The sequence below is a fragment of the Melanerpes formicivorus genome, unplaced genomic scaffold (genome assembly GCF_026170545.1).
Source record: "Melanerpes formicivorus ecotype bairdi unplaced genomic scaffold, bMelFor1.0.p_v2 SCAF_16, whole genome shotgun sequence".
NCBI lineage: Eukaryota > Metazoa > Chordata > Aves > Piciformes > Picidae > Melanerpes > Melanerpes formicivorus.
In genome coordinates, this window is record NW_027142368.1 from 4,282,635 (window position 1) to 4,426,813 (window position 144,179).

The 144,179-nt window shown below is 40.6% G+C and overlaps 2 protein-coding genes across 3 annotated transcripts; one reads left to right on the plus strand and one right to left on the minus strand.

Moving 5' to 3' along the window:
* Positions 1-2,383: 2,383 nt before the first annotated feature.
* Positions 2,384-31,876, minus strand: KIF18A (kinesin family member 18A). Of its 2 annotated transcripts, XM_068147836.1 has the most exons (17): positions 31,733-31,876; positions 30,560-30,954; positions 29,727-29,884; positions 28,591-28,695; positions 27,436-27,546; positions 24,629-24,826; positions 22,589-22,765; positions 21,760-21,834; positions 21,414-21,520; positions 19,829-19,991; positions 17,451-17,615; positions 15,783-15,904; positions 14,420-14,658; positions 7,136-7,619; positions 6,578-6,679; positions 4,256-4,365; positions 2,384-3,261 (listed from the first exon to the last, which is right to left on the minus strand). In XM_068147836.1, the coding sequence occupies exons 2-17, from the start codon at positions 30,885-30,887 to the stop codon at positions 3,113-3,115; spliced, it is 2,793 nt and encodes a 930-aa protein (XP_068003937.1). In that variant the 5' UTR covers positions 30,888-30,954; positions 31,733-31,876; the 3' UTR covers positions 2,384-3,112. The 2 variants fall into 2 exon arrangements, with proteins under 2 accessions (XP_068003937.1, XP_068003938.1); XM_068147837.1 differs by lacking the exon at positions 28,591-28,695.
* Positions 31,699-110,521, plus strand: METTL15 (methyltransferase 15, mitochondrial 12S rRNA N4-cytidine). Its single transcript, XM_068148546.1, has 7 exons — positions 31,699-31,972; positions 32,375-32,612; positions 33,687-33,966; positions 73,967-74,103; positions 101,398-101,589; positions 103,623-103,801; positions 109,128-110,521. The coding sequence occupies exons 1-7, from the start codon at positions 31,699-31,701 to the stop codon at positions 109,571-109,573; spliced, it is 1,746 nt and encodes a 581-aa protein (XP_068004647.1). The 3' UTR covers positions 109,574-110,521.
* The last annotated feature ends 33,658 nt before the right edge of the window (positions 110,522-144,179 follow it).

The following is a 144,179-nucleotide window of genomic DNA, read 5'->3' on the forward strand; positions in this document are numbered from 1 at the left end:
CATCCCATCTGTCATGATTTAACACTGCATGGTACAGCAGAGCGAAATCAATGAAGTGTATACCCCAGATAAATGCTATTGCTGCAATTAGTGAAGGCAAACCAACAAGTAACAGGCAACATAGATTGGTGAGCAAATTAAGTGAGTTAAATGGTACCTCCTCTGCTTTCAAAAAAAACCTCATTGACTTCTACAGAAGAAACTGGCGATCTGACCAAAAACTTATCAGGTGCTGAAAAGTCCTGTGGCAGCACTTTATGTGCCATGTGCTCTGAAACACCTTCTGCAATGTAGATATGTTTATAGTATGTAACAAATTAAATGCACAAATAAGAGCAGAAGATTAATCAGTAGCAATCAGAAATATTAAAAACTTGCTTCAGTCTGGAAGCATTTAATTTATGCTGCCTACAAATGGTAAATACATACCCAGCTAACAAAGCTGTAATCAACATCTGGTTAGCAGATAGGGACAGGAGTCACTCCTCATCCCACTGTGCTAATTTTCTCAACACACTTTTTCAGCCTCTGGAAGTGTTGCAATTTGATTGAATCAGTTCCACTCAGGGGTATGGAAAACACATTAAGAAAAGATGAGATCTCATCAGTTCCGTGTTTTGACTGAGTATCACAACGTTGCATGCACAAGCTCATCTAGAAACCTTTCAGAATTGCTAGGATCACTTATGTAGAAGTCTTACATGCCACAAGAGCAATGCAGATTATAGCTATATTTATAAGCCAAGCCCAACATTCTTCTTGCAGATGTGAAGCAGTAGGAACAAAAGAAGCTCCCTGGGCACATTTTATATTAAACACTGAGGGTCTGAAAAAACCCTCATAAATAAAGATTGCATGGTGTCTACAGTTTCAGCTGCACCAGGTGCCAAAATCACAAGTTGTTAACATGAATCCCCAAAACCTTGCTTTTCTGATGCTTGGAACTTTGTTCATAAAAACCTTTTCCACAGGCAATGTTTTCCGTCCTCATTGTGCCATCAGCATGACCCCATGGTCACAATTTGATCACCTACATTCCCTTTAGAAAGCAGGTAGAGAATGTACTTTTACTCATCTTATTGTTATCTAGCTATACCTATTTCTTAAGGAATCATTCCTGCCTCTTTTAACTTCCCTGATGAAGTCAGTCTCTGGTGTGCTGTCCACTGCTCCCACAAGTGGTCCTGCAAGCTCACACAAGCAGCTAACATTCCCTCCTTCACAAGCCTTCTGAAAAACACCTTCCAATGTGTCAATGAACATCTCCCCAAGCTATTAAGTGTTGATACAAGTGGGAAGCTTTCAATTAGATTGTCTATGAAAACCTTGAGGAAAAAAATGTATAGAACTACAAACATTTGGAATACTGCAACAAGTTTAGGAGCAAATTTGATAAAAGCTTTCAGATCCTGGAGCCCAGCTCCCTGCTATCACAGGAAAGCTTGTAACAGAATTACAACCACCTGTGAAAAAGCTCTTTTGAGCCCATTACTATGGATGAAAGCTACAAGATTCCTCTGCAGCATACTTCATGTTGCTCAGCTTAATGGGTTGCAATCTCCTTGCTTCAGGCAGTTGTTTGACAGCACTGGAATGAGTTATTAGATGACTTCTAGTTCTTAGTTTGGGGAAATTTTTACACACTTACATTTGCACATTCCAAACACACCAGAAAAATGTTCCCAAGGGCGGGTAGGCTGTGAAGGCTACAATGCTACTAAGTATAACCACTTTGCCTCTGACTACTGCTCATTTATAAGCTACAGTATGGACTACATATACATATAACTATACTTACCAAACTTGATTCAGATGGGGTTTTCTTGCAACAGAAAAGTTTAAGCTGACTGAGCCTACTAGGAGGGATGAGGCAACCCTCTGCAGTGGCTCAGAGCAAGGTGGATCGTATATTCTACACCGTGCTGATGACATGCTCATTGTATGACAAGAAAAGGGTTGGCCAGGGTTTACGGGACTTGTGATGTGTTCTATAGTCTGTGAAGTTTTCTGTTCTGGGTTTTTTGTACCTCTTCCCCAGCTTTGGGCTGGGGTTTGTCCCTTCGTTCTGGTTGGGCTGGCACGTGGTGGCAGTGGTTGCTGCTGCTTCCTCTGCTGTGCACTCTGGTACCTTTTCCCCTTACTTTTTAAAGTTTTCCCTTTGTGTTATCTGATATCCCTGCAACAGAGCAGCAACTTGTTCTTATCTCAACTGACATTTCAACTTTCCGGGATCCTTTCCTCCTTGCCCACCCAGAGTAGGTAAATGCCTCTGTTGTAACTGGACTGCCAGGTTTCAGTTGCCAGCTGAGTTAAAACCAGGATGAAAATGCATAAAAACGAAGTTATTTTTCTGGAAGGTCAATTCATATTACATTGCTCTCATTAAAACAATTTATTGGAAGTGGTTAAGGTTACTATGCTACATACAACTGAGACACAAACCAGGAACACTTACAACCAAGTGACAGACCAAGAACAGAAAAGCCAAAAAATTAGGTAAGACACTTCATTAAAAACATTTATGTAACTATTTTCCTGTCTCCTGGTACTTACATTAGTATTACCTATCCATGACATATCTTAGAACAAACTGGCATACTAATGCTAAGCATGAAGCATTGTATTAACACCTGTTTGACTTGATTCCAAAAACAGTTTTAACATTGGGAAGTTTCAGTGAAAATAAACAATTTCCCCCAATGTTTGTATCATAAAATTAAGACAGACTCCAGTATGCACCTAAAAATTACAGCACCACTGGTCCCCTTAAAAAAAACTTGCATTATCTAAAATATTAATCTGCCAGTCACAGTCACAAGGAAATGCTCACCAAGATTAAGGCAGAAGCTACGCTCTGCACTGCTCCAGTCCAGAGTCCAAATGACATTTGTATATCAGCAAATGAATAAAGACATTCAAAAGCTTCAGCAAGAGACTAAAAAGAGCTCAGTTTATTTCACAAAATTCTTGTACTTCCAAAAAGTGGTTCTTCCTGAATTAGTGCATTACTGAGATACCTTGGACACAAAACAATCCACAAGAGGAAAATGGAAGCCTCCCTGTTCTCATTTGTTTTCCATCAATCTTGCTTGAAATATAGATGAACTCAGAACTAAATTCTGCTTTTCTTCTTAAAGACAGGAAGCAAAAGTTTTTTTGATGCTCTTGGTTTAACACTCAATGCTATGTTTCCCTCAGAAAGACTTTTAACTAGGTTTCCTGGCATATCCTGTTCTTGCTTCCAGCTCCTTGCTTTATTTCCTAGTGAAGAAAGAAACATGATTACAAATGGGATACACTCATTCAATAAGCAAACAGAACTGGTTTAACTAGATTTCCTTTCAGAGCATGTCTAAGAATTTTTACACACATTTCTTGTCTCTATTGAAAGCCTAACTTCAATATGCAAAAAATGTAATCGCTCTCAGCTTAGTAATTGAGTGTGCTAATTGCCTAGGAAGTCCAATGCTTGGACCCTCAATTGGCAGAGACTACAAAAATGTAGAAATGTGAAGACTTATTACAGAACAGTATTGAAAAAGCGAGCATTGTTGTTAGAACAAGTTCTTCACCATGGGAGTGGTAAAACAGCTTGCCCAGGGAGGTAGTTGAGGTCCCATTCTTGGAGATATTCAAGGTCAGGCTCAAAAAAGTTCTAAGCAACCTGATCTAGTGGGGGATGTTCCTGCTCACTGCAGGGGGTTGGAGAGGGCAACCTTTGGAGGTCCCTTCTAACCCAAAACATTCTATGATGGTATTAGAGAAAGTTTTGTCTATTTTATCCAAAAGCATCTCTTCCTCTGAGGTTTGGTCATATTTCATTCTCCTACAATGTATTTTATATTCAAAAGTATACAACTTACATTCAGTTAAGCTGACGAGAGGATTTTATTTCTTGATAAGCCACATTTCACAAAGAAATTTGATAATAAAAAACCTCAAGTTTCTCAACAAGAACACAAACAAGGAAGATTTTAAGGGAAATTCTTAACTCCTGGGAAAATGTTTGCCCAGCAAGCTTGTAGTTACATTGAGTTTTGTTTAGATACCCTCTAGATGACTACTTAAATGTTCAGATATAGTTTTCTTTAGAGAATGAATAATTATATATACTATTCAAATGGATGGCTTGGTGTACTGACCACAGCAACACATGCTGTTAACTTGACAAAATTCCGAGAACCAGCCTGAATATTGGATCTCCTGTACAAACAGTTGCCAATACAGTGTCATACACTCAAATTGAGATGCTTACCTTCAACTTTGGGTACTCGCAAAGCTCTGTGGCTTAAGGAGAGCTCTTGTCGACCGCGTTTGGCAGGAATAACTTCTTGTGGGTTGCCTAAGCCACTGCTTGATGTAGAACTGGAAAAACAGCCAGAAAAGAGAGTTTGCTTTCAGAAAAGTTATTATGCTATATTACAGTACTTTAGGCCTTGCAATGTAGAAATACACACAATTGGATTATCCAGGATTGGTAGTGCATAACTGAATGCACAGAATAAACTGATTTATTTATTTATGATGCATACATATGGAGATTATTTTCCTGTTAAAAAATTCACTAGAATGTTTCAATGTGAAAGTGAAAACTAATGTTGCCACTTATGTTAAAAGGCAGGCCAATATGCCAGAGTTTTTTTGGAAACCACAGAAGGCAGCTGGATGGCCATTGCACACATAACACTAAGAAATGATCTTAACATGTCCAAAATCCTTGAAATGACCAAGCTATGTTCACAGAATAAATTACTTTTTTTTTGTTGGTATAGTAATCTTTCTACAGCCTCCACCATGGTTAGAGCAGGATGGTTTCACAGCAGACAATACCTTTTAGTTAAGCTGTAAGCAAGCTATTAGAGCCTCAAATTCACTAAGACAAACCCCTGTATTTTAAATCCTTTTACGTGACTGACTTAAAATACACAGTGAAAATTATGAACTTATCTCACCCTTTCACGCTTCCCGTGCCAACCTCCCCACTTCCACTCTAAGGCAGTCACATAAAAAAGCTAACTCTATTTATGTCTTAAGTTTCTCCAGTTTTCCCATTCCTGTAATGACACTGTTTTACTCCCACTTTATAGTCCCTTAACTTCCACTAGTTTTCTTAATGATTGTCTGCCTAAAGGAAAATAAATAGCAAGCAGTAAAGACTAAGACCTGCCTTGTGGCAGCCCTCAGATCTATTCACATACGCGTCTTGGAAGAGAGCTTAGGCAAATAAGAATGTATTGCTATCTAGTAAAAGCAACCTCTGCATTACAATTGACCTGTTTCTTATCCCTTGTCTTAGCAATGAGACTGTTTCAATTTACATTTCCAATGCAGAGAACACATGTAAGATCTGTATCTTCATTCCGCTGTTCGTAGAAGATGAATGACTGGAGTGAACTTCTTCAAAGCAGAGAAAGCATGGAAAAAGGGAGAAAAGAGATAGGAAAGGAGGTGCTATCTGAAAAGCAAGAGCACATTCCTTTCCTCCTTCACAAATAAGCTTTCATTGCTCTCTTCACCACCAAGTGCTAGACAGAGCTGTAAAGAATTTTGGTTTACAGATAGTCTGTAAGGCTGAAAAACATAGTGCCCCTGAAAAGGAGTAAAATTGTGTTTCCTCTATTGTGTTGCTCTAACTTGGAAAGTGGGAAATGAACACTTGAGAGACAGAATGAACAAGGTAAAAGACAAAAAAGGTAGGTAGTCTTTTGAGAAGAGCTAAACATACTTAAGTTTAGAAATCATTACAGAGCAATTACATAAAAGGTACTCCTAAAGTCTGCCTTATTTACCTCAAGATAAGATAAATCAGGCTCTGAAAGTTCCCATAACTCCCTAAAGAGAATCTAGAAAACTAGGTCAGTTTGAGAGAGCAGGTGATTTATTTTTCTAAACTCATAATCTACTCTTTGAAAAATTGAAAGTGTGGGATGTCTCTTCTCACCCTGGAGTAATTCTACCAAAACAATAATTAATCACAGGAGCATGAAATTGGATGTCTGTGGTCTTCTAGGAAGGTTTTCTATTTCAAAGATGCTAATAAACAAAAACAGTGCTTAAGTTTCTTCTGTGTCCTGTGATCTAGCTTTTGGAACTTGTTCCAGCAGACTTTATGAAACAGCAGTAACCAAATGGAAGCTCTTCTCAGAGCAGACCACAAGAATGAAGTCATAATAACTAAGACTGGAAATGAATTATCAGAGAAACAAAGGCACTGGTCACATAAATATTGTTAAGCACTTTCTCCACTTTCTATTTTGGTAGTTTCTAATGTGTTCCAGCAAAGGCATAGCGTTTTCAAACAAATTAGATTTTTAATTCATGATGGAATTTCTGTGTTCAGACTTGTGTGTCATCTTTCTATTTCAAGTGGATGGCAGATATGGAAGACTCGATATTAGTTTGCCCTCAACTTGCCAAGGAAGAAGAGGAAAAAGGTTTGTCAAAGACATTTGAGTCAGACCACGTCATAGGTGGGTTTAGATGACTTAAGAGATTTGAAATATAATCCTGAAACTGAAGTGAAAATGTAAGAAGTTAATACAAACTCATCTATATAGAAGAGGTAGTTCAACCTTACCTTGGAATCTTTCTTTTCCTCTCAGCAGCAGAAGTCATTGCCATATACGAAGGCTTCTCAAGTACTGAGGTAAGATTTTTGTTTAACGTAGAGAGACCAAGTCTGAAAACAGAGAATTATATCTTTGTCAAATCTGTTCTGGGTATAAATCAAGTGAAATTCTTTTAACTGTAAATAAACATATCTCAAGCTCAAAACAATATCAGAAATATTTCAGCAATATTACTTCAAGCAGCTGTGCCAGACTCCCTGCATACATGGCAGCTTTAGTAACGGCATCTCTCTTAGTGGCATTTTACAGCCAGGAGAAATAAGGCTTAGAGATAGTAACTTGCCTACAGCATCACAAACATTTCAAAAGTGCTGTGATAAGCTTTCAGCTTGATCTGTTGTCATTAACACACTACCAATTTCAAATCACAGCTGAATTGAATGCCAGGTAAAATTGAGGGTTTGAGCCTCAAAAAGTTGGGTTTGCAAATAAGATGGACATCAAAACTATAAACATGACTGAATTGTTAGGGTAATATTCCTTGTCTATATATAAATGGAAAATACCTCTGCAGAATGGTATTATTGGATGGCTGTGACTCCTTCAGAGATGAATCAGTAGATGTTCCAGCTGTTTCATCTGTCAGTTCATAGAGAATTACTGTCGAGTTCATGTCAGCTTCGTCATACTCTGAGCTTGTGTCACATGCAGGGTCTGTAATACTTGGCTTTTTCACTGGCCTATCCATATTCTGTGCTTCAACTTCCTGGAGGCCTGCAAGGTGTAAAGCCTTCTTCACCACAGTCTGTGTGCAGTAGCTTTGTTGCGGCTTTTTGCCCAAGTCTGGTGTGTAGACAATAGGGCGGACCTCCTTGGTAAGGGAATCCTCCAGATGGCGAAGGCTGGACAGCTTGGACGCAGCAGGACTCGGAGCTGTGACTGGAGAGTCCATTAGCTTCCGTCTAGTTCTTTTCTGTTGTGGTACCACACATTCTACTATTTGTTGTGTATTTTTATTTGTTTCTTGTGATGGTGTACCAGAAGTTGTATCTGTGCAGCACAGGAAGCAATGGTTAGCACATTTAGCATATAAGCCTCCTTCAATGAAGACATTTCTCTGATGGTAGAAGTAAGAAGCTTATTTATGAACCATATTCAATAAGTACTTCAGTAAGTACAACACCATGCTTCATTCATGTGCCTGCTCTCTAATCTTGGTTTCATGAGTACAACATCATTCTTCCACTTAAAAAGACCAATATTCCCTTCCCCAAAAATATTTTTCTAGTCCTCATAACCAAAAATTGAGGCCAAAACTTCCTCCAGAAGTTCCTTTAATATCTTATTTTCTTAAATATACAAGTAAAACATTATCCAAGGACTCAAATCTGGTGTTGGAAATAACTATCCATTAAACATCTCAGGACACATTTTAAAATATTAATTTATTAGGTTTTCCTCATGCCTCTATGCATCTGAAAGTGTGTGTTTCGGGAACATAATGGTTAGAAGTCTATTTGTCTGTTGCATTAGGACAGGGAGGTTCCAGTTTCAGAAAGTTTGCTTACTGTAAGACACTGAGGTTTTGCTAATGTCCTAAAGTTACTAGGAAGGAAGTCTGATGAAGAAGCATTTCAGTGAGTGCCAAGTTTTAGAAGCTTCTCCAGGCCTAAATACTGGAAGCATTTTCAAATGAACTGTAAATGTGGGCATTTAAACCATGAACTAAATAGGTAAAGAACATGAAAGTCTTGCCAACATCAATAATTTGTTGAATTGCACCATAATGAACAAGATTTCATACTGCAATACATTAATAAAGAGACAGTGGTAGCAAGTCTAAAGAGAACAAATAAGGTGTTATTAAACACACAGATCTATTTTTAAAATCTACTTGATTCTGGAATTAAACTCCTCATAAGCCAAAGTTAAAAACAAAACTAGCCTTTCTTGGCAGTTCAGCACTGGAAAGCATATAAAACATTCAAGTGGTGCCCCTTCTCGTAGCTTTTTGTGAAAGTATTAAATTGCTTCTAACACAGTAAACAAGAAAAGTAAACAAACACATTGCCAGCAACACCATATTTATCTGGGTTTCACTAAATAAACAACATGTGACAAAACCCCCAACCAACACTCCAATGCCAGGCTAGCTTGTCATTATGCACTACACACACTATATATATATATATCTCTATCTCCAAACAGTTATGATTTAATGCAAACAAGCACAGCAAGAAAAAAAACATTTAAACCCACAAAATCTCAAGATCTTTTCCAACCTGGTTAATTCTGCTCTAATAAAGGAATGTCAGTGTGTTTACTTCCATCTCAATAAGAAACCAAAACACTCCAGCTGGTTACTAATTTGTGCAGGTGATTTTAATAGCTTCTGTTAAACAAAATGGGCTCAGATAACAGCAGTTGCCCCCGAACCACTATGCCTATAGATTTCAGGTGAGTTGAAACAGTCATGCTATCAAAAGGGCTTCTCCTTAAAAAAACCCACTTTTTCCCCAGGAAGCTATTTTCAGTTACTCCCAAGGTTACTCAATATTATTAAACACATTGATATTTTGAGGCATACTTTGAATTGGGTTAGTTCTAATTGTTGTTTGGGACAAAATAATGGCCAAGACTTCTCCTGTTCTGGAATTAATGTTAATATATATACATAAGGGGATTATTTCTGGAAACTGTGCTAAATTAAGTCTACCAGGTTCTTCTGCTAAAGTGAAATCAAATATTAATGTATGCATTTCAATAAACATTTCTGGGCTACCAATGATTGATCCAATTCCAATACTAATTGTACATTTTCATTCTTTTAACAACTGACTCATGGAATTCCAAATTACAAATGAGGCTTAGGGAATGTGTTTCACTTATTCAATATTCATGTGACCCAATGGCATCACTGTGATAGTCAGTTTCACAAACAGCTGTGAACTGAAAAAGGCAAGAATCCAGACCATTCTTTCGAGTCCAGTGGCCAGATGTACTACTTAACACACTATGAGGGAACAATAAGACCTTAAGGCATCAAGGGCAGATTTATTTACTTTCATGGCAGTGAAAACAAAATGCTCATTAAGAGAAATCTTTCCTATGTACAAGACATGATTTTCCTGATTTAAATGACTCCTTCACTGTTTACACAACTCCTCCTCACTTTTTCCTGCCATGCAGAACAAGAAGTTGACTTTCAGACATTTGTGACAAGGAATAATGGATGCATTTTCTTTTTTTTTTGTTTGGTTCCTGTAAATCAATTCCATTCTCTCAATGGTAATGTACAGTAAGGCTTCTGGAAATGGGATGCCTGAAACCATGCCAGGAACTTTCCCATTCACAGAAATACTTGCAAATACCAGTCAGAGCTCTCCACCCGTCAGTCCTTACTCTGAATACTGTGTGACTCCACATTAAACACACACTTGAGAACAGGGGGCTGAACACCTTTTTAAATGAACTTACATTGTTTTCATAGCTTGTGCTTCAGCTGATACAAAGTGTTGAGTTGTTCATGAGTTTGCACAAGCATAATGTAATGTATTTGCTTACAAAAGCTAGTGGAAAATCAGCATTTCCTCTACAAAACAACAGCTCTTAAGTTAAAATTAAGGTCAGAATAAATATTAGGGGTGGACATTTAAAGAGAAAAGTGTATCTTGAGGAAACTATTGTTTTAAAAAATATCTTCCTTATTAACATACAGTAGAAATTATGGTTAAGACATGTCAGGTAAATCCCCTCTTAAGCCTTCATAATGAAGAAGAGCAGAAATTCTGAAAAATGTGTTTTGGATCATATTTTAAGTAACAGGAATCAAACTATCAAGGAAAAAGCAGTATTGTAAGAAGTGTAATGTGAGGTCCCTCAGTGGGATAAAATACTGTTATGTATGTATTTCAAAGATATTTTCCCTTGAAAAAATTGAAATACAAAGATAATTCAAGTATTTCATTGCAGATGAACAGAGTAGAATTAACCAGGTTGGAAAAGACCTTTGAGATCATCAAGTCCAACCTATCATCCAACACTGTCTAACCAACTAAACCATAGCACCAAGCACCCCAACCAGTCTCATTCTTCAACACCTCCAATGATGGCAACTCCACCACCTCCCTGGGCAGCCCATTCCAATGGCCAATCACTCTTTCTATGAAGAACTTCTTCCTAACATCCAGCTTAAACCTCCCCTGGCACAGCTTGAGACTGTGTTCTCTTGTTCTGTTGGTGGTTGCCTGGGAGAAGAGACCAACTCCTACCTGGTTACAACCTCCCCTCAAGTAGTTGTAGAGAGCAATAAGGTCTCCCCTGAACCTCCTCTTCTCCAGGTTAAACAACCCCAGCTCCCTCAGCCTCTCCTCATAGGGCTTGTGCTCCAAACCCCTCCCCAGCTTTGTTGCCCTTCTCTGGACATGTTCCAGCAACTCAATATCTTCCCTGAACTGAGGGGCCCAGAACTGGACAGAGGACTAAAATACCTTCCAATTGAATTTTAAAAATGCTGAAGTGGTGGAGGAAGGGAAACCTTATCCATCAACTGCAACCAGAAATTCAAGATGCTCTGCTCATTACTAAACACTCATGGAATCACTGGATGCAGCATGGTATGCATGCACTGCCAAACTACTCCTAGATAAGCTACTCGTCATGAATAGCTGTGTTAATAAGGTGCTGTCTAAACAACCCAGGAGAGTTTTCCCTAATCTGGAAAAAAAAAATGATTGAACTGCTTCAGCCTTCTGGGGACAGTGCTTAAGAGTCATTCATGTGACTTATGACTTAAGGAATTTTAGTGTTTGCAGATGGATTTTCTCAAAAAAAAGTGGCCTTCCAGTCTCTGAAGGGGGCCTACAAGAAGGCTGGGGAGAGACTTCTCAGGATATCAGGGAGTGATAGGATTAGGGGGAATGGGATGAAGCTGGAGGTGGGGAGATTCAGACTGGATGTGAGGAGGAGGTTCTTCACCATGAAAGTGGTGAAACCCTGGAATGGGTTGTCCAGGGAGGTGGTTGGGCCACTGTCCCTGGAGATGTTTAAGACCAAGCTGGATGAGGCTCTGGCCAGCCTGATCTAGTGTGAGGTGTCCCTGCCCGTGGCAGGGGAGTTGGAACTGGATGATCCTTGTGGTCCCTTCCAACCCTGACTGATACTATGACACTATGTGTTAACAGAGGTTCAAAAGCAATGCATCACATTTGTTACCAGCAGACCTAGTATGCACTTCCTGTATGAAGGCTTACATTTCACGAAAGAAACATTACACTGCCAACAGTTCATCTACACTCTTCCCCACATTATTTAGGAATGGAATCTGAGACAGTAACACAAGGTGACATGTTTATATTAAATGGGAGATTACAAAAAAACCCACATTACTGCTCCCAACTTATAGCATGAAAACTAAGAATCAAATCACAAGGCATGAAGCACACTGCTCCTTCCTGCTGCCACGCTGGAGTTGTGCAATTAAACTGCATGTAAACCAAATGTGGGTGGGGATTTTTATATAAGGAATAATGATCACTGTGTAGCACGTGGCTAGTGTTTTGGTTTTCTTTTTGTTTTGGCCCAAAACATTACTTCTTTCCCAACATCTGGAACAAATTATAAATAATAAAGCATCCATGTGGCAAAGGTGTGAGGGGATCTGCATAAACCTTCCTTTGCATTTGTTCCCAAAGTTCTTAGGTCAGCTCTTGCTAACGTTTGCAAGCATACTTCTATTGAGATGACTTTATGGAGAAGGAATTGGATTCTTGAATAATTTATTTCATCTTTAAAGGAAAAAAAATAATTACTACATCCTTCCTATTTCTGATAAGGATGTTGCCCTTCATTTTCCCATGCTAATGTATTTTTCCTGAGTTATAGTTGTTTAGGGTTTTTTTAATAGTTTACTACATGTTTTGCACAAGAGAGATGGATCTCCATAACAGTATCAGCTAAGATTCAATGTATTTTAAGTGTGAGTTCAACCCAATAACACAAGAGCTACCTCACAGCACTTCTTGTGTGCTCCACAGAAAAATAAATGAAGCACTGGTAAGCAGATAACTTTTGTCCTCCCTTCCTCCCAAGATCTATGGAGATGACACTGTCAGTACCAGTAGTAATTCAAGTCCAGTGGTTTAATTTCACTTTTTCTGAACAGAACTGCTACTGTCCAATTTTAATTATAAAACTTTTAAGATATCAGTAAATAACTTAACACCTAATTAATAATTTTTAGAACTGTATCAGGGTAGAGCCTAGAAGAGTCTGAGGGGACCTTGGAGCTGCCTTTTGATACTTGAAGAGATCCTATAGGAAGGCTGGAGAGGGACTTATAAAATGATCTCAAGCAACAGGGGAAGGGTAAAAGGTTTGAAGCTGAGTAGGTTAGTACTGAAGAACATCTTTCTAAAATCCAGTCTAAGAGTGGTGAGACTCTGGGTACATTGTGGATGCCTCCTCTATGGGGCTGTTCAAGGCCATGTTAGATGAGGCTTTAAGCAGCTGAATCTAGTTGAGAGGTGTCCCTGACCATGGTGGAAAAGTCCGAGTTGATGATCTCTAAGGTCCTTTCCAACCTAAGCCATTCTATGATTTGAACTTTTTCCTGTATTTAAAGACATCTCCTAATTCAATTCCAACTCAGTTTGAAATTCAATTGTCTAATATCAAGATCTCAGTACTTCAGTGCCTAGCAGCAATATGTTTTATTCTTTACTATTATCGATGTTTAGAATTTTTTGTATAGCAATAGCTACCTACAGAACATTAAGTCTTACACTAATCAGCTGCTTTTTTCCTCCATACTGCTTAAGAAAGCTTACTCTATGTTAGCTTAAGAACTTAAGCTGATAATGAGAGAAGATTCTTTGTGAATATTAAAATCTTCAGCAATTTATAAAAGCAATTTGGTAATAAAAATTGTCAACATATTTATACAACTGAAAAAAAACACAAGTGGAAAGGCCACACAAGATGAAGAGCATAAAAACCTGAGAAGTGTCTCATTAGAAACCATAACCTTTAGAGGAAAGGTGACAGAATTTGGAGAAATGTGGTTCCCACTGTATTTTGTCCTGCATCTAATAAGAAGGGGGGAAACAGTGAAAGTAACAGCTCTTATTTCCTTTCACAAAGAAGAGCAAGCAAACAACTAAAAATGTCACAAAACCTGAAGCATGGCTTCATTGTTGTCTTGCATGTACACTTAGGAGGAAAGCTGAGAGACCTGGGGCTTTTTGGTCTAGAGTGGAGAGGATCTAATAAATGTCAATAAGCATGAGGACTGGGTATCAGGACAGCCCTTCACTTGCACCTTGTGATAGGACAAGGGGCAATGGATGCAAGCTACAGCACAGGAAGTTCCACCTCAACAGGAGGAAGAGGTACTTTACTGTAAGGGTCTCAGCACTGGAACAGGCTGCCCAGAGAGATTGTGGATTCTCTTTCTCTGGAGACTTTCAAGACCTGTCTGGATGCATTCCTGTGCTACCTAAGCCAGATTATATGGTCCTGTTCTGACAGGGGGTTGGACTCCAAGATCTCCAGAGGTCCCTTCCAACCCCTAATATCCTGTAATCCTGTACACAATACCACTCCAGGTGAAAGATTCATTGCACATGTATCTTGAATTCTTACATCACCAGTGACTTGGCAATTGATGAAGCAAGGTTATTTCCTATATCCAGTTGAGAATGGTATATAACCTATACGAAGTAGGTCTAAGGCTCAGTTTTACATTTGCCATCAGTGTTTACAGAAGTGTGCATCCACTACACTCACAGGTGGCATACAACTTTTGCTGGAGAGAATTAAAAGCATTTCCAACAGTGAACAAATATACTCACAGCAGGGGGTGCTTTGTCTGATCACAAGTTGTGGGAATGCAAACATAGCTGACAATTTTAGGTCACCATTCTGATTTTGTTCCTGTTCTTCAGTCTGGTCAGCCCAAACTACTGATTTTGGTCTTTGAATCAGCTGCTCAACCTCCCTATATTCAGTCTCAGTTACATCATTTGTCAGCCCAGCTTCTTTCAAAGTCAGGTACTGCTTGCGAAGAACTGGAAGCAGAGTATTTAGTACCCTGTAAAAGAAGAAGCAAGACAAACATGACTAAATAACTGATCTGATCTTCACTGTCACTATTAGCCCTTCTTTACTCCTCCCTCTAGCCCTGATGAGAAATTTACTTAATCTGCAGAGAAGATCATGACACTGAGAGGAAATAGTCAGGACTGTCCCTGCTCAGGGCAGGGAAATCAAAACCAGATGATCTTTAAGGTCCCAACCGAACCCATTGTATGATTCTTCTCTTTTGCAAAAACCTTGTCTTATACTCTAATCAAGTATAGTTCTTCCATCAGGGTCTAAGTTCTTCACTCATTCAAAAGCCACAGAAATACAGTCAGTGTATTTTTATTAAATTCTGACTTTATGAAATTAAGTGTCAGATAAATTAAGAAGACTATAAAGCAAGTCATGCGGTTTAAACTAAGCATATCTTAATTGACTATGTATAGAACCTTACTAGAAACCTAGTCCATACAAATTTACACTCTAGGATCTTCAAATAAAGAATTGACTACATCAAGACTTACCTATAGCTGCAAACCAAAGTAACAAGTTTTGAAATTCTACCCAAACACAGGAATTCATTACCTTGGGAGTCAGTTGCAAGACTGAGCAGATTCCCAATTACTTACCACTCCTTATGTCACACTCTAAAAGTTAGTCTCCAACATTTTCTGGAGACTGATAACAGAAAGAGAACTGAGGCTTACCTGACAATTCACCTTTTTTTTTCCCCCCTCCAGTCCGACTAGCTACATGAGAGCTTAACAGCAACAATTTTTGATATGGATAAATGAGTGTCTACAGTGCAAGAAACTGACAGAACACAAACGGATACAAAGTCAATACTGCTGTTAAAGACACAAGACACCATGACCTACTGAACAATTTGTAAGTAGTATGAAAAGAAGCTAATGAGATAGAAATAAGAAGTATTAGCAGTTTCTGCTAAAGTGGATAAAGAACAACATTTATGAAGTGATTATTACTTTATGCAAGAAAACACATTCTAACCTTGACAACATTTGGGAAAAAATCTTGCTTCTGTTTCAACTAAAGCTAAATGTTTTACATGTGTCCTATGGAATTACCAGTGTCAGAAGAGATGCTTTATGCTTGCTGTGAAACCATACTTACTTTTCAGTCTGCTTATAATGTTGGTCTTGAAGGGACGCCAGAGAGAAAGTGTGCTCCAACTGGGCTTTCAGATCCTTAACTTCTAGGTTTAAATGGCAACACTGCAGATCTTTAGAGAGTTCCTGGGGAAATTAGAAAGAAAAAAGCAAACAAAATTAGGCAAACTATAATAAGAAACTAAAATTTAAAGTAAAATTCCTCCAATAATGAAATGTAAAGATGGAGTGGATATATATTACTGTAAGGAAGTAGAATTGTTTGATTTTCAATTGCATACATAAATACTGCTTTCTAGAATCCTTTGACTAGTAGTGGGTGTGCTGCAACTAGCATTAAGAATTCAAAAGGCACATATGTATACTTATCTATGCATGCCTATAAATATTTGCCTATTTTACTACGCACTTGCTCCCTATCTGAGTTTCAGTGACATTATCTGGGACAAGTCTTTGTCATATTAAATCGTCCCCCTGAGACGCCACTGTCCTGTTTGACACGTCTTAAAGCTGATGTAAAGAGTCAGCACATTTTAGTCACCCCAATAAACACACAGGTATTGAACTTTGTGACTTGCATTATGGAAAATATCACTCATGACACTTAATCTAGAGGCTGAGGGAGCTGGGGTTGCTTAGCCTGGAGAAGAGGAGGCTCAGAAGAGATCTTCTTGCTGTCTACAACTACCCGAAGGGAGGCTGTAGCCAGGTGAGGGTTGGTCTCTTCTCCTAGGCAACCAGCAACAGAACAAGAGGACACAGTCTCAAGCTGTGTCAGGGGAAGTTTAGTATGGATTTTAGGAGTAAGTTCTCCATAGAAAGAGAGACTAACCATTGGAATGGGCTACCCAGGGAGGTGGTGGAGTCACCAGCACTGGAGATGTTTAAGAATAGACTGGATGAGGCACTTGGTGCCATGGTTTAGTTGATTAGATGGTGTTGGGTGATAGGTTGGACTCAATCTCAAAGGTCTTTTCCAACCTGGTTAATTCTATTCTAATTGGTGTCTGAAACTAAAAGACAGGGAGGAACAAACCCTCAACTTTCTCCTCCTTGTTCCTGCCTAGACCTTCATCCCTTCCCTTCTGCCAGCTCTGGTGCTTCTGAAGCTGCTGACTGACTACTTGCTAAAACATGCAGACAATTTAACACAAATTTCCATTACTTTGCCCCTTCCCACTCCTCCTCTATCATCCTCCAAAGAAAGAGATGGGTATTTTGCCAGGCTAAGTATTAGGTTGTCACACAGTTCAATGAGCATTAGGAGCAAAGGCAAGACTAGAAGTACATGGCTGGGAACAACATCAATACCAGCAGCCATCCGAACTGCTCAGCCGTAGTATAGAATAGAATTAACCAGGTTGGAAGACACCTTTGATATCAGAGTCCAAACTATCATATTTGCTTCCCATCTAGCACATGTGGTTGCATGTGATAACACATTTTCATTGTTTATGCAATGAAGTGCTTATAGGACAGAGGAAGTGAATATGGCTAACACTAGAACTTGAAACCAGAAAGCCTAGCAGAAGTCATGAGTAGAATCAAAATGATGGGTAGGGAGGAAGAGAAAAACCCCAACAAAACTAACATACACAAATCAAATTTCAACTGCAGTCAGATGTTTCCTACAGTGCACAGAATTCACCTTTGAAGTAAAAAGGCATTTTACCTTTGGAATACTCCCATCTTGACTCAGAAGGCGCATTTCATTTTCAACACGATGCAGCCAGTTGGTATTTTCCTCAAAGTGTTGGACATGCTCTTCTTTCTTCTTCTGCATGTGTATGTGGTGGGTTCTAAGCATGGCAAGTCTTTGATCCCGCTTGCAAGTGGCCTAAAAAAGGGACCACGTAAGGGGTAAACTTTCAGATTAGATTCACAAACATCTATCTATAAAAAAATATAAGTAGTACTCTTCCATACTTTTATATTCAGCTGGCCATAAGTTGCAAACATGCTGTATTTTTCATTGGTTTAATGAAAGTGAAGTAGCACATTCTCCTTTTTAGGCATTACAGAACTGTATCTACACAGCTTCAATTATTTGTTTTTTTCCTTACTGGAAGCCCTTACAACAGAGCCTATAGTCATCTGACTGCTCCTTTAAAGAGCAATACACTGGAGTTGATCAGTTTTTGCTCTAGGCTATAGTTGGACGTGGCACTTGAAGCCAGGGTTTAGTAGTCATGTGGTCTTGGATGACAGGTTGAACTTGATGATCTTTGAGGTCTTTTCCAACCTTATTGATTCTATGATTATCTTAAGTTGGAGAGATTGGAAAAACTACATGTGTACATACAAACACAGCCTAAGAGTTTCTAGTAATTCAAATGTGAGCAGTCACTTTGGTAATCAAATGATTGGGTCATTGTGCCCCTGTACACAGCACTGATTAGGCCACAGCTTAAGTACTGGGCTCCTCAATTTAAGAAGGGTATTGAGACTCTTGAACATGTCCAGAGAAGGACAACAAGGCTGGGGAGAGGCCTCGAGTACAAGCCCTACAAGGTGAGGCTGAAGAAGCTGGGATTGTTTAGCCTGGAGAAGAGAAGGCTCAGGGGAGACCTTCTTGCTCCCTACAACTACCTGAAGGGAGGTTGTAGCCATGTGGGGGTTGGTCTCTTCTCCCAGGCAACCAGCACCAGAACAAGAGGACAACCTCAAGCTGCACCAGGGGAGGTTTAAGCTGGATGTTAGGAAGAAGTTCTTCACAGAAAGAGAGATTGGCCATTGGAATGTGCTGCCCAGGGAGGTGGTGGAGTCACCATCATTGGAGGTGTCCAAGAGGGGATTGGACGTGGCACTTGGTGCCACGGTCTAGCAGTCATGAGGTCTTGGGTGACAGGTTGGACTTTGATCTTTGAGGTCATTACCAACCTTGTTGATTCTATGATTCCTAATTTAAACCCTATTTGTTTCAAATTAGTTGAAAAGGACATATAGGCACTTACAGGATAGTGACTCTGGATCCTTAATAAATCATATCTGTAAGTTAAGTATGGGCAAACCCAACCTTCAAGTGCAGCACTGCTAATACTCAAAATAAGTTAAAAATCAGCTCAAACTTTTGCAAGGTGTATATGAATGTGTAACTCCTCACTATGAGTACAGATGCAGCTATGCTCCATTGTAAGCAGCACTTAAAAATATGGCAGAGACAGAAATATTACTGTGGAGTTTCTATGGCATACAAGAGAATTCTAGAACACATTAGTCACTTGAAATATCTTCATTAATGACAAGCAAAAACAAGTGATATTTTCACTGACATTTATCTAAGGACCGAATTTCATGTGAATCACTGGGGAAAAAAAAATAGTCATATGGTGAACTCATTTCCAGCCAAGTACAGTTACTGTGACTAAGCAAAATCAGCCTCACCCTCAACTTCACACACAAAACATATATTCCTTTAAGATTACTTCTATCAGAAAAATTAAGATAATATATAACCATGCTTACTTATTAGTACTTGGATTCTTCTAGAAAGACACAAGCATTTAATACTGTACAACAATTGTTCATGCTTGGCCCCTAAATTAAATTGCCTTGAATTTTGAGAGAAGAATATAACTATTTCAGGTCATATGACTCTGGTCCTTAGGCAGCCATTGTCCTGATGACAACTGAAAACACTAATGATAAGAATCTGTCTTGTTCAGCACATGGTTCAAGCTTTTCCTCATGAAAAGAGGGATTAATCAGCTTGATAACAGCTCCAATGGTTGTACCATACAGATGTCAACATGCGTTGGACTGAGACAAGAGCACCATGAATCTAAATCTAGTTAGGTCTTCATTATGACAGTCAAGTCCACACAAGCACAAGTTGAAATGTTTTCAGAATTCAGCATCACTAAGCACATCAATTTTATGTGCAATGGGGAAAAAACCAGCATGCCTGGCATTACTACTCCATTTTCTCTATTAGTAACAGTAAAGGTTATTTCAGGGATAATCAGCATGTCCCATTTTAATCAAACATTTCAGCAGAATTCATACCAAAGCAAAGAGGTCATACTTTGCATCACATCACAGAAAACCCACCTTTTCTACTCTCTCTTCAGAGCATAACAGCTGAACTTGCTCGTGACACTGTTTCTGGTAATGTGTCTTCAGTTTGTTTTCTTTCAGTTTCATTTCTAACCTGAGGTATTCTTTCCTAAGTTCCTCACGGTTTGCAAACACATTTTTAAGGATTTCTTTGTATCTGTTAGAACCAAAATGTAAGAAGAAACAATTGATTACTGACTGAAGAATTTATGGCCATCTGCTTCACAAAAACTACTTTGGATTCCAAGTTAAATATATAAATAACTACCTTAAAAAAATATAAAGAAAGCAAAGTCTGTAACAGATGAGCACTAAGCAAAGGGTCAGAACATAAAAGTAAAGACTTCATATACTCAGGCTGAAAATGAGAAGTGACATTTTGAAGGGATCCTACAAGAAGGCTAGAGAGGGACTGTTTCCAAAGGCCTACAGTTAGATAGGATGAAGGGCAATGGCTTGAATTTACAGGAGAGGCAATTTAGATTGGATGTTAGGAACAAATCCTTTAGCATGAGAGTAGTAGAACACTGCATCAGGCTGCCCAGGGAGGTTGAGGCCCCATCCCTGGAGATATTCAAGGTGAGGCTCCACAGGACTCTGGGCAGCCTGCTCGAGCGGAGGATGTCTCTGCTCACCCCGGAGGAACTACACTTGATGACCTTTGGAGGTCCCTTCCAACCCAAGCCATTCTATCATGCCATGATTCTATGAAAAGGTCTTCTGAAATTCAGTGTCATCTGGAACTCCTTTGCACAAGTCTTACTTCTACCTCCAAAAGACACTACTATGTGTGTTCTCTTACTTATACCAACTTAAATAGCTCAGATGACTGTTGCCATATACACAAGGTCTCCTTCAAAAAACTGAATAAAACCAGCATGAAACATCCACTTTATTTCTGAGATCCAGAGGGAATAGGTCAGGCTTGCATGTGTCTATAGATAATCCAGAACATTAATATCCAAACATTCTGACCAATGAATCTTGGCAAACTTGTTCAGCATTTTGAGAACACATTTTGAAGACCTTGCCCATGACCAATTCTTGACACACATAGAATGAAATAAAGTGCAGGCCACAGGAAACTAAATGAAAGCCAGAGTGCAAGAATATGCAGGAAAGCTGTTGGAAATATGAACATGGCTCAAGAAACCTACACTTCATTTGAAAATTGTCTTTTAATAACCTGAATGAGAAGTTAATTGATGTTCTTGGAATATGAGTAAAACCCTCCAATGAAGACTGTTCTGTAGATAGTTCTGATTGCTATTGTAAGGCAACTTTTTCCCCTTTAAGTGTATTACATTTCTTCATTACATAATACTCAAATATATTTAACACTACATTTTGTTACATTTGTAGCCTTATTTCAAGTACACAGCATTTGTTTTGCTTCAAATCCACCACCACCAAGCTGTCCTGAACAGAACTGGTAAATTCCACAAAGACACATTAGTCAAGTAAAGCAACATTAGAAATGAGGAACCCAATATTGAGAAGAGGAAGTTTCTTCCAAAAACCATTTCTACAGGTTAGGCAAACTGGAGTTTTGAAGTAAGAGGGTAATAAGATTATTTACCTGTCTATTTCCACTTGCTTGTTTGAAAGTGCTGCAGCATTACAACTTTCAGGAAGGCTTGCTTGCTTTTCTTCATATTGTCTCAGTTTCTCTTTCAACATTAGGATCTAAAACAAAACAAGACACCTTCTGGTTGGAATATGGACCTATAATTGTGTTTATGTCTTGAAAAGCTTTACAAATAGCAGGTGGTGACATTCTTCTTACAAGACAAAACATTTTTCTTATCTCAGAAAGACTATGGGAGAATTAAAACAATATTGCCTTAAAGGTTCAAGTCCATGAACTTTTTTTTGCATGTTCAAGCTTTCAAACTTTTTAACAAAAGGTTTGTTTTTTTACATACCTCTTTCTTTTGTTCATTGCAAATTTTGGCATAAGCCACAATATGACTGTCCAAACTAACAACATTGCTCTTCAGCTGTTAAAGAAAAGAAACAAGTTGAAAATCCTGACATGCACAGCAAAACACAACTCTCAGCATCTGCAGTCATCTGTCATGTACCCAAAGCTATTTCATTTTCCTCAACAGAGCAATACAAATAATCACATCAGCACATGCAAGCACATTTTGCATTTATTCAGGCTAATTTTACTATTTAATGTGTCTTGTGCATTTTTTCTTATAGCAAGTATTTTTAAGTATGCAACAAATTAGAACTGCAGTCACCCCATATTACACTGAAGAAATCAAGAGCCACAATCCAGAGGATTATGAAAACCCCAGAGTAACAGCAAACAGAAGACAACACACCACAAAAGCTTTTTCATTTGTCAGTATAATCTCAATGATCATCTTGGCTCTAGCTGAATTATACCTGTTACAAACCTGGACTGACTTTGAAAGACTGCTCAGCCATTTCTTTACTATGCTTTACAGTTCTGAGAAAGTAATAGCAAGATACTGAAACTGTCTATGACTTTCTTAACTTGATGGTCCCAAAACAAACTCTTTCAAGCTGGCAGCATGAGCCCATTAATGAAGCTATGTTGCTTTTAGGCTAGAACTAGTATCTGCTACATCTATCACTCAGATGAAGAGATAAGCATAAGAAAGGAGTAATTTTGAGACTAAAGCGAAGAAAATTATAATCCTCTAAAGAAGCAAGACTCCTTCTTTTAAATGCTACATTATTACACTTGGACAAAACAGCAATAAACACCAGCATACTCACAGAAGACTTAATGTCCTTTGCTCGATTTGCATACTTCAGGGTATTGTAGGTGTCATCGTAGAACATGGAAGATGGACTAACAGCAGCTATCATTATTGTCCGGCAGTTCCCTCCCAGAGAGTCTTTCAACAATCGAGTGAGTTTGCTGTTTCGATACGGAATGTGCTGCTGCTTGCTCTAGAAACAGCATTTTAATGGATGAGTCAACTGCACTTAAAATATTTACCTATCTGAAAGCCTGCTTAGATAGTAGGCTGAACATGAGCCAGCAGTGTGCTCAGGTGGCCAAGAAGGCCAATGACATCTTGGCCTGTATCAGGAACAGTGTGGCCAGCTGGAGCAGGGAAGTCATTGTGCCCCTGTACTCAGCACTGGTGAGGCCACACCTTGAGACCTGTGTCCAGTTCTGGACCATTCAGTTTAGGAAAGATGTTGAGCTGCTGGAATGTGTCCAGAGAAAGGCAACATAGCTGGGGAGGGGTTTGGAGCACAAGCCCTGTGAGAAGAGGCTAGCTGAGGGAGCTATGGTTGCTTAGCCTGGAAAAGAGGAGGTTCAGAGGAGACCTTATTGCTGTCTACAACTACCTGAAGGGAGGTTGTAGCCAGGTGGGGATTGGCCTCTTCTCCCAGGCACCCAGCACCAGAACAAGAGGACAAGTCTCAAGCTGTGCCAGGGGAGGTTTAGGCTAGATGTTAGGAAGAAGTTCTTCATAGAAAGAGTAATTGGCCATTGGAATGTGCTGCCCAGGGAGGTGGTGGAGTCGCCATCACTGGAGGTGTTTAGGAGGTGCAGTGCTTGGTACCATGGTTTAGTTGATTAGATGGTGTTGGGCGACAGGGTGGACCGAAGGATCTCAAAGGTCTCTTCCAACCTGGTTAATTCTATTCTCTTCTATTCAACAATGTTACAAACCAAGAAACCGCTCTGGAACTTTTCCTTGACATCAGTGTGCAGATTTTCAAGTGGTTTTAGTTCCAATTGATTTAAACCTCATAATGAACGTATCAGCCAGGTTATTTACTGACACCTAAATATGTAACATGTGGACAGCTAAGGGAAAAGCTGGACGGCTTTTTCAGTTCACAGAATAATCAAGGCTGCGAAGGACCTCTCAAGATACAGCTAGTCCAATCCCTCTGCTCAAAGCATGGTCAGAGTAAGCTGCCAAGGACTAAACCCATCTGGGTTTTCAGCATCTCCAAGGATGGAGATTCCACTACCTTTCCAAGCAACCCAAAGCCTAATTTTTTTTTTTTTCAATTGCATCTATGGAATCTTCATGTTAATGCTACAGTTAGGTCACCCAGAATCCAAATCCCACACCAAATCAGTCATTGTAAAGAATCTTACTCATTCATGGCACAAATTCTGCCTCCCACTTCAACATAATGGTAAGAATGTGAGGCATCAGGAAGATAAATGAAAGCCTTGCTCATTTTCCCCAGGAAAAATGGCTAGCTGACCAGAAGGACAAAAAGGGTATAATTGCAGGCAATGGACTTACTTTGATAAAGCCTTATGAACTTCTGTAATCCTCCCACACAACTGTTACCAATCCTTCCCTTTGAGCTGGTGAGCCAGATCAGGAGATATGTGAGCATGGGGTGAGGGTGTGGTGGGAGGCGTGTGTGTATAATGAAGAGCACAAAGCCCCAAATTCAGATAGATGTTTCTTCTTATAAAAGCTGCCTCTTCCTCTAACATTGAAAGACAAACCTCTGGAAAAATGTTTTTCCTTATAAGGCTATATGCAGGCTTCTTCACATATACTTGATTTTGAAGAAGGTGGCTAATAAAAAGCAGGTGCATTCGTTTTTTACACTATCCTTTGGTAGCCACACGTTATTTTTGAGCACTTTTTTTCCATTGGGACTGTCCTTCAGCTATCAGAGAGAGGATGGTGGAGACATAAGTAAACTTAAAAGGAAGATGATGTGAGAAGCATCAGAGTAATTGCCATTTCTCAGTGAGAGCTGACCATTTAAAGCAAGTTTTCAGAGCGCTAGAAGGTGAAGCCCGCACGGAGAAGCGGCACGTACCTTTGGATTTGCCAAAGCATTAATGACATTTCCGAGAGCTAGGAGGGAGCGGTTGATGTTTGTTCCTTCCCTAAAACGAGCCCCCTTGGCATTTGTTGCACTGGCACGTTCAGATCCTGCCAGGTCAATGAGAGACATCTTGGCGATGCGAACATTCTGAGTAATGCTAGCTGTTTTATCTTGCTGCCTCAGATAAATCTACAACAACAAAAAATAGAAGAGAACAATTAAAGTAATCACTAACCAGTCTGTTGTTGCTCTAGCCTCAATTTCACAGTATAACTACTTTTAGGAATTCTTATTGGGATCCTTCTGAGAATCCCAGTTAAATCTCTGTCTATACCTAACACTCAACAGGTAGTTTGGCCGAATGGAAAAGAACAAATCCATTTGTGACACCTCAAACTCACCTGTTCCAGGTGTTAGTAGAGAAAAAGCAGAAGAGTGATTGCACTAGTTTTGGCTGTTGTGGAGACAATTTTCTGCACAGCAGCCCACATGGTGCTTTCAGATTTGAGAGTGCCAATAAACCAGTTTAGCTTTTGCTGAACAGCTGTTGTGCAGTGTCCAGGTAGTGAGTAAGAGTTTGCAAGGGGACAGCTGGGACATCTGACCACAGGTGACTAAGTCTGTCCCAAGCAGCCATTACTTGAGGATTGGTCAGGCATCAGACTGCTGGTAGCAAGTGATTGCTTGCTCTGCAGTCCCTTAGGTGAGCCACAACATATTTCTCACTTTTGCCCTTTTGTTTCCCTCCTTCACCCTGCTGCAGAGGGCTGAGCAAGCAACTAGGCAAACTTAGCAACTTTGCCTCACAACAGTGGCAAAGACTGGTGAGCTTCAAATGAATTTCATAGCTAAAGTATCTCTTAATTCTTCTGCACTCAAGATGTGTACCATGCCATTGCATTTCAAACTGAAAAATGGAGCCTTTACAGAGGAGTACCTTTGCCAGTGGCCATAAAGGGGTAAATCTTGAAAAAGGCTAAACTTTCAGTAATTTAGGCTTCACTGGCATCAATAAGGGAAACCAATATTCATTTTCTGCTGTGAAAGCAAGCTACTCCACAGCCTTTTGGAAAGCTGAGACACCTGCAACCACTTGTTCACCTTCATCCCTTTTTTCCTGAAAATTTCCCAATATAGGGGACATAAGGAACCACATACTTTTGTTTGTGAAGGTATTTCCTCAGGCTTATAAGAAAGCAGGCAGAGCATGTTTCAAATAGAATTCTGGTTATCCTTTAACAGCTTTTACTTCCTATAAGCTTTTCCCCTTTTGTGCCAAGGGTCCTGGCCATATGCAGGGCTAAGGGTTATTGGTGTTTTCATGAAGGCACTTTCAGACACTCAACTGGGAAAGCCTTGCCATGCATGTAGGGTGATTGACTGATGAATGTCACCAGCTCTGTAGCTTTAAGCATGAGAAATGAAGCCTTCATAGTAATTTGTAAAAGAAAAGTTCAAATATTGGGAGCAAATAAAATTCTTATGATTTGCCACAAAAGGTGTCTATACCAAGCAGATGTATTTCTGTGTCAAACAATGCACGGTAAATTCTGCTGCACTACTTCAAGTACATTAATCAAAAGAGTCACTTACCTTGGTAAAATGAGGCTGGTAGTGGTCTAAGAACCCAGTAACAATCATTAGTGAAGGAGAGAAAGGTGGAGGGACAGCCAATGCACATTGCATGACTCAAGCTTTTATAAAAATTCAAAAGACACAGGAAATGCCCCAAAGCAGAACCTTTTTTATTTTTTGTCTGTCAGCAGAACACTTTCAATAGAAGTGTGTGGCAATTGGGATTTTACTTTCAGATGCGGTAATTGCCTGACCTAGATAGAGATTTCAAACCTAAGACAGATGGTACAGTAAGGCAAAGCTTTCATTTTGAAAATCAGCTCACAAGAACCTGGGCCAAGACTTTCACTACTTTGAGTAACTTCCAGAAGACATCTTGCTCCAAACTTAACAAGAACCAAAGCCAGCATGAAAGATAACAGATCTCTATAAACAAGAGCAATTCTTTAGCAGGAAACTTAAAAATGAAGAGGAAACCAAGAGAGCAAGAGGGATTTTTCCACCATGTGCATCTGTAGAACCAAAGAAGTAACAAAGAAAAAGCAGGTGAGAGTCAGAATAGCTTGGGCTGGAAGGGACCCCCAAAGGTCATCTAGCCCAACCCCCTGCAGTCAGCAGGGACATCCTCCACTAGATCAGGCTGCTCAGAGCCTTGCCAAGCCTGACCATGAATATCTCCAGGGACAGGGTCTCAACTACCTCCTTGGGCAACCTGTTCCAGTGTTCCAACGGTATCATGGTAAAGAACTTGTTCCTAACATCCAATCTAAATCTCCTCTTCAATTTCAAACCATTGCTGCTTATTCTATCACTGGAGGTCTTTGGAAACAGTTCCTCTGCAGTCTTCTTGGAGGCTCCCTTCAGGTAACTGGAAGGCCACTCCTAGGTCTCCCTGAAGCCTTCTCTTCTCCAGGCTGAACAATATCATAGCATCTAAGGATCCACTCCAAAAAAACCAAAAAAGGATGGTTGCAAATTTGCTTAGCTTCAATCAATACACTAACTAAAAGCTGTTTAAACTTCCAGCTGCTTTCATTGGACCAACCTGGTTAGCAACACAGGTATTCTGTTAAAGCACTACATGCTGATGCAGCATTTCTATTAATCATTTATTCACTCACTTCTTTCTAATTAAATGATGTACCTCTTTCCTTTTCTTAAGCATAAAGTCACTTCTGCAAAACAGCAAGCTTAAACCCCATTGACTTTCAAATGCATCTTACCTGAAAGATGGCATGGGACCGGGAAGAGGAAGCATTTACATCTGTGGGATGCTGGGTTCTATTTTTATTCCCATAATCCAACATTTGAAGGATTTCCTCTGCTGATTTAGGCTTTAAGAGTAGAGCACAGGATAAATGAATGTTTCATTGGGGTTTTTAAATTTTTCAGTTATAGGAGATTCTACAATGACTCTAAAATACATTAACATTCATCCTTATTGAAAAAAGCAACCAAAAAAACCAAACCAACAACAAGGAATGTAACATTTCAGTTCCCTAGAAATAAGAGAATTTCCTGGTTTGGAATTGAGGCACTTGAAACAAACCTTCTCAGTTAAAGCACTATGATACAAAATGCAAGCCCTTAAGAACTGCAGGAGTTTAAAATCAGAATTGTTCTTTTTAGTAAAGAATTTTAGCTAGTCTGCAAAGGCTCTCCATAGCTAGAAGCCACTTAAAATTGACTGACTGTTTCTTGCACTAATGCATGAAACAGCAATATACTTTCTTTTTACCCACAAGACCCAAGCGTTGGGAAGGGTGGTATTCCAAGAGGGAGCCAAACTAGTAACAGTATTTCCTAATGAATCATTACTCCCTGTACCTGAAAGCTGGAAACTACACAGAATGAAAGGTATAGTAAAAAGCTGCAAGAAAATAGATCCACAGGAGCTGATTTTCAGATTGGAAGACTAAGTTCTGTCATGGAGTCTGCCAAATACTTGCTATACTGTTGTGGAAAAGTAATTTAGCATCAACCTTTTCAAACATAGTTATTTAAAACCAACCCTGAGACACTGAAGTCTCCACAACAGTACTGAAAGAAGTCAGATGCTTTAATAAATGCTGAAATGTCTTAGGCAAAACCCCAGACCTTCCAAAACCTGAAGGTGAGCATCAAACCAATGGTGCCCTTTACAACAGTAAGAAATCAATGCTTTTATCCATTTGTATTCAAGAACATCAGCATCCTTTTCCACAACATGCTTCTGAATAAATTATTAGGTTTGCAAGTTCAAGTGCTTGTGACTGTGGTCAGGAAAAAAAAGCCTACTAGAAAGTTAAGTCACATACAACTTCCTACAGTTGAATGGGAACTTCACTACTTTCCTGAACATTAGGATACTTCCTGAATTCCAGTATTTCTTTACATACCTGATGTAATGTTAGCCCCTGAACTACCACCCCTTTTTGGTCATCTTCACGAACAGCCAGAGGTCCTGAGTTTACCAACAGATCACGGATCAGTTCATTGTAGACCTTTAAAAAGCAACTTAAAATCATGTAATAAAACTATCCTACCATACCTGACAAGATTAAACTTAACTAGACAGAAATCAGTATTTTCTAATATTTCTTTAAGACAAAGTAACAACTTCATTCTGTGGAATTTTTGACACCTGTCCTATACTGAGCTTGAAACATTCGGTTAATACAATTTGAGTTATGAGCCACTGAAGTGGGAGTTACTCCTTCCTAGAAGATAACCTTTATTAAAACACAACATTTGTTTTACCACAATACTTCTGCAGCAGCCACAGATTTGTTTACTGTTTATTGCACTTCATAAACAAGTGAGAATTCCTAATCCTGATCTTAAATCTCTTACTTGTCTATGAATGCACTTGATGTGACACATGGTAAAGCCAACTTTTGCTTCTTTCCTTCCTTCCTCCCTCCCCTCCCTCAAAGGCCAACTTCTCTTCCATTAAGACTTCAAGGGAGCTAGAAGTAAGAATTTTACCACTACTGCCAAAAGAGCTACTTATAAAACCAGAACTGCAATGCAAGAAAGTTGAAGCAGGGAGAGAAAAGGGAGAAAACCCAACAGAAATACTTGTAAAGAGCTAACCAATGGCATAGTGATTCTAATTCAAGTAGCCATACCGTAGCTCAGATATGCAAAATAACCTGAATATTAAAACAACATCATTGAAAAGGGATTAGATATCATTTTGCTGTGCAGTTTCACAGTGCTTGTAGGATTTTATTGCAAGGTCCTTTAAATATAGCTCTTAAAAGATATTTTGTGGTGCACATCTACACACGTTCAGTGGGATGTAACTGATCAGCAAGACAGAAATCATTAGGATTCCTTACGAATATACTAGAAGAAATTGTCCTTTTGGGGCAGCTTTCTGTAAAACTGCAGCAGGTGCCTTTAAGTAACACCCAATGGGTTGAGTACAGTTCAGTTCCATTTCTATTAGGGACACAGTTTGTGAAGTCCCAGGAGAAGACAAAGTCAGCTTGTCTTTATTAAAAGCCACATAGCAGCTGCAGAAACTCACCTCTAAATAAGAGACGGCAATATTGCATATTTTATCTTCTTTTATCTGCTCTATGCAATTATAAAGTGCCATCATGGTTAAATACATCACTCCAGGATCTTCAGGAGAACCTAACATTGTATGAGTCTTTCCAGCTCCCGTTGCACCATAAGCAAGCACTGAGTTTTCAGGAAAAACAAACAAAACAACAACAAGGCGTACCTCATATCAGTAAGTTAATCAGAAACACAAAAGTCAAATGCTCATTCACACATTCCTGTCATTCTGCACAGTTGTTTTCATAAACAGATCAAGTTTCTTTCTTAGGCTTTACTTACAGTTATAATCAAATGCTAGTTAAAGGGGGAAAAAAAAAAAGTTACATTTATTTTCAAGTTTCCAGTTCAAGATTCATTCACTAGCAATTTACATGAAAGTATTGTCTGTTTACTCTCATAATTCTCAGCTATCAGCTTATTGCAGGTAGGTATTTAATTTCCTCACTGCATTCCATCTGCCAGTTAAAAAGCCAAGCTGTCTTTAAGAGAGTTCACAAGGCAGGTGTGTCACAACACAGCTGGTTCAGTAACTCTTCCCACAGGACTCCCCCCATAAACGTGTACATTCCAGATAAAACTCTGAAGTCTGCTATAGCCCTAAAGTGAACTCATTTGCAAGACAGGGTAGAGCTAACTTCCATGCACTAAGGCATCAACCTTAGTAGTTATAAAATGAAAGTGCTTCACTTACACCTCAGCCTTCAAGACCTTTGCAGCAACCAGATAGACTACAGTGGTAGAAATTTTGAGGAATTTAGTAGTTTTCTAATTGAAGAGAATAAAAAGCAAAGTTACCTGTGCAGTTATATCCATTTAAGAAGCCATCAATGACACTTTTTGTAGTATTCTCAAAAACTTCCATCTGAGATGAACTTTCATCAAAAACAGCATCAAACATAAATTTAAGATCTTTTTGTTTTCTTTTATTAATATCCCTATGAACTGATTTCTTCCTATGAAAAAAGCTAACTTCTTCCTCTTTTGGATCAAAAACCAATATATGCTGATCAACAACACGAACGACCTTGCTGAAGTTGCCATTTTTCTCCTTTTGAGACTCTGGACGAACACGGACCACCACTTTGACATGATTACATCCATCATCTTCCTTTGCAGCAGACATAACAATGTCCCTTTTGTCTCCCTTCTTCACTTCCGGAGCTCTTTCAAAGGCAGCAGATTAATCTTTTCTGCAATTGGCAAAAAGAGTCCACAGCCTTATGTTTGAAACATAACCTTTCAAATAATTCACATCTTTAAATTGGCACTAACATCTTGCACGTGCTGTGGATCTATCTATCCTTTGTCTGTTAGCCCTCTAGACTGTTAGAACAAGAGCATACCTTTAGACAGTACTATAACTGGCCTGAAAAGGCTATCTTACCCAGCACAACTTTCGGAAAATTAAATAGCATTTCGTTAGGAAAGCTTTAAGCTTATAACAAAGATTTAAGCTTCTAATTCATCAACCACTTCTTATTTCCTCCAGTAACAAACAGACTTTTTTTTTCCTTTCTCCTTTCAGTGCAAGCTGGCAGGTTTCTGCAGACCGACCAAAGTGAGTTGTTTTTCTTGTCTTCCAGTTAAAGGCAGAGTTACTGTCTATCTGCTTTCAGCTACTCGTTTAACCACGATGCCTTCTAGTTTGCAAGGCAAAGGGGGTTTGCCTCAGCATAATTTACACGAATAACAAGCACCCCTCCCACCCCCCAGAGAGGAAAACACGATTTCCTTCTAACTGGCCATCTTTAGTGATAACTGGGAGCCCCTCGATCTTAACAGCAGACAGTAACCTTCAGAGTAAACGCTCTTAGCGACACTCCTTCAGCCTCGGGGCGCGTTTATTCTCTCAGTCCTATCCCACCTCTCCAGCCGCTAGCATAACGAACGCAAGGCCGCAGCTAGGCCGTAAAACGGAAGACACACAGAGAGACATGAGCGGGAGACGAGACGGGTGTCAAGACCTACCTCAAGCTCGCCTTCACGACTCATTCCTCACTCTCACCCCACCACAGAGAATTCGTTCCTCTGTGGACCACCACCAAAGCCAAACCACAGTGAAAATCCAGCCTGGGTCACCGCTCATCCACCCGCTGCGCCGGCACAAACTGCTCCCCGCGGCCGCCGAATTCAAATACGAGCATTCCGCCCCCCGCGCTTCACCATTGGCTGTTGTCTCCTTTCGTCATCAGCGCGACGGCACCGACGGTAAGCGCGTGGGATGTAACGGTCGCGCGGGGCTTAACTGTTGCTGGGGCCTGGTGGCTTCAGCTGAGTCCTAACGCTCGGCAAGCTGCGCTCACCCCCGGGGTTCATTCCCACTTACATCCCATGGAGACTGTAGGCAGCTGGGGCTGGGGGGTGGGGGTATCTTCGGACTGGCGGCCCCGCCAGGGTGAAGCGGAAGTGGAAGGTTCCCCATAGCTGGGCGGTGCTTTCCACTTTTCTGAGCCTGTTGCGCGGGGACTGGGGGGGCCTGTGTGGAGGGCAGGTGCGGTAAGGTGCGTGTGGGGAGGACCGTGTCGAGAGTAGGAGTTGGGAGCTAGCGTCTGAGCTTGCGGTAAAGGTGCTTTTCGCCTGGGCCTGGCGGATGGCTTCAACCCCAGCAGTAACCTGTATTCTGTCGGCCTGGCCTCGGTGGGGTGCGGGGCCTTAAGCCTTTTACTCCCGCCGCACCACCTTGGGCCTGGGGGAGGGCTGCTTGCCGCTTCGTGGTTCGCTTCCGCGGAGGCGCGTTATGGAGTCGCGGTTTTGGTCTCTGCCTGTCTTTACTGCCCGCTGCAGTGCAAGTCCTCTTCTGGAGGCGGCTGCCTCTAACCGTGTCTGAATGCTACTTAAGATGTGTGCTGTAAGAAAGTACGCTCTACTAAGGAGAAAGAAAAAAAATCTCAGTGGTGTATGATGAGATTGGTTGTAAAGAAAGTGTGTTCCTGGTGTTAACGCCTCCTGGGCTCATACCAGCGCAGAGCAGTGTGAGCAGGATGGTGATGGTTGGTCTTCATCCTGTTCATGCAATATTTTCTGTGGAATTACTGTGGTTCCTTGCAAAACCTCAGGGCTTTAGTGTGTCTGTGTAAGGTTAGAGGGAAATGTACTTCTAAATTTAAGGTAAGGGGGAATACTGGCAAGCCGAAGCTTAAATTACCAGGAGAAAAACTTCCCAGAGGCGAGGAGTTCACCTGTCTTACCCATGCAGACAAAATATACGTAGCTTTTGGTTGTGTAAATCCAAGCAAAGCAGTAATAAACATCTGATGGTTAAAATAAAGTTTCCCTTCTGTAAATGACATAAATGCACAATGGAATTTTTTCGAATTATGCAACTTGCCTGCATGGAGGGAATGAGTGCAGTGCAGTATTAAACAGGGTCTTGACTCTATAAGCACAGATGTAAACCCTTATCACTTTTCCTACACTTTCATTTTGTTTTCTTTATGGAAGGCAAACGTTTGCTGAAGTCATGCAGCCTTGTACTACGAGGTTACTAACTTGTTCTTGGAGTCTTTTGGACAGAGGGAAAAAACAGTTCTCTGTGTAGAGCACTGCTGTTGAGAGCAGTTGTTTCATTATGTTTGGCAAAACAGAGGGAAGCAATTTGATAGTAAAGTTACCTTTGTGGTGGTGTTCGCATTTGGTTAATCATTTAACGTTAGCACCTCTGAGACACTAATGCTATCAGAGTTCTGGCAGTGAAAAGAAAGCATTCATTATGAGAAGGAAACTTGTTGCTTGAATATGATTGATTGTTAGATAACATTTAAATTCTGAAAGCAAAGTAAGAGATTCTCACTTTTTCCTGGTGTATCTATGAAACCCATCTTGCACTCATGCAATGCTTATGTTGTTTCTGGATTGTTTTTCTAAACAAGCCTATTGTTATAAATATTTATTTTGAAGTAATTGCCAACATCTGTTTTTATAGGTTGATCAACTCCAAAATGTTATCTCGGTGTCTGTGCCAAGTTTACAAATGTTTGTTTCTGCACAACTTAAAAGTGAAATCAGTAAACATGACTACTTTGCCCAGAAGGATCCATTCTTCAGCAGAAAAGCTTTCTGACTGTGAGGTAAAGGAACAAACTCTCCACAAATGTGAAACTGAAGATTTGCCTCAAAGGACAGAAAACAGTAATGTTGGAAGATTGCACATACCAGTGATGCTGGAGGAGGTGGTTAATTTTTTATCCCCCCAGCCAGGCCAGGTGAGTTAAATGATAGACACTTGTGATTCAGTAGCAGAAAAAAAATTGTGCAATGTAAGAATAACTTTTTTTTTTTTTTTAGAGGAATAAAGGGATGCTGTTTAAGAATCAGTTGTGCATTTTAAAGGCTCTGAATTGTTTTGCAGTTAAGGCTTTGTATTCAACATAGTAACAATCTGACAACTGTATGCCTGAATCTTTGAGCAAGGAATATTTGCTACAACTGTAGTAAGAATCTGAATAATCTTTTGCTGTTGTGCTTGTCTCTGGATTGCCTTTGTGTATTTCTAGGGTTGTGTTAAGTACTAATATTAGCAGGCAATTCTCATGTGAAATTACATCCTTAATTTGTGAAGACCTCTTCCTTTTGGAGAGGTCTTGAAGAGGTAGTAAGTATGTAGGCTTTAAATACCATCATTGTTGTGCCTTCTTCTGAGGTAGTTATTTCCATGATTTCAATTTGAGGCATTGTCTTTCCTTGGGATATGCTTATACTGTAGCTACATATATATAATGTAATACTAGAAACAGCTTAGCATCAATAATGTGGAAGTATTATAAGTGGTTTCATTTGTACGCAATACTGTGAGTAGATTTCTCTTGGTATCTGGCTTAGCCTAGATTTCTCTACACTGCAGTACTGATGTGTCTTACACTGTACTTGTATACACCATCTAAGTCTACTTTTGCACACTCCTTTAACAAAACTGATACACAGTGAAATAGTTTTCATCTGAAGGATCTTACATATGATTGTGAATCAAATGGATTTGTTACACAACTGAAGTACTTCAATGATTTTCACATTTGCGCTGCTTTCATCTGCAATTTTAGTGCTTTTGTATATTAGCTTCATAGCATCTTACTGATTTAGACTTACGAATGTGTATTTTTATTACAAAGACTGAAATGATGTGTAAAGAGGTAGAAAGTTCTAAGTGTGTGTATGTTTGTTTATTTTCACTCAAAGAGCATCCTTCAGCAGGGGCGAAGGGATATAGTGAGCTTGAGGTGGATTCAGGGCACAAAAAATTGCAGTCAAACCTTGTTTCATTGCCTTGTGACAGCTTGTATAGTTGGGAAGATAATGTATCATTTGAAGTGTTTTGAAATCCAGAGAGTCCAAATAGTGTAATTACTGTAATATACACATCACTCTTACATGTTTCCTGTTGTTGAAGATACCTGGGCCCCTCAGTTTAAGAAGGACATCGAAACACTTGAACATGTCCAGAGAAGGGCTACAAGGCTGGTGAGAGGCCTTGAACACAAGCCCTATGAGGAGAGGCTGAGGGAGCTGGGATTGTTTAGCCTGGAGAAGAGGCTCAGGGGTGACCTCATTGCCCTCTACAACTACCAGAAAGGTGGTTGTAGCCGGGAGGGGGTTGGTCTCTTCTCCCAGGCAACCAGCACCAGAACAAGAGGACACAGTCTCAAGCTGCGCCAGGGGAGGTTTAGACTTGAGGTGAGGAGAAAGTTCTTCACCGAGCGAGTCATTCGTCATTGGAATGTGCTGCCCAGGGAGGTGGTGGAGTCACCGTCCCTGGAGGGGTTCAAGAGGTGTGGCCGGTTGACGTTGCCCCCTTAAGAAAGGGAACATGGTGGACGGAAGTTGGTAAACGGAAGGAATAGTCTAAACTAATTTCATTGGACGAGTGGGAGGAAGCACCTTCTGAAGTGGGAGTGAAGTGGACATTTCCAGCACTTCTCAGTCAGTCTTGCTTCCGCCTTTCTACGGTGCGGCTGCTCTCTGTCCCTGTGCTGGGCTTTCTGCCAAGGCTCCGGCCTTGAGAAAAAAAACTGATAAGGCCTGTATTAACTCCTTTCCAATTAACATAAAACTGCTTTTAACTTCTTTCTTTCGCTCTCTCTCTCTCCTAACCTAATCTGGGGAAAGGGGGGAAAGAGGGGAAAGAGGAGGTGGGGAACCCCCCTCTCTGCCGAGAGGGGTTCACTCTCATTTCTGTGTTACTCTGTTGTATATCTTTGTATATATTGTAGATATTGTAAATTTGTAAATATCTCCCTGCAAACCCTACATCGCTTTGTAAATATAGCTCCACTGCTTTGCTAATTCAGCTTGCGAGTTTTTTTTCTTTCCCTTCAATTTTTTTTTCCCTTTTACTTTACAAGGGGGAAGGGAGGAGGCTTCTCGGCCTTACCTTCCATCCCACCACAAGAGGGAATTGAACATGGCACTTGGTGCCATGGTCTAGTCATGGGGTCTGTGTTGATAGGTTGGACTTGATGATCCTCAAGGTCCTTTCCAACCTTAGTTATACTGTGATACTGTGAAATACATAAGGAACTTCAAGGTCAGATTTCATTCAGATGTCAGAACGATGAAAGTTTCACACAGTAAGTAAACATAAATTATGATGCTGTATGCAAACTGCTTTTTCTAGTTGTGTTTCTACTGTGTTTCCTGGTGTAAAAGAATCCCCAAAGTTACTTGGCAGCAGAACCTGCAAAATAAACTCTATTTATGGTTATAAACTGTGGAGTGCAGCTATTGTTGTCCTTGAAGGCGTTTTGGTAATTTAAATATTTATGAATGTAAAATAGTTAATTATTGGGGTAGGATTTTTTTTCAGGTCTGCATATATATGGTTTTGCAGATTCCTGTGGTTGTGGTGAACCAGTAATGACAAATCTAAGCAGAGCTTGTGTTAGCCTGAACAGAAGCATTTATAATCTGGCTAACCTGTCAGGCATAACTGAAAATGAAAACAGCACTTCCTTTCTTTTTCTAAAGGCAGAGTAAATATATATTGGCAGCACTTGCTGAAGCCAAGTTTTGGAAATAAGTGGTGTGCAGAAGGCTGTAATGTGTTAAATGGGTCTTGCTAGAGTAAGTATCAGTCAAGTTTAGAATACAGATTCAGACTGTTTCTCAGTGATGTGAATGGTGGTACAGTTTGTTGACACAGATGGAGGACTGGCTCTGTCATATCAATTTATGCTTTTAAAGTTATGAGCACTTCCTTTGTGGGCAGGGAAAGCAATGTTCTGATGTGGGATTTTGTTTTTCTACTTTTTCTCCTATGGACATGATTTCCTTTAGTCAGCTGTAATGCAGTTATGGTCTTCGTTATAAAAAAGCTGATTTAGGCCTCTATTTTTTCATGTGTCCTAAGACAAGGAGTTGCTAATATAAAGAAAATCCAGTTAGAAAGACATGATTCTCCCTGTGGCTTTGGTCAGTCAGTGGGGTTTTAATTTTACTTATAGAGGTTCCTGAGAAAATAAATGTTACTTAAGAGTGAGTCACAGGCAGATAAAGATGTTAGTACCCTCCTACTGAATATTAGTCACTCCTCCTGGAGTGACTACATCACTGGACAAGGGAAAACCTATAGCTGTTATCTATCTGAAATTCTGTAAAGCCTTTTACACAGTCCCTCCCAACATCCTTCTCTCTGTAGGAGAGAGATGGATTTGATGAGTTGACTGTTCAGTGGATATAGAATTAGTTTACAGTGAGGGTGGTCAAACACTGACACAGGTTTTACCAAGAGGCGGTTGGTGCCCCGTTTGTGGAAACATTCCTGGTTAGGTTGGACCTGATCTAGTTGCAGACGTCCCAGCTCAGTGCAGGAAGTTGGACTGGATGATCTTTAAAGGTCTCTTCCCACCCAAACATTCTGTGATTGTAGTGCACTGTGTCCTTGGTGTAATTTGTTTGTCAGGGGTTTAAGCAATTAGTATTTCTACTTATCTTTGAGTCTTCTTTTTATTGCCTTAGACCTTGTTTCTGCAAAGTCCCTTTAGTAGTCTTGTCTTTGAAGCATGTTGTACAAATTAGTTTTTACTGATCTACCTCACTTCTCCTCAATGAAAAGTCTGTTGCAGTAAATCCACACACAAGTAATTTCCTCTTTAAGTTACTGTATTGACTAAACTATGTTTTAGCCTTCTGAGTCTGCTAATGTTCTTCACATATACTTTACCAAAGTTTCTGTGGTTGTCTGGGTAGCTTGAGTTTTCTGTGTTCTCATAAACTATAAAGGTAGCAAAGAACCAAGGGTATTTTCAGAATGAATAGCTTTGGACATCCAGAATACTTTTTTCCATGATTTGCCTTGACTTTTTCCTTTGCAACAGTCACTTGCCACTTAACTAGGGATGTGGATCTCTTCCACATCATATGGCTATAGAGATACGAAAAAGAACTTCATTACTGAGCTCTAGTATGAATGCCATGGGGTGAAACCTTGACATTGTAATTATTCTTACAGCTCTCTTAAAATAAAGGTTCTTACAGATTGCAGAGCTTTAGTAAACTATTTTGATAGTGCTGAGGTGCTAACAGCAGGCTTAGATAATGTTTAGACTCCACCTAGAACAAAAAGAACTGCACTCAGTTTTTATGGGGGAAGACTTTAAAGTGATGAGATCTACAGCTTTGTGTTAATTTCAGTCTGGAACAAACTAAAATGAAAATATGGTAAGCTCTAGGAATATTATTTGATTTATGATAGTTCTGGAAGTTTTTTAAAAATTAAATGCTAGATGGTCAAACTTGAGGAGGAATGAATGAGACCATTTCCTTTTCTCCAATGTTTAAATGATTCACCAGAAATGGAGTTAATATCCCATGATTTCATTAGATTAATTTGTGTCTAAAGAAAAATAAAGTGGTTAATTTTCTCCAGCCAGATTTTTTGAGTGAGCTGGCACTTCCTGCAGAGATACCCTCTGATTCTCCATAACATTATTCAGATTATTTTTGCTATCTTCATTGAAGGCAGTATCCTTTTTGTCTTAGAGATGTTGTGTGATAGCTGGCTTCTAGAATGAGACAGGTATTAAAAACGTTCCATTTTGCCACGAGCTTTTCTTTCATGTATAGAGTATATTGTTCTTGGGATAGCTACTATTTTCCTGCATCCAAGTGTTAAATGATTATTTTTCAGCTTAGAGAGAGTATGAGCCTGGCCTTCTGGAATAACAAGAGGAGGCATAAGATGTTGCTGACAGTCAAACACTGCTCTTTTGCTTGAGCTCTGCACATAGTGTGAAGACAGTAACCTTTCCCCTCCTGAAGTTCTGTTGCCACTGTTGGCTGCTGCTGATCTGGAGCATCCTTTTTTCCTTCTTTTTCTCAGAAGTAGTAGGTGAGTAATAGATGGCATTCAAAGGATGTTGAAGTAGACCACTGCTGTGCAAAAGCGGAGTCTTTTGTTCTGAAATTGTCTTAGTTTCTTTATGTCCTTGTCCATATGTCAATTCCTTTCTTTTCCTGCCTTATACTGAGTAAGCTCTTAAGGACAAAGTTAACCTTTCTCTGTACAGCCCCCTGTGGGGTGGACTTCTGTTTTGTGAGAAGGGTTTCCAAGTATCATAGTGTATAAATAGTAATGTGGCTATGCTGGTGGCCAATATATTTACTGTAGGACTTCCAAAGCCATCTATAAGTAATTTATAGCTGGAACAACACACTTACACTAAAGGCTCTCAAAGTCCAAATTTTCCTGCAGAGTGCCCAAGATAAACAGGGGTTGAAAAGGGACCTGAAAAAAATAATTGTGAGTTTCAGGTCATATGAAGTGTATTGTATACAAGATGCAACCAAAATACCAATCTTGGCACAGAATATTAATTACGTCATGAGGTAAATGCTGAAATAATTGTTTTGGGAAAAAAGCACAACACTCTATGGACATAGTAACTGTTTTTACCATTGTAACTTATTTTCTACTGGACTTGTAACATGGGAGTAGATGCCATAGAACCAGTGATTTATCTGGTGTTCTTTGTTGTAGAAACAGCTTTAGGTTTTTTCTGGTGGAAACAGGCTGAAAATTGCTTTCCATATGCAAAATGTGTGGTCAATTTTTCCATGGCAGCAGCCCAATGATTTATGTGGTGATTGATAATGACAAGGCCAGTTACAGTATCACAGTATCACTTAGGTTGGAAAGGACCTCGGGGGTCATCAAGTCCAACCTATCAACACAGACCCCATGACTAGACCATGGCACCAAGTGCCACATCCAATCTCCTCTTGAACGCCTCCAGGGTCGATGACTCCACCACCTCCCTGGGCAACCCGTTCCAATGACGAATGACTCGCTCGGTGAAGAACTTCCTCCTCACCTCGAGTCTAAACCTCCCCTAGTGCAGCTTGAGACTGTGTCCCCTTGTTCTGGTGCTGGTTGCCTGGGAGAAGAGGCCAACTCCCTCCTGGCTACAACCACCCTTCAGGTAGTTGTAGAGGGCAATGAGGTCACCCCTGAGCCTCCTCTTCTCCAGGCTAAACAATCCCAGCTCCCTCAGCCTCTCCTCACAGGGCTGTGTTCAAGGCCTCTCACCAGCCTTGTTGCCCTTCTCTGGACATGCCCAAGTGTTTTGATGTCCTTCTTAAACTGAGGGGCCCAGAACTGGACACAGTACTCAAGGTGCGGCCTAACCAAAGCAGAGTACAGGGGCACTATGATCTCCCTGCTCCTGCTGGCCACACTATTCCTAATGCAGGCCAGGATACTATTGGCCCTCCTGGCCACCTGGGCACACTGCTGGCTCATATTCAGGTGGCTGTCGATCAGCACACCCAGGTCCCTCTCTGTTTGGGAGCTCTCTTTGGGAGTTGTAAAGAAGGAAGACAGATACTGGAAGAGGCAATAAATGAACATAGAGAAATTCTGAAAATACTCTGAGAATTACACAATATGCTTTTCTGTGATGCTTCAGTATTGCTGGGGGCTATTGAGAGTTATTTCAGCATCCTTCATGGGGGAGGGAAGTTCTTCCTAATGTCTCAGTATTGGTGAGGCCACACCTTGAGTCCTGGGTTCAGTTTTGGGGCCCTCACTGCAACAAAGACATTCAGATGCTCTAGTGGGTGCAGAGGAGGGCAACAGATCCAGTGAAGGGTCTGAAGAACAGGCCTTGTGAGGAGTGCATGAGGGAACAAGGGTTGTTGACTCTGGAAAAAATGGAGGCATGCTAAGGAGAGACCACTTTCACTGAAAAGATTCTCTGAAATGGGTTTGTGGGAGGTGCACCTGTCCATGGAGGCATTGAAGGGACATGGTTGGGCACCAAGCTTGGGAGAGTTGGATGGTGGTTGGCCTCAATGATCTTTTCCAACTGAAACAATTCTCTGATTTTATGATCATGTGATTCCTGTGTACCCTTTCATTCTCCTTTGTCTTGCCTGGTTGTGTGTATTGTGAATTTATGGAAGAGACTAGCCAGGTTTCAGATCACAGCTGTGTAGGGAGATGTGTAGTAAAATGTGGGTAGAGTGCCTATGTGTGCCAAGTGTAGTCATTTTCTGCGGTGTGTAATAGGAAACTCGTTAGCTGGAATCTCCTCCGATAGAGAGCACTGTTTAACATACTTGGCTAAAATCGTACTTTAAAAGGGATTTTTAGGTGAAGTTAGTGTTTGAAGGTAGTACATGAAAATGGAAAACATTTTCTGTGTATTTAAAAAAAATATATATCTTTTTTTTAAGATATACACAAGATAGTCCCTCAAGTATCTGTTATTATTTAGACTAGTAACACTATCTCTTTTTCTGGTGCCAGTGTCTACATGGGGATTTGGAAAACCAGACCCCATTTGCTTAAGTTCCTTAATTTATCTGTGACATAAACAGCCTACATGAGAAGGTAACAATTTGGGAATGTTAGTTCATTGTGTGAGGCCAGCAAATGTCATACAAGTTGTACAGTATCTGTTTCTGGATGAGTTCGATCACAAGGTGAGAGAAGAAAGAAGGGGACAAGGAGGAAAACAAGACAGGAGATGGTGCTAATGACCAGTTTGTCAGTTAAGAGAAAGCCCAGTCATGCTCTGAAATATTTGAAGTTTCCTCCTTTGCTGTCTTCAGTGGGCCCCCCAAAAATACAGGGATCATACATGATGAGAGCTGATTTAAACCACATACGATTTATCTGAGAACACTGCATAACTGTTACCTGTTTTGAAGCTGGTATTGCTGTGTGGTACCAGGAAATGAAAATTGCTCAGGTATTGGATCTGAATGATGGCAAGATACAAATGAGACATGGGGAAGAAGTCCCTTCAGATTTTACTGTTTTATACTTCAAGGTTTTGCTTTTTAGAGAGAAAGTAACTAAAACACTTGGACCAGAGGGAAAGAATAAGTTCGTGGCTCTAGCTGCACAGGAAGGATATTTTGGTTGTGATTCTTGGACATCTGCCTGACCACCTCTTCTTCCACCTGCAGCATGGCTCTCAGGAGGCATGTCTAAATGTTACAATCAGCCACAGCAACAAGGCAGCTCTCACCAACTTCGTTCAGCGTCTTTCTCTATGGCAATAGAGGAGGGGGAAGCCTGCAGCTGCCATCCAAAGAAACCAACAAGGGAACTTGGTCTGCCTACTGAGAACAACTCGGCAGATGTGCCAGATTTCATTTTATTGTAATACTGGGTTAGCTCACTGGTATCACTCTATCGCATAACAAATGACAGTGCTTCAGGAGACTATTTAAGATGTTGTGTTATAATAAAGCAAGATTCAATGCTTTAGGGTGACTCAGCTTGTAATGACGCTGTATATGCTCTCCTTTTCTGTTGTGACAGCATTAGTCTTTGCACCTCTTGGGGAAAACTAATAAAATTCGCCAGAAAGTAATCTGAGCCCTTTAAATTTTAACTTGAGTGAGCCTGTGATCGCAGAAAGGGTGATAATTAATATATGTAGCTACTCATTTCCTCCCCATCTAGTACTGTGTGTCTTATTTAGTCAGCCTTTTGGCTAAGCTTTCTTATTAAATATTTGAATTTCAGTTTGCAAACAGGAATGCCGACTTTCTCTACCACACAAAATGTTACCAGGAAACTACAACTGAAATACGTTTTTTTTCTTACTTTCGTCTTGTTTCCCCTTCCCCCCCCCCCCCTTAATTTTTGTCTTTTGTTTGAGGTAGTCCTGTTGTGAGTAGCTTTGCACAGACTTGTTCAGCCTAGTGAGATAATTAAAAGGTTAAACTATCAGGTTTGATGTTTAAACTCAATGGGTAGTTGAAGTCTTTGAATTGTATGGTCTGATTTTTTTTTTTATTAATTCATTGCTTTAGAATATTTTTCCTTCTTCCTAGAGTTTATGAGCACATCATCTTGTATTCCACTGGTGTTTGCTAGTGCTCAGCAGCTTGGGAAGATACTTTTCTAACAGTTGTGTTTTCAACACTGAAATCAATTGATACTGTTTAAGGCTTCTTCTTTGTGAAAAGGTTTGTTGCCTGATGTCAGACTGAGATAGGCACTTGGCAGCCAAGACTTAGCAGAAACGTGTACATGGTGTTTTTGGGATGGTTAACCATAAATATTAAAGACTGGATTAGATTTTTTTTTTTCAGTTGAGACTTTGTAAAAATTTTATTACATTTTTAAATATCTCCTCACTTCTAATTGAGGAAAAGAGTTTCTTCTGCAGTAGCTGAGGAAATCGGCCCTGTCTTGCTAAGTCTAGTGATTAGCTGAAGTCATTCAGACATTGGAAGTTTAATTTCCTATGGAAATGTTAATACTGGTGTGCTTGAGTCATAATGTCATTAAATCTAATTCCAGACAACATTACTCTTAGGAGAATGAGTAAAGTAAATAATGCATACTGGAGCGAGGCCTGCTGGAGCTGTCTAAAAGCAGGTGACAGAGGCAGGTGGTGTTGGTTTTTGTTTGCTTCTCTTACCTCTGATCTGAGAGTGACGAGGGAAAAGGGCTCATCTTTGTTCTGTTGCATGGAAAAAATGTTCTCCCAGTAAGCTTTTTGGCTGTTTCAATCAGTTAGGTGATAGGCAGTGTTCGGCTGCCAGGGCTCACGCTATGCTAGAAGTGCTGCTTGGCATGGAGCAGAGGGTCTGGAACACAGCTTCCTTTGCTTCTGGAGTGGTCTACCAGTGACTGGGCTTTTGCCAGATTTCTGTGGAGGACCAACAATTGATGACTGAGAAAGCCTCCCTGTATTACAAGATAAATTGTGGATGTGGAATATTCCAGTATCTTCCATAGAATCAGGATCACAAGTTAAGGTGTGCAGTTGTGACTCTTTTGTCGCCTTTGCTGATTTTGTGCAAGAGGTAAAAACGCTCCTTAAACATTTTAATGCAAAAAATGCTCCTAAGTAAAGAAAGGAGTATCTTGCCTATAGAATTACTGCTTCATACTTAGCTGTAATTAGAAAATGGAACCCTTGTGAAGAAATTGTATTTGAAATTAATTTTGAGGCTATTGAGTGATTGATTGATGGATGCTTCAAAATATCATTCATAACAATCTTCTTTTTTTTCTTCCTCTGTGTGGAATGATGTAGAGATGGTTGATAGAGAAATGCTTGAATATGCAGACCTAGTCAGTGATCTTCCAGATATTGCAGCTGTATACTGGTTTAATTTAGTGGTATCCACTGTGGGTGTACTGATGAGGTGAATATGAAAAATGGGTAATAATGGTTGCATTATGGTTTAATTTTTGAATATACCACTGCTGGAAAATCATTTTATATTGCCCTTAATGCATTATGTGAGAAGGTTGTTTTCCTACAAAATGCCAACTATTTATTTGGGTTTCTTCTTGTAATGTAGATTGTTAGGCTTAGAGTGTAAACAACTTTTGTATAATATTATCTCAAAAGTGCTTTGGGTAATTGATGACAGTCCACCTATCAGACTGCAGCTTTTACATGTGATAACTCTTTACAGAGATGAAAAACATGGATAGAACTGACAGGACAGAATTGTTGCTTGCATTTGCTGTGTAATATATTTACTTCTTCCCTTTAGTAAAGAGCAGAAAGAATAGTTTGTATGGTGTAGTATGTTACCACTAGCAAAAACACAACTGTAAGATTATTTGTTTTCAGTTCTCTTTATTTTCTGGCAGGTGATGTTGTACAGCGTAAGACCTTCTATTCCCTTAATGTTTTAATCAACAAGTGGCACTCCTGTGTACTTGAACAAGGTTTGGATGGGAGTTGTGCCTCTCTAGATCTGTGGTTTAATCTATACAGCATAGCAGCTCATACAGTGTCACCTTTTGATAGTAGGTGCAAAGTTTTGGGAGCTTGTTTACCTTGCATATGTTTTCAACATCTGGAAGCTTACTGCAGGGAGCTTGGGATGATTGCTTTGCTCTACAGGGCAACCTCAACCACTTTTTGCCACAGATGTTTTTCTTTTCCAGAAGTTTGTATTTTTTTTTAAACTTATTTGTAATTGGTAACTAATTTTATATGATAATTCAGCAGTATTTTGTTACTGACTGAAACTGAGATGTGATTAGAACATAGTCATCTTTCATTTTTGGAGTTCCTTATGGAGTTAACAGCAAATACAGATGGCCATTTTTTTCAGAATGGGAGGTAGGAGCTGCAGAGTATCTAGATGTCTGTGTACAGTGTTTGGTTCTCTGGGTTTTTAATATTTTCCCTCCTGTAAGATAGTTTGTAAACAAAAAACAGGTGCTATCAAACCCAGATCTGTCTGATTTACCTTATGAAACTGAATGTCTGTGTAAATATTTTGAATGCTCATTAGAGGGAGGAAAGGTTATTGGTAAGCTAAAGTTCCATGTTTCTTACTAAATTACAATAGTGTGAAATTATCTTGATAAAAATGTGAAAATACTTTGGACTGTCTTCAGCCTCACATTTTCTTAGTCGTGGGATACATTGTCTCATTTGTGTGTGAATAGTAGCAAAGTGTAGGTTTTAATGTGTTTGAGGTTTGTTGTTTTCCCAGCTGTGACTCTGGGTGTACACAGTTCTTAAACTTATTTGGAGAAATATTAAAACCCTTCCAGCATTTATCTCAAAGTAGATTTCTTGACTAACAAATCTTTGTTGTGATCCCACGAGTAACCAAGTTTTATGGCGTGCCTCACCGTGCCAATGTTTTTAAACAATCCATTTTATTTAAAAGAATGTTAAAAGCCTTGCCTTTTGGCAGGCATATAAAACAAGTATGCCTTTTTAATTTGTATGTGTTTAACAGGAATCAAAGGCAAATTCTGAGGTAGTTGTGCAAATAGAAAGAGATGATAATTTCCCTGCGTGGTTGATCTCTGCATGCATTAGGTAGGATATAGTGATAGATGTGATAAACAGATTTGGGATAGATGGGGAGGATGCAGGAGCCTTACCCGTGGTAAGCTACATCTTGAGTCAACCAAACAAGCAGGCCTTAGGACTGAGAAATATAATAATTGATAGTTCTAGTTATATGCTATGGAATTATTCAGGGATAGGTAGTTAGACTTTGTGTCTCATTGTTAGGCTTGTACTCGGCACTGGTGAGGCCACAACTCTAGTATTACGTTCAGTTTGGGGCTCCTCGGTACAAGAGCGATGTGGAAGTGCTGGAGCCAGTGCAGAGGAGGCCAGTGAAGCTGGGGAAAGGCCTGGAGAATAAATCTTATGAAGAGCAGCTGAAGGATCTGGGATGGTTTAGTTTGAAAAAGGAGGCTGAGGGGAGACCTTGTCATTCTCTACAACTACCTGGAAGGATGTTGTAGAGAGGTTGGTGCTTGTCTCTTCTCACAGGTAATTAGTGATAGAACAAGATGCAATGGCCTCAAGCTGTAACAGGGTAGGTTTAGGCTGGACATTAGGAAAAAAAGAATTCAGAGAGAGTGGTCAGACCTTGGAATGTGCAGCCCAGGGAGGTGGTTGAGTCACCAACCCTGGATGTGTTCAAAGGTCATTTGGATGTGGTGCTTGGGGATATTTAGGGGTGAACTTTGTAGAGTAGGGTTATTGGCTGGATTTGATGATCCTGAGGGTCTTTTTCAGCCTGAACATTTCTGTGATTCTGTCAACTCCTTGTTAAATGGCTGTGAGAAGCTGTGCACCTTTTGGTGTATATGAGGAATATTCTTTCAGAAGATGTCACTTCTAGAAGAGCAGAAAGGAGAAAGTTTTGTGGGAACTTCTGTTTCCTCGGGGATAATTCTGTTATCTGCTAGTATTTTGGTGTCTGAATTTTTTCTGACAGGGAAAAGAAGACCTCAGATTGATAAGAGTTCTAATCCATATTTTGGCTCTAGTTAAAATAGTTGTAGATTTCTGATAGTTCTAGAAATATGATCTGATTAAACATTTTGTATGTTTGGACAGATGCCACTCTAAAACAAGCAATGCTGCTGTTGCAAAGTCTGAAGTAAGTGCACATTATATGTTTTGTTTGGGTACAAAGGGTTTATCTCTTCTTTTCACTGCAGACTTTTGTAGATGAGTATCTCTTCAGTCGGATAGAATCCAGACGTCTTTGCTGGCCTTGAATTTATAAGCAAACAATTATCCTGGGGGTCCTGGGGTGTGTTAGAAGGGGCATGGTTATTAGGTCGAGAGAGGTTCTCTTGCCCCTCTGCCCTGGTGAGGCCACGTCTGGAGTATTGGTCTCCCAGTTCTGGGCCCCTCAGTTCAAGAAGGACCTCAGGAAACTGCTTGTAAGAGTCCAGTGCAGAGCCACAAAGATCCTGAAGGGGGAGTGAAACATCTCTCTTGTGAGGAAAGGCTGAGGGAGCTGGGGCTCTGTAGCTTGGAGAAGGGGAGACTGAGGGGTGACCTCATTCATGGTTTTTAAAGATGTGAAGGTCAGTGTTGGGAGGACCCATCCAGGCTCTGCTCAGTGATGTCCAGTGACAGGATAAGGGGCAGTGGCTGAAAGCTGGAGCAGAGGAGGCTCCATGTGAACATAAGGAACGTTTTCCATGTGAGGGTGACATAGCCCTGCAACAGGCTGCCCAGAGAGATTGTGGAGTCTCCATCTCTGGAGACATTAAAAACCTGCCTGAATGCTTTCCTGCATGACATGTGATGAAATGCTGCTCTGGCAGGGGCAGTGGACTGGATGATCTTTTGAGGTCCCTTCCTACCTCTTAACATTCTGGGGTTTTGTGAACATTCTGTGATCCAGGGAAGGTATAACAAGACAAAGTGACTTCAGCAAACAGTATCCTATTGGAAATTGCTGCTTTGTGGTATATGAACTACTTATTTCTGAAGTAGTGAACTCTTGGCCCCACGTAGTGATCAGTGGTGTGGGGTTTTTCCTCAATATTATAGTACTTCTATCTTCTTTAGAGAGCTTTCTAGTGTACACATGCTTTAAAATACTAATAGGATTCCTTTGTGTTGCATAGATCAGTGTGATTCATTGTAATATTTTCAAGAGTTAATGCAATACTTGCAGACTCATCTGGATTACTTTATCATGGTGAGATGGTCAGGTTGGGTTTATTTTTTTTTTTCAATTCTCAAGTGAAGAATCTGCTTTTGAGAGAATGTATTGATTGTCCCTGCTTGAAGCAGATGGTTCACACTGCAGTGCACAGACTGAATTTCTTCAGGCTAAGCCAGGAGATGGATTCTGAGAGTGCACTTTGTGCTTTAACTGTCAATAAATATTCAGTCTGAAGAACCAAAGTGGAAATGGTCTTATGTGTGGTGACACACATGTAAGATCTCAGACAGAATGGTTGTTCCACCCTTTGAGACTCTTCTGCTGGCCTCCTGAGGTAGGTGTAGCCAGAGAGTGCTACCATATAGGACATCTGTGAAAATAAATTCTGTGTATTGAAGTTGAATGAATGAATTTGTCTATGAAGGTAACTTGTGAAGAACTGAAATGTTGTAGGGCTGTAATTCAAGGGACGAAAATCTGATTTCAAAGCAGAGTTTGAATAGTCAACAGCATGTAAGACATGGCCACGTATAAGATCAAAACATTGTGGTTCTCTGGAGGTCGCTGTATGGAGCAGGTGGGTCCTGTTACTGATTTTGCTGCCTGTAAAACTCAGGAACTCTGTTGGCTCAGCAGGTCTCAGATTGTACTGCACATCCTGCTACCTGGACATACATTCTTGCTTTCTAGCTCTCCTGACTGTGCAGTCATGCAGTGACCTCACACCAAAATTGTCAATTTACTTGCAGCTGATTTTCAGGAGAAGAAAGTGAGCTGATCCAACCCATGAAACGAGTGGATCACTATGCAGCTAGAGCTGAAGATGAGAGTGAGCACCTGAGTGTTTTGAGGAACAGTGAGATGGTTTGTACATATGTACTGTAGAGCTTCTCAGCAAGTTTGCCTGTCTTGGGTCTGCACAACTCATTCACTCTCCTCTGTGATTTCTCCCTCTGCATTGGCACTAATGGAGTGGAATCTGAGAGAGCAAGCCAGACTGCTTTTCTTTTCTAAGATCCTGGCCTCGGCACCTGAGAGAGCATAGCCTGAGCATCCACTGAGTGCAACTGGAAAAGAAGTCTTGCTTTTAAATAGAAGATGTTTCTGGACGTCCATGAGAATAGAAATGGAAGACTCTTTCACCCTGAATTATCTACTTATTACTTGTATTTCAGAACTTGACAGTGTCATTACTGCTTACTGCAATGGCAGAACCATCGTTCCTGAATAGGGAAATGACTGAGGACTTTTGGCCATTTTTTTTCCCACCCTCCTCACAAGCTGATGACCTTCTGACATAAAAAAATTCAACCTCCAATTGTTTAAAAAAAAAAGTCAGGACTCTTAGCAACAGAAAACAGGGTAGGATCTTTCAGTGGGAAGTGATAGATGTTTTATTAATAATAAATAATGCTACTCGGGCAGCTTGTAAAAAAGCAGATTTCAGATCTGCTGTTTCAGCTTCAAGCTACCCAAAGCATCACTTGCAGTCTGAATTTTTGAGATGTTTATCTGAAATGGAGTTAAAAACAATGCTCCTGAAATTCTCCTTCATGAACCCATTAGAGCAGTTGTGTCAGTACAGAGTTTTGGTCATCTAAATTTAAAACCAGACTTTTGCGAAGAAGGTCAATGAAACTACTTCCTTTTTGATCTTGCATGCTTGTGGGTGCCTGGATAGTTCTGTGAGAAAAGTTTTACTGGATGAGTCAGTGCACTGAGTCATAGGCAGCATGAAGCCTGTAGTGCTCTAGACTAATTGGTAACAGTCTCAAATTTAATTAAAGCACAGTTGTCAACTCTGTGTTACTGATTGACATCCCACTGAAGTATTTTGTTTTTAGCAACTTAACATTAATTGTTCTTTGCTGTTAGAATTTGTGCATTTTAAGATCCTGTTTCTGGCCATTGCCATTATCTTTTAGCATCCCCTTTATGATTTTAATAGTACTCCCTTTGATATTTTATCTTTTTCCCCCTGTTAGGTCACATATTTGGTAATTATGCTTTCTACAATGCCCGTGGATTTACAGATGTTTAGAGTCCTTGGAGGATTGGGTTTTTTTCCCTTTCAAGTTTCCTTCATTAGGAGCTGTCCTGTTAGCACTGTTTTTTCACCTCTCTTAAATGTCTAAGTGTAATGCAAGAATTCTTAAAAATTAAACTTTAAAAATCAATATTTTTTGTGTTGATGTGCAGGTTACATTTTTGGTGGTTTTTTTAGCTTAGATTTCTGATGTTTGTCTTGTACTGAACCCTCTTTTACAATAACAAATGGCTTTTCTTTATCCTAGTGCCTGCTCATCTTCCCCAGATGATGACAGTGGTTTCCAGTATTGATGGAGCCTTTCTCCCTCCTCTTCTTCACTTCCTTTGTGTGCTTGTTTTTTTTTCTGTGATACTTGAGAAGGCAGACAGCTATATGGAGGCCAGGAAGGAACAGGACATGTCTTGAAGCTATCTGTCTTTCATTAAGAGAAAAACAAACCTCAGGGGCTTGGGAGGAAAACAAAGTTTGATTTTAGTGGGTTTTTTTGTCATTTGCATTATTAAAAAAACCAACCCTTGCTGGCTTTGTGTGGGATCCCTCCTTGCTCCAGCTGAGAATTGAGTGAAAACTTGAATGGAGGTTGGCTCTCTTTGCAACAGAGCTGCTGAGTTTTAAAATCTAAGCTGAATACTTCTGAACTCCTGGAAATGCTTCTGTATGTGATAAATACTAAAGCTAGGATGGTGAAGAAATGTTTCTCTAGAGATTTGTGGAGATGTTGATTTGTAGAGCATGTTTTGATTATATATTCTTTTTCTCTTAAACAGTTTTTCCTCTCTCCTGAGCTCTTTAGATTAAAATATCAGACCACCATCAGTAGCAGAATACTGATTCACATCAGAAGTATACCTGACCAGGTGTCCAGTCTCTGTCAGTGCCCAACAGCAACTGTTAATGGAAGGCAAACAGAAGGGGGAAGCAGAGAATGGCTGTTTTTCTACCTTGAATTACCCTTAGTGCTCTGACAATTGTTAAAGAAGATCCTTGAGGCAGGGGATGGAAACAGGAGAGTCAATGGTTGTATTCATGTAATATTGCTGATGAAATATTTTTTCAAGTTCTCTCTCTCTAAAAATAGTGTCACTTTTTAGCCTTTCTCCCATGACATAATATCCATAGCTTCAATATTTGCATGAAAAACACTTTTAAAATTTGTTCTTAGTGCCTGATAGTATCATCAGGTTCCCTGAACTCTTGTATTTTGAGATAAGTGAATCATACCATCTGCTACAGCTGTATAAAAACACTGTTAATAGTACTCCACAGAAAATTGTTGGAGCCTTCAGATGTTGTATTGGACTAGAAAGATGCGTCCTAAGGGACTCCTTTTCCACGTTTCCTATCTTCCTGTCCTCCTCTAAGCTCAGTTTCATATAAAGTAGCAGTGATGGAAAGTGTTCTGTTCTCTCCTGAAACAATTGTTTAGCTCTGAACTTCCCTGATATTCTTGTTTCTCTGGATTTAGATTTCCTTCATAGCAACTTGCTCCTTGGAATGTAAGGTTTACTGATGCAGTTGATTTGCTGCATTCTTTCTTTCTATAGGTTTTCCTGCTGTATGCATTTTCCTTTTTTATCTAGTTCAGAGGCATCTCTGCCCTTGGCACGGAGGTTGGCTTAGATGATCCTTAAGGTTTCACAGGATACATCTGGCTGGAAGAGACCTCCAAGATCATCCAGTCCAACCTTCACCCCAGCACTGAAGGGTCAGCACTAAACCATGCCCCTGGTTTGGTGCCTCACATCAAATTCAAACACTTTGAGAGCACTAAGCTTTTGCCTAGAGAGGAATTCTAGGTCAGCAACAAACCTTTGGGGATGTCCGTCTTGCACAGATCTGTTGGACCAGAGTGGAGTCCCAATCTTCCAACCTAAGCTGTTCTATGATTCTATAATCTTTATCTTGATTATGTAACTCCTTTTCTAGCAGATCATTTTGTTTCCCCGGTTGTAGTCTCATTCTCCATCCAAGTAGCTATTAATTTGTTTTTTTTGCATAAGTGTTTTAACCCCCTGCATTTTAAAATAGCTTTTTTGCTGTCACTTTTTCATGCAGGTATTTGTTCTGTTTTACCAGATATTTTGAGTGTGGTCACCAAAATAATAAATATCTTAGAAACAAACAAACAAAATGAATTCTTTAAGAGAAAAATGCAGCGAAATTCAAAGCATGTTGTTGAGTTGGAAGGTCTAAAGAAAAGCTTCCAGTCATTCAGGAGAACAAACCTCTGCTTGGAGCTGTCCTGTTTCTAGACAGAATAAACTCAGATTAAAATCTTCCATTTCAGCTGAACTTTTCTTGCTTTATGCAGATGATTTAGGAATATATTTCTGTGCTGGAGACTTGTAGCTTGGATTTTACACTCAGCAGTTTGGGAAATGTCATATTCTGGTTTGTACAGTAAGAGCAGTAGTAGTAGTACCATCACTGGAGGTGTTTAAGAGGAGCCTGGATGAGGCGCTTGGTGCCGTGGTTTAGTTGATTACATAGTGTTGGGTGATAGGTTGGACTCCATGATCTTGAAGGTCTTTCCAACCTGGTTGAATCTATTCTATAGTGATACGACAAGAGGAAATGGGTTTAAGTTGTGCCGGGGTGGTTTAAATTGGACATTAGATAAAACTTTACTGAGAGAGTAGAGAAGCATAGTAAGAGGGAGATAAAAGTCACCATCCCTGGAGGTGTTCAAGAAGCTGTAGATGTGGCACTTCAGGGTGTGATTTAGTGGTCATGGTAGTTTGATTGTGATTGGACTTGATGATCCTCAAAGCCTTTTCCAACCTTAAGGATTCTATGATTCAGTGATAAAGGTGTTTGATTTAATTCTTTTGTGAAGTGTTAATGCCTCTTCTTTGGACAAACAGTCATACAGTCTCGATTACAGAGTTAAAAGTGGTGATAGTTTCCTATTGTTTTCTCATCCTGTTTCCCACACACCATTTGTACATAATGAAGGACATATATTTGTTTTTCAGCGCTTGAGACTTCAGTGTGTTAGGTTATTTCCGGACAGAATCATTCTGTCTGGAGTTTGGAGTACTGAAAACAAAGAAATGAGTTTTCTGGCCTGTTGATGGGATTTCTGCATGTCAGTACAGAAGTCTGGGACATCCTACCAGTAGTGGGATTTTTATTAGCTTTTAGATAGAGGCAGTATTCAGGAAGGCTTACAAACACTAATTAAGAGAGTAATTATTTTTTAATTGAGTGGGACAGTGTTTTCTTCATAGCACAAGCAAATCACTAGTGGTGATAATTTCTATTCATTTTCCTCTGTAATTTAATAAAACACTTGAGTGAATATTTAGAGGTTGTCTTCCGTGTGCATTAACCTACTGCATGTTGCAGCAGTGCTTTTGCCTTGCTGTGGTAGGTGGAGTACTTGTAAAACATTACATGAAATTTCAGTCAGATGAGTTTGTTGTTCCAGGCAGGTGAGGAAAAATAAAGTCATTAAAGAAGCATCTGAAACACCAGGTTTAGGAGCCTTTGTTAGTCTTTTGGCTGCTGGCAGGGAGAATAATTAAAGAATTAAGACGTCATTTCAGCAAATGTTATGCAAAAATTCTGTCTTGTTGACCTGACACTGAGTGGGCAAGAGTGCTCAGAACCTGATGGAGCTGGCATTTAGAAAATCAAGATGATAAATTTGAACACCTACTGAAGCATGAAACAAGATGCCAATTTTAGAATCATTTCAGAGCCCATAATAGTTAAAATAACTTGAACAGTCCAATAAACTCACTTGAAACATACTCTTGGCCTCTTAGTTTTTATGGTTTGTGACAAATTTTTCCTAAGTGCTTTAGAAATGTCTTTTTTTTCCTCAGCAAGTCAGATTGTTTGCATCAGAATGTTTTAATACACTACTCAAACTGAAATATATAAATATTAAAAGCAAAAGAGTGAATACAAGGGTCAAGTTATCAAGCTCACCCATGCAAGTATTAAAAGTTATTTTAGGAGGTAGAGCTCACAGTTGCTAGTTACCACATCAAACTGAATTGAAAGATGTTTGTATGATTAATTTTGAAACACCTTTTGAGTAGAAGGATACAAATCTAAATCATGGTGTGGCAAATGTTTTTTGATCAGCCATTCTGCGTTACTGACATTTTATGAAGCACCTGAGGCTTGAACATCAGGGATAGTCATGCCTGTCAGCAGACCCTTGTGAGAACGTGCCATCATTGAATGTGTTTGTACCTATCGTGCTTCAAAAGTGATTTCTTCTTGAGATGGTTGCATATACATTCCTATCCTGGTTAAGGAAGTTGTGGGATGAAAGATAACAGTAGTGAATAGATGATGAAACTGATCCAATCAATTTAAAATGTCAAACCAATTTTTCTCAGGAGAGTGAAAGGAAAAAATGTGATTAAACATCTGTAGATGGATACCTGTTGGTGAAACAAATCATTATAGAAAGATTAGGTTGGGAGGGACCTTAGAGATGGTTTACTCCACCCTCTCTACCATGGGCAGGAACACCTCTTATGTAGACGTGGCTGTCCAAGGCCCGATCCAACCTGCCCTTGAACATCCCTAGGGAAGAAGCATGCACAGTCTCCCTGGGCAACCTGTTCTGGAGTCCCACCACTCTCATACTGAAGAACTTCCTTTGGCCTCAGTCTGACAGCTCTGTGTCCTCCTTATGATGGGGACACCAGAACTGGACACAGTGTTCAAGGTGGGGGTCTTACAACAAACAGCAGAGTAAAGGGGCAGAGTCACCTCTCATGAGCTCCTGGCCACATTCCTCTTGATGCAGCCTAGTAGAGCATGATTTTTCTTCTGGGCTGCCTGAGTGCAGTGCTTGCTCATGGTGAGCTTCCCAAATGTAGCAAATGCTACATCCCAGCATGTGTGGAGTGTCACAGTACCAGCAAAACGAAGGTCAGCTTGGCTGCATCCAGGATGCTGCAAGCATGTGGATGCAATGGTAGGCAGTAATAAAGAATGTTTGTGTGTTCATGTCTGGGGGAGCTCAACAGTACTGACTGAGAGAGCGAGATCCAAAAAGAGTGTTTGATGGCTCTGATTCTGCTTGTGGAAGAGGGGATTCAAAATGTTACCTGCTTTTTAATTTTCTTTGGGCAACAACTTTTGGGTGGAAATAGCTGAAACTAATGTGCTCATCTGGGTGTGCACATTGTTTCTGAGGCAGCTAAGCACTCTAGGCATACTCATTAAATCCATGAATAGTCTTTTGGAGGTAACTGAAACTGTCTGAAGATAAACACGTGTTTAATTACTTTGCTCCAAGGGACATGGCTACTAATGTGTGTAATTACATGGAATTGTTACTGTTATCTGTATGCCTTTTCTAACTAGCACACTCATTTGTTTGATCTTGTCTTAATAAGTTCATTTGAAAAGAACTGTTTTGTATGTGTGTACAGTTCATAAATACAAAGGAGTTTTGCTACTGGTAATTCCTTTGGTCTCTAATAAATTATCATGGCATACAAGTATCATTGTGGCAAAGCTAAGTAAAACAAATTGTTAGCAGACAATAAATAACAGACAAAGGGAAGCAAGAAATTTTTCTGTGCTTACACTCCTCTTGTGATTAAAGCTGTTTGTTTTCCTGTGGTTTTGTAAGGGTTTATTTTTGACACAGATAGTCTGTGCATTGCTTTTGGCATGTTTTAAACTAATGCTGTTTAGGACTGGTTGATTCAGCTGCTGTGTGTATCTAGTCTGTGTAATTCAGTCAGACATAGTTGGTCTTTGCTTCTAGTTTCAGGCAGTAACAACTAAGCAAGGGGAGCCAGATGGGCTGCTCATTGTGTAACGTGCTGCCACAGGTAGTATTTACTTTGTAAACAGGGAGTGTTGTCAGAAATGGAAGAGCTTGATACGCTGCCTCTTCTCATCTTTTGGCTTGTGATAGTATCTGTGCTGTCAAGTTGAAATGCAAGCAATTAGTTTAACAACTTCAATATAAAATAGAGCTTGTTATGTTCTTAATGCACTTGTTTGTTCTTTGTGCAATTAGCAGCTGAAAGTCTTAAAAAAAAAACCCAAAACCCCACAAACTCTTGCCTCCCCCTGCCCTGATTTAAGTTAGTGCTGCTATTGTGTGATTGTCAGCATCACATGTTGTATTAAAATAGACACAGAATGGTTTGGGTTGGAAGGGACCTTAAAGATCATCTAGTTCCAACCCTCCTGCTATGGGCAGGGACATCTTCCAACCTGGCCTTGAACACCTCCAGGGAGGGGGTGTCCATGATTTCCTTGGGCAACCCTTACTGTAAAGAATTTCTTCCTAATATCTAGAGCAGGTTGGAAGCAGGGATGTGAAGGGACCTCTGAAGATCATCTAGTCCAGGCCCTCTGTTAAAGCAGGTTCACCTAGAGCAGTCTAAATCTACCCTCCTCAAGCTTAAATCCATTTCCTCTCATCCTATTGCAACAAACCCTTGTAAAAAGTCTGTTCCCAGCTTTCCTATAGGCCCCTTTCAGGTACTGGAATGCTGCTATAAGGTCTCCCAGAGCCTTTTCTCCAGGCTGAACAGCACCAGCTCTTTCAGCCTGTCCACACAGGACAGGTGCTCCAGCTCTTTGGCCATTTTTATGGCCCTCCTCTGGACCCACTCCAGCAGCTCCATGTCCCTATTATGCTGGGGGCTCCAGAACTAAACACAGTATTCTAGGTGGGGGTCTCAGAGGGGGAGAATCACCTCCCTTGTCAATTGAGAATCCTTTTTTGGTTTTCATTTCCTTCAAAAGGAAGTAAAAGGACACTTGTTGAGACTACACATTGTGGATATGTGTTCTTTTTCCAGAGACTTGTGTCAATGCTGCGGGCACTTTACACATTTTATTACTATGATTACGTGTTCCCAATTAAGACTCCTTATACTGCTATTGGACCAGCTGCAGAGTTTCCACAAGAGGTTGCAAGTTCCTGGTGTTCAGTTATATGCTCTGAAGGGCAGAGTGGATGCCTTCTGTAATCAATGAATTGTATCAAAACTGTGTAGCTTTACAAGGATTTTATGCTCATTATTTTTGCCAGTGTGAGTGACAGGGTTTTTTTTTTCTCAGGGTCCATATTATGTTTTGATTGCTGTATTAATGTAATAAAGAGTATTAAAGTAAATGATAAGTCCTGCTGCTCTCACTAGGAGTTTAAACTCATATTTGTGGTAGGAAATTAATCTGGTTTTAATTGCCCGTGAGTCTGAAGTATGCTGCTTTTTGTAAAGCTGATCTCACATAAATATAAATCAGTAACTGCCTGTTCTTTAATTATGTATTAGTGTATTGTACCTGCATACTAGATGAGACTATGAGCATCTCCAGTTACGGTGTATTGGAGGTCATTAAATCTTCTCCACTCTATGAAGTTTAGTAGCACTGCATTTCTCTAACTGGAAAATATCCTCTGTGTTTGTTGCTTGGTTTAGAGTGGCTATGTTTAGCTGCAGTAAGACAGTCACTTCATAAGTTACTCCATAGGGATTTTTGACAATGTATAAAACAATTACTGTAGAATACCATGCTTATTGTGCGTAATTGAGATATTTTAATGTGAAATGAAAATGTTGCATTGTTTGTATTTCAGAAATACATGGCTGAATCCTGCCATGATCCAAATATGTTTTATTAATTTTGTGAGATGACTAATGTAACCTCCATTCTCAGTAGCAGTGTCTCTGCTTCCCTTGCCGCTTCTCACTTGACCTTTCCCACTTCATGCAGAGATTAGTTCTGCTAAAAGTAATGTAAAATTTCTAGAACAGACACTGAGAAAATGTTGGGAGCAAGTGATTTGCAGAAAATATTTTTGTTATGTATAGTTTGTCAGTCATAAGACTTGAGTGTACCGAAGCTGGCTGCTCTTTATAACTACATTTGTGAATTGTAAGGATAAACTTTACTGGTGCTGTTGTGGACATACTGCAAATAATATTGTGCTGTGAAATAGGTGTTTGAGCCGGCACAGTTGCCTCTGTTTCAAAAAAAGCAGTGTAAACAAACCTGATGGTCTAATCCTAGGGCATGATTTGTTGTGATATTTATGCCTTTCAGTATCTGAAGGGGGCCTACAAGAATGCTGGGGAGGGACTTCTCAGGATATTAGGTAGTGATAGGACTAGGGGGAATGGAATGAAGCTGGAGGTGGGGAGATTCAGGCTGGATGTGAGGAGGAGGTTCTTCATCATGAGAGTGGTGAAGCCCTGGAATGTGTTGTCCAGGGAGGTGGTTGGGGCCCTGTCCCTGGAGGTGTTTAAGACCAGGCTGGCTGAGGCTCTGGCCAGGCTGATCTAGTGTCCATGCCCAATATTTTAATAAGTCACAATACTAGCAGACATAATTAGCATCCAGTGCAAGATACGGGACTTCAACCAACATTTGGAGATAGCAGAATTGATTTGGCTCTAAGATTCTGCTAGTCTACAGCACAGTGTTTTATTGCTACAGACTTCACCATGCATCCTTGGCACTGGTCTGTGCTATGAAGTAGAATCTCCCTTTCTATAACACTTGGTCTACCTTCTTGCAGGTTCTAAAGGTGATGTTATGAGGATATCCTTGAGGTCCTTTCCAACCTTACTAATTCTATGATGGTGTTTGACCTGACTGTGTTAGGGAAACAAATGCTGCTTGATAGGAACTGATGTGATAAGAGTATGAACCTATTGCACAGTTGCTCAAAATTTGCTTCTAATAATTTGTTCTACTCATTGACCCAACCATCTGCAAATAGAAAAGCATCTAAATTACAAGCTACCTTGGCAGCTCTGTGCACTGCATCCCATTCCAGCATTGTACTGAGCTGCTCATATCCTGAGCAGGAAGCAAATAGTCGGCAGGTGTGACCTTTTCAGTGAAGTGCTGATCCTAGAGCTGCACTAATGCAGCCTGGGTTCACTGGTATCAAAAAGAAAAGCTGACACTGTGTCGTGTTTTAATGAACATGCCCCAAGCCCACAGTTCTAAAGTGCTACTGTGTGTGAGGAAAGATAGGTAATGCAGTGGAGCTGAAGGACAACGTTATGCATTGAGCCTGTTGAGTATAAATAACCTGATTTTGCTTTGCAAACAGTTTTACTTCTATAGAAGTGAAGGAGAAATAGCTATAGGCTGTATCATAGAATTAATAATGTTGGAAGAGACCTTGAAGATCATCAAGTCCAACCTGTCATCCAAGACCTCATGACTACTAAACCATGGCACCAAGTGCCACATCCAATCCCCTCTTGAACACTTCCAGGGATGGGGACTCCACCACCTCCCTGGACAGCCCATTCCAACAGCTAACAACTCTCTCTGTGAAGAACTTTCTCCTCACCACCAGCCTAAACCTTCCCTGCTGCAGCTTGAGACTGTGTCCTCTTATTCTGGTGCTGGTTGCCTGGGAGAAGAGACCAACCCCCTCCTGGCTACAACCTCCTTTCACATAATTGTAGACAGCAATAAGGTCACTCCTGAGCCTCCTCTTCTCCAGGCTAAACAACCCCAGCTTTCTCAGCCTCTCCTTGTAGGGCTTGTGCTCAAGGCCTCTCCCCAGCCTTGTTGCCCTTCTCTGGACACATTCAAGTGTCTCAATGTCCTTCCTAAACTGAGGGGCCCAGAACTGGACACAGGACTCAAGGTGTGGCCTAACCAGTGCTGAGTGCAGGGGCACAATGACTTCCCTGCTCCTGCTGGCCAGACTGTTCTTGATGCAGGTCAGGATGCCATTGGCCTTTTTGGCCACCTGGGCACACTGCTGGCTAATGTTCCACCAGCTGTCAATCCGCACCCCCAGGCCCCTTTCTGTTTGGCTGCTCTCCAGTCCCTCTGACCCCAGCTTGTAGTACTGCATGAGGTTGTTGTGGCCAAATTGCAGCACCTGGCACTTGGAGTTGTCGCATGTCATCGTGTTGGACTCTGCCCATCTGTCCACCCAGTGAAGGTCCCTCTGGAGAGCCCTTCCACTCTCTAACTGATCAACATCTACTCCCAACTTGGTATCATCTTCAAATTTACTGATGACTGACTCAATCCCCTCATCCAGATCATCAATAAAGATATTAAACAGGATGGGGCTCAGAACTAATCCCTGGGGGACACCACAAGTGACTGGCCTGAGCCCCCTTTTCCTAAACAGAATTAATTCTGTTAGTCATACTGATTTCCTTCTGCTTAATTCCATGGAGAGAACGGTGTGTTAAAAAAGAAACCCCCCCCCCCCCCCCCCCCCCAAATTGCTTCAATTTGGTAGAATTGCAGTATATAGAAAAGAGAAATGGTAGGGCAAACATCATGGTCTTTTCTGTATGTATATTATGGCAAAGGCTTCAATGATATGGTAACATTGTTCTGAATGTTTAAACGTGCCCCATGTGTTTGCAGTTTTATCCAACACCATAGTGGTGTGGATTTGTCTGGGGAGGGAGTGTATGGAATATTAGGATTGGAAGGTTTTTGTTTGTTTCCTGAAAATTTGTGAAATGGAACTTCTGTTATGTAGTTTATAGAAAACAGTGCTTCTTGATGTTTGCTGGCTAGCCCTTCTTAAAATCACAAATGTCATGTTACTTTGGGTTTCTGCATGTATAATTAAAGCTTTTGGAGGATGAGTTTCAGAAACCTATTTTTAATATGTTCAGATATGAGTTACAGAGAATGTCATTATCGAGAAAGAAAGAAGAGAATTTGCTGAATTGGTTATTGGAAAGAATGTTAATAAGCTCATTGCATGAATAATGTTAAAAACAAATGGAAGATTATTCTCAGATCACTGCCTTTTGACTTCCCCTAGTAGAAGAATCATGTATTTGAAAAGGTATAATTAAAAAAATCCATTAGTCAGTAGGGACTATTATATGAAATAGTACATGAAATGTTACTATATGAAATGATATTATATTGAAATGCTGTAATATGGAATGTTATTATATGAAATAAAACCCTGTTTAAAGAGTTCAGGTTTTTATGATGTTGAAGGTAAGTTACTTTTCCTAACAAAACCTTTCTTTCATGATGTAGCTGAATTGGTACAATGTTTGATCTTATATTTATAATTCAGCCAAAGGTGAGCAATAAAATGGCATAAATTTTAAAGGATTGGGGTTTTTTTGCTTCTGCAGAATGCCATGTGCATTGGTTTGGTTGTTTTGTTGGGTTGGTTTTTTTTGAGTGGTTTTTATTGTGGGGTTTTAAATTGTTATGGTATGCTCAACCCCAAGTTGAACATCTATTGATATTGTTGTTTTCATATAATGGTACAATTACCTGAAAGATGATTACCAATAATTATTATTTCTAATGTTACAAAAGTTCTGTAGTCATCTAATGGGCACACTTGTGAGATTTCGACACCCTGTAGGTTTTTAAGCATGTTGGTGTGACCAGAGTTGTAAATTGAGTCCAGCCATGAACTTCAGTTGACAGGAAAAAGACTCCATATGTCTTTCAGACGAAAAGTGATCCTACTTCCATTAGTCTCTTTCAAATAGATTGTTTGTTACCATAATAAGATGTTCCAAAGTCAACACCGACATTTTGGATTGTTCTGTGTAACTGAGCTGGTGTAAGTGACTTTACCCGTGTGTGACTGGGCACTGGCACTGCAATTAATAGGTTTGGGGTTTTCTTTCGTTTGGGGTTTGTGTTAGTTTAAATTATGTTGTTAAAGAAGCCCTTTTAGTTTTGATATTGAAGCCAGTGACCTAAGGGAAATGGTTCAAAGTTCCTTTTGAATGGTATTCTTGTGTTTGCTGCACATCATAATTTGGTCACAGTTCAGTGTCAGAATAACTGGAAATGCAAAGTAATACCTGAGATACACTCTCTGCCGAGAGATTTCAAATTGTTTCCTTTTTGTCTCTGACAAAGTTAGACCTTAGTAGTGTCTTTTAAATTCTTGCAAAATTGAAGTTTCACTTCCTGGTGGTTATTATCATTTTCTGGATGTGTGTTAACAGTCTTAAATTTGTCTTTTCCATTATATTTTGTCATAAGCATGATCTGTGAAAACTACTTCAACAGATGTTGATGTGTGGATTCAAAAGTGATGAGCTGCAGAACAAAGATTTTCTCTATGTACCTCAAATAATGTCTTGTAAACTCACCTTAGAAGTTTTGCTGCACTTTGCAAAAGCCAGTCTTAATTTCTTTGAATGGAATAAAATAGAATTAACCAGGTTGGAAAAGACCTTTGAGATCGAGTCCAACCTATCATCCAAAACCATCTAATCAACTAAACCATGGCACCAAGCACCCCATCCAGTCTCTTCCTAAACACCTCCAGTGATGGTGACTCCACCACCTCCCTGAGCAGCCCATTCCAATGGCCGATCACTCTTTCTGTGAAGAACTTCTTCCTAAACCCAGCTTAAACCTCCCCTGGTGCAGCTTGAGACTGTGGGCCCAGAACTGGACACAGGACTCAAGGATGTGGCCTAACCAGTGCTGAGTACAGGGCACAATGACCTCCCTGCTCCTGCTAGCCACACTGTTTCTGATACAGACCAGGATGCCATTGGCCTTCTTGGCCACTAGAGCACACTGCTGGCTCATGTTCAGCCTACTATCAACCAGCACCCCCAGGTCCCCTTCTGCCTGGCCACTCTCCAGCCATTCTCACCCCAGCCTGTAGCACTGCACGGGGTTGTTGTGGCCAATGTGTAGGACCTGGCACTTGTTAAATCTCATGCCGTTGGACTCTGCCCCTCTGTCCAGCCTGTCAAGGTCTCTCTGCAGAGCTATCTTACCCTCTAACACATCAACACCTGCCTGTTGCTTTGTGTCATTTGCAAACTTACTGATGATGGACTCAATCCCCTTGAGAGAGGTTGCAGTCCACATGGGAAAGACGGGGACACTGTAGTTGTCTGCTTTTATATAAAATATATTTGCAAGATATATCTAGTAGATTAAAGGCTGTAAGAAGTGTCATTGTTGAACATGTGATAAGTGTTCAGGAGAAATGTGGATGTTTTCCTGTAACGTACATAAATACTGGAAAAATATGGTTGCCTTGCCATTTTGCTCTCTTTATTCAGCATTTCAAAACAAGCCTTGCAGAATTATTGTCTTCTGAGAGCTCTCTGGGATAATCTGTTCTGCCATAATTTGATTCAAAGTCAGAGGTTTGTGGAAATACTGATAACCATAGAATCTTCATAGAATGGCTTAGGCTGGAAGGGATCTTAGAGATCATCTATCTAGTCCAGCCTCCCCTTTGCCATGGGCAGGGACACCCCTCAACCTTACCCAACCTGGCCTTAAACACCCCAGGGAGGATGCATCCCTAGCCTCCCTGGGCAACCCATTCCACCCTCATCCTGAAGAAATTCTTCCTAAGATCCAGTATAAACCTGCTTTCCCTCAGCTTTAAAACCATTCTCTTTTGTCCTGTCTCTAGACACTGTTATCAAAAGTCCCTCTCCAGCATTCCTGTAGGATTTGTTCAGGTGTTGGAAGGCAGCTCTAAGGTTCCCTTGGGCAGCAGTAGGCTTGAATTGTACATGCTTAGGAGGTGACATGGAGAAAGAAGATGGAAGAAATCTGCTGTCATGTTCTTGTGTTGGTGAACAATTTCAGCAGTAAATGAGATTTGAATCAGATAGAAACCCAGGTTTTTTTTTACCCTCTTTGTTCTAACACTTGCTGCCCAGAGCAGGTTTTTCCACTCATTGAGCTTCTTAGGAACACATCTGAATTGGGGCATAATGTCAGCTCAGAATAATTATCTTTTCTGTTGATTAAAACCCACATTCTGTAACGAGTAATGTGAGAATACTTGAAATTGTGTTTTTCTCAGGAATAGCCTACCTGGTTTATGTGAAACTAACTCCTGGCCATGATGAAGCACTGGGGCAAACTGACTTTATAGAGCAGCATGGTACATAACTGATCAGCTACTGCTAGCTGAATTAATTTTCATGGTACAGCGTAGAATGCAGATCAATGTTCATGAAACAAGTGCCTTAACTTCAGTATTTGGAGGTGGTTGTGCATTTGGACCAAATGTGTTGGTATACTTTTATTGGCTTAGCTAATTTTGTCATTGCTATGTCTTCCATAAGATTACTCAATAGCATTTTTTTAACTGTTCATTAGCATGTCTGTACCAATGTGGAAGGTTATCTGTCAAGGCCCTCTGATCTTTGTATCTCCTGTAAATGAAAAAGGGTGATAGAAAAGGAAAGAATATTTTCTGTTCCTAAAATAGTCATGTAGTATATTGCTGTGTGTTGCAGCATGGGGAGTTTATTTCAATTAGGATAGGTTTGCCTTTTTTTACCCCCTATTTTTTTGTTTCTCAGTCCATTTAGACACTTAACCTAGAATTAAGGCACTTGAATTCTAGTGCCCATAAATTCATACTTTTCTGCTGTCTGCAGTGATGCCATATTGTAAAGCATTTTTGTGAGGTAAGAAAGAAGTGGAATTGAAGAAAAACCTCAACAAGCACTGATTCTTTTTAACTGTACCTCAAAGATTGTTGGAATAGTTGATGAAAAGGCCTAAATGGAATGTTTGTAACTGAATTCTGGTAGGTGTTATAGATTTCACAGAAGCAGAGCCTTTTCTTCTGCCTTCTCTCATATTGACCAAATGTATTTTGGGGTGAAAAATATTGCTTGTACACTGAAGTTGTAATTGGTCTTCTATTGAAATTCAGAAGATGAGTTAGACTAGGATAAGCCATATTTATTGGTTCTAATCAATTACTACTATTAGCTAGGAGGGAGAAGACTTCTAAAATTAATGCATTTGTTCCATTAAATGCTGTATTTATTTTTTTCTTTTTTTTTTTTTAAATGGTAGTTTTACCTGCTGTTAGCAATTGGTGTATGTATGTGTAGTTATGTGTGCACTAGCTGTATTCTCATGGACAGTCTGAGATGTTTGCACCCAGAGGTTCCCTTTCCTTTCTCTGTACATACCAATCAACATTCACTATGCTTTTGTGTAGAGAGGGTGGATATGGAGCAAGCTGTGGTTTGGGGAAGGGTGCCTTATGGAGGTGTTGACCACTGTCTCCTAAAAGAAACCCATTTGTATCCAGTTTTGAGCCCCTCAGTTCAAGAGGGACCTTAGGGAACTTGAAAAAGTCCAGTGCAGAGACACAGAAGTCATGAAGAGAGTGGAGCCTTACAAGGAAAGGCTGAGGGAGCTGGGACTCTTCAGCTCGGAGGAGTCTGAGGGATGACCTCATTCATGTTTCTAAAGATGTGAAAGGCAGTGATGGCAGGATGGAGCTAGTCTCTGCTCAGTGATGTCCAGTGACAGGATAAGGGGCAATGGCTGCAAGCTGGAGCTGAGGAGGTTCCACGTGAACATAAGGAACACTTTCCATATGAGGGTGACATAGCCCTGGAACAGGCTGCCTAGAGAGGTTGAAGAGTCTCCTTCTCTGGAGACATTAAAAACCTGCCTGGATGCTTTCCTGTGTGACTTGCTCTTGGTGATGCTGTTCTGGCAGGGGTGTTGGACTCTGTGATCTTTTGAGGTTTCCTTCAACCTCTTAACATTCTGTGATTCTGTGTGTTCTGGGATCTTGGGCATTCTCATTGCAGCCTGTTGGCTGGGAAGCAATTTGAAGTCTCTTTGGATCACCATCTTCCTCCATAGTATTTACTTTGTGTTGTGGTTTAACAGTATCTCTACTTTTAGAAGCTTGGAGGGAAATACATTGAAGTCTGGGTGTATTTTTTTCCTTCCTCAGCATCACTTTTTAGATTTGTACTTCTGATTAATTTTCTGACTCTGTTTATTGAAACTATCACTTCTGGAGGTTGGTATTAACAAAGGTCAGCACTGTGCATTAATTTTTAATTTTGAGCTGGTGGATTTTGAGCTTTGCAGAAGGGAAGGCAAAAGAGTACAGAACTGGGAGAGACTCTTGCATTTTCCCCACTGTGAACCTTAAAATATGCATACAAACAGTAATTGCTTTAAGAAGCATTTATTATAGAATCATAGAATAGCATCATAGAATCAATAAGGTTGGAAGAGACCTCAAAGATCATCAAGTCCAACCTGTCACCACAGACCTCATAACTAAACCATGGCACCAAGTGCCACGTCCAATCCCCTCTTGAACACCTCCAGGGACGGTGACTCCACCACCTCCCTGGGCAGCCCATTCCAATGGCTAACAACTCTCTCTGTGAAGAACTTTCTCCTCACCTCCAGCCTAAACTTCCCCTGGCACAGCTTGAGACTGTGTCTTCTTGTTCTGGTGCTGGTTGCCTGGGAGAAGAGCCCAACCCCCATCTGGCTACAACCTCCCTTCAGGTAGTTGTAGACAGCAAGAAGGTCTCCCCTGAGCCTCCTCTTCTTCGGGCTAAACACCCCCAGTTCCATCAGTCTCTCCTTGTAGGGCTTGTGCTTGAGGCCTCTCGCCTCAAGCATTTATTCTAGTAATTATTTTTGGAAAAGGTCTCAATTCATACCTTTGCAGTGATCAGTGGTGAAAAATGTGGCCCTGAAAGCATCCAGCAGACTGGCTATTTCTTGAAAGAAAACATCACAGCCAAGAAAAGATTCCTATAGAATTCCTTGTCTCTGCTCCCCACTTCAACTCAGTTTGTTACTCTCCTTACGTGTTTATGAAATAGTTCAGTGTATTAAAATGGTAAGCTGTGGTAAATTCAAGATGCTTGAACAAGAGGTCAGTTATATTTATACTTTAATGTGCTTAGAGCTGATAGTTGAAAAATAAAGCAGAGTGGAAAACAAGTTGTGTTGTGACAATGAACAATTTCTGTTGTGAATAACAAGGAAATTCAGACAAGTTCAGAGAACATGACTCATCACAAAAACACCAGGAGAATGAAGAAGCAAAATGCATCTTGCAATGTGTTGATTATTTTGTTTATGATATTACTTTTCTGTTCTTGGGATTTATTTATTTTACTTCTTTTTCCCCCCACATAGCAATGGAATAGATACAAATAAAATCAGAGTAAGTATTTAGGTACCTACCAGCAGAGCTTGGCAATGCAATAATAAATTATTTATTGTTAGCCTTAACAAACATCTCAATTTAAAGTCCAAGTGTACAAGAAGCTTGACCTTTGCATTTACAGAACCCACTAGCACTCATTTCAGTTATGGAAACTGTCCTGTTGTGACACATGGTGGCTTGTCATCCCACTAAGAAATACCAGGGAAACCTACCCTGAAACATTAGGGAACTCTGCCCTGGTGAGGCCCTGCCTGGAGTGTTGTGTCCAGTTCTGGGCTTCCCACTTCAAGAGTGACCAGGATCTACTTGAGAGTCCAACAGAGGGCTACAAAGATGATTAAGGGACTGGAGCACTGCCTTACGCAGAAAGGGGGAGAGCCCTGGGGCTTTTCAGTCTGGACAGGAGAAGACTGAGAGGGGATCTAATAAATGTCTATAAATATGAGGGCTGGGTGTCCAGAAGGAAGGTGCCCTGTGATACGACAAGAGGCAGTGGATGTAAACTGCAGAATAGGAAGTTCCACCTCAATATGAGGAAGAACTTTAATGTAAGGGTCACAGCACTGGAAGCGGCTACCCAGAGAGGTTGTGGAGTCTCTTTCTCTGGAGACTTTCAAGCCCCATCTGGATGTGTTCCTGTGCAACCTGTGCTAGATTGTATGGTCCTGCTCTGGCAGAGGGGTTGGACTTGATGGTCATCAGAGGTCCCTTCCAACCCCTAACATCCTGTGATCCTGCAAGACTAGTGCTGTGACCTAGTCATGATTGGCTTGGAATACACTGGTGAATGGTGGCTGTAGTAGCATAAAAATGTGCCATTACTCTCATCTCATAACTGTTTGGGAACTTCCTTTTGTTAGAATATCCAGAGGAGCAATATGTGAAACAAAATTAATTTGATATTTGTCTCAATTGCATGAAAGAGTCTTTTTCTTCAAGCAGTAGATGCCAGGCTTTTTTTCTTCTCATGAGCTGCAAAGTTAGGCAGGGTAGATTGCATGCTGGGTAGTTGTTTTTTCCCTATCTCTTTACAGAGTTTGTTTCGAATGAATCAATATTCTGGTGTGTTGGGGTTTTTTTGTTTGTTTCAAGCCTGGGACATGTACTTTCAAAACAAATACCTTATGCAAGCACTGAGAAGATACTAATTCATAGTTTCATAGTTTCATTCAGGGTTGGAAGGGACCACACAGATCATCTAGTTCCAACCCCCCTGCCATGGGCAGGGACACCCCACACTAGATCAGGCTGGCCAGAACCTCATCCAGCCTGCTCTTAAACACCTCCAGGGACGGGGCCTCGACTACCTCCCTGGACAACACATTCCAGGGTTTCACCACTCATGGTGAAGAACCTCCTCCTCACATCTAGCCTGAATCTCCCCACCTCCAGCTTCATTCCATTCCCCCTAGTCCTGTCACTACCTGAGATCCTGAGAAGTCCTTCCCCAGCCTTCCTGTAGGCCCCCTTCAGATACTGGAAGGCCACAATTAGGTCACGTCGGAGCCTTCTCTTCTGCAGACTGAACAGCCCCAACTCCTTCAGTCTGTCCTCATAGGAGAGGTGCTCCAGCCCTCTGATCATCCTTGTGGCCCTTCTCTGGACACGCTCCAGCACCTCCACATCCCTCTTGTAATAGGGGCTCCAGAACTGGACACAGTACTCCAGGTGGGGTCTCACCAGGGCTGAGTAGAGGGGGAGGATCACCTCCCTCGACCTGCTAGCCACACTTCTCCTGATGCAGCCCATTTCTCTAATTCTCTAATTCTTACTCTTTCTAACTCCTTGTTGTTCTTCTGGAAGTTGGAACATGGAGGGTGAGGGACTGGTGGGACTGGGACTGTCCCAGCTATGGCAGCAGGGATTGAGAATATATTTCCCTTCTCTACCTCTGACAAGAAAGGTTTATCACTTTTGAAGCCCAGTTTTGGGTGGAAAATCTTTCATCAAGCATGTGTCACTGTTAAACTGTTGATATATAATATTGATGTGGTACTATCAAAGTGTGTCGTTTTTCCAAGTTAATTTTTGTTCTCATATTTTAAGCTTTTCATATTGTTTTCTATTCTGAAAACAGCACTAATCTTCTCTTGGATTTTTGCATGTCAGTAAGTATGTCCTTCCTATTGGCTAAATGAGGCTTACTGTTGGCTTACTAGTGTGTAACATTTTCCTCTTAAAACTACATCTGAACCATTTTTGATGCATATATTGTTGCAAGTAAGAACTTCTTTACAGTGAGAGTGATGAAGCACTGAAACAGGCTGCCCAGAGAAGTTGTGGTTGGAGTCTCCTTCTCTGGAGATGGCAGTTGGGTTGGACTCAATGATCTTTGGGTGTCCCTTCCAACCCCTGCTATTCTGTGAAGTGACAAAGTTGAGTTACTTGTATGTTGAATAGAGGTCATGCATTGTAATATATGTACAATAGAATAGAATAGAATTAACCAGGTTGGAAAAGACCTTCGAGATCGAGTCCAACCTATCACCCAAAACCATCTAATCAACTAAACCATCGCACCCAGTGCCTCATCCAATCTCTTCTTATAGTCCTCCAGTGATGGTACTCTAACTAGTGCTCTTACTGTACAAACCAGAATATGTAGTATCAGCTTGTCTAGCCATGACTTGCCTACTATTCTGTTTGACTGACATGATGGCTCTCTTCATTACCTCCTAAGTAATTTGCTCATACAGTGTTTGATGGGTCTTATGAGCATTTAATTTGTGAGGAGGATACTTCAACAGATGTACTCTAAAGGTACTGTGAAATGTTCTGCTCAGTATGTTATCCTGCTAGACTTGAATGACTGCCACTCACAGAAAAACTTCTTTGGACAAGAAGGGAAAAATGCCAACAATATGATACAAGAGTAAAAGAGAGGACTAATTTTATGGTTGTCCCTGAAGTCTTCAGAGGAAGTGTGAAGCAGAGGGCTAGGGGAAAGAGCTGCACTTTCCCTGGAAAGTTGATTTTTGTCATTGTTTTGGTTTTTGTGTGTGTTTGTTTTTTTCCTTGTGCATTTCTGGGGGGTTTTTCTTTGGTTTTGAAGTCAGTGAACTTGGGGTCAAAACATTCGTGCGCTAACACTTGCTGGAGGCAGAGAAGATGGTCATTAGCAATATAGGATTTTTTGGGGGTTTATCCTTAGAAAAATAAGGATAAACAAGATTGGCAGTTGAAGAAAATATTTCTGCAGTGCAAGGTCATTTTCTTTGCGGGGGCGGGGGGAATGGTCTCTCTGTTTTAGAAGAACTTAATGATACCTGCTGGAAAGAGCCACAGAGGTAGTCATAGCATACTAGGTAGTCACAGCATAATAACAGTCTTTTGGCATTGTTTGAGTGTGAACAAGGCGAGATGCAGTTTGTCTAGAGTAAAAAGGTAAACAGCAGAATTCTGTCATATGGTCAGTGATGGAAAAGAGAGAGATTGCTCATGAAGTATTGACAGCCAAACAGGAGACTCCTTGGTGTAGTCCTTCGTATACTGTATTCCAACTTAGTATTACTGTCTTGGACAGTTTGCCAAATCCTCTTTGAGACTGTGTCAGGGCTGCAAGAAAAATGAAAAAATATTTTGTGAAAGAACAGCTGATCACCATGAAGTGCTGGAAGGAATGAAGGTTAGTAGAGAAAAATAAAGTTGAACATCTAAAGGATCAAGTTATATTAAGAATGCAAAGTTCTTGCCTTTAAGAAAGAAAGAGACTAGAAATTAAAAGTGAGAAAACTTAGGAATCTCATGTGTGAGTTTCATTTTTATGGAAGGTCTGTAATATTACACAGTAAATAAAAAATAATCAGAGTCAGAGTGGTTTGGGCTGGGTAAGACCTCTAAGATAGAATAGAATTAACCAGGTTGGAAAATACCTTCAGGATCATCAAGTCTAACGTGTCACCTAACACCATCTTATCAACTAAACCATGGCACTACGTGCCTCATCCAGTTTCCTCTTTAACACCTCCAGTGACTGGTGACTCCACCACCTCCCTGGGCAGAACATTGCAATGGCCAATCTCTCTTTCTATGAAGAACTTCTTCCTAACATCCAGGCTAAACCTCCCCTGGTGCAGCTTGAGACTGTCCCCACTTGTTCTGTCGGTGGTCGCCTGGGAGAAGAGACCAACCCCTGCCTGGCTACAACCTCCCTTCAGGTAGTTGTAGACAGCAATAAGGTCTCCCCTGAGCCTCCTCTTTTCCAGGCTAAGCAACCCCAGTCTCTCTCAGGATCGAGTCCCAACTGTCAGCCTAAGACTACTGTGTCCCGAAGTGCCATGTCCACATGTGTTTAACTGCTGAGCAAAATCAGCTCCCTGCCTGGCTTTAATACAATGACTGTTAGAATGGGGCCTTCACCAAAGTGCTCTGTGGCACAGATTAGTGAGGAGATGAGCACTGCTTAATTTGTGAAGCATTTGGGATGCAGGTAGTAGGTAACTGCAAAGGCTGTGGGGTATTCTGGAGTAAACTTCGTTAGATGATGGAACATGATGATAAGTAGAATTACAGGTTACTTCAGTCATAGTGAAATGAAGTGCTTGAAAGCTATTTATTAGGAGATAGCTTGTCAGTGTATACAAAAAGTCCTGTATACAAAAATGAGGAAGATGAACTCTTTGTAACTCTATAACTATTTTAGAGCCAGTTGTAAAATGAAGGCTGTAAAGTTTTTGTTTGTTGCTATCCGTATGTCATGAAAGAGCCAAATGATTTCTAAAACATACAGTCATAAACTGATTATAAAATTCCCAGGGGGAACTCTGATGGGGTATCATAACTTAACAATGGAATGGTGAGTCACTGCAAGAGGAATTCGTGTAATAATCTTTTCCGGTATTTATAGGACCAGGAGGATAAAATGTCATTTAATTTTATTTGATTAAAAACTACTAGGCAAGAGAGAAAGAGGAAGGAAAAAAAAAAACCTGAAGCATCTTTCTTTTATTTCAGGCATGAAAGATGAATGGAGTATATAAAAAACATGTTATGAAGCAGTGTAGTATAGTGATTAACTTCAAGTCAGATAAATGCTCCAAAGTGGTTGTGTTTAACTGAAGGTGTTGCTTACTTTCTTTAGGTTCTGGTTGCAAAGTATTGCTTTGGAGTGGAACAAGGCATCTGTTTGAGTTCTTGCTTGCTGGTTTAGGCATATGGATCTGTGCAGTTCAAAGGTTATCCATCCATGTAACACTTTAATATTAGTAATTTTCCTTTAAGAGAGAGAATACAGTATTTTGTAATTAGTCTGACGTCCCACTCAATAGCCAGGGCAGGATTTTTATAAGGATAGTACAAATAACAGTCAAGTGCTAAAAAGCCTCAAACTGAATGGCCCCTTTATCATAAGAGAGGTTCTCTGCTCAACAGTGAGTTTTTGATTGCAGGAATGTGAATTCTACACTTGTTTTCAGGAACTTTGAGTTCTGAGGGAATTGCTTAGGGATTTCAGTGCTCAGTTTTACCTTGGTGCTAAATCTGTATCTATGTATATTTTAGAGTGCATTCCAGGTTCCTTGAATGTGTTGTCATTTTTAGTCCAGAAGACTGGAGAGGATGCTGTGTCTGCCTGCGTTGCTAAAAATCATCCACCCAGATATGACATATATTTATGGGCAGTGAGTATTGTTTAGGAAGAGACTGGATGGGGCGTTTGGTGCCATGGTTTAGTTGATTAGATAGTGTTGGATAATAGGTTGGATTTGATCATCTCGAAGGTCTTTTCCAATGCTTTGGTTTGGTTCTGCTCCTATTCTATTTTGTTCTATTCTGAAGCAAGGAAATATTGTTTATCAAGGGTGTAGCTATATGTATAGAGTATGTCACATCAACAGTTAAAGCAGAATTGCAGTTAAGGTGGGTATTCCTTTTGCTATTCTGTGTGCTATTCTGTAATGATGGTAGAGAAGATAGGACAGGGTTGTGCTTCAGTGTCTATTTTAATAACCTAAATACATATCATTGTCCCTGCACAGTGAACCCAAAATCAATGGTACTGTGTCTTGAAAACTTCTGGTTTTGTGCTAGCTAGGTAAACCTCAGTCAGCATATATGTGCCTGTGCTGCCATCACACTTTGATCTGTGGTATAAAACTAGGAGAGTGTCATTTTTTTAATTGATAGACAATACATCAGTCTTCCTTTCAGACATGTTCTTTACCAAGCAGATGGTGCTGATTGCTTCCTCTAGTCCCACGTCTTGTATATCTTTGTATCCATGAAATTGAGCAAGTCCAAACAAAGCTGTCAAACAATTGGCTTTCCTCTAAATTCAGATTGTAAGGAAATGCCAGGAGTCCAAAGCTGCAGTTGGTTGTACCAAATGATTGTCCTTTTGTTCTGGAAGGTTTGTTGGGGAGAGGTCACAACCTCTAAATACATTACTCTGACATGATTGCAGTTCTGCACAAAACAGGAAAATGTGTCCAAAAGGACATTGTGACTATAGTCAATGCTACTTCTCCCTCCAGCATATGAGTAAGATGAGCAAAAGAAGCTTTGAATGCAGAATCTGAGGGGTGGGCATCAGGATGAAGGTGGCAGTCTCTTTTGGGTGGTGCCCAGTGATAGGACAAGGAACAAGGGGTACAAGCTAGAGCACAGGAGGTTCCACTTCAACATGAGGAGACACTTCTTTATGGTGAGCATGATGAGGCACTGGAACAGGCTGCCCAGAGAGGTTGTGGAGTCTTCTCTGGAGACTTTCAAAACATGTCTGCGTTCCTGCGCAACCTGCACTAGGTGATCCTGCTTTGGCAGGGGGATTGGACTAGATGATTTCCTGGGTCCCTTCCAACCCCTACCATTCTGTTACTCTGTGATTCTGTGGCTGTCCTAAGGTAAAGGTGTTGTCTTTTTCCCTCAACAGCGATTCCTTGATATGACGTTTGGAGCCGGAGGTCACACCACAGCTCTTCTCCAGAAGGCCAGCGCCATCACAGTTTATGCACTAGACAGGGACCCCACAGCTTATCAAATAGCTCAGCAGCTTGCAGAATCCTACCCGTAAGTTGTCTACTCCTGTCTGAAATGTGATTGAGATAAAGTTGATGCTGTGCTATTATATACACACTCTGGTATCTTTTGATAGCTTTAATATGCAGTTTTTAATGGCTTATTGGCTTTAATGGCTTATTTTAGAACAGCTTTATGTGCTGTGTATGTACCCTGTTGAATAGGAGATCAAATTCAATTTATTTCTGAAGGTTTGCATGCAAGTTCCCCTGAGGTTTTTGGACTTAAATGCATATTCTGTCCTCTGTTAATTTGGGGTATACATCAAGTAGCCAATCTTGTATTTAAATTTGTCTTTAAGGACTCACGTGCTCTACTTGCTTTGAGATGGTTCTGGTGGCAGAGTAGTACAAAAGTATACACTTTGTGGTAAATATTTCACAAAAAAAAGATAGAATAATACACCTTTAAATAAGGAGTTAATTTAAATATGGCTTATGAATAACTGTACTTAAAAATAATTGTGATTCAGTATTGGGTTTGCTAAATGTTTTGCCACTAGCTTCAGAAACTATTAAACAGTTTAGTAGTCTACTGTTTCTGTGTAAAGCTCATGCTTCAATTTTCTTTGAGCAAATTCAGCACTCAATGAACAATTGTTAAGTGCACATTTTAGAGCTTTTTTCACTTATACTAAGTTCTTATTCCTTTGTTCAAGAAATATCCCAGTCAGAGCATTGGCCTTCTGCTTTGGGGGTTGTTTTTTCAGGTCTTCTCTTTAACATTGCTGTATTAGGAGAGGTTGCTTGACTTGTTGAAGTGTTGAAGTTCATTTGGAGCAGACAAAACAAGGGGGTGAAAAAGGCTATCTTGCAACCTGGACCATTAAAATTTGATTCCCCCTACATCTGAAGCTGTGACTCCAATAGGAAATTGAATCTGAACAGGAACAAATGAATTTTCTGTTGTCATTTTGTTTCTACTTAGAATATTGTACCTGTTAATTGGGGGTGTTGTTAAATTCCAGAATGTCAACTGCATGACAAATCAGGAGTCTTGCAGTAGCATTTGCAGTAGTCCAGCCTAACCATAATAACCTCCAGTTCTAAATATTTGGTGTTAATTACCAGTGCTTATTTTGGTTAGGTAATGTTCATACTGGTAATAAAATCATATAGTTCCAACCATTACTCATTATGAGGCTTCATTTCTAAAGCATCCTGTATCTTAAGTCACTGAGTTACAAGATTATTAAACCTCAAGCTGCAGAAATATGCCCAAAGATATGGTTGGAAGAGACAAGCATGGCTAAATTAGGGGATTTTTCTATATACAGAACTAATAAATGAAGCTCCTCTTGTACTTAGCCAGAAGACAGCTGGTGTAATAAGTCACTGAATGAGAACACTGAGGAAAAATACATTTGAGGTTTGTATTTTAAATGTCTCTTTGCTGCTTGGTAGTGATTTTGTCAGAATTAAAATCCAAGGAGGCTAGAGTTCCAACTGCAATTCTTGCATTCATTTAGCCTCTGTGTTTATTATTTTTAAAATTTAAAGTATGTAGTGCTGCTTTAATAAGGAGAAAATGGGTCAGGCCCTGTTAGATATTCAGTGTGTGGGTGGGAATCCTTTGACGTGCTTTCTGGGGAAGCCTCTAACTTGGGAATTGCTGCTGAAAATCCAGGAGAACAAGATAAAATTCAATCAGTAGCAATATAACAAGTAAACCCTTTCACACCCACTGAAAGGGAGAGGTTAGAGAGGTGGCTGGAATACGGCAATCAACCAGCATCATTGCAGGCTTCTAAGCATGAGAAACCTATGCAGAAGGGCCAATATGTTCATTATCATTCTCTGAGCAGAGTAAGGAATTGTGCTCCAGAAGTTGGAATGTGCTGCCCATGGAGGTGGTGCAGTCACCATCCCTGGAGGTGTTCAAGATGGGATTGGATGTGGCACTTGGTGCCATGATTTAGTAGTCATGAGGTCTTGGGTGACAGATTGGACTTGATGATCCTTGAGGTCTCTTCCAACCTTACTGATTCTATGATTCTAAATAAGGAGGGAACTGCCAGCTGAGTGTTCTACCTTCTGGGGAATACAGGATTTATTTTGTGAGGTTCTAGGGAAAACAGAACATCTTTTTTTCTGTTCTGTTGACATTTACAGGATATTTGAAAAACAGAACTATATTAATAATCTTATCAGCCATGGAAAATAACATAGGGCACAATCCAGAGAATACCTTAGATCTATTCATTCTGTATGTCTGTTCATATGAGCAGAATGCATTCAGCCCAAACAGAGCATATTTCAGATGGGAGTAGTCATGGGTGTATGAACACCTTCTGAGCATCCTCAGCTGTAGGATGACTTAAGGTCAGGTAGGCAAAGAGTGCCTCTGTAGAAAAGGAGATGAAAGAGAAGTGATGCACAAATCCCAGTGTTTTTTAAAACAATATGTAGCTCAGTATTAGCAAGATGTTGCTAGGGGAAAGGCATGAAGGTGGTAATGTAAGAAGATGAAAAATCTGAGTATACTGATTGAAAAGCCCACCAGTCTTCAGGTGTCAGCCTGAAGCTTGAGAAGATTGCATGAGTTGGATGCAGCAGGAAGTGATTCTGCTTCTGTGACTTACTCCTGCTTCCCTTGGTTCCTTTTCATACCCTTGAGGTATTGTGAAGTCAGGACAGTTAGTATGGTTATCTACACATGAATTTGCATCATCTTAGACATCTTTAGACAATGGAATTCTAGGCCAAGCAGCTTAATTACATTCCATCCTGAGAAAATACAGCTGATAGATCACAGATAGTTATCAAGAAAGGAAGAAATATTCTGCTGAATGTCAGTTTTCTTCCATTACAGTTTTTCATCAGTGTTTCTAGGAATACTATAAAATCCTAACTGTTCTTCCAGAGGGAAGAGGGAGGGACCTTCTGTCTTTTCTAAACCAAAGAATTCTCCATGGTTAAGGACATGGAGCTGAATGTAGGTGATTTGAATATCTTTTCAGTACGACTGACCAGACTGTCAGTTTATTTTTAAGGACATTGCCTGTGCATCCTAGCTCCACTTCATGAGGAATGCAATGCCAAGTGTTGCTTTAACCAGCAGTCATTTCAGACATGCCCATTATATTGTTTTGGGGTTTTTGAATTCCTTTATCAGTGTGGTATAAAAGCGCTCAGAACATCTTTAAAGTTTAATGTTACAGCTCTTACACACAGAGTGTTTCTGAGGACAGTTCTGTGAAGGTTAATCTGGGTTGTAGGGTTGTTTTTTTTTAAAAGGAGCAGATGTCTTTAGTTTTTAAAGTAAATAATTATGATGCTGAAATGATCTTTGAATTGACATCATCCATAAAGGAGATACTAGCTTTTCCTTTGGGTTTGATGAGGGAGTTTCTCCTAGGTGTTTAGGAGACTTTGGACACTTTTACATTACTTTCATCACCGTTCAATTACTAAAATGCATGTAAAACATTTTCTGTTTGTTGAACTTAAAATCTAATTAGAAGTGTTTAAGAAAAATAAATGCCAAAAGAATTTAGAAAGGCCTTGTACAAACATTTAAAGCAATTTTTTTTTTCTGGTAGCTGAACAATTGAGTTCTGGCTATATTTTCGTTATAATAACAAACCAGTTTGGTGTTTATAAAAATAATGAGCATTTTTGAAAGGAAAGTGAGAAAGTACTCTTTTCAGTATATTTATTTTTTTCCATGACAGCAAAACTCAAGATTTTGCCTTTTTTTGTTTTCCCAATGAGAGGGAGAAAGGGAAGAGAACCTGAAGTTTTTTACACCTAGCAGCTAGTTGTCTGTAGATCTTTTTGTCTTGTTGAGAAGCTGGTATCCTCATATCTGTCAGCAACAGAGGATATTAGCCTGCTGTTTGTCAAAAGCTGTGTGATTAGCTTATTTTTGTTCACATTTGCAATAGGAGTCATTGAGGCATTCTGCACAAGAGGACAAAAATTGCATAGAAGTATTCCTCCTTGTATCACACAATAAAGGGAAAAGTCTCTTACCTCAGTATACAGCTTATAATTTTTGACAGTAGAAGATTCCAGCACTTTCGTGTGAAGGTGGAGATGATATAAATGTATGGACAAAAGGTGCTTGTCACTTACCGAGAGAAGGTCAGCACTTGTTGGTATTAACGCCAGACTTGTCCTTTCCTAAGTAAGTAAAACAAAAGATGATAGGTTCCAGATCCTAACTTTATTTCTTCCAATTTTATAAAAAGGCAAGAAGGTTACTAAATGAAAACACTTGTCAGAACACCCTAAGTATAAAATACATAAGAATGTATAGAGAAGTTATTTGGGATTCAGATGATTTTTCTGATCAGCTCATTGTACTTCAGATACTATTATTCCTATCTTAGACACATTAGGACTATGCACATAAGTGACAGGCTATAAAAATGAATTACTCTGACTACATAATTTTATTTTTTTCTTGTCATAATAATAAACATCATTTGCATTTTAATTTGTTTTTGGCCTTTGTGACTCAGCTGTTCCAAGTGTTGTGCAGAATATTCAAAGGACTGAAAGTGAAGCCAGACAGTTAATTGCTGGCTTTGTATTTGGATGCCTGAAAAAATCCAGCAACTTAACTTGATCAAGCAGCAGAACTTTGGGTAGAGAGAATTCAGAGAATTTCTGTGGGGAAAGTATGTAACTTGGAATGGAAATTACCTGTGGCATTGTCACCACTGAACGGTATTTGAGTAGAAGTGATCTTAACACTTGACACACACAGATTGATAAGAAATAATATAAATATCATGTCTTGACAGCAGATGTAGTATTGGTGATGTTAACTAGACAGTCTTACAGTGATTATGAGAATCATAGGATGGTCTGGGTTGGAAGTAACCTCAGGATGTCATCCAGTCCAATTCCCCTCTGCAGTCCGCAGGGACATCCTCAACTAGATCAGGTTGCCCAGAGCCCTGTTGAGCCTCACTTTGAATATCTCCAGGAATGGGGCCCCAGCCATGGGCACCTGTTCTGGGGTTCCACTGCCCTTGTAGTAAAGAACCTGTTCCTGAAATTCAATCTAAATCTGTTCTTCTCTAGTTTGAAGCCATGGCTTCTCATCCTATTACTACAGGCCTTTGTAAACAGTCTCTCTTCCATCCTTCTTGTAGGCCCTTTTACAGGTGCTTGCAGGCTGCTATTAGGTCTCCCTGGAGCCTCCTCTTTTCCAGGCTGAACAGCCCCAGCTCCCTCAGCCTGTCTTGTCAGCAGAGGTGCTCCAAACCCCTGATTATTTTCGTGTCCCTCCACTGGACCTGGTGAAAGCCTGCTGAAATGGAACTTTTTAAATACAGGTCAAGAAAACAGAACCCAATTCTTTCTACTAATGATACGCAGATTGGCCATTCATCTTCTAAGTGATCTGTGCCACCTGCCTGTCTGGGAAGGGAAAGAGCCATTGTGTCTGAATCCAGGGGAGCACTGTTAATTATTATTTCTTTTTTTTATTCCACTGATTTCATGGGGACCTGAAAACTGCACCTTTGCCCCTGTTGCTGTAAAAAGCAGATCCTTTGTTTTTCCCTGCTGCAGTGCTGCATCCAGTCACAACCTGTTACGGGTTTAACACACCTGAAGTGCTTTAGTCAAACTCTCTGAATCTTTTAAGCTCGAATGACAATTTCAGTAGAGCTTTATATGAAAAAATGTGCACCCTTTAACTATAACCAGAATGTTCTCAGTGTTTTGGCTTTCTGACGTCTTTCTGTCCCATAATCAACTTTAAGAGGTACTGCAGGTGGCTTGAAGGTAGAGTGAGTTAACGATTAATAAGGGTTTCCGCAGCTTTTTGCGTCACTTTTTATTTCCAAATCATTTGCTAACAAGTCACCTAAGGGCTAAAAATCGACCAGGACAATAAACAGCAGGAGCCTGTGGTGAAATTGATGCTGATGAACACAGAAAATAAATTACAGAAGTCAAAATAAGTATTATTTTATTGGTTGCACTTGATACCATAACAAATTGTTTTATTCTAACGAATACAAAGAACCAATTCAGCTAATGATTTTCCTGTTGTAATTTTATGTAGATCCTAAACTTCCCTCTTTATATTTAATGCACTGATTATACAGCTTATCAAATGTTGCTGCATGTTTGTTTTTTGTTCCTCCAGAACATCCACTCAAGAGGATATTAGTCCTAGTTTTTGGAGAAGAGTGGTGAGACTCTGGTACAGGTTGCCCAGGGAGGTTGTGGATGCCGCCTCCTCCCTGGAGGTGTTCAAGGCCAGATTGGATGAGGTCTTAAGCAGCAGAGTCTAGTTGAGAGGTGTCGCTGCCATGGTGGGGAGGCTGGAGTAGAAGTCATTATAGCAGGAAGGTATGAAGGCGCCAGTCTCTTTTGGGTGGTGCCCATGATGAGGAATAACAGGTACAAGACAGAAGACAGGACGTTCCACCTCAACATGATGAGACCCTTCTTTATGGTGAGGGTGAAGGAGCACACTGGAGCAGGCTTCCCAGAGAGGTTGTGGAGTCTTTCTTTGGAGACTTTCAAAACCTGCCTGGATGTGTTTCTGTGTGGCCTGTTTAAAATGCAATTGTTAGTCAATAGTGGCAGAAATAAAACAACATTAGAAAGTCATGTGTGCTGAATATGCAAAGTAAAACAGTCACCTCTACTGAGAGGATTAAAGTCTTTATATCCCTATCTTTATAAAGAAATTTACTGTTCATACTCAATTGTCCTTTGATAGGGCAATTGTTGCTTGTTGCTTTTTTGGTGTTTGTGGGGGGGTTGGTTTGTTTGTTTGTTTATAGCATTTTCTAGTACTTACTGAAGGGAAAAACCTACTGGAAATTTAGGGCTGCTCTGCAGGTGAAAATATCCCATGCTTACAATATGTACTAGGATATAATTTACTATTTAAAAGGAACTTGTAGGCAATTTTTGCTTTCAGTACCCTTCTTCCACTCAGGATCAATACTGAAAATGGAGCAGACAACTCAGCAATGAGAACGTAGTAAGCTATTTTTTGCCACATCTTAGGCACTCATGACAATCAATATGTAAGAATTTTTGGGGGCTCTGACTTTTTTCTTTTCAGTTCAGATTGGTGCTAACTGTCCTAATGCCTTTGTGAAAGGCACAAGAGTTAAATGCTAATGTTGGTATCATTTTGAGTTGTTATTTTATTCTTACCTGAATCTGTGTTTAAATGATCACATCTGGCGAGTCTGAAACTGAGCTTCTGAAACTTCGTAACAAAAGATGGGTACGTTCTGCAGGGGCCACGGACAAACTGGATTTGTTTTGGCTTCATGTTTTCTTGCAGCAGCATCCTGAGCGTTTTTCTTTAACTGTGAAGGAAAGGATTTTGTGTCTGTTTGCAGACATGGAGAGCATGGTACGAATATTTAAATTACTTAGCTCACATTCTGATCTCTGATGTGGAAATAATGCCTCTTCTCCCAGGAATACTTAAAGAGATGCTCAAGACAGGAATGATTTGAGATGAACAAGACTTGCTATTCAAGTGAAAGAGATTTATTAGTCACTACATGAATAGTTGACAGGCTCTGCCCAAGCTGACTGCTGAAGCGAAGAGGACCATCTTGGAGGAATTTCTTCTAAAATGGAACAGCTTTATTACTCCATTAGGGTGGCACCATGGACCCTGACCTCTGTGAGGAGTAATGGCAGGAAAAGTCTTTTTTACTTCTAGTCAGAGTATGCTACCACTCCCACCTTCAGTATAAGCACTTTGTAAGCTATATTTGAACCATCTACAGAATTACGAGACAGCAGTTTTCAGCAGTTCATAACCTGACTAAAGGAAGATGACTCCCATGTGGCAGTCTTTGAAAAGCACATCTCTAGAGACAGATCTCTGGACAAGGCTTGGGGTACCTGTGGTCTCCTCCATAGCAATACTCAGGATAGTATATGTTTTGTACCCAAGTGACAGAGTAGAGAACTGAACTGCTTTTACCTCCCAAGTCCTCATCACAGCTGTGTCTCATGCAGTTGTCACACCAAGTTCCACTCTAGAACGGTGAGATGCTGCCTGTGCTCAATTAAGTGACCATAAAATTTTGGCAGAACAGCATATTTTCTTTTAACTTCATTTTTGGGCATGATGGAGCCTTTGCTTTGTAAGCCGCTTAGCGTTTCAGTTATCCTGAAATGGAAAATGTTGTCATTTACAGTTATATTTTGGTGAGATTGTACATTTACAATGAAAAGGATAAGTAATGCTTAATGCTAGCATTTGATCAGGATGGTTTGGTCTTATCCATGGGACCCTAGATAAGTTTGGGGAACCTGCTCTCAAATCAGTCTTACATGGCTAGTCAGAATTGTCAGGGTTGGAAGGGACCTCAAGGATCATCTCGTTCCACCCCCCCTGCCATGGGCAAGGACACTTTCTACTAGATCAGGTTGCTCAGAGCCACATCCAGCCTGGCCTTAAAAACTTCCAGGGATGGGGCTTCCACCACATCTATGGGCAACCTGTTCCAGTGTTTCAGTACCCTCATGGGGAAGAACTTCTTCCTAATGTCTAATCTAAATCTCTCCTCCTCTAGCTTGGATCAATTTTGCCTAGTCCTATCACTACCCAACATACTAAAAAAGTCCCCCACCAGCTTTCTTGTAGCCCTCTTCAGATACTGGAAGGCCACAATAAGGTCTGCTCGGAGCCTTCTCTTCTGCAACTGTGTTAGCCAGTCCTCACAAGGAGAGGTGAGCATCCTCATTGCCCTTCTCTGGACATGTTCCAGCACGTCCAGATCTTTCTTGTAATAGTCATGTGTGTTACCTTAAGAACATTGTCCATTCCTTTCCCTCTGGATGCAGCCATAGTTTGCACACCTAAACCTCTTTGCATGTAGGCATAGCTGGAACGATTCCGATGTTGAGCTCCACACAGGCTCCAAGGTTCTGTGCACCATCTGGGTGGCTGCATTAAGGATCCTGTAAACAGACAGATTGTGCATCTTAGACAAAATTCTGTGTAAAGAGAGTTGTTTGTTAACAACTCTATAGAGTGAATGGAGATGAAAGGGAAAGCCACTTGCTACTTTGTGTGTCTATTAGAAAGGGAATCCAAGATTTATCTCTGCAGATTTTTACAACTTGAATTTTACTCGATGTCTTCTGGGTAAAGGTACTATAAATGTTTAAAAAAACTGTCACTTTCACTCAAATTTGCTTACTCTGGGTTTAGCCATATGTTTTGAAAACCAAAAGAGAAATAGTAGCCACCTTGTTTTGCCTTCTCAAAGCTAACGAAGAGGATATTATGAGGGACTATTTTTATGCTATCTATCACCTTTGTTAACATTTTATTAGACATAAGTCATGTAGTTGCATAGTGACAATATGGTTCACCGTGTGTTCTATTTTTGTAACTTTATTTAAAACTGACATGTAACTTGCTGTACCCGAAACCCCAAGTGAGCCAGTTATTGGAGTGTAACAAAGTTTTGACGTCAGAAGTGCTATTTATTCCACTGGCAGCCATTAGCAATGCATTACCCTTTGGCACTCGTGTTTTCAGAAACATGGTTAAATTTTTATGACTGGTTCTGGCCAATTAGGATCCTTTCTCAAGATAGAAATAAGGGAAGAGATCTTTTTACAACTTACTAAATGTAGCTTTCCAAAAAACACCAGCCTAAAAATATGAATTACTGCACCCAGCGTTTGCAGAACGTACTATTGAGCCACACTTGAGATTGAGTGCTTGCTGTACATGTGTATGGGAGGCAGGGGTTAAGCTGGGCTGCCTTGTGAAATGCATGAGCCCTTAGATTAGAATTTAATGTAATTACAGCTGAGTCATGCTTCTAGGTCAGTCTGGTAGCTTCCGTAGGATGTGAAAGGGCCTTGAGACTTAGAATTAGGGAGATACAGGGGATGTGGAGGAAAATTGGGTGGAGGGGGTGGGCTTGGCAAAACCAAACATCTTGTTGACAGGTTTCAGTAGAGGTTTCTGTTGCTGGCTTCTTCCCCCAAAACTGAAACCTCAGCAATACCAACCTGCTGAGCGTTTGCATGCTGCATGCACTGCATACAGAATGCGATGGAACAGCTGCCTCAGAGGTTGCTATAGAATCTGATTCCTGGTGGCTGGTTTAGGATGGCTGGCTGTGTTTTGGCAATAAGAAATGTCACTGTCTACAAACAGAACCTACAAACAGAACCTACAAACAGATACAATTTCCTTTTGTGTCATTGTTGAGATTCTTCTCCTGGGGGCTTGGTAATGTGCACTGTGAATTCAGGTGTGAAGCTGGAGTCACCTGTCTGCAGAAGCTCCAAGACACCTGTTTGTACATGTTGTTTTACTAGCATGCTGCGGATTTGTTTTGGAGGGAAAGATTTTCTGTATAAGATTTTTTCCATTCCTGGCAATATTATCAGCTTTTGTCATTGGTTGTTTCTGCAAAATTGCTTCTCTTGAAGTCTCCAACCTTTCTTATGATAGGCCAAGTTTTCTCTATTGTACAAATGGCCATGGTTGCAATCTGAAGTTCCTTAACTTTGGCAGCCACATCCTAAATTTCCCAGTGAATAGAAGCATCAGGCATTTGCATTGTGTAACACAGTTATAGTATGTTTTTCAGGTAATTCCAGGGAACACCCATCTCTTGAGCAGGTCCACACATTAATTTCAGATGGGTTTTTTTTGTTTCATATTCACCATTTCATAGGAAGCTGGATTAAACTGGATATGCAAGAAACACAAGTAATTATTTCTTTGAAGTCCAGTTGGTGAGGCAGTGGAAATGGAAAGCTTGTAGTCAAGAACTGAGTCATATCTACAACTCAGCATTTCAACTCAAGCTACAGTTTGAGAAATCTGATGTAAGTGTAATTAGCTTCAGAGGTCCATCTTCATTTGTGCAAAATGGTGACATGTCCGTGATTTCATGGGATGGGGTTTGTTTGTAATGAACGTGAACCGTTTCTATTTGTAGTGGAGAAGAAGCTTGGCTCTTAACTGGGTAAATAGTTGATTATGTTAGTAACTGAGAAATAATAGCAAGAAATAAATATGTCTTAAGAGAAGAAGTCTTTCCTCCAGAAAATACAAAGAGCTTTTGAAGCCCTGTTTTCCATGACGGACATCTATTCATTTTTTCAGAGAGCATGGAAATTATCATGTCTTGAAAATACCTATAGGGTTGCATTGATTCTTTGTGGGGAAGACTATGGAAGAGAGCAGGAAATTCAGGAACATGAGGACAATTGGAAAAATACAGCAATTGAGGGATAAAAAGCAGTCTAGAACTGCATGTGAGTTTTGCTGAGAAAAATGGAGCATCAGAAAAATACCTAAAGGCAGAGTGATTTGAATAATTCCTGATTGAAGGGAATAGGATATATTTAAGAGCAATAATATGAGTCAGAGGTGAAATGAATGGAAAAGATGTAAATCTGGAATGTGACAGGCAAAATGGCAATCAGAAGTATTGGCTGACTATTCAACACCAGTAGTTAAAATATATGAGGAAGTCAGGGATTGCCAAGAAGCTTTAGAGGAGTCCTCAGGGTATTTCTTCATGATATCCAATTCAAGGTGGAAGTATTGAGTGAAAAATTTTGCCCTTTTTTTTGAGAGGGGAAAAACCTCAAACTGCTACATGGCTGTGCATTTCTGTCTTCCTTCATTTTTTTACTCTACAGCAGGAGTTTGTATGTCATCTCTTACAGTTGCCATGGAAAGTACTGTGGCTTTACACCTCTCTGTCCACTTCAGCATGAAATCGATCGGTGAAAACACTTTGAATTGTGCTTGCTCTTCTGAGCAGTCTGGAGACTCCTGGAAATTTCCCACTCTTGGGAATTTGGGAATTTTTGGGGGTAACATCTGTGTTCAGGCTTTGAGCTAAATTTTTCAGTTGTTCATTTGAGATAGGAAATAGTTGTCTGTGTCTGATTACACAGGAATGAGTGTAACATCTCCTGTCGTATTTGGCCAGCCAAGATTTTCTGAAAAGAATCCTATGCACCTAGTTGTGGGTGCAGGAGAGGAAAACAGGGATGATTTAAGTCCTGTGGGTAATGACTTTTGGTTCTTAGGAAGCAGTATAACACACCAAAAAAAAAAAAAAACAGGCAGCAATGTAGGTACTTTGTTAGACTCTTTTAAAAACAAAACCGAATAATAATCATTTGCCTGCTTCCTGTAATACTTCTGAGGAGGTTTCTGCATGTATTTCATATAAACTGCAGTTTACTAGAGGGGACAATCAATATTTTTTGTTTCTGCATAGAGAGGGTGGATATGGCCTGAGCTGTGGTTTTGGGAAGGTTCCCTTCTGAAGTGTCGCCCACTGTCTCCTAACAGAGGCCCATTTGAGTCCAGTTCTGGGCCCCTCAGTTCAAGAAAGACCTCAGGAAACTGCTTGAAAGAGTCCGTTGCAGAGACACAGAGATGATGAAGTGGAGCATCTCCCTTATGAGGAAAGGCTGAGGGAGCTGGGGCTCTTTAGCTTGGAGAAGAGCAGACAGAGGGATGACCTCATTTGTGTTTATAAAGATGTGAAGGTCTGAGTTGGGAGGATGGAGCCAGGCTCTGCTCAGTGATGTCCAGTGATAGGACAAGGGGCAGAGGGTGCAAGCTGGAGCAGAGGAGGTTCCATGTGAAGGTAAGGAAAACTTTTTCCTGGTGAAAGTGACAGAGCTTTGGAACAGGCTGCTCAGAGAGGTTGTGGAGTCTCCTTGTCTGGGGACATGAAAACCTGCCTAGGTGCACTTCTGTGTGACCTCTTCTAGGTGATTCTGCTCCGGCAGGGGAACTGGACTTGACCTTTCAAGGTCCCTCCCACTCTGTGCTTGAGGATACTTTGGCATTCATGATGCTGAAGGAAGGAGAGTCAAAGATGCAGTCTAAAGCAGAGAGTTTTCTGTATCTCCACTATCTGGTTTATCAAAGCAGAACACCACCTTGCTAATAAATAGACTGAGAAGACTTGGCACTATGATCTCTGCCTTTCTGATGGGAGGCTGTTGACTGCAAGGAGAGGAGATAAGGGCATGCAGGGAGAATTTCTGCCTATATTTCTAGCACAAGGAAGCAAATCTGGTAAAAGAAAGAACCCCCTGATGCAGTCTTAGAACTATCAGGAAAAAAAGACAAAAGAGAATGGAATGATAGATGCGAAAATTGAGTCAGTCTCTTTTTCTGAGAGTTGATGCTACCAACTGTAAATTTAAATGCAGATTTCCTGATCAAAATAAAACAACTTCAACATTGAATGATTTTTTTTTTTAAGAAAGAAATTAAAAAAAAGGTAAATCTTGGAGGTCAGAAGCATGGATTTTAAGTAAAGTCAGGAAATTACTTGGTTGAATTTTCTGGATTTAAACCAAACCCAAATGTACTTCTGGAATTTCTCTTCCTCTTCTTAGAAACTTCTTAGGTAACAGGAGTTGCACAAATGCTCTGTCTGGGTGGTTTTGTGTAGTTTATACACAAAGAATTTTTTCTAGTGTCTAGTTCAGAGCTGCTTTGCTGCCACTTTAGCTAAGTATTCCTTGAGTTGCTTTCACCTGGCATGCAGAGTGACTGAATACTGACGTCTTTTTAACAACTTCTTAGAGAGATGCAGCCTGATCCCTTCCACCCTTCTTTTATTCAGAAAGCGAAAACAAACCAAACTACAGCTTTCGGTCTCTCTGTATGACTCATGTTCTAGCCACCTTTTTTGTTGGTCTCTGGATCTCATTCAGTTTATTATTGACTACTTCCTTAAGCACTGTTCCTAAAACTTGGCCCAGTACGTAAGGTGATGCCAGATCACTTGTGTCACATGGAATACCTGACTCTTAATTTTATCAGACTTTTGCTAATTATATTGTGAAAATATTTGCCTTTCCCCTCCCCCCCACCCCCCAATAGCATCATACTCTAATGTAGGATATTTTGTTGTCTGATGTTCTCCAGGTTTGGTGTGGTATTTTGGGTCAGATTGTTGGTGGGGGAGGTTGCTTAGAATTATGCTCATTTACCATCTGTGTTTTATCAGCTCAAAGCCATCTTGATCCTTAAAACTAGTGTTATTGTTCTGTCAGTATAGAAAGAATGACTTGTACCAGACCCAGGATTGGTGAAAATCCTGTTGGGTTACCATCCAGTTTGACTGTGGACTGGATGTGTTTTAAACTACAGAGATTTTCACCATAACTCCCTAGTTGCCTATGAAGTTCTATGGAACAGTCAAGGTCTAGCACTTCTTACATAGTCTTGTTGTTTGGGTTTTTTTGATGTTTGCTTGTTTTGGTTTACTTTGATTTGGGGATTTTGTTTTGGGTTTGTTTTGTTGTTGTATTTGCTTTTTGTTCTGCTGGTTTGGTTTTGGTTTGGGTTTTGTTGTTGGGTTTGGTTTGATTCTGATCCCCTCCTGCTCCTTGTACATTGGTTCTTCAGTAACCTCAAAAGAGAGGTCGTGAATCCCCCAAGCCCGTCAATGTTTAAGGCCATTTGGAGCATGCCCTTAATTACATGCTTTAACCTTTGGCCAGCCCTGATGTGGACAGACTTAGGTGATCATTGTAGATCCCTTCCATCTGACAATTATTCTATTACTCTTCTGTTTTCAAGGTGTTCTATAAAGTGAGCCAGGTACTGCCTGGAAACATGAGCCCATGTGATGATGGAATCTTTTATCCGATTCAAAGATCTACAGTCATAAGCCATAGATGCCATGGTGCAGTCATGGTGCTTTTGACCAAGATCTATAGTTGTTTAGCAATCCTTGAATACTGTTGAATACTCTTATTCCTAGGACTGAATGCCTTGTAGCATTTGGAGCACATTAAATGCTTATCTTTGTTTTTAGACTCCTTGGACAAGAATTCAGATTATGTGCGCTGAAGCCACACTGATGCAAAGCAAAGTGCAGTAAGTGACCAGAAGGCTAAGGCTCACTTCTGTCCTGTCTAAAAACCTTGTGTGTCATTGCCATACACAAATGCTTCTGACAAGGGGTCCTGGAGTAGTAGCTTCATAGCTATGAGAGAAATCTGGATCTGGGTCCTCAGGTTCATCAGCAGAAATCTTCTTGTTATGGTGAATGTACTGTGATATATAAATACACAGAAGATGTGGCAGGCCTTGTTGTGCAGAATGTCATTCTGCTTTTCTGTTTTCTTCACTGTAGACAAACCTGTAGTGTTTGTCAGAGTGACCCACCACAAGGTGATATCAGATAAACAAGCAATAAAGAAAAATGATGAGGAACATATTTTAAGAATCCCCTGTGATTTAAGCCTTTGAGACATGATTTAAGCCTTTGCCTGAGTTGATTTGCTCAGCTTCGTAAGAAAAATGATGCAAAATAACTGTAAATGAAAAGGTAATGAAAATGAACATGCTTTTTATTCCTCCATCTAATAGATCCAGAACTCTCTGATCATCTTTTCAGCAGACACCATCTTCCATAACATTATATCCATTAATCTGCGTATCAGATAACTCACTGGTTTTGTGGACAGAAGCAGCATGGCATCAGAACTGCTTTACATGAGTTAAGTCAATCCAAACACATGAATATTGAGCAATCAGACTCATGGAGGAAGTTCTTTGGGCAGCAGGCTCTGGATTCTTTTTGTCAGACAGAACAGTAGCTGTGGGATCACTTGAGGATTACTTTGATAAATCAAATCCAGCTCTATGCTTTGTAATAAATCTAATAACTAGGCTGTGAATATAACACAAAAGTCATTGGTATTGCAGGAGGTGTGTGGTGGGGATGGAATTTCCTTCCCTGAGTTGATGGCAGTGTTTTGCAGAGTCAAACTGGAGGTATGCTTGTCCTGCCGTTAACGAGTTCTGCTGGGTGGTTCTATTGAATTCTGTTTGATTTGATTTGATATTTCCTTATTGGAAATACTGTGTCTTTCAAGTTTCTTTTATAGAAGTTTTTCAAATGGAGTTATCCTTAATGCTGTGGCACACCACCTTAGGGAAGAGTATGCTCCAGGTAATACATTATCCTGCTGAAATGAAATAGTCAAGTTGATTTCTTCGGGATTTCCCATGGGAGATTTGCAACCTTACCAGAGCATGTTGTAGGAACACCAGTGGAGCCATCTAGTGTCTTTTGAAGAATTTAACCATGGGCTTGCCATGGCAAAGGAAAATACATACAAAATAAAAGAGTGGGTTTTAAATTTTCCTTTGAGGTGCTGCTACTTGTATTTTTATTGATGTCTAGCTTGTGATCAGCAACACAACTATATCTGTATAGTAACAAAAATGGAACTTTATTGAGGTGAGACTTATTTGACTCAGTGCAGTAGATGTGAAAGCTGATCATCCTCACCCCTCACTTCACAGAGTCATGGACTGTTAGGGGTGGGAAGGGACCTTGAAAGATATCTAATCCCCCTGCCAGAGCAGGATCACCTAGAGTAGAACATGCCGGAATGCATCCAGGCAAGATTTGAATATCTCTAGAGAAGAAGACTCCACAACTCCCCTGGGCAGCCTGTGCAGCACCTGGAAGGACTGGCCTCATTGCACCTCTCTTACAAAGACAGGCTGAGAAAGTTGGTGTTGGTCAACCTGGAGAACATAAAGCTCCAGGGAGACTTTAGAGCAGCCTTCAGTACCTGAAAGGGGGCCACAGGAGAGCTGGGGAGGGCTTGTAGCACTGGGACAAGGGACAATGGTTCTAAACCAGAGCAGGGTGGACTGGGCATTAGGAAGAACTTCTTCACTATGAGGATGGTGTAACACTGGGACAGATTGACCAGGGAGGTGTTTGTGGTGGAGGCCACATCCCTGGGGTCAGGCTTGATGGGGCTTTGATCAATCTGATCTAATTGTGGGTGTCTCTGCTCACTTTAAGGGTGGTTGGACTGCATGACCTCTAGAGGTCCCTTCCGACCCTTTGCATTGATTCTGTGATGATTCTATGATGAAGGCTAAAAGAGTATGGTTGCAGATGGAGAGCAGTGAAACTGCATTGACTGATACTTACAAAGAGAAACCATATCATAAGTGAAAAACAGTTGTTTAGAGAATGAGCAAAACCACTGAGCTGTAAACCAGCTTGTGTTTACAGCTTGATTCTTAATTCTTTCATGCCATCAGGTAATGATGAGCAAGTATTTTATATCCTGGCAAGAATACAGCATCAAAAACTTTGTCTTGTGTTATTGCCCTGATACGGAAAATTAACCTGCTTGGAGTAAATAGGTAAATGATTCAGAACTAATTGTTTAGCTTTCTGTGTGCCAAAACACAACTCAGGATTAGCGTTCCAGAGGTGTGGCAAAATACACTTGTTTTGTAATTGGACTAAATGCATGGTTGCTGTATCTTAATTTCAAGTTTATTTTTAGAATTCTGGAAGAAAATGAAAAACAGGATCAGTGATCTCTACTGTCCTTGAAGACCTGAATAATTAAAAAACCTTTACCAGCCTTATGAACAACTTGCACTAAAGCTTTTCTCCTGCCTGAAGGGTTGCCATATAGCTGGAGTCCTTTGGAGTTTCTGGGATGCTAGTGAAAAGGCAGGAAATTCCAGTTAGGTATTGGGGGGGGGTGGGGGAATATTGCCATAAGGGTGGTAGTACTGGAACAGTTTGCCTGGAGAGCTTGTGGTATCTCTGTCTTCAGAGGTGTTCAAGGCTCAACTGGACCTGGCCTTGAGCAACCTCATCTAATTGAGGGATCTCCAACAGAGGGCTACAAAGATGATTAAGGGTCTGGAGCACTGTTTTTTTTTGTTGAGTGTTGCAGAACTCTCCTTTTTTTAATCACATTAGTGCTTTTAGATTATTTTATTGCTCCCTTTGGAAAAATAGATACTGAACTTTTCCTGCCATAATGATCAAAAGTTGTTGACCTTGGGATCCTAATCATCCTTTTTGTAGCAGCAAGAGGGTTTGAGAGTTGCTTTTTTTTCTTCTGAATTTGAAAAAGCTAAACTTCATTTCACCTGAGAGCAGTGTCTTTTTGGAGTTTGCTATCAGAAAATAGCAGTTTCCAGTTAATGGTGGTGTGATATTTGGTTCAAAAAATCTAGGCAATCACTTTGGGAAAAATTAAGAGGAAAGAAGCCTTTGCAGTGCCAGTGTTGTATTTATACATTGAGTTTAGGGTGTTTTTTCCCCTAAAAATAAAAGTAATGGTGTACACCTAAGAGCTCTGTTATTCTTAGGTTGGAGTAGGTTTATACACATGTGAAAAGTGTAATGTGTATATGTCTGGATAAGTTTAAGTAAACATTTTGGGGGTGAACTTTACAAAGGAGGGTTACAATAGCTGTTCAAATATAAACATGCTGTAAGAGACTTCTAGCTCATTGAATCCATTCATTGAATGGCCTAGTATTACAAGCCACTGCATAATTTAATCTCCATCACTGTGCTCTATCTTTAAAGTAATGAGGAGTTCTATATACAGTGCTCCAGCTCTTCCAGAGTCTAATTTTTCATTATATGAAACTTTCTTTAAATTTCCGGATTAACGTAGTTACCTAATTTAATTGTAGTTGCATAAAATTAACTGATAGTTGATTAATAACTATTAGCTCTTTTCTGTCTCTGGCATTTAAAAGACTTGATGGGGAATATTAACATCTATTCTTGGCTTTCATTTCTGTATGCAAAACAAGGCTGGGGCTTTTTTTTTATACTTCCATTGCGTAATAATAGCTTTTTTTTTCCCTAGTCATCCTATTAGAGCTTCTCTGTGCCTGTTCCTCTCTTTCAGGTAATGCTCCCAGAATGTCATACAAAGCTCTGGATGGTGGCTTACCATTAATACTTTCTCTAGTGAAAGGACTTCTGACCTGTCCATGCTAGGACTTTGTTTCTCTTTTCCTGGCTGCATTTGCACTACTGTCTCCTGTTTGGTTTATAGTCAAATAAAGTTTCACTTCCCTTTTCCTTGTAGTAATGCCCAGATGATCTTCCAACCCAAAGAATCATAGAATTGTTTCATCTGGAAAAGGCCTCTAAGGTCATGCATGGCTTTCTTGTAGCACTTCTCTATTTGATGGCACATGTGATGCTGTTTATTTGATCACATTTCTCCCTGGTCATTTCCTTGTGAATGTTGTCGTCCTTTACTGGGCTACTTCTAACAAATGTAACTGGGCTGCCTTTACCTCTTAGAATCATAGAATGTATTAGGCTGGAAGTAACCCTTGAAGGTCATCTTGTCCAATCCCCATCCAGTGAGCAGGGACATCTCCAGCAAGGTTAGGTTGCTCAGGGCTTCATCAGGTTTGACCTTGAATGTATCCAGGGATGAGGTCTCTACCACCTCTCTGGGCAATCTCTTCCAGTATTTCGCTGCCCTCATTGTAAAGAACTTCCTCCTGATGTCCAGCCTAAATCTACCCTGCTCTAGTTTAAAGTCATTCTCCCTCAATTTATCTTTACAAGCCCTTCTTATCAGTCCCTCCTGAACTTTCTCGTAGGTCCTCTTCAGGCTGAACAGCTGCAACTCTCTTGGCCTCGTAGGAGAGGTGCGCCAGTCTTCTGATGATCTTGGTGTCCCTCCTCTGGACCTGTTCCAGCAGGTTCATGTCATTCCTGTGTTGAGGCCAGAGCTGGACACAGTACTCCAGGTGATGTCTCACTAGAGCAAAGTGGCAGAATCACCTCTCTCTGTCTGCTGGCCACACTTCTTTCAATGCAACACAGAATGCCATTGGCCTCCTGGGCTGCAAGTGCACGAGGCACTTAGTGCCATGGTTTAGTCGATTAGATGCTGTTGGGTGTTAGGTTGGACTCGATGATCTCAAAGGTCTTTTCCAACCTGGTTTATTCTGTATTCTATTACTGGCTCATGTCCAGTTTCTCATCCACCACCCCTCCTCCTCAGTATGTGGGTAGAATATGTAACCTATTTCATAGATTCATAGAATGGTAGGGTTTGGAAGAGACCTTTGAAGGTCATTGATTCCAACCCCTGTGACAAAGAGGGATCACCTAGGGCAGGTCACACAGGAGCACATCCAGACAGGTCTCGAAAGTCTCTAGAGAAGGAGACTCCACAGCTTTTCTGGGCAGCAGACACTAATTGAAATTGCTTAAATAAGGCAGTAAATTGGTTGCATAATTGCTGGTGATTGTTGTCTAGGCTACATTATCTAATATGGCAAAAATGAAGACTTACTCTGAAGAACTGCAAAACCTGACAAGGCAGGCAGATGAAAAGACATCTAGTTAAGTAGAAAGTGCTGCGTGGCAAAATCTGTCAGGTTCACTTATGCAGTGATGGGCTATGAGCTGATCAGTCAGTAACGGAATACTGGGCTTAAAATATGGAGTTCGATGAAAATTTAATGCTGGACGTTCACTGGTGGTTAGAAGAGCATGCTAAAACCTACTAGGAAAGGGAAGAGAGACCTGACTGTTGAATGTTAGCCTGCCATCTAAACCCATGATCTGATTATATTTTTAATTTTATGCATAGTTCTTGTTCCCTTGTCTCCCTGAAACAAGCAAAGACACGGAAGAGCAAAGCTTTGCAGCTTCTGTAATTTCCAGCTGAGTGATGCCCTTACTTCACTTCTGTCCTTATTTGCATTCCTCTTGTGTTCTGCTTCTCATATTTCTCCTTCCCACAATTAGAAGCATATAACTGGGAGATGTGAACTGTCCAAGTGATGGGCAGGCAGTTTAATGCTTAAGGTGGGAGTCAGTTAGGAAAGTAGACATTCTCTGATAAAAGACAGCCTAGATAAAAACGGCAGGAGGAAAGAAAAATTCACTTGCTTCATTTGTAATAAATTCTTCATGCCAGATGTATTCATCCTGAGTATTCTAAGCTCTAAATAGTGTGTCAAACAAAGAAATAGTTTGTCAAAGAAGATACAAATCCTGTAGAGCTTTATCAGGCCTTTACAAGACTGTCAGCTGCTTAATAATTAAGAAAACGAAGAAGGCTTCTGTGGCTCAGATTGTTTTTCCATCTGTTATGTCATAGCACTGCCACTGAGTCTCAAGGTCTAGACTCACATTTTGTTAACAAGGCAAAGGTTATGCAAATATATTCCAAGTATCAGTAGGGGCAGGTCTGTCAAAGCAACAATTATGCACAATCCTGAGCAAGCTCTCTCCATGCATAGAGCAGAATTGGTGATGTGGAAAAGTATTGTAGGTTTGCTTCGTTAGCTAAAGAAAATTTAACAGTCGTTTCATTTATTATTCGGCTCTGCAGGGAGGAAAGAGAGATGCTTTGTACATGCTGTGTGTCTGTGTTTTTATAAGAGCCTTATAAAGTGTAAATCAAATCATAATAGGAGTCATTTTAAAACAACTGAACCATGTGAGTTGTAGGTGGGAGTAGCCTTTTGACAGTTCGTTGCGTGCTGCTTGTTAAATCGTCAGTGTACATTCTGTTAACTTCATGTTTTATATGCAGATAAATGTATCAGTAAATTAAAGGTTTTACTCAGCTAATAAAATAATACCCTTGCAAGTGGGATAAGCTGTAAGTCTTGGGAACTGACTACAAGATTACTTTGCACTTTCTTCATAATCTTTTATTTATGAGCAGATCACTCTGAATTGCTGAGATTGTGAGTTGAGACGAGAAAGCACTGGACACCGATAATTTAATTTTGATAGAAAAATAACCTTTAGAATAAACCTTTATTAGAATAAACCAAACCAGGTTGGAAGAGACCTTCAAGATCATCGTGTCCAACCCATCAACCAATCCAACCCACCCAAACAGCTAACCCATGGCACCAAGCACCCTGTCAAGTCTCCTTCTGAACACCTCCAATGACGGCGACTCCACCACCTCCCCGGGCAGCCCATTCCATAGCGCAATCACAAATAATTTACTTCGAGCTGAGATTCTGGTAGGTGTAAAAATTCCTTCTTCATTAATAGCTATGGTATACAGACAATAGTTAATTACTGATTTAGGGAAGGTTGAAACCTGTTTAGACAGCACATCTACCTGAAGGGAGATTGTAGACAGGTGGGGACTGGTCTCTTCTCCCAGGCAACCAGCACCAGAACAGGAGGACACAGTCTCAAGCTGTGCTAGGGGAGGTTTAGACTGGATGTTAGGAAGAAATTCTTCATAGAGAGAGTGATTGCCCATTGGAATGGGCTGCCCAGGGAGGTGGTCGGGTTGCCATCACTGGAGGTGTTTAGGAGAGGACTTGATGGGGTGATGGTGCCATGGTTTAGTTGATTAGATAGTGTTGGATGATGGGTTGGACACGATGGTCTCGAAGTCTCTTCCAACCTGGTTTGGGCTATGCTATGCTATTCTAAAACAAGGTGTTGTAGAGAGGGAAAGCAGTGAATAGAAAACTATATATTTTCTCTTTGTTGAACATATAGAGGGTTCTTTTCTTTTGAAACTGGAATGTTTAACACATGGCATTTTGGTCATAAATACATAGTTGATCACAACTGATCAGTAATTGATCAGTAAAGCTGATGGGATGATAAATCTGTTTGGTTGCATTGTCCCCAGTCTAGAACCCAGAATATAATTTCAGGTACCTCTATGACGGAGCATTAACACTGTGAAAAAGATGATGTGATCTGCTCATTTTCTACATTTCAAGCTTCAATTCATCCCCTCTCATCCTATCACTACAAGCCCTTGCAAAGAGTTTTTCCCCAGCTTTTTTGCAGGCTCCCCTCAGTTACTGGAAGGCCACTCTAAGGTCTCTCCAGAGCTGCATTTTCTCCAGGCTGAACAGCCCCAACTCCTGTAGGCTCTCCCCACAGGGGACATACTTTTTTTCCCCCTAAACTTGGCACTACTTTACTCTTCAGGTACTTGTTTGTGGGTACATGATGCATAAAGTTCTACCAATTCATAGAGACTTAACATGACATTCTGTGATATAAACCTGAAATTTGAAAACAAACTTCTATGGAAATGGCTTTTCTCAAACTCTTCTTCCTGTTTCCAAGTCTTTGAGGCTGAGATTTGGAGTTGTAGTTTTGTAGCACAAAACCAAACCTAGACTGCCCTGATGCTTCTTAAACAGATACGTGGGCTTTTTCCAGGGTTCCAACTAATTTTTTATGAAGCTAGGAATGCAGTGACAAGGTTGGTTTGGAAGTTGGTAGATGTTATAGTTTGGGGTTTTTTTTCCTCCTTTCCAAACATGAAAGTCTTGCCAATTTCCCATTTGTCAAAGGTAAAGTATTTTACAGAATATCCCCAGGTGCAGTTTTTGAGAGTGATGTTGCACTGAGGCATACTAACACCCTCACCAATTTCCAGGAAGGATGCTGAAACTTCCAGGGATGTATGACTGGAGTACTTCGTGGTTTGCTTCTAGATGTTCCTGGTGTGGTGCAGCCCTGAGTGAAAGCTGCTGGTGTTTGACAGCTGCTGAGTGACCTAGGTGGAGTGAGTCACTGACATCAAACCAGTTCTGTACCAATATCCTCATTAGGCTGAGTGCTAATTGGCACCTCTGTTGACAGTCTCAGTGGAGTTGCTGAATCAAACACCGCCAGATTGGTTCCCTCATTTGATGTACATTGGTAAGAGTCAGCTGAAAAACTTTTTTTTCTAGTTCTCTCAAAGAAACCATTTATTCCAGGTGAGTAGAGGGTAGCTTTAACTGTTGGCAAGGGATCATCACTTCCTGACTGGCTATGTGTTCGTACATTGAATTTGTAAGGGGAGCATTGGTGAAAGATCAAGTATTGTTATATACACATACCAACTGATGAAGCACCATGAAAGCATAATTGTGCTCTTCTGTGAAGTTACTTGAATCATTGATGTCACAGCAACTCCTGTGACAATGGAGAGCAACAGATAAGACTTCCTCTGTTTATTTTGTGGAAGCTATATTCATGCTTTACTTTTTTTTTTCCAAGTGTGCAGCCTTCTCAGCTGAGTCAAATAAAGAAATATTTTTATAAAGCATTGTAGAATATCAGAGGTTAACTGAAAGCAGAAGAGCCTGAAATGCATTAGGAGAGGTCAAACTTTTTCTTCATTCTGCTCTTCCATATAATTGAGAAGTGTGATTCCTGTCCTGTCTGCTAGAATCTCGATGCTGTGTGTCATAGGAGAGTATAATAAATACTGGGCTCTGACCTCAGCAAAGGATCCTGAACCCGAAGTTCTGTGTTACTTTCCAGCTGTAGCAAACAGTACAAGGATTCTGCAAGCTCTTGAGGCTGTTGCACAATAAAATCTGTTATGACCCTCAAACACTTACGTAGCAGCTGAAATAACTTTGGATTTGGGGGTTTGGTTTTTTTTGGAGGGGGGTTGGATGGTTTTGGGGGGTTTTGGAGGGTGCTTTGTTTGTTGTGGGGTTTTTCTTGTTTTTTAATTTGCTTGTTCATTTGGTTTGGTGCTGGGCTCTTTCTGTGTTTGGTTTGTAGTTTGGTTTGGTTTTAGTTGGCTAGATGTTCCTATTTTCAGTGTTCCTTTAAAATCTTTTTACTTTTTTCCTGGAGAATGTCAAAATTAATAAAGAAGTAGTGAGCATGTTGACTATTTTGGGAAGCCAGAGGTTGCTTGGCTTACAGCATTTGGAAATGTATTAAAAATTAGCCTACTATTACCATGCACACACACAAATCAAATGAGAGCTAAAGTATGACAGGGATTCTCTGCTTTTTACTTCCTCAGAACATAATCTCTGAAATTGGCTTAGCTTTCTACATAGTGTCATCATTGTTAGTACCCTATCAAAAAAGAGTTGATATTTGTGTTTCCTTTCATAAGGTCATAAATCTTTCCTAGCTGTGTACTTGGTTAACTGAAATGTACGACCTGCCCAAGATGCTTTTATCTGTTTCTTCTAGTCCACAAAGAAGCAGGAATTCAGTGACCTGCCCTGAGCATTTAAATACAGTCATTTTAATCTCATGAAAAGCATCTGCTTTTAGTAAAGATTTCTAGTCACCGAGCTACCTGTCTCCACTATTGATACACAAAATGCACAGCAAACGTACACAGAAGCTGGAATTTCACACAGCTGAAAGGCTGACATCCAAATGTCAATCTGATAATTTTTCAATCTGATTATTTTTCAATCTTTTGGGGTTTTTTATTTGCAAACTCCAAAACATTTTCCAGCTGAAGCATCTCTCTGCCAAAGTGTAAGCTTCAGCTTCCTTCAAATATCCTTCTGTTGTAATTACCTTTTCCAAATCACAATGGGTTGGCCGACCACGAATCGAAGGCCAACGTCCCAAAGAATTTAGCTGTCTGCATGCTTGGAACTTGTTTAAAGAACTGTGATCAAATTTCTAATGACTTACAAATACAGTTCAGAATAATTTGTCAGATTGGTTGTGCAGTACAGCACTAGTTCATACAATCATGAAGGTTGGAAAAAACCTTTAAGATCGAGTCCAACCATAACCCAGCCACCATGACCACTAAATCATATCCTCAAACACCACACCTACAGCTTCTTGAACACCTCCAGGGATGGTGACTCCAGCACCTTCCTGGGCAGCCTGCTCCAGTGCCTCACCACTCTCAATAAAGTTTTTCTTAATGTCCAATCCCTGGTACAGCTTAAACTCATTTCCTCTTCTGCTCTCATTGATGGCTGTTGACATGGGTTACTGCCTGCTGGGGGATCTAGACGATGGCAATGGATATTTTTTTTTCCAGGTGTTCTTTATTTTCATCTCCCACATAGGGAATTTTAAAGTTCATTTGTTTGCACAAGTTGTGAAGCTAGAAACGCTGCCCAGTTGGATAAAGTGTACAGATTTGCAAGAGAATTCCCCTCATTATATAGAGGGGAAATACAATCTCAGTGCTAGAACTATATAGCTTAAATTGCCTTCAATATGTTAAGTGGATCATTGTGCTTTTCAGGAACTGTCAGTTCCTATTAAGCTGAAGAGTTGTATTTAATTATGTGCTAGACAGCATTCAATTAAAAAGCGTGTATGTGTGATCATGATATCCCTCATGAAATCTGTTCATTCAAGGTATTTCCCAGTTTTTATGCTATATTAAATAGATTGATTCACTCTGCACTAATGAGGATACCATTGTGTAGCTAAATGTTCTTCCATGTGATTGTGCTCACAACTTCTTCCTTTTAACCCAGCTTGCTCTTTTTTTTGTTGGGTTAATCTTGGTAGCATTATCCCACTCCAGCTGGACAGCTGTAACCTCCAGAGTTGACTAAATTGTTTTATAGTTGTCCTGATGTTAAACTGTCTAAAAAGGAAGGCTAGACTTAAGCTGATGTTTTGGAAAGCTTCTGTTCTCAAAATTACTGTAATGCTGAAGTGCCAAATGACAAATGGGCAGCTGCCCTGTTGTGGCTGAAACAGTTAAAGGAGTTGCTCTCTCCATTCATGCACTGCTGTCTATGTAACTTAGACAAAGTTCTACGAGTTAGCCGAGGGCACCTTGTGATAATTGAAATGCTGATCAATGGAGATGGAGAGCAGTTACCCAGATGTGGAGGCAGTGACAGAAATACATTGTGTTTTACAGATACTGCTTAAAAATACAGCAGCATGTTGGTTAATCTTTTTATATCTGTGAAATTCATTGAGATTTTGAAAGACAGAAAAAATAAGTTAGTTAATTGCTAGTCACCTTATGTATAAGCAAGAACCAAAAGTCCAGGTTTAGTCACCCAAGAAAGCAGAGGCCACCTCAGAGAGGTGTCTCATCTACTCCCTTGTCATGCCACTTTCCTTTCCTAGTATGGAAATACTAAGCAAGAACTTCCTTAAATCTATGAAAGAAGAATGCTAAACATAAAAATACATGTAAAACTCTACCCTCCCCAGCAATGAGATGCCTGAATCAAAACTACACTGGAATATTTCATCAGCTTATCCAACATGCCTTATTTGCCCAATTATTTTCAAAACAGCAAATACCACTCAAAAGAAAGGTGTTTGTCCCATGGCAGGGCAGCCACCCAGGACTGTTTTCCTAGCAGATAAGTATTAACCACAAGGCTATGCAGTAATGTTCCATCTCATGGCTTTCTTTGCTGGGTCCAAGAACCAATTGTTCTTTCCACACTGGCCTTACTTGACTAAGGGCCTTGCTTGGTACAGGAGGTACCTTGCTGATCAGGGTATTCCCACTGAATCTAGAGAGTGTCCCTTTGAGTTCTTGTGTTGAAAAAATGACATTTTAGACAGGTTACCATTTCTTTCAAGCAGGAAAGGAGTTCAAGAAGCTTAAGAAATCACTGGTTGGTGGGTTGGATCAGTTTCGGTATTGATATATGAAAAGTACTTGAAGTTTTACTTTAGGAATAGCCCTGCTGCTGCTGAGACAAGTGAACCCTACTGTCCAGTTCCTGCTATACGAGGGGAAGCCACTGCACTGCTATAATTAAAGCTGAGACTATTTCTTTTTGATTTTCTTACAGGAACCAGATTCACGCTCTTCTAGGACAGTTTAGCCAGGCAGAGGCTCTGTTACTTTCTGCTGGAGTTGAGCCAGGCACTCTAGATGGAGTTCTCTTGGATGCTGGCTGTTCTTCTATGCAATTTGATACACCTGAAAGAGGTTTTTCCCTGCAAAAGGATGGACCTTTGGATATGAGGATGGATAGTGACAGGTACTTGTTAATAATGTTCCTCCCTGAAACTCAAAAACTTTGTGCCTAGCAACCCCCATGCATTTCATTTCCCCTTAAGCTGAAGAATTCTGGTCATCAGGCCACATCTAATTTTGCACAACTAGACTGTCTTTTCTCTGGCCATGAAGCTCTTGTCTATCTCAATACTTGGAACACTGGTTGTTGTCTTTTCCTTCTTTGAAATAAGATGAAAGCTCCAGTGATGAGTAATTAAATCAATCATATTTTTATCTATACCATTAAAATGTTGGAGGGTATGATACACAGTCACAGGGACACCTCAGACACCTGTCTTCTCCCTGTCACTTCGGCGGTTTCTCAGACTGTACTTGCCCTGCAGGCTCACGACCCCACAATGCTGTCCCTTTCCTTTTCTGCCTCACTTGCTGTTTGTAGATCCTTCACTTGAGCACGTTCAGATGCTCCCTCAGGAAAGGAGCAAGCTCCCTCTGCTCTGCAATGGCTATCTGACCCAATTACTTCTCTCCAAAAGGCGTGTCATATAAAAGAAGTAAAATCTCATCCTTGATATCTGCCAGTGGAAATTAGAAGGCAACGTCGCTTTTAGCACGCTAGCACGATGTTGTCTTCCATTTATCATAAGCTTTCCTTAGCAATATTACAAGCCTGCTTTCACATTGTGTAGGAGGCACATCATGCCTACTTAATTGCCAAATCGACAATTACTTAATAAATCACTGCTATTTAAATTACTAGAATTGCTGTTCAGTACATTCAAGAGCCTGAAAATCAATGATGGAATGGCAATTTCTACTTGTATAGGAGTTTTCATCTTCAGACATCCTCATGTGTTTTTGGAGCACTGTGCTTTTCATGTGAACAGTCACAGATCTCTGTTGTATAGATGCCAGCAGTAATTGTATAATGCATTGCTGGGAGAAGGAAAATATTTGCTTTGTGTTTTGATGAACCTGTAGTCTTAAGAATTGCTGTTTGATCTTTATTGCTCATATAGAGCTGGTGGGAAGCCTCAGCTTCTAAGGAATTCTATTAACACATTAATGTTGAGTCTTAAGACAGTCAATTTCAGGATGCTTGCTTTTGCTGGTTTTGTGTAAAAATGTCACATAATTCTCCTGGGATTCAGCCCTCACATTTCAAGAACCTGAACTCCAGGCTTCTATTTGCATCGTAAGAATGCATACATGGAAGAGGAGCATAAGAACAAAGGATACCTGTGGCATAACAAAAGCCTTGCACTAGGGTTGTTGCTATGATACTACTTGCCTCTGATTTCTAAGTTTTGTTAGCTTTTGTAAGATACTGCAGGAGAGTAATGAATGCCAGAAAAAATATTCTGCACATTCATATTTGTCTGTGGGTTTCCATTAGCAAACCCATATATGATGCTCATAAAATAACTGGAGGAATTTCAATAGCCAAGTGACAGAGATTTGAAAATAAATACATGCATGACCTGTACAGTTTATATTGTAGTAATTCCGATCTTTTGTAGCATGAAGTAACTTCTATTCTCTCCAAATAGTGTTTTGATATAAATTCTTACGCCTGTATAATGTGAAGTAAAGTTAACTTGCTTTCATGAGCAATTGTTTCCATAGCAGAGATCCTTGAAATCAGTTCTGAGTAGAAAACAACATGTTCTGCAAGGTGACTAAAATGAAGCCATAAAGGGCAAGTTTATGTTCTAAAGCTGACTGAATAAAAAGTCACCCAGCGGTTCCGTTTTAATACGGCGCTGAAAAGTATTTATTCTTGCCAACTCATTAAGCATGGTTTATGATATTGCTTGGGAGTTTCATCTCTTCTAATTGATGTTGAGGAGCAAACTCCATTTAAAGTAGGAAGGGAAAGGATTTAAAAGGTGCCAGCTCTATCTGTTTTCATAGGGTTGCTGTCTCTCATTTGAAAACCTCAAAGGCACTTGTATGCAGGGTGTGTGTTTGACTTTATGTCTCAATGCTATGAAGCTTCACCTCTTGTCAATGAAAACTGACGTCAGTGAACTAATTGGCTCTCCTCGTGCGTAGGTACCCTGACATGCCCACTGCTGCTGATGTTGTGAATGCTTTAGATCAACAGGCGCTTGCGTCCATCCTCAGAACATACGGCGAGGAGAGGCATGCCAGGAAAATCGCTTCAGCCATCGTTCAGGCACGCAGCATATACCCCATCACCAGAACTCAGCAGCTTGCAAGCATTGTTGCAGGTACCCTCATTAATTCTTCACAGTGGCTGAGGAGAAAAAATATTAATCCCCAAAGTCCCAGAGGGATCTATTTGTACTTGAAATCATGCAGGATCTAATCCTGCCTGTTCTGCTCTGATGTCAGCTCTATTTTTTATTATTTTTTTTTTAAGCTCCTGCTTTTTATATTGTAGCTCAACGATTAGTTTAATAATAGATTTTACATGAGGTGATTTATCATTCTGCCAACCAAGTTCAAACACAGAGTGACAGCAGCCTAGGGAATACTTTTTCCCAGCTATTGATAAGGCTTCAAAAATCAGAGCTGTCATATACCTCTCTTAGTTTTAAAGTTTTGCATTTTAACATTTCGAGGGGAAGTACCATGGCAGTTGCCAGTTGTGAATGAAATGAGATCATTTCTGTCTCCTTAAAGAAACAGGGAGCAAAAAGCAAAGCAGTATTTTGCTTGCTTCACCTTGTGAATGCCAACTAGATCAGCCTGAAGCGACTATTGAAACACTTCATCTTACTTGCTCTTCACTGTAAACAACTTGAGCAAAATGTGGTTAGGCAGGAACTGTGCTCACATCGAGAACCTTCATGTTTGTGTTCTCAAGTGAAGATGTTGGCAGGAAAACGTAAGGCACAAATCCTGTTCGAGAACGCCGTGATAAGAAACGTTACCCAAGAAGTGAAAATGGATGTGCCTCATTGCAAATAATTCTAACCTGCTGTCTCCTTTGAATACAGGACCTTTAAAAGGGCTATTCAAATTTAACATTTGCTAAAGAGCAGTGTTAAATGTTGTGTCAGTATCCTGAAGATGTGACAAAGAAAAAATGTATCCCTAAAATACTATAATATTCCAACTGGAAATTCAGGGCTCCTACAAACAAAATCTTTGGAGTTGTACAAATCAGGGTGCTTGAGCAAAACTGAAGCAGTCAATTCAATATTGAAAAACTGAAACTTCAACAGCCGATTGAGGCCCAGGGTTTGGGACCTGAAGACACTGCTTGCTTTGTGAGCCCCTGCTGTAAATAGTGAATGTGAGGAGCACTCAATCTGCAAAAAAACCAAGGAGGTAAAACACTGTGAGGCTTTTATCAAACTCAGAGTTACATTTTTAGTAGGCATTGCTATCAACACCACAAACTAAACATTCATTATGTGTTTTGGTCACGAGATACATGCTTTTTAAAGAACTGTTGGTTAAAAGTGTACCATTATGGAGACTGAGGCAACCATATTGCTATGCTAAAGGCTATGAAATGTAAACAAGCAACTCTGAACTTCACAAATAATTTTGAGCACTAGCTAGAACTAGGAAAATAAAAGAACGTGATTTAAGATCCCTTCATGACCTTAGGGATGTGGTTTAGTGGTGGACTTGGCAGTGTTACATGAACAGTTGGGCTTGATGGTCTTAAAGGTCTTTTGTAACCTAAACAATTATATGATTCAATGTTTAATGGGTCACATGTGAGTCATCACTTAATGGTCACTTTGTGTGACAATGAGAAGGAATTTTTTGTTCTCCTTTCAAAGTCTTTGCTAAAGTGCAGACTGGTACATGAATCAGGCATGCATCACATAGTGTCCATGTTTTGTGTACCTTTTTTAAGAAAGCAGGTGGCTGACATCATTTCAGGAGTGTCACACTGAGCCCTCTCTGGGTAGAATTTCTTCCGCTTTTAATTTGGTTCTTCCAGTAAAGGAGCACAGCTGTGGATCCCATTAGTTTTTTAACTGATTATACCTGAGAAAATACCTGGTAACTGTCATATATTTTGTGCAGTTTATCACCTATCATCCTTACATGTTCTTAGGCAAAAAGGCATCAGTGAAGCTATTGATAAAAGGCAGACCTAAAGTGCCAGAGACCATAGCTACAGGATTGCCTGATGGCACAGCACAAATAAACCCTGACTAATTCAGGACTTTACCTGAGTAAAGTCTATGACCTATTAGTTAAATGTCAAGTCCTTCAAAAAATAAAATATTCATCAGAGTAATAAAATCTTGCATTTTATATTTTGCAGGTTCAGTACAAGTATGATTATGATTATCTTTCCAGAACAGGACCAGTTGGGTTTTTTTTGCCTAGTACAGGAGGCAGAAAACAAGCAAAATGTTTAGCCACTAAAGCTGTATATTTAGGTGTCCTCCTCTGCTGGTGTCCATGTCAGAGAATTTGTGTTTAGCCCATATTTCTTTCACATGCTATAGGTTACTATGGCTTCAGATTTCCCAGAACTCTAGTATTTTGTGTTAAGATAACCAGCTGATAACCAGAATCCCAGTGAATCTAGATTTGGACTGAAACTGGAAAACTTCCTTTCTATTTCTGGAGTGACTAGACTTCTGGTCTTTTTCCTGCCACCTCCACAAAAGGTTAGAGCCTTTATGGCTGTTGCTAATTGTTTGAGAGATGACTGAAAGATGTAATTAAAAAACAACCAAGCAAGCATAACAGCTCCTCAACAGTTACAGATGTTTCTAAAGATTGTATTAGCAAGAGGTATAATTGTAAGGTGCAGCTGAAAAGAACCCTATCACACATAGTCAAGATGGCCTACAACAGCTTGGGGCTAATTCAGGTATCCAGGTGATTTCTTTCGCTCCTTTGTTCTAATTTCAAGGAAATAATTCTGTTTCTTGAAATGGATTTGGAAAGTTCTCTCTCTACATACAGTGCCAAGGAATAAGGTCCTACAAAAAAAACCCTAGAGAAAGTTTGTCTTTTTATTATTACTATTTTCTAAACATTATCCAAAAGGCTTCAGATCCCTTTAAGTGAGATACCTGTGAGCTGTGGAGTCTGCAGTTTATATGGGGAAAAAAGAGTTTTCTGTTCTGTCATGCAGACATCATCTCTCCTTGGAGCACACTCAAACTCCACTTATTGTTTATAATTTTTGTCCAGCTATCTGCCAAGGACTAAAGATCAGTAATTCTCAGTTGAAGGTCTGTGAATAGATGTATGGAGGTTGATTTAGAAGACTTCCTCCTGACCTTTGCTGTAGCTCGTTGAGTTGATAGGAAACAGTAGGTTTAAGATGATCGAAGTGTTAGAGAACCTCTCCTATGGGGACAGGCTGAGAGACTTGGGGCTGTTCAGCCTGAGGAAAAAAAGGCTCTGGGGAGATCTATTAGTGGCCTTCCAGTACCTGATGGGGGCCTCCAAGAAAGATAGGAAAGAATGTTTTACAAGGGCTTGTAGTGATAGGATAAGATGAATGGACTGAAGCTTGAGGAGAGCAAATATAGGCTGGAGATTAGGAAGAAGTTCTTTACAGTGAGGGTGGTGAGACACTGGAGCAGGTTGTCCAGGGAGGTCTTGAATGCCCCATCCCTGGAAGTGTTGAAGGCCAAGCTGGATGAGGCCTTGAGCAACCTGGTCTGATGGCAGGGTGGTTTGAACTAGATAATCTTGAAGGTCCCTTCCAACGTAGTAAACTAGTCTACGAATCTGTGTGACGTCTTTAGAATGTAATTTTAATACAACTGGTGGGTCTATTTTTATTTCTTTGCAGTGGGTAATGTACCTTGTTATCTATTAGTTTATTTAAAATTTAATTCTTCTCAGTGTTATTTGGAGACCTAATATGTTAACAGAACATTTTGGGATCATGCAGTCATTTGGACTTGAAAGGAATTGATGAGCTACGGAAGGAATTTGCAAAGTTTAAGAAGAACTTTCCTGGGTAAAGCCAGTCTCATTCAGATTGGGTCCCATTTATAGACATTAATTATCATTTTGGAATTTGTAATATTGCCTGAATTTCAGATGGGTGAGAGTGAACACTGTACTGAGGGAGCCTAGACAAAAGGACATTAGTTGCGTCACAGAAACTTATTAAATGTGATGCTAATTCAACAGACGGGTTCCTGCAAACAGGTGCACGGTCTGAATTAATTTTTAAACTCTCCCACTCTCATACACTCTGGGGACTTTCATAGTTCATATTGACAGGCACAGCAAGAGGCTAAATTCATTCACTGGCTTTAAAATTTCAGTACATTCCAACGCGTGAATCCATTAGGGTTTCTTGAACGTGTAAGCAGCATCAGGGCATCCCAAAACTGCAAATGATAATTTCTCTCATTGGGATTTCAAACCAGTCATCTAGCCAGAAGCGTGGTGTTTTTTATGAATGAAATCCCTTTTACAAGCTTCCCATACAGATTTTTTTATATATATATTTAATATATTGTACAGCCTGTTACCAGGGAGGATTTTCTTTTAGTGTCATGCTAAATGGCGGAGGCTGGGCAAGAGATTTTTGTGCCTCAGCAGAAAGCACAAGTAGGTTTTTATTTAACTATACCAGAGGACTAAGAGTGGGGCAGGAAAGGTTTTCGCCCCTGCAACATGGATCAATGTCCACTGCCTTTACTAAAAAGGTGAAGGCCAGTGTGACAGAAATCACTACCACAGATTACATGTATTAGTCAATCCCAGTCTCTGAAGACAGTCTTTGAACTTGGAAAAAGTTTGATTTTGGTTTTACCTTGAGGGGGTTTGGTCCATGAAACTGTAGAGAGGCTGCATTTCTTAGCCAGTTTCCTGAATGCTGGTATTCCCTACTCTTCTATATGCCTGGCAGTGCTCTTTGTGTTGGCTCAGGGGTGTAAGGTTGTATTATGTCTACAGAATATATCTGGAATTTAATTTGTTCTTCTTTGATGTGTGATACATTACTTCACAGTAAAAAATGAATGTCCCTGTTCATTGTCACAAAAGATTATTGTAGGGAGATGTTGCACCAGACAACCACAGCAGGACAAATAGAAGAGCTTTGCAGAGCCCTGTTAGTGTACACACCACACTCATGCTGGTAGCCTGAGTAGCTAATTTCTGTTGTTTATCTGTTCTGTCTTGCAATTACAAAGTAGCTGTGTTCATGATCAGACCACAGCAGTCTGGGCAGGTAGCAAGTTGTCATGTCTACTGAGATTTTTTTCAAAGCCAGATTTCAAGTAGATCTTTAAATCATGAGCCGGGTTGGATGAGGCCTTGAGTGACCTGCTCTAGTGGAAGGTCTCCCTGCCCATGGCACTCAAGTTCAGCCTCAGTTTTATAGGGTTTGCTTTCAGAAATGTGAATTCAAAGCAGAAAATGAAGGTGCATTGTACAGAAGGAAGCTTGCCACTCGGGGTTCAGGTGTAAGTTTGCGTCCCTCTGAGGACATCATGCAGGAGGGGATTAACGTCAGGATTGCTATGTAGAAATACTAAGCTATTACATGCCTATGATATGTAACATATATATAATACTAACTTATATAGATATATAACTTATTATGTAATATTAAGATATGCCTTTTAAAATTGATGACAGGTGCTTTTCCAGCATCAGCACTGTATGCACGAAGGGACTTGCTTCAGAGACCTGCACATGTCGCTACCAAAACTTTCCAAGGCCTGCGAATCTTTGTGAACGATGAGCTCCACGAACTGTTTCTAGGGCTGAAGACAGCTGAGAAGTTCCTAAAACCTGGAGGCCGCCTTGTAGCCGTCTCCTTTCATTCCCTGGAAGATCGCATTATCAAACGGTTTCTTCACGGCATAGAGATGACAGAAAAGTACAATCTTGGCTCGAGGCAGAAGATAAGACAAGCCCTGAAAAACCCCTCCCAAAAAGAAGATGCACAAAAGTCTCTCCACGGGAAATCCAACTCCAGTTGGATTTTGATACAGAAAAAAGTTCTTACGCCCCAAGCCAAGGATGTTCAAGCGAACCCAAGAGGAAGGTCAGCCAAGCTAAGAGCTGCTATTAAAAAATAAGTTTAGCCAAAAAAAGGATTGAATGTATATGCTCCTTACATTGTGTTTTGTAGAAGATTAACTGGGCAGGAAGTATTAAACTGGACAAAATGAAGTGAAGGTTGTTAGAAAACATTTCTTTCTTCTGTGCTTTTTAATTAGGATGTAGGGTAGAGCATCAAAAGGCAAAGTAAATGTGGGTAAGTGGCTGTCAGCAATTACACAAAAAAAGACACCTTTTAAAAAGGACATCAGAACCCATGTTGAAATTTTCCAGGTTTGATGTCTTCATAGTATTTCCTTTTAGACTAAATTCAAACAGTCTAAATTCAGTAGAATAGAATAAACCAGGTTGGAAGAGACCTTTGTGGTCATCACGTCCAACCTATCATCCAACACCACCTAATCAACTAAACCAAGCACCCTATCAAGTCTCCTCCTAAACACCTCCGATGGTGGTGACTCCACCACCTCCCCGGGCAGCCCATTCCAATGGGCAATCGCTCTCTCTGTGTAGGATTTCTTCCTTACCTCCAGCCTAAACCTCCCCTGGTGCAGCTTGAGACTGTGTCCTCTTGTTCTGGTGCTGGCCACCTGGGAGAAGAGACCAACCCCTACCTGTCCACAACTTCCCTTCAGGTAGTTGTAGACAGCAATAAGGTCTCCCCTGAGCCTCTTCTTCTCCAGGGTAAGCAACCACAGCTCCCTCAGTCTCTCCTCATAGGACTTGGGTTCCAAACCCCTCACCGACGTTGTTGCCCTTCTCTGGACACGTTCCAGCAAGTAGCTGACTGAGGCACATTTTTAAGGAGGTGGATTTTGCACACCTAAGCTCGATGGCTGGTTTAGCCTATAGTGAGTTTGAACCAACCAAAGAATTCATGGTGCATAAATCTCTATATCTCAACTGATTTGTTGTCTGAATGCCTGTGGGACAAGTGTTTGTTCTTAAATAAATGGATATCTGTATATCATGTTCTGTCCAGATTTGTTACCCTTTTGGTAAAATGAGTAAATACTTCTGAGTGATCACCTGGATTTTTAATGTTTGTGGTTGGTAAATAATAAATATTATCTTGGGGAAAAAAGATACCTAAACCAAACTGCCCTTGGATACTACAGGTAAGCAATCAGGTTTCTACTTGATCATTTGAATTTCTTCTTGTGACCCTCACTGCTGTTCATAGATCCAACAGAACTTATAGGTGTTGATAGAATTCTAACTGCTCATCACAAAAGGAGTGTGGTGGGTCTTCTGGAGTACTTTGCTGGTCATCATTTGCTGCAAGGTGCTGCTTATGTAAGTATTGAATCATTTTATAGAAGGCCTACTGTAACACCAGTTTATTTGGATGCTGGACTAGGAAGTAAAACATGTAACAATTCCTTTTTCGGTAAGCGTATATGAATTCAACCCAGCTTTGGCTTTATGTTTTATCTGAAAAAGATCATTGTTTTCCTGATTTGTATATGTTAAAAAATTGTCAGAAAATAGTGTGAGTTTTGGCTTCTTTGACCTCTGACTCATCTCTTCAGGACAAAAAAAGTCCTTATTTGGTTAATCAAATCGGTAGCAGGATTTAATTTGTGATGAATGTAACACTTGGCTGGTAGAATAAAAAATCCAGTTTCTGGCTCTGAGCTAAATGATGACTACACTAGCTTCTGAAAGAGAGCTGACTGGATCATTCCGGGCTTGATTTGCATCAAGCATCCTCTCTGTGCTGATGTAATTACTTTGCAGGATATTTTGGGGTTATATTGACAGAAACAAGTTAAAATTATAATACAGAATGTATTCAAATACTGCAGTATTACACAGAATCACAGAATGGTAGGGGTTGGAAGGGACCTCCAGAGATCATCAAGTCCAACCCCCCTGCCACAGCAGGATCAGCCGTGGCAGGCTGCACAGGAACACCTCCAGGAAAGTTTTGAAAGTCTGCAGAGGAGACTCTACAACCTCTCTGGGCAGCCTGTTACACTGACTCATCACCCTCACCATGAAGAAGTGTCTCCTCATGTTAAGGTGGAACCTTCTGTGTTCCAGCTTGTACCTGTTGTTCTTTGTCCTATCACTGAGCACTACCCAAAAGAGCCTGGCACCTTCATCTGGACACCCACTCCTCAGGTATTTATACACATTAATCAGGTCCCCTCTCAGCCTTCTCTTCTCCAGACTAAACAGCCCAAGGGCTCTCAGTCTCTCCCCAGAGGAAGGATGTTCAAGTTCCCCAGTCATCCTCGTAACCTCTGTTGGACCCTCTCCAGCAGATCCCTGGCTCTCTTGAAGTGGGGACCCCAAAACTGGACATATTGCAAGTGTGGTCTCACCAGGGCAGAGCAGACACTTGACTGATGATGGGCATTTTATACTTCTCCGAAATCTCAGTATTTTCCTGCTAGTTTCATTATACATGCTATTAAATATTAAATAAAACATTCCACTTCAAATAATATTACTTACTGTTGACATCTTAGAGACAACAGGCTCTACCTTAAATAGACTTTTTTTTTCATCCAAACATTAAATATGAATAGCTAATGTTATTTTTAGCTAAGATTCCATACTGAAATATACTCCAATTGCAGGCTGGAAAAATTGTGCCTGCAGCACAGGCTTAGAAGAGTTGAGTGCCATGCTGTGCGTTGTTCGGGAGCACACTTCAGGAAAAGACCATCCAATTAGAGCAGAAGTTTCCTATTGGTATCCCAGAAATGATGTGAAAGCATTAAAATGCCTTTTGCTTACAGTGGTGTTTAAAATCCATGCTGCTTACACCTAATTTCAAAGGCACATTTTCCTGTCATAGTTGAACTATCGTCTGCCAGTTTTTGTAAATGGACTCCCTCAGTTGAGGGAAGTAGGGAACTTGTCTTTATTTTTAGGTTGGAGCTGCACAGCCATGGCAGTGCATCAGTCATTGAGCTCTTCTCTTCAGAGGATCTATTTCTCTCCTCTAAGGGTCTCCTCACTTTCAGCTTCAAACTTGTGGTATAGAATGTCCTGGAATTTTAACCTCTGCTTGCCTGAAAAAAAAGGCCCCATCATTTTCACAGGAGAGGGGTAGCCCTGTCACAGAATCACCAAGGTTGGAAAAGACCTCAAAGACCATCAGGTCCAACCTGTCACCACAGACCTTATGGCTAAACCATGGCAGGGATGGTGACTCCACCACCTCCCTGGGCAGCACATTCCAATGGCGAACTTTCTCCTCACCTCCAGCGTAAACTTCCCCTGGCACAGCTTGAGACTGTGTCCTCTTGTTCTGGTGCTGGTTGCCTGGGAGAAGAGACCAACCCCCGCCTGGCTACACCCACCCTTCAGGTAGTTGTAGAGAGCAATAAGGTCTCCCCTGAGCCTCCTCTTCTCCAGGCTAAACAACCCCAGCTCCCTCAGCCTCTCCTCATAGGGCTTGTGCTCGAGGCTTCTCCCCTGCCTCATTGCCCTTCTCTGGACACGTTCAAGTGTCTCCATGTCCTTGTTAAACTGAGGGGCCTGAAACTGGACACAGTACTCCTAGTGTGGCCTAACCGGTGCAGAGTACAGCAGCACAATGAGTTCCCTGCTCCTGCTGGCCACACTATTCTTGATACGTGCCAGGATGCCATTGACCTTCTTGGCTGCTTAGGCACACTGCTGGCTAATGTTCAGGCAGCTATCAATCAGTACCCCCAGGGGTCCTCCCATCCCTTGTCCCTTCTAATGGGGCCAGTCAGCTTAAACCAGTACAGAAAACTAGACACAATTGTCCTGTGACTAAGGTTTTTATTGTACCTTCAGAGACTATCTTTGTGAATTCTAAGCACAATTAGCTGCATTTATAACCCATGAGGGCCTACCAACATTATTTCCCTGTTGGTTCCTAAGGAAAAAGAATCAGCTTCATGGTTTCAGAATGAAAAGGATTAATCATCCTGCTTTCAAGTAATTTAAGGAATTAATATCTGTCTGCAGGATTTTTTTTTTTTTAATTACTACAATTGTGTAATTTCACACTGGTCTCTTCTAGTCACTCAGTCACTGCTGAGATTGCCAGTCTGAAATGTCAGGTTCTGTACAGCTGTATTGAGCCATTTGGTAGATGGAAGTTGGAAGGAGGGGATTCCAAAGGTAGTATGGATGGGGAAAATACTAGTTTCAGTAAACACTATTAGCAAGTGATTCTTCCAGTAGCAAATATTGTATCAGAGCTTTTGCATGCTGCTTTCTAGAGTAGCATTTCTATGATTATTAATGACTCATATAATTGCTCTAATATTACTCTTTGTATTGGAGACGTCCTGGTTTTAATTGGAGAGTTTATGCTCCTAAATAGTGTAACAGCAGTGTGAGGGAGGAAGCAGGAGGAGCTATGCCATGAGGTAAGGTGATGTGCAGGGGAGGGATGATGGCAATAAGCAGTGTTAGACACAGATTGTTGGTGATTTTATTTGATTAATCTACATTTTAAAATAACTTAGATATCAGCTGTGACTCATTGGGTAGAGTATCACTGTACTGGTGAAAAATGAGGTGAATTGCAATAAACAACAGAAGTAGTAAACTCATAAGCCCATTTGTTGCTGCCCATCTTACTTAACATCTTTCCCTTTAGCAAGAGAAATGAAAGGGTTCAGATCTGACTTCTTGTGCCCCAAAATGTCCTAAGGAAGGGCCCTTTGGTAGGTTTGGGACCATATACATACACCAGGTTCACAAGCACTGCTCTTTGAAGTGTGAGAGCCAATCTTTATATCTATACTTTACATGTTGTTGGGGTTTTTTTTGTTGGTGGTTGGTTGTTTTCTTTTTATCCCTTTTTTTTCTGTTTTTAAGCAATTGCTTAAAACTAATATAGAATAGAATAGACCAGACAAGGTTGGAAGAGACCTTCAAGATCATCACATCGAACCCATCATCCAACACCACCTAATCAACTAAACCATGCAACCAAGCACCCTATCAAGTCTCCTCCTAAACACCTTGTACTTACAAGTTGCTTGTATTTACAAGTTATTCAGAAGTATCATCAGATGTGAAGGCCATTTTACACCTGGAGTATACTGAAATTAAAGAGGATTTCTGGATTAGTGAAGACTGTGGTGCCACAGTGAACCTTGCAAACTTAATGTAGAACATCTTCTCTTCCTCTTCTCCAACCCTCTGTGGAAGACAGAGAAAAACATGTTTCATTAGAAAGTAACAAAGAAGCAGTAAAGTTGAACAACTTGAAAGAAAAATAAATGCATTGATGCAGCTTGTGTCCAGTTTGAACAAAAAGTCATTATTTGCATCTTGCTGATATTTTCTTTCCATTCATTGCTTAATTTTGCCTTTTGGGGAATGAGCAGTAGTGCTCAGTCTCTGCCCATGGATGCAGAGCGTGGTAACAGTGGGCAGATCTACGTGCTTTCAAATCCAGCTTCTTACGTTTTTTTTCTCTGTGTCCTTTGCAGTTAGGATTGTGTTTCTGAAGCTGCTGTAAGCTTATCCCAGGGTGAGTAAGAGGGAAGGGCTTTTCTCTTCCAGCAAGCTATAATGCTTGTCCATCCTATTTAATGCTTTCCTTCGTGGTGTGGTTTGCTGATGATGTGCCATGTTTTTCAGTGTTGCATTCCTAAAGAAAAGAGGACATCAGGGGAAATCTAAGCTAAAAATCAGAGCCAGTGATCAGTTGCCTGAATCTCTTACTGTCCCTTGTATAGCTACTCTCACAAAAAAAGGATTCTTCCCCCTCCCCCCATTTTACCTTGATCTTTAGGCAAATTGTGTTTTTCCTGAAGCCTTCTAAAGCCAAACCTGATTGGTTATAATAGTCAAAACCAAACTGGTGTTTGAAACAATTTATGTTTATGTTTATGGATTTAAACCTGACACCTTGTTTATAGCTGTCTCTTTAAAGAATAAAACTGGAGATACAGCTCCCTCTGTCTGTGCCAGGAATACATCTGCTTGGTTCCTTCTGGAGTGCACCTGCAAAATATTCATGTTTGTTGTCAGCATGACTAGACAAGGTTAAAACATGTTGGATAACTTTTACAGGTCAGTGGCTTAAATTATGCTGCCTAGAATTTTAAAAGAGCAAAGGGTTAAGTTGTATTCCTGCCTGAAAATATTTCAATCAAGATATTTCAATCAAGACAGGAAAACAAACTTGCATAGTAAGTTGCTCAAAGAAAATTTGTTGTTGGAATGAAAATAGAAATGTATAAAAACTCTGTTCTGTTGTGCCCATACAATTTCACAGGCACATTGCTGGCAAACGTACTTCATGGCTTTATTGACATTAAACCCCCCCTTAATTTCTGTGCTGGTGGAAAAAAAATCTGCATAAACAGGAGAACATTAGGGGATATGACAGATACTGGAATGAAAATAAATGATGCTGTATAAATTGCATCTTAGATTTTATACATACTAGAATACCTGAGTAAAAAGTGTCAGGATTTGGTGTTCTCTGTTGTCATTGACTCACATGCCACAGCTGTTTGAGTCTCTGGATGTAATTCTGACAGAGAAAATGCAATCTGCTTCTCAGTTTTAGCTTGTCTGTGGTTTATATTTCCACTGAATGTGGAATGCCACTAGATTTCAGAATAAGTCTCTGCTAGGTTTGTAGAATCATAGAACATCAAGGTTGGAAAAGACCTTTAAGATCAAGTCCAAACATAACCCAACACTAAACTATATCCTGAAGTGTCATGTCTACAGCTTCTTGAACACCTCCAGGCATAGTGACTCCACTGCCTCCCTGGGCAGCCTGTTATGTTATTAGCATTTTATATCAGCTGTCATTACACTAATAACAAGGTTATATCACAAGTTAGTAACTATAAAAAAACCCTGGAAACATCGTGATAGAACTTGTACACAAAAATGTGTGGAAGCTTAGTAATAAATTAGTCATCAACAATTGAGGCTAGAAAAGTCCTTTTGAATTCAAACTATAAGCTTATTTCTACACAGCTTTCCTGTAAATAGTGTGTGTGTGTGTATATTGTTTGGGGTTTTTTTGTAATCAGAAGTAGTTTCATGCTTAAGAACATCTCTCATGGACTTTGCAGAGAACTGCAATAAGATATTGACAGTTCTGGCTGATAAGTATCTGAAACTAAAGCCATCATGAGAACTGTTTTGTAATATAGTGCAGAACTGTTCTCAGGAGTAATGACATATGGATGCCTGTTAATACATGCACAGTCTGAGAGCCTAACCTTGCAGCTTGCCTTTATGGGGAGAGCTTTGTTATACACAGACATTATCTAAAAAATGGCCTGTTTCTCAAAGTCATGACAGAAGTGGGAGTGGAAGTCTTGGTAGGCAGTGCAAGCTGAGAGAAAGAGCAGGGGTAAGTCTGATGTAGACTGGTAGACGAGTCTCCGTGGGAGCAGAAGGGACTTGACAGTCTGCAAAGCAAAGTTACTGAGTATGGGCCAGTCCAGGTTACTCATATGATAGTAACTCAGTATGGTAATGTTACTCATATGATAGTAACTAAATTCTGCAATGCTGAATTAACCATCTTACAGAATCACAGAATGTTAGGGGTTGGAAGGGACCTCGAAGGATCATCTAGTCCAGCCCCCTTGCCAGAGCAGGACTGCCTAGAGTAAATCCCACAGAAATGCATCCAGGTGGGTTTTGAATATCTCCAGAGAAGCCCTTGATGTGGAGTCAGGTCCACTCATGTATTTCACCATGGCTCAACAGTGGTGCCAGTGTGCTTCAGGAATCTGAAGTTAAGGAAAATGGTAATTCAAAAATTGCATGAAAAATAAAGGTAAGGAAATGACAGAGAAAATTTCTTGGAATTGAAGCTCGTATATGACTTCTAAACTCTCTGTCTTGGGGAGGGAAGGGGGGAATGACACCAAAATGGAGAGCAAAGGAAGTTTGATCTCTACTGTTGCTGCCTCTACTAAAGTTAATAAAAAGCTTGCATTGGTTTAAAAAAAGGTGAGCTGAAGACCTGAACCACACACATACTGTAATTATCACTATTTATCAGCCTATTGGAAACTAGCAGGTGATGTGAAGTTATAAAACAGTAGATTAATTAAATGTGCTTGGCAAATACCCTGTCATATAGCTGTACTGTGCTTCTTACTATCTGAAAGGAAGATAATTAAGGGATGATTAGGCATGTGTCACATTAGCCTTCACACCAGGACCCTGCCAATTCTTCTTGTGTAAGTCTAAAGTCAACACTCCAGTAGTGGGTGCACCCTGCACACCTGGGCAGGAGCATTGCTGTAGCTGATAGTCTGATGACTGATGCACAGATTCAGACTGAGCCTCCCCTTAAAATGTGACAGTATCTTACTTTTTAGATGGTGTCTAAAAACTATCTGACTAATTATTAGCTAATGCTTTATTAGTAGACCTCTAGTTATTTGGAAAACAATGTATTACAAGCTGAGCTTAGGGGGTATTTGTGGTTGCTACTTCACCTTGGTGACTTTATTTTCCCCTCAGGGCAAGCTGGCTATTGTTCCTTGAAAATTAAGTGGAACTTTCTTGGAAGCAGCAGCAGCAGCAGCATGCACCATTTTTCCTTTGAGACAAAAAATAATGAATGGATTTAATTGCAGTGACCATTAGAGCCAATTATATCCCAACAGGAGCACAGTCCTCCATAAGCACTGCATTGCCCAACAGCTCACTAATTCAGCAGTGTATCCCAAAGCCTCCTTTGCAGTTTAGTCGCTTCGGTACTTCCAGTTGCCAAATATTTTACTCAGCCTATCCAAATCATAGCTTAGTTTTCAGGATTCTGTGCAATTTGAGCAGGCTTTGTATGTATATCAAAAAGCTATCAAGTACAGAATACAGAATTAACCAGGAGTACTTGGTTTTCCTGGGAAAAAGCAACTGATTCTTGTCTTCAAATATAGCTTAGGCCAAGACAATATTTTGGGGTGGGGTGTTGTGTGTGTGTTTGGGCTCTTGGTTTTGGTTTTCATAGCTTTTTACTTTGATGAAGATATATAGGTCTAATCACTTCTGCCATCTTTTCTCCTTTGAAATAGTTGTCTGTGTTAGGGGTACAGAATAGGGCTACTGAATAGAGCTATTGACTGTCGTGTTCTCTCCCACACAGCATATCCCCTGAACCGACCTTACTCCAGATTGCTTCCTATAGTCTGCAGAACAACAGGCATTCCTCAGCATCCATTCACCTTTTCTCCCCCTGAATGTAATAATGAGGCTATAGAATAACTTTACTTAATTAAGGTTGTTTTTTTTAAGTGAAGCCTACACTTGTTATTTTCCTTACTTTTCCATGTAAATATTACAAAATATTTCTGTTCAAGTCACTGCATCAGATTCAGTGCTGACAACACTGATTACCTTTGTAATTAATGATGTCCCAAGTTTTCCCATGGGCATGAGAGTCTCAGCTTTCCTGAAGCATTAAAATTGATTTCCAGCCTTCACGGATGTGGAGAAAGCTGTGAATTGAAGCCCCTGATCTTTTCCTTAAGTATATCTGGTAGCCAAATGTAAGCTTTCAAAACATCTTCATTTTTTTTTAGCATAGCCATGTCATTTGTTGACTCTTACTTCTGACTTTTGAACATTTTGATTCGTTTCCCTTTCCCCCCCCCCCCCCTCCATTTGGCACTGCTCAGTATCAGGGTGGTGACACTCTGGAATAGGTTGTCCAGAGAGGTTGTGGATGTCTCTTCCCTGTGGGTGTTCAAGGCCAGGTTGGATGAGGCCTAGTCTGGTTGAGAGGTGTTGCTGCCTGTGATGAGGAGGTTGGAGTAAATGATCTCTGAGGTCCCTTTCAACCTGAGCTGTTCTGTGCACAGCAGGGCATGGAAGAGCCTACAGGACTGGCTCTGTTCATAGAATCAACAAGGTTGGAAAAGACCTCAAAGATCATCAAGCCCAACCTGTCACCCGAGACTTCATGCCTACTAGACCATGGCACCAAGTGCCACATCCAATCCCCTCTTAAATGCTTCCAGGGATGGCAACTCCACCACCTCCCTGGGCAGCCCTCTTGTCACCTTGCTTGCATGCCATCATTCTTCGGTGGTACCATCACGGTACCACCTCAGGTACTGTAGGAACCATTAATTATCACTTTGCAAGGAACTGTTATTGTACCATGTAATGCAGTTAATGCATAGAACACATCTGGGTACAGTGCTACACAGCTGGCTGCTGGGAGAGTGCCTGTTCCCTGCAGAGGTTACTGCCTTGACTCCATTTGAGGTGCTCTTGGTCTTTCATTTTTTTTTGCACAATTGTCTTTTGTTGAGCACTGCCTGCTGAAAAGCTGCAATTCTAGTTACTGTCTTAGGAGTACAATAGGCAGGGATCAGATAGCTTTGTTTTTAAATTAATGTATAGAATTTGAGAACAGAGTATAATACTTAGGGCTCCTCCTTAATGTCTTCCAGACTGAAATCTGAGCCAAATTGTTTGTATTAATTGGCTTATATCTTCAGTATCTAGGAATCCAAGGCATGACACAGTTAAGAACATGAGATTGCACTGGTTTGAAGTGGGAGAAAAGGAAGCTTATTGCTGCTTACTGCTTATGTGTGATGTATTCCCTAATCAGGTCATCTCAACACAAGAACACTCCCTGGAGTATAAAAACCTCTCTTAAACTGGAACCTTTCTTTGCAAATGGATCCTTGGAAGTATTTCTTATGCTTTATGTCCCACCAAGGTGACAGATTGTTTTGTTAAGTTCGTGAATGAAAATACCAATAAATACAGCTTTGTAAACACAGTCTTTCACAGTAAACAGTTTCCTTAGTCCTGATAACCACAGTCAATGGATTTCCAGAAGAGCTTCATGGCTGATGGGAGGCACCCTGCTGGAATGAGACTGCCAGTGCTTCAGGGAGCCAAAGGTTTGGGGTCCTCATCCCATCCCTAAAGCAATCCTGTGCAACAAAGCAGTGGGATGTTTGAACGTGGCTGAGTCTGGCTGTTGACTGAAGTCTGCAAGGATTGTTCAGTGATATTAAGAGACTGAGGAATATCTCTAGTGGTACACAGCATAATTGGTGATTGTGTAATTTAAAGTTGCCTTGGGTAATGATAAAGATTGAGGGTTATTATTGGAGATGGAGAATCATTTTATCATCCTCAAAAAGAGTACTGCACGTGGCTGTTCTTGGGCAGCTTAAATTGGAGGGGTATATCTTCTGCAAGGGGGAGAAGTGTTTAATTTGAAAGATAGTTCTTTGGGAATATCACTTTCAGTGATTAAAGGTGAGATATAATTCAAATTGCCTGAGTCATGCTTCTATTTTTTTTTCCCCCCACAAATTATGCTACACTGGTGAGCAGTTTAGCTATTATATGGGGTCTGACCCAGTGTTAAATCTAGCAGCTTAAAATGCTCTAAGGCTTTAAAGTGTCATTGTGAGAAAACTTCAGAATCATTAGAATGTGTGACTGGTACCCAGTTGCTGCTTTTAATAATTGTTATTAGCTCCATTTGCATTCACCACAGCCACTGGTTCCTTTCCAAAGTCCAAGGAGGGAGTTGTAGCTGACTGCTTGTCTTGGCAGCGTGTGCCCTAACAGCTTTTTATGGCAAGGAGGGACAATGCCATAAAAATGACACTTTCCTTAGCTCAGCAAAATGCTTAGCTAAGGTGTTTGTAGGCACGAAGAGTTGTTGCATGCCTGAGTGTTGCATGAAATGCACATTTTACATTGAAAGGGAATCATGGCTTTGCTGTGATTTGCCTCAAATGCACACTGTCTTTAATGGCTTGCTATGAATTTGTTTTAAATAACTGATTTAGTAAAAGCTGTGTAGATAACATCTAGCCCTGGAAATGAAAGCAGTTTAGTCAAACCAGAGCGATTAAACCTTGGGGAGTGACATTTATTAGCTTGAAAGTGTGTCAAAGTGGCTACCTTGCATTTGGGCAGAGTGCTGAATATTTTTTCATACACAATCTGATGCTTTGGACCATTCCCAAGATATTAGGATTATGATGAGATATATATATGTGTATATGAAATTTTGGGCATTTTTGTAAATAGGATTTTCCCTTTACCTTTTCTGCAGAGTGAGCCTTGTACACAGCCCACTGGCCAAACAGCTTCCAGCAGGGAGTTGCACTGCTGGGTTACCATTGGAGCTCATTATAATGATAAAACCCCTCAAAGCTGAGGGCTTCCATCCATCCATAACCCTATGTGTATTTTTAAGCCAGTGGCTACATCTTTTACTGAGGTTTTGATTGCTGTCTATCATATCATCCTTCTTGCAAGTACTAACCCAAGCCTGGGGCAGCTTGGGATTTTATTGGTGATAATCTACTTAATAGCATGTCTGACTTGCAAGCATGTTAAACAGCCCTTAAATACCAGTTCATGTTATGCCTTTGTTTTCACAGAATCACCAAGGTTGGAAAAGACCTCAAAGATCATCAAGTCCAGCCTGTCCAATCCCCTCTTGAACACCTCTAGGGATGGTGACTCCACCACCTCCCTGGACAGCCCATTCCAGTGCCTAACACCTCTCTCTGTGAAGAACTTTCTCTTCACCTCAAGCCTAAACTTCCCCTGCTGCAGCTTGAGACTGTGTCCTCTTGTTCTGGTGCTGGTTGCCTGGGAGAAAAGACCAACCCCCTCCTGGCTACAGCCACCTTTCAGGTAGTTGTAGACAGCAATAAGGTCTCCCCTGAGCCTCCTCTTCTCCAGGCTAAACAATCGCAGCTCCCTCAGCCTCTCCTCACCGGGCTTGTGCTTGAGGCTCTTTACTATGTCTGCAAAAGTCTTTCAATAACTTTCTTTTCCCACCCTGTCCTTCCTTCTAGAATTATTGAAAACTGCTGTGATGAGCAGCAGTGGGAGCACACTAGTAAAGCTGTGCTAAACTAATTCAAAACAAGATTGACAAGTACAATTTTGGAAAATAACATAGTTTGTGGGGGGGGAAGTTTCAGTCCACAAGGCTAAAGCCTGTACTCTTTCATGGGAAATGGCAACACAGTGAATCTCCAGCAGTGTGCCAACAACTACTTGTCATTTCTTCTGAGTTTAATCTGCTGGTGGATTCATCATCTGTGGCAGATGTCTGTAAATACACAAATCTATTGATCTAGGGCTCATTTTCTGCAGAAATGTAGCTGGCAAGGGTGTTTATTTCTCCCCTGTACTGAATGTAAAGCATGTTGCCTTATCTGTCTAGAGAGAGAGAGTTTCAGGGGGGTTTGAAGCATTATTGAATGGCAGAGGTTAACAGGCTGGGAAGGCATGCTTTCCACATTAGCCTTGCTTCTTTCCTATCATCTACACTCATCAATAAATAAGTAAGTTAATTAAAAAGCTGCTTCTAAGGGACAGAGTACAGATCCTTAAGATCTATCAAAACCTCAGTAAAAGATTTAGCCACTGGCTTAAAAATACACATAGGGTTATGGATGGATGGAAGCCCTCAGCTTTGAGGGTTTTTATCATTATAATGAGCTCCAATGGTAACCCAGCAGTGCAACTCCCTGCCAGAAGTTGTTTGGCCAGTGGGCCATGTACAAGGCTCACTCTGTAGTGAAAATCCTATTTACAAAAATGCCCAATTTTTCACATATATATATTCATGTGTATACATATATATGTGTGTGTGTATATCTATATCTCCTCATAATCCTAATATCTTGGAAATGGTCCAAATCATCAGATTGTGTATGAAAAAATATTCAGAAGCTAATTAAAACCGCATAGGAAATTCTTTCTGATGTTCCACCAGGAGTTTATGAAGCATAAGTGTGTGGCTGCATGCAGAATTGAGCCTATTATTTAACATTTTAGTGAATTATTTAATGCATTTTGCCATGTGGAGTTTTATGACCTCTCCTTTCTAGGTTGCAGGCTGCCTGTGACTGCACTGATCACCCAGGCATCTTCTAGCTCTCATCTGTCACCACCGACTCGCTTCGCTGGCGTAGCTGTTGGGGGAGCTGCTCTTCGGAGCTTTCTGTGACAGTTCAAGTTTCTGTGCGAGCAGGTAGATGGGTGCTAAGTGCCTCTTTCAGGAGGCTGATGTGGATTGTCTTCTGCGTTGGAGAGTAAGTGGTCAGACACTGAATAATGCAAAAGGTGAGTTGTGCTTTAAACGCTTGCAGCTCTCCTGAGCCGTGGCAGGAGATGGCCCTGCAAGGCAAGCCCAAGTGAGCAGGCAACATGGGACACCATCCCCATCCTGTGTCCTCTGCTTAAAAAGAAGGCGGGGAGCTTTGCTCAGTGAAGGGACGCTTCTGCCTTCCTTGAGAGCAAAGCAGTATTCTTCTAGAAATAACTCGTTCTGCCGCTTTGCTTGCAAAACACAAGTCAAAATCTGTTAGGTATTTTGTTTGTGGTTGTTCCTTATTTGACTTCTCTGCAGAGAAAGAAAAATCTTTGTCATAGAATCACAGAATTGGCAGGGTTGGAAGGAACCTCAAGGATCATCCAGTTCCAACCCCTCTGCCATGGGCAGGGACACCTCACACTAGATCAGGTCACTCAGAGACACATCCAGCCTGACCTTAAAAACCTCCAGGCATGAGGCTCTCTTCACAAGAGTCAACACACACTCATTAATAGAAGAGCTCAATCTTGTCTGTTTAGTTTCTTTAATTTAAAATAAAAAAAAAATAAAAGGGAAAAAAGAGAAGCAGTAGCAACCACAGAAGAAAAAGTGTGGGTGATTGGTTCCTATTATTTTTCTTTTTAATATGAACATAAGCCCTACAGCTTTGTGATTCAGTTTCATAATTTCCTTCCATTTAACCTAAGTGGCTGTTTTGGGAAAGATTCCTTTCCTTGAAGATTACTTCATGAGTGGGTTTAATATGTTCTTGCAGAAATATATTATTGTTTTCTCTTATGATCCTGGCAGAGTTTCATTGGTTCTACCTTATTTCCTTTATCTCTTCAAAAACTTAAAATACCAGTGTTGTCACCTGCCTGCTTGCTGTAAAGTTCCAGGTATCCTCATTTAAAAGCATTAAGTCTGTATTTTAAAACAGAGTTGTGGTCCATCTGCCTATATAAACACATCCCTGGAGGTGTTCAAGAGGGGATTGGATGTGGCACTTGGTGCCATGGTTTAGTCATGAGGTCTGTGGTGATAGGTTGGACTTGATGACCTTTGAAGTCTCTTCCAACCTTGGTGATTCTGTGTGATCCTTGCCTTCCCATTAATAACAATCCATTTGCTGTAGATATTTCCAGTACCCTGTTACGAGGCTCTTCCTCTTATCAAAAGGGAAGTTCAGCCCTCAGATTGAGGAAACACATGTAGAAAGGCAAGCCCTTGCTAGAAGTGGTACAGTTTATTCCACAGAGCTGAAGGCAGCAGAGAATTAAGTGATTTGCTGTGTTGTCCATTTCACTGCTTACTTGACATTCCAAAAGATCTAAATTGGGAATACAGTGCTGTGAGATTGTTGCTAAACTGTGAATGGATTAATATCAAAGCAAGTTCAGTGCTGACCAGACTGGAGTGGTCAGAGGGTAGAACAGCAGGCGGGCAGGGCTCTAGGTTCCTTTCCCAACTCAATACTGTCTCCCTGGCAAGTCAGTTAGTCAGGCATATTCTGGTATGAATGATACAAACTGGATGCCTAACTCCATATTCCATAAGTTGCATGGCTTTATGGGAATGCACCACAGCAGCATTTCAACTGACCTGTAATAGCAAACACAGTGTTGGGGATTTTTTAATTCCCTTGCCTTCTCATGTTTGTCAGGGGAAAGAGGAGGTTTCTCTTGCACTTCATTGTCTTAATTAAATGATAGTCATAATTTTTAGTCATTTCTGACCAGGGAAAAATGGGTCATGAATATGTACAGAGTCACATATTTATGTAGCTATTTATGAATATGTAAATCCTGAGCATCATCTGAATGGCCTGCATATAGAGAACTGACTAACAACAAAGCTTTTATTAGTGTAATTACAAGATAGCTCCTGCTGAAAAACTGTCATTGCACCAGCATAGCCTCCAAATGGGATCATAGTTCTAACTCAGTCTTCATTAGCATGCTACTTTGTCTATAAAATAAAGCATTCACTGCAATTCTAATAAAATTCTAGTTTATGTGAGTATTAAATACCTTCTGTTGAGTGAAGTATCAATTAAGCAATGAATTGTGAACTCATGTAATTTGTTTGAAATGGTGCTAATTACCACTGTAAGGTCTTTATTGATGCTGAAGTCTTTAGATGTAGACTGAAGGGATAAACACCTCATGTTACACAGATCAGCTTTCGCATGGTAGCATCTTTCAGCTGCTGCTGACCAACAGCCAAAGTATTTATTCTCAAATTCTCTCTCCCCTCTGTAAATCCTATCCCTCTCTTCATGTTACTGAAATAATGTACAGCTTGTTGGAAACCACCTTACTCCTGGTGAGAATATTACACCTCTTCAAAATGATGACCATTGGAAAATGCAAAGGATTTTAAGGCAAAATGCTGAAGGAAAATAATAGCTTGTGTGTCTGAGAAACAGCTCTTTCCCCCCTGCCTTTCCCCCCAGATTTTAAACAGAAGCAAAGAAAATCCCAGTTTTTGCAAATCCATCTTGCATCTTGGTGTTTGACTCACAAGTGACCATCACAAAAAATGGTGATATTTTAATATAAATACTTAGAACATGGAAAGAGCAAGAGGGAGGAGTGGTTTGGAGGAGAAAAAAAATGAATACATGGATTTTAAGATAAGGGTGAATGTAATGGAAAACTTCTCTGCTAGCACACAGTCCTGCAGAGAAGATGTGGAGGTAGCTGCCAATCAGGCTTGATGAAGTAATTACAACTCTCACATAAGGAATTGCTCTGTACTGGCAGGGGAATGAACTGAAAGAGTCAATTTCTCATTTTAGGTCACCTCATTATGTGGGTGCTCTGGTACTCCTGTTTGATAAATGAGTAGCTGGTGATGGATGTATTGATAGTCACCTACTTTTTCCCTGCCAGTTTTGTTAGGTTTTCTTTTCTGGCAATGGTGATATCTACCATAACAGTTTTCTTCTCAGATACCCTCAACTACCTCCCTGAGTACCTGTTCCAGTGTTCCACCACCCTCATGGTAAAGAACTTGTTGCTAACATCTGATCTAAATTTACTCTTCTCTAATTTCAACCTGTTGCCACTCATCCTATCACTGCAGGCCTTTGCAAACTCCCTCTGCAGCCTTCTTGCAGCTCCCTTCAGGTACTGGAAGGCTGCTATTAGATCTCCCTGGAGCCTTCTCTTCTGCAGGCTCCTCTTCTGTCTTTGTGGGGCATGTTGGTTAATATAATGCTGGTTTTGCAGTGTATATAGCATAGCAGAAGTAAGAAGGAAGCCTGAGTTGATTTTGAATTTTCTCCTATAATTCCATAATGGTTTTCAGGTAAGTGATAGTACAGAGAGACATTCTGGTCTCTAGCAAATTGCCAAAGAAAGTTCCATGTTCTCTTCTCGAAAGACCCCACTTCTTTTGGACCTGCAGAGAGCTGTTTGTCTGTGACACTGCTGCTGAAGAGTGTGTTGAGTCACACATCACAAAGGCAGGCTTTGTCCTCTTCTGGCTGACTAGGCTTGTATCAATTATTCTTTCCTTCTCTATTACTTAATGATACACCAACTCTTTCTACAAAGTGTGCATGACTCAAGGCTTCTCTGTGCTGTTACCCCTGAACTATTCTTCTCTTTCTGAATCACAACTTGGAGGCTTGGAAGGATTTATTAGAAGAGATGTTTGGGAAGACCAAATTGTACAGTACCTGTAATATAAGGTTCAGTTCTTAAAATGGCAGGTTGGTTTAAACAGTTTTGTTATTAATACACTGAAAAGTCAATCTGAGAAGTTTTAGGGATTAACCTTAAAAAACAAAGTCCAAAGTTTCTGTTGAACCTCTTGGAATCCCAAAAGAAGTTTGAGAGTTATACAGGATCTGTGCCTTCTTAGTTGCCCATAAACAGTATATTAAGTCTCCCATTAATGATCATAGAATGACATGGGTTGGAAGGGACTGCTGAAAGTATCACAGTATCATAAAGGTTAGAAGAGACCTCAAAGATCATTAAGTCCAACCTGTCACCACAGACCTCATGACTAGACCATGGCACCAAGTGCCACGTCCAGTCCCCTCTTGAACACCTCCAGGGATGATGACTCCACCACCTCCCTGGGCAGCCCATTCCAATGACAAATTACTCTCTCAGTGAAGAACTTTCTCCTCATCTCGAGCCTAAACTTCCCCTGGCACAGCTTGAGACTGTGTCCTCTTGTTCTGGTGCTGGTTGCCTAGTCATCTAGTCCAAACCGCTCTGCAGTCAGCAGGGACATCCTCAAATAGATCAGGCTGCCCAGAGCCCTGTCAAGCCTCACTTTGAATGTCTCCAGGGATGGGATCCCAACTACCTCCTCAGACAACCTGTTCCAGTGTTCCACTCACCTCACGGTACATAACCTGTCCCTAACATTCAATCCAAATCTGCTCTTCTCTAGTTTGAAGTCATTGCTCCTCAACCTACCACTGCAGACCTTGATAAACAGTCTCTCTCTATCCTTCGTGTACCCCCCCCAGGTACTGGAATGCTGCTATTAGGTCTCCCTGGAGCCTTCATTTTTTCCAGACTGAACTACCCCAGCCCCCTCATCCTAAGCAGAGGTGCTCCAACCCCCTGATAATTTTTGTGACTCTCCTCTGGATCTGCTACATCAGCTCTGTGTCCTTCCTATATTGAGGGCTCCAGACATGGACACAGTACTCCAGGTGAGGTCTCACCAGAGCAGTGTCAAGTGGCAGAATTCAGCATTTCAAATTAAAACCAATCAGCTGGAGTGAAATAAAAGGAGAGCTGGGGGGTTTTTGTGAATTTTTTTGTTGTTGTTTGTGGGGATTTTTAAATTTATTTACTTATAGAAGTTTGGAAAAGAAAAAGGATGAAGCACTCTGGAAATCCCTACATACTCGTATGTTCCTTTTTAGGTGTTTAAATTGCAGGCTCTTTTCTGGAGTTTTGCTAGCAAATGCTTCTTCTTTTATCACAAAAAAATTATAAAGTAGTTTAACATTTATCATCAGGACTTTTAAACAAGAGATATGTGTCTCGGTCCGGAGAGGGAAAGAGACTCAAGTTCTTTTAGAACATTCCCGTGTTGTGAAATTAGAGGCACAAACGAGGCCAAAGTATCAACAGGTAGACTATTTATTACATAAATAAAGTGGACGTAAGAAGGGGAGAGGGAGAAAATAGAGAGGGAGAGAGAGAAGAGAGAGAGAAGAGGAAAGGAATTATATTACCACACCCCTCTGTGTGTGTGGTACCACACAGGAGCTGTGGTCCTCCGGGGAGATGTTGGGTTGGTACAGGAACGGTGCTGAGGTTCTGGCTGGAGAAGAGCTGTGGTCCTCTGGGCAGCCTGGGTCTGTAGAGAAAGGGTGCTGAGGCTTTGGCTGGAGAGGAGCTGTGGTCCTCTGGGCAGCCCCTTTTCTCCGGAGCAGCATTGTCCCGGCTTTCCCTTCTCAGCGGCATGGTCCGTCTCCTGTGTTTTCCTTCATCTCCATTTTTCTCCCCATTTTTCTCCTCTGTTTCTCTCTACAAACCAGTAGTTGCTTCAGTCTTTTATACAGTTTTTAGTCCTTAGGTATGTATTCAAATATTGTCCCTCAGGAATTCCAGGGGCAGGAAATAATCCTTAGGTAAATATCCAGGTATCGTTTCTCCGGAAATCTTTCTATCTTTCTGTGTATTGCTGTGTGTTTGGGCAAGATTTTGGATGGGGGGGGTGGGGTGTGTGTGTGAATCTCCATCTCCATCCAGACAAGCCCCCCACATTCCTTACACATCAGGAAACAGGTGGTAAAAACCATTGTGTCACCCTGCCCAGGGTACTTGATGGGTGGAGATTATCTTGCCCTGAAGGCGTGAATGGCTGGGTCATTGTTGTAGGCCAGCTGTGACCCAGTGAGCAATATTATCTTTGCACCTTCCAAGAGTCCTTAGTGGCTCTGCCCAATACATATTGTCTGGGCAAACAGCAAGTGATTTTATCTTTGTTGAGTACACCATGAGAGACAAACTTATTAGTCTCTCACAGATATGAAACTTGTGTCAGCCTACAATGCTTGTGTGCAACAAACTATTTTCCTGAAGGTTTTTGTTTTCTTGCCCTGGAAAGATAGTTTTAATGGCATGAAAGAAGGAGGGAAAGAAAGAAAAAACAAACGTGAAGGCAATCAGCAATATGTGGGGTTACTGTCAGCTTAGATGCTGAACCCTTGAACAAAGGGGTTTAGAAAGAAGGATCTGATTAGGATTTTTATTTTATCCATTAATAGACTCAAATTTTCAGGGTCTAAAAGCAACATTAATGTTGCAATTCTAACAATAAAATCTGGCTTTTTGTTTTTTTCTTCAAATGATAACACACACTTAAGAATTCATTATCAATCATATCAAATCATAAGAGCCCCTTACATCTTCGCAAGGAATGGATAGAGCTGGCACTTTGTTGTATTTAAAGTAGGCCTTAAAAGCCAAATTTCCCAGGTTTCTAGCTTTTTTCTCCTGGCTTAATGCCAAGACCACCTCTGTAGCAACTCAGCTTTGATGTTTCAGAGTCAAACACGTGAGTAGACCATTTATTTGGAAGTGAGGGTATGTCTGTGATGAGGTTGTCCATCACCCAGCTGCTGCCCTGTAACCTGCCTGTGCTTGTGTCCATCGAAAAGCTGGCCCAGAATCCTTCCTAGACACTGTAGGCAGTTTGAATTTGGAGCTGTCTATGAGAGCAGCATAGCCATAGAGACATAAATCACTCAGGGTGTCCTCCAGACTATTTCCAAACTGGTCAGCTGTAGTTTGGTAGTGATAAATGTATATAAAAAGAACATCCATCTGGGGAGTAATGATGTATGTGGAACCCCTGGAGATGATCCTCTTTTGGCAGTAACGGGGGAAAATATGTTTATCTGTTTTCTGTGGCTGTGTGTGGACATTCCCTATGTCTGGTTAAATCATTTCACAGGTCAGCTCAGATAAAAGGGGCATCAACCTGTCTAATAATCTAGTATCAACTGTCAGTGGAATATACCTGGAGTTGCTGGAGATCTCAGCCTCATTAGATGAAGGCAGGTGCACAAGGCTGAAGAAATGCTGAAACCTGGTGAACCTAACTGTGGACTGTTGTGTTGAAAAGGCAAGGCTGAAATAGTGAGATCTGTAGTGACTAAAATACTCTAGATGGTGGAGAAAACAAAGTCTGATTATGACATGGATATCAAGGACAAATTAGTCAAAAAGGAGAATAGGGGTTGGTCTGTTCTCCCAGGCAACCAGCACCAGAACAAGAGGACACAGTCTCAAGCTTTGCCAGGGGAAGATTGGGCTCAAGGTGAGGAGAAAGTTCTTCACTGAGAGAGTTGTTAGCCATTGGAATGGGCTTCCCAGGGAGGTGGTGGAGTCACCATCCCTGGAGGTGTTCAAGAGGGGATTGGACATGGCACTTGGTGCCCTGGTTTAGTCATTAGGTCTGTGGTGACAGGTTGGACTTGATGATCTTTGAGGTCTTTTCCAACCTTTGTGATTCTGTGATAGGAGGGGGAAAAGGCATTAAAAAGCTGCCAAATAATCTGCACTGTTTGTACTTCTGTTTGAGCAACTACTTCATGTGTTGCTTTGGCTGTTTTTCCATGGAAAAACCCATCCTTCCTGGGATGCAAAAGTATCAGGACATCAGTAGCTCTAAATCTGTATGTACTCAGAAGGCTGAGAACGTGGCTGGTTTGTGTTGCTCATATTCAGTAGAGTAAATTTGTGTTTCACGATGGCATTTTGAAGTCTTGGATCCTATCAGATTTGGGGGGCTTTGAATTGCCTTAAGTAACTAGGACACAGGCATTCCTGAGACTCTAGAGACTAGCAGCCAAGGAGTAAAAAATATTTCTGATACATATCTAAGCTTCATTTAATTTTAATCTAAGCTTCTATGGAATTATTTAGGTTTTTTTTTTCAATGTAAGACTTCTGTATTTAAAAAAATAAAAGAGCAAACCAACCCCCCCCCCCCCAAACCCCCATCAAATAGTTGTACAAAAATTCAATTGGCAAAACACCAAACTCTTCAGTTTTGAGGGGCAAAAATAAAATGCCTGGGTCTCTTTATGTCAATTATATTTTTAGTGATTTTACTAACTTTCCTACTCCTGTAAAAATCTTTCCTGAGCTTACATATAGCAGAGACTAGAAGAGGGCAAAAATTTCACTATGGTTTCTGACAGTATCTGTCAGTCATAGTAATATGCCCAGAGTAGAGGATTTCTTTCACAGGAAGGCTTACTCATACGGAGGGATGACTAAGGGTACAGAAATGTGCACAAACATGTAATACTACACTAAAAGAGAATATTCTACTTTGAATTCACCCCTTCAGTGAGATCTAGAGGCATGCAGTCACCCAAAAAGCTGCTGCAGTGCATAAGAAAAGTGAATCAACCATTCAAGAACTCTTCAGCCCTAGGCAAGACTGAATCCAGGTACTGCCTTCACAAACACATACCTCTAAAGCCCAAAGAGGCTGGGAAAATGCTGTCTGATGAGAAACCCCTCAAGTTACCTGTTACTGAGTGCACTGATTGGGAGTGGTGTCAGCAAGGATTGAGGGTTTTGCTCATCTCCTGCTGGCTGTGCTAGAGCCTTGTGAGGAAGACTCTGGAGATGAGAAGGATATTCACAGGCTTATGTGGTGCTCTTAAAGAAAGCATCAACTAATTGTGTGACACTGAGGACTCAGCTCCATGTGCGTTTGGGTAATCCTGTGCCAATGGATTGCCCAATTTTATCTTGTCCCCTGCCTCTGCTTAGGACCAGCTCCCATAGCCTTGCTGATTTGAAACCACTTGCATGTGTTTTCTTTCTCATGTCAGTGTTTTGTGCCTTCTTACATGATGATGTTCTGTAGGTAACAGGAAGGTGCTGTCCTCTGAGTGGTCTATACCTTCAGCCTGCTGCTGTGCTCCTGAGAGCCTGACTTTGCCTATGCTCTCCCATGCAGGGTACAGCACAGACAGTCTGTCTCTCTCTTTGAACACTTTGCAGTTCTCTCCAGACACTTTGGGCCATTCTTTTATTCAATTTTTATTCCCTCCCCGACCCCCCCCCTCCCCCCGCATGAATATCTTAAAATGTTTGCTGATTTCTTTAGTGTTATGTCATATTAACCACATTTCCTATTAATGGATTCATATTAAACTAATTAGTGTCATGAAGTGGTTAACCTCTTTACAGGATTTGGTGATCCTCAAGGGAAATGTATTATGTAAAGGCAGAGACCTCTTCATATTGATACTTCCATAGGGTAGAATATATTTTCTGATTTTAAAGTTAATCTTCACTGTATCTTCCTGTATCCTCCTGTATCCCCCTGTTTGGGGGGTTTGTGTCTGGGGTTTTTTTGTGTGTGTGTGTTTGTTTCTTTGTTTGAAGTCATTATTTATTTCCTTTTCACATTATAATCCGTTTCATGTTGTCGTACTCCATTCTGCTGGATGCATCCATATCTGTGTGTCTGATAGTGATGCAAAAGAATGTTCTCAGAGTTTCATAACTGTCCATTCACCTTCAGAAACCTTCACTGCAATGTGCCCCATCTGTTGGTATTGAGTTAATAGACTATTTTTTTATAATGAAATTCTCTCTCCCTTTGCTTTTTCTATTGTTTTCCACCTTGACACAACTAGTTTGTGATTTATGACATCAAGTGCTGAATTTTCCTTTCAGAAATACTGATTCCAGGCAATTATTTGAAAATAGAATTTATACTATCTGCATCCTTTATACTATCTTTTAGGTGTTCAAGAGGGGATTGGATGTGGCACTTGGTGCTGTGGTCTAGTCATGAGGTCTGTGGTGACAGGTTGGACTCGATGATCTTTGAGGTCTCTTCCAACCTTGGTGATACTGTGAAAAATCATTAAAAGTGAAACAACTTTAATAATTAAATTCACATGTCATCATTCAGCCTGAATACTTGTTTTTGTATGTTCTTCAAAAAACTCAGGAGTAAGGTTCCCATGTGGTGAAGGCATTGGACCATTGCTCTGGAGAACTGAATTCTCAGTGCAGCATGGGAAAATTGTTTAATCTCTTTCCATCTCATTTGGCAGCCTGTGGAACTGAGCCTGTATACAAAACTCTGTGTGAGTTTTACTCTGTCTATAACATTAGTAATAGTTTGCTGAATAAGGAAAAAAAAAAATCTATGCTTTCTCAGTAGATTGCTGGGGATTACTCAGTGAATATTAGACAATAGGCTGGAAGAAAGGTAAAGGATGACAGGGATACACTTTTACACTTAATGATCTCTGTGCTGAGGAACACTCTGAGGTGAGCAAGAGCCTTCCATTCCTCATGATCATGCTGGCTTTAGCAGACAGGCAAACCTTTGTCTATTGTGATGCAAAGATGCATGTGACACAGAAAAGCATAAGTGCCAGCAAATGTGGAATTTCAGGTCATGTCAGTATTTTCACATCAATTTTATATTGGGCCAAAACAGAGTCTCTACTGTTGGTCTTGATGTGGGTAGGTATCTCATGAGTGGCTACTGAACTAAGCATTTTCCCTTGATGCAAGCCTGGAAATCAAACACAATAAATTCTCACAAAAAGAGATGTAAGCAGTATGAAAACATTATAGTAAAGATAAATGTCCTGAAGGTTAAGTTAGCCATAGGAATGGGCTGCCCAGGGAGGTGGTGGAGTCTCCATCCCTGGTGGTGTTCAAGAGGGGATTGGACGTGGCACTTGGTGCCATGGTTTAGTCATGAGGTCTGTGGTGACAGGTTGGACTTGATGATCTTTGAGGTCTCTTCCCACCTTGGTGATTGTGTGATTCTGTGTGATTCTTTCCAGGATTTCATTCCGGGTGTGCAAAAAGTACCTTCTAAGAGACCATCAGTAAAAATGTGCAGGCCTCACCATTGGGCTTCCTTCCCTGTTTGCCTTTGGTTATTGGTCTTAGAACAAGCTGTGCTTAGGTGTTTTGTCTCCTTGCAAAAAGTTACCTGATCCAAAGCAGCATTTCACTCTACAGGTATTTGTAAGCAAAGATGGACTATTCAGGGGGAATTCATTAAACAGGGACATGTTAGTTTACAGGTTTAATCCATACGATATTTATTGGCTGCCATACAGACAATGACAGGCAGCCAACACACTATTCAGTGGACTTCTCCATCCATCTGTTTATCCATCTGTTACTTGAAAAATAGATTGCCTTTTCTTTACCCCCCCCAAAAAAAAAAAACCACAAAAAAAGGAAAGGCATTGTTCTAGCAGGCCAGTGAGGTAAAGATATATTGATGTATATAACTCATTGTAACAGGACCACCTGAAATAACCACCAGTAATATCCTGATATGAAATAATAGCAGTAACTGCTGTGCCTCTGACCCCCATGCCAATGCACGTCACTAAAATAAACTCAGAGTGGACAAGTTGGATTTCATCCTTTGAGGGAGAGAGAAGGGAGAGGGTGGCTTTTTCCTCATCTTCTCAAGGGATGCACTTCTCAGCACACCCTGAGTTGTGAAGATGAATGCACTGGGGGGGAAAAAAGAAAAAAAGTAATTCTGATTTTAGTCAGATTGAAGATATTAATTTGTGACATAGTAAGATCACCTCCAAAAGTGAGTCATAGTGTCATAGTATCAGTCAGGGTTGGAAGGGACCACAAGGATCATCTAGTTCCAACCCCCCTGCCATGGGCAGGGACACCCCACACTAGATCAGGCTGGACAGAGCCTCATCCAGCCTGGGCTTAAACACCTCCAGGGATGGGGCCTCGACCACCTCCCTAGACAACACATTCCAGGGCTTCACCACTCTCATGGTGAAGAACTTTCTCCTCACGTCCAGCCTGAATCTCCCCACCTCCAGCTTCATTCCATTCCCCCTAGTCCTATCACTACCTGAGATCCTGAGAAGTCCTTCCCCAGCCTTCCTGTAGGCCCCCTTCAGATACTGGAAGGCCACAATTAGGTCACCTCAGAGCCTTCTCTTCTGCAGACTGAACAGCCCCAACTCCATCAGTCTGTCCTCATAGGAGAGGTGCTCCAGCCCTTTGATCATCCTTGTGGCCCTTCTCTGGACATGTTCCTTAAAAACTTCATCAGTGTGTTGTAAGTTGGTTGTATACTGCTGCAGGCAACCTTAAACATTGCTATTTGATTGATTTAAAATGTGTTATTCTTCAGTAACAAAAATAAATGAATCAGGAATATGCTTTTGAAGGGGAAAATAAACTCTGAACTGGATAACTTCACAGAGATACTAGCTATACAAACAGCACAGTGGCACAGCACACCACTGATATCACTAGAAGCACGTGACATTAATTTAGTCGAAAGCATTCATAGTAATTTACCAAAGTGCATCAATTTTTAATATTTCCTAAGGGAGTTTATTCACCATTTTCACATAATTATAAATAATCTAGTTAGGAGACAAAGACACTGTGGAAATTTTCCCCCCACTTTCTCTCCTGGGATATCAGTAAGATTGTGTGTGTAGCACAATGGGACGTTCTGTGACGAGAGAACTTGAAAAGCAGTATCAAATCTGGAAAACACATCCTATTTTCCACAGCACAGAAGAAATGTTGTGAAAGTAAAGTAGAAAGCAAGGAAAGAAAAAAATTAGTTCTAGTGTTTGTCTACTGAAAAAAACAAACCATGGAACATCATTTACTAAAGGCCTGTGGTGAACAGTGTTTATTTTCCTAGAAAATCATCAGCAAATAGAGAATTTTAAAGTATTGCAGCCCTGGTCTTTCCAAACATGTACCATGGGCATTGAGAATAGACATTGTGGTATGAATATAATGAAATAAATCTGGAAGGCTTTTGGCCAAATACTAGGAAAGTCTTTCCTGGCATAAGTTTAAGCTTCTAAGCAAGTTTAAGTAATGTAGGGGAATAATGTCTATGTTACATTGCTGAGAAAGGCTGGGCAGTGACTGGCTGGAAAGCAGCCCTGAGGAGAGAGACTTGGGGGTGCTGGTGGACAAAAAGCTCAACATGAGCTCTCAGTGTGCACTTGCAGCCCGCAAAGTCAATCAGATCCTGGGCTGCATCAGGAGAAGTGTGGCTAGCAGGTCGAGGGAGGTGATCCTCCCCCTCTACTCAGCCCTGGTGAGACCCCACCTGCAGTACTGCCTCCAGTTCTGGAGCCCCTATTACAAGAGGGATGTGGAGGTGCTGGAACGTGTCCAGAGAAGGGCCACAAGGATGATCAGAGGGCTGGAGCACCTCTCCTATGAGGACAGACTGAAGGAGTTGGGGCTGTTCAGTCTGCAGAAGAGAAGGCTCCGAGGTGACCTAATTGTGGCCTTCCAGTATCTGAAGGGGGCCTACAGGAAGGCTGGGGAAGGACTTCTCAGGATCTCAGGTAGTGATAGGACTAGGGGGAATGGAATGAAGCTGGAGGTGGGGAGATTCAGTCTAGATGTGAGGAGGAGGTTCACCACCATGAGAGTGGTGAAGCCCTGGAATGGGTTGTCCAGGGAGGTGGTCGAGGCCCTGTCCCTGGAGGTGTTTAAGCCCAGGCTGGATGAGGCTCTGGCCAGCCTGATCTAGTGTGGGGTGTCCCTGCCCATGGCAGGGGGGTTGGAACTAGCTGATCCTTGTGGTCCCTTCCAACCCTGAATGATACTATGATACTATGTATACAGAAGGAACATAACACAAAGTCACATGGCAGCATACAGGAATTTTTTTTATGCTAATTGCTCATGCTGGTACGGTTGATGTGCATCATGTAACTTTGTACACTGCACTGGCTAGGCCACACCTTGAGTACTGTGTCCAGTTCTGGGCCCCTCAATTTAAGAAGGACATTGAGACTCTTGAACATGTCCAGAGAAGAGCAACGAGGCTGGGGAGAGGAGGCTCAGGGGAGACCTTACTGCTATCTACAGCTATCTGAAGGGAGGTTGTAGCCAGGAGGGGGTTGGTCTCTTCTCCCAGGCAACCAGCACCAGAACAAGAGGACACAGTCTCAAGCTGTGCCAGGGAAAGTTTAGGCTGGAAGTGAGGAGAAAGTTCTTCACAGAGAGAGTTGTTAGCTCTTGGAATCTGCTGCCCAGGGAGGTGGTGGATTCATTGTCCCTGGAGGTGTTCATGAGGGGATTGGATATGGCACTTGGTGCCATGGTCTAGTAATCATGAGGTCTGTGATGAAAGGTTGGACTTGATGATCTTTGAGGTCTTTTCCAACCTTATTGATTCTAAGATGTCAAACTAGAGGATGGGTATTTTCATCTGCTGACCAGGAAAGATTATGGCGGACTCATCAAAGCCAAGTCTAGAGGATTCACTCTTCCAGGTGTCCTGCAGGACCTGCTTCTTTGCCTGGGTTCTTTGCTTAGTTACAAGTGTCATGATTGCTCATCATTTTCTCCTGGTTGATATTTTCCATCTGTAGCTGTTGATTTTGTTCTCTCATATATATGATGATTTTAAGTAGCACTTCTTGAAATGGAGTTGTCCTAAAAATGTCTGTAATTACTCTCTGTGGAGTAAGAGAGGTCACATAACATTGCACAGCAGCTGGGGCATTACTCCATAGTGGGATTTACTTCCATCATGCTGCTCAAAACTGACACCCGCATTCACTTTTAGGACGCTACCACATCGGATCCATAAAGTTCCATGGGCAGAAATTTGTGTAAATCAAGAGAAATGTCTCACAGTCAGTAAGGTACATAACCCTGGAACTGTACTGCTAACTTCCACTGAAAAAGTATAAAATAACACATAATGAGATCCAAAAGCAAATGTCAGAGAAGTTCAAACGTGAAGGCTTTTAGAAGTCCAGGAACCAATCTTTCAGCTTGTCTTATGGTTACTTTTCATTAGCCCACACCTGGATCTCCCTTAGCCCTAAACCTCTATGATATTAATAGTTGGCCTTTGCTCTCTAGTTGTTCATTTATTCCACTTGCTGTCTAAGAAAAATGCATACAACCCTTTATCTTATGTGCTAGTCTTAAGGGAATTCCAGAAGGGTGTCAGTAAAATTCAAGAAAACCACAAGAATTGGGTTAGGAAACCAATTATACTGTCACTGAGAGGTGAAGAGTTTTTCAGTTGCCAAATGAATTATTGTTTAGGATTTCAACATGCCTGTTTCTGCTTCCCTTCAATGATGGAGGTTTTGAGTCAAACTGGGAAAGGAGAGATACAAAACTAGCTCCTTACTGCTTGTAGTTAGAGATGCATTTCCATAGCCATTTGTCTCCTGGAAGTGAGATACCAGAGAAATCTTCACATGTAGAATTTTACTATGTGAAATGTGGTGAGACAGGTCTGATCTTCAAGGTAACATGAGCGCTAATTAATCACACAAATCAATTCAGTCATTGCATGTATCTCTGATTTCTCACGCATTCTAGGATGGTGCAGCAGCAATAAAAGTAGGTCTGCAGCCTTCTCTGGGATGAAGTACTCTGAAAGAAAAGGGGGGAGGAGGGGGAAATTACCTTGGCTTTTGCTGCTATCATGAGATTTGGCAATCTCATGTCTAATTTTATTAATTTTAAAGTTTGGTAAACTGGTATTATCCTGCACATGTGAATGTGGCACTTGAAATTGTTTCTTGATTTGGTTCTTTATTTGCTCACACTAATGATAGATGAATTAAGAGGGAAGAATTAAAAACAATTATATTCATGTTTTGCCAGTGTCATGGAGTGGTTGTGTAGAGAGGAAAAAAAGGTAGTATGGAACAGAGATTTCAACTTTATTGTGGCAGAACTGCATCCACTTGAAGTCATGATGATTCATTGTTTGTAAAAGATCTATTTTTAAGTTGGCCTGAATTATATGGAGATTAAAGAGAATCATTAGCATAAAATTCCCCTTGAAGCTTCTGCAGTTGGTATAACACAAAAGACTTTGATAAGATTTCTTCAGCCTAGATAACTTTGGAGGAATCCCTAAGTGTGCACAAAAGGCGAATTGGTAACGGTACAAAAGCTTTTGTGGGTCAATGATCTATTCCTCTGAGCACAATGCAACTTTTCATACAGCCTGCACTCCAAAATAAGGCCTGTTAGAAATAGCAGCGTCAGAAGAAAGAAACTGAGAGATACAGAGGGAGAGGGGTGTATTTATAGCTGTGGAGGGAACACATCTTAAGGAAAAGCACTGGGGTTGGGTTTTTGCTATTTGCTCTGCTCTCTCAGTACAGAATGTTTCACCTCATTCCATCTATCCAGACTGTTGTTTCTTGTGTAGAAATGCATGCAACTAGTGTGATTGCTTCATTGTGCATGTAGATTGCAGTGGAAAGGAAGGCGACCAGCTGCATTCACCTACAGACACTGAGCATTTCTCTTCGTTAATTAACATGCCATATAGCACCAAAGCTCTGAAAACATTTGGTAATTTGCAACAAGTGTGAAATTCAGCGATCATGGCATAATACATAATTGTTACAAAGCTCTTTAACAAGTACAACTTGCACACAACATGGCCTTCCTGGAAGGGTCATTATTTGACATCATAGGCAAAAAAGTCTTTGGTGGGGAAATCCAAAAGGTGCTAAGGTTGAGTTTTGTTTTGAAGGAAAAAAGGCTAATTGAAGACTTTAGAACTCAGGACTGAAAACATAAATAAATGAACTCTGTACTTTGCTGGAGCACAAACCTGCAAATCTGTATTGTATGTGTTCTCTTAATAGAGGGAAATCTAATGTCTCAGTATATGTCATCATATCTCAGCTTGGCCTGCTGGCATATAGATTAATTGTTAAATGGAAGTTAAATCATGGTAACAGCAGCTGCTGCACAAAAAATCCTGTCTGAAATACCCTTATCCTATTGTCCTGAAAAGATACCTGCTTCCTTCTCAGGTTCTCAAATAAAGTATATTTGCTGTTAGAGGACAGGAATGAAAATAAAAGTGACACCGAACACCAATCAGGAGGAATATGAAGGCATAAGTCTGAGTTTTCATTACAAGATAGCTGAGCTTCACTGGAAATTTACATATGTGGAAAAACTACTTAGGCAAAGAATAAATCTTTTGCAGTAATTCTCACTGGTACTGGAGAGACTTAATGTGTCTTTCCCCACTGTGCACAAGCAGCAAAGAAAAATAAGGGTCACAGCTTTAAGAAGAGTTTGTAGTATCTGTTAGAATGAGCAAAATGTCACACTATGTAGTCTTCCAGAAAAAGCAAACAGCCCATTAAATCCTGAGTGAATAAAGTATGTTTTCAAACTGCTACAGCTTTTTGTCTTTTTGGAAGCATTGCAGCAGTGCTTGGGCTATGATTAGGTGAAGATGATCAGGCAGTAAGTTTTAGTGGGACTAAAATTTGCCCCATGGTGCCAAACCAAGTTTGGTTTGAAAACTGCTTTATGCAAAGAAAGAGAACCCACCAGCTGCAAAACAGGTGGCAACCCACCAGGGGCAGGCATGTGTGAAATCATGGCTCTAGTTGGATTGCAGTGAAAGAAAAAAAAAGCAAGGATCAAAGGTAGAACAGCTGACTCAGAGGAGCAGCCTCCTGACATTTTATTAGGGCTTTAATAAATTAAATTCTGTTTAGACTATAGGGATAGTGGAGATCCCAAATGTTGACTGTACAATATTGGCCTCACAGCCATGTGTACACCTGCTCAAGGTGTTAAAAAAAATCTTATTGGCGTTAAGAAATGGTTTTGCATGATGTATTTATATCATTTATGTATATCCATCTTTTATTTCTTCAGTAAGAGGAACTAACGTTGTTACTGTACTGCAGGATCTGGTACACTTGCCATTCAGTCCCCAGTGGCTCCATTGTGAAATCCAATGTTGTTGGTCTCTTTGGAGAACTTGAGACTGAAGAATGAGCTGGAACAACTTACCCTCCTGTATCATCTCAGAGAATAATGGAAACCTGCCAGCAGCACAGCTGAAGTTATTTCAGATATTTTACGAGTTCTAGACTGAAAAGTAAGTTTAATAGAAGGCAGTATTTTTCCTTTATGTTTGTTTATTGCCATGTTAATGAATGGAGAGAGCATTGCATGTGGCCTTTTTACAAGAGCTTTTATCTGGACCTCAAATATTTAGTGTATAGCTAGCATTGCACAAAGAAGGGTTTTATGATTTATAGGCAGTGCCAAGATATAAATCCTGTTCAACAGTAATAGGGAATATTTCCCAGCACTGAAACTTGATTGCCTGTTCTGTTTCCTGTTAGAATACTCTTTGCCTCTTTTGTTTGGCCTGGTCAGAGATATTTTTTTCCTGATAATTTCTTGGACATGAGGTAGCTGGCACGGGGCAGGGATCATTCCCAACCAACAGCTGGAAATAATCCAAGTTTTACAGAAAGATAATTTAATCTTATAAAAGCAAAAAGACTTTTTCAGGGACTGTGGAGACGGAGAACAAGCCCTGATAATACTTAGTTTAGTTATCGAAACCTCTTGGGTAAGTCTCCTTTTTAAGTGGAGTTAAATGCTGTCAGCACTTCTAGGATTGGGCAGTTTTGTCAAATGGGAAATGCAGGTGCTCTGTTATGACTTGAAACACTTTCCACAACTGTGTTTGTAAAAATGGAAATAATGTCTGTGTTTAAAATCTTCTTGCAGCAGATAATGTAAAAATGACCTTGGCCCTGAATGTAAATGGGAGAAGAGGGGGAGGGAAGCTGGCTGAATGCTATGCTAATAAGAACACAGCTCATGCTCTTGTGAAGAGGGAAATAAACAACTTCCCAATGAGCAGTTTTGAGGCTAGAGTTATTTGAATACGTTTTCTGAATGACGCAAGGCTGAACTCATGAAAGTCAGATCCAATCCAGCCAAGGAGAAGAAGCAAGAGTCCAGCTGAGAATCCTGCTATTCACTGACTGGCAATAAAGGTGCTGAAAAAATAGGAACCTTCTGAAGTCCAGATACCCAGGGAAGGGAAAAGCAATTTAAAATGAGACAATGAAGAAAAAATAAATGTTTCCAACTGTTAAAGCCTGTTGCTGATAACAACAGGAGTTTGCTAGCAAAATTTTTTGGTAGATTTGTATTTCATGGCTCTCGTCATACGTTTGAACTGGGGAGCTACTTATTTCTTGCATCTCACTATCACTGTGATTCATTTTGTTATATCTTACTGTTTTATTAAAAATTAACAGCCACCAGCTGGGAACAAAGCCACAAAGTTGCAAACAACCTGTTGATGCCCAGGGAAATCCAAGGACAAGTTTTTGCTCCCTTCAGCAGACATTGAATCACAAGGTGGTAAGGGGCACACTGTTCTTATTGCTCCAGCTGTAAGTTACTGAACCAATATTCTACTGATGCTTTGGAATCTGTATTTATCACTTCAGATCTGTCCCATTTGCATGTGGCTAAGCTTTATTAAAGCTTGGGGAGAATAGTTGTGGTAAGTTCAAACTCTGGGAACAAGGGTTATATCAATTTGTCAGTCGATTCACTGGGGCTTTACAGCAACAGTTCTAAGGTATAAGATGGTCTTCTAGTAATCCTCTATAAAGATATAGTTGCCTTTTATTTTTCATGACAAACTCCCTGTTCAAAAGAAACTTTGCAGAACACATTGCTTTATCTTCACAAATGCTTGATCCAACACTTGTCTAATGCACTGAATAGCACAGTTTCATAAGCAGTTAGGTGCAAACCCCACAGGGCTAGTATATTCTATGTGTAGGGAAAAGAAGAGGCTGTGCAGGATGTTATATCTTCAGCCTTATATTTAAAAAGCAAGGAAATTTTTGTTACTTCCTGGTGTTCTTGCTGAAAACAAGCAGCAATAAATCTTCTTTGATATGCAGATATAATAACTCTCCAACCCCTCCATGTGCCCTGCACAGCACCGCACCAGCATTACAGCCTGAGAAGTGTCCTCAACTGTGGTGCTTCAGGAGCAAGATTAATGGAGTTAGCTGAAAGAAAGGCTATGAGCAGGAATGCACTGCTCTAATCTTAAGAGTGTATTCAGGACAGGATTCAGAGAATGGACACTTGCTTTCAATTTATCCTTCCTTCTTCAGAGGGGAATGCAGAGCAATCCCCTTCTACACAGTCTTCTTAGGGATCACCATGACCACCTCATGGCTCTAGTGAGTGAGACAGAGGGCAGGTTATGATTATTAAGGCACTGCATGTAGGTATAGCAAAACACTAGACACTGAAGAGGATTTTCTTTCACAGCAGGATTTATTTAGTAGCTGATGTTGCTTATGAGTATCATAGAACTTGCAATTAATTATGCTTAATAAAGAAAGGCTTCAGACTGCCTAACAGATTCCTTGATAATTTGCCAGGAAGATTACTGAAGATTCTGGGGGTTGGTGCATTTCCAGGTATCGGTTCTTGGGAATGGATGGTTCTGTTTTCATTCATTTATATGTAGCTTGTGGCACTGTGACAATATTGTGAGCGCTGTACTTTTGTCTATGTAAATTTTAGGAACGGAAATGCAATTTGATGGAGTTGACTCATCTTTTTCTCATTTGATACAGCTCTACCTTTTTTTTCCTAACACAGTGAATTAGTATTTGTGATGCACTTACTGCCTGCAAAACTTTTGTTTTGAGGGCAAAGACGAGTGACAAGCTCAGAAAGTTCCACTGAAATGGTGTTTGTGTGCTATTTTTAGAAAAGCTG

Bases quoted from the DNA above. Each gene is read 5' to 3' on its own strand.
- KIF18A (XM_068147836.1), bottom strand. From the start codon at position 30,887: ATGTCTGCTGCAAAGGAAGATGATGGATGTAATCATGTCAAAGTGGTG. The intron at 15,905-17,450 runs GTAAAATGCCTT...TAATTTCCCCAG, and splicing joins AAGATGGGAGTATTCCAAAG to GAACTCTCTAAAGATCTGCA. The intron at 6,680-7,135 runs GTATTTTCCATT...CTCTGTTTTCAG, and splicing joins AATAATACCATTCTGCAGAG to ACTTGGTCTCTCTACGTTAA.
- METTL15 (XM_068148546.1), top strand. From the start codon at position 31,699: ATGAGCGGGAGACGAGACGGGTGTCAAGACCTACCTCAAGCTCGCCTT. The intron at 74,104-101,397 runs GTAAGTTGTCTA...ATTTTCTTACAG, and splicing joins CAGCTTGCAGAATCCTACCC to GAACCAGATTCACGCTCTTC. The intron at 101,590-103,622 runs GTACTTGTTAAT...CCTCGTGCGTAG, and splicing joins ATGAGGATGGATAGTGACAG to GTACCCTGACATGCCCACTG.